Raw genomic sequence first — 144,179 nt, 5'->3', positions numbered from 1 at the left:
TTCGTTAATAACAAACAGAGCTTGGGAAGTCAGTCATCAGTCTTATCAGGCCGGCCTTCTCTCATAACCCCATCATTCCAAAACTTACAGTAGTTGCCCTCCTCGATGACCCGTAACTCCTGACTAAATCAACCCCATGTGGGAAAACACAATGAGCACATGAATCATAGTGGTGCATTAAAAAGATTTATCCTCTAGTGGAAGGATATACAGTGCACCACCACAATATATTAATTTTGTGAATTATTAATTTTGAAGAACACGCTCCCAACTATACATATGGAAAACTGCAATATCTGTTATGGCATTTCAGTGCTGTGATTTATAAAGCGCACGCTCTGCCAGGATTATTGCTTCAGTGTGTTCAACACTGCAGGGACCTCTAAAAATAAATGAGCAAACAGACTGTAGGAAGTGTCACTGGGTGGTTATTTAATCAGCATTCCTGCATTATGATAGTATAGGTTTCACCGTTAGTTTATCTGTTATTGCTACATAAACCTGACTGACACTTTAATATTATTTGAGGTAAACTGTGTCTGCTGGTATTTATTACATGATACTGTCACGTTTAATTGTTAGCATAGTGATGGAGACATAGGAAGAATCTGCTGACAGCAGATCCTCTCATTAACAAAAATGTTGTTTTTTTTTTTTAAATCTGCATTATTTTCAATAATTGCTGTGAACCACAAAAAAAAAAAATGCACCTTTTCCCCATTCAATAAGAAAAAGAAAAAGAGGGAAAATATAACTAGAAAAGGACAGGAAGTAATGTTAAAAAAAAGGGACAAAACTAACAAGAACAGAAGGAAACAAGGAGATGAGGAGGAGGAAGTGAAGAAGCTATAGAGAGAGCAAAAAATAACAGTAAGTGAAAAGAGGATAAAGAAAACAAAAGATGAGAGGGAAAAGAAAGTGAAAAGGGCAAAATGATGGATGATTGATGGGCAGGAAAAAGCAAATGAGTAGAAGAGGGTGGAGGACAAGCTACTGTAAAAGAGGACAAAGCAGGACAAGGAGAAGAAGAAGGAGGCAATGGGATTGAGGAGGGAGAAGTAATTAAGGATGAGAAGGAAACAATGAGGAGATGAAGGCAGTAGGAGCAGGAATGGGGAAAAATAAGACAAAGACGAGGAGAAGCTGGAGGACAAATAGTTCCAGAAATGTTGTAGACACTTGCTGCGACACGTGAAGTCAAATCTAAAGTGTAAAAAAACTAAAATTCTTTTTTGTGTGTGTGTGTAACAGTGTTTATGTGGTATTATTCCACTTGCCACAAATATCAGTGTAATGGGGAAACAGCGCCCCCCCTCTCGGTGCGGCTGGTTAGGTGAGGCTGGCTGCAGTAATCGCTGCCAGTCTGCCGTAGCCATACGAGAGGTGAGTTGTATTGTTCCGCACACAATATAGCTAAGTAGTACAGACACATAAAACATGTTTGATTAGCTGACGAGCACCGAGTGTAATAAGTGCTTAGTGGACACATGTCCAATACCAGTTTTATGTACTTTTCATTTGTTTATTAATGTGTGAAACTATATGCTAAAGCGGAATGCTAATGAGATGTTCTGCCGTAGTGTGCTGTGTGGAGTGGTGTGTGGCGAGCCATTTGCACTGATACAACACCGTTGTTTCCATTCAGGTACATCACTTGTTGTTGCTGTTATTTTATTGTATATTAAAAATTGTAATATTGCTGCAGTAATCGCTGCCAGTCTGCCGTAGCCATACGAGAGTGTGCTGTGCGGAGTGGTGTGTGGCGAGCCATTTGCACTGATACAACACCGTTGTTTCCATTCAGGAAATAAAGTGGCAACGATCGATCAGAGACTCCTTGTCTTTTTAAAAACACAACACAACGCAGAGTCGAGGAGTCTGTTTGGGCCGAACTGTTGCAGCGGGATGAAGCAGAAACCGGTTACATGTGCGCGTGGCCGTGTGTGCCTGTGTGCATTTCTGTGCATAAGGTGGCATTAATAGCCCTTTTAAAATCCCGCGTTCGGAATCCTTTCATCTGCACTAAGCCCTTTTCTCTTTAGAAGAGCGGATTACGTCCACGTATGGTGGAGTCAAGTTTTCTTCTATATGGAAGCACGATAATCTTTCACCTCCAACTTCATGATTCCCCAGACATGAAAAAAAAGAAAAGGGAAAAAAAAGGGTGATATAGCGGCATGTTTGTCACACATGTGGCTGCAGAGGCGACAATGTTTATCTTCTTCTGTCACTGTGAGACAGACAGTGTCATTACATATGCTGGTACCATTGCTGCCAGCAGCTCACCAGCACAGCCAAGCACCACTGATTTCCATGGAGGTAATCTGCAATGGCAGAGGCAGGCAAAATTATGGATAGGAGATAAGGCTGGGGGCTGGCCACGGGCTGGCCACGGGCACCTCTCTGGGGGACGAAAGGATCTATCTGTCTGTAACTGAGCTTGCAGAGAGGATGAAATGGATTTGGCTGGGCACAGGCTGGGCGGGGCTGGTGAAACATTTAAACATCTGTACTAGGCTGGAGTCGGAAAGCAGATATACAGAGCGGGACGGTTCAGTTTGTAACAGGTGTCCAGAGCAATCATGTAAGATCGAATGAAGACAGCAGTGCCTGTGATACTAACACAGAGACTGATGGTGTAACGATTGTACACAAAAGTCACATAGATTCCTGTTTCACAGTCATTTAGCGTTTGAAAAGTTGGTGCTTTTACTGTCAGCTCCTTCTTTATACAGAAGGCCCTATAGAAAGATGCACATAGGCCATCATAAAGTAAATCTTTCTCCGAGACAACAACTGCTTCATGCTGCTAAATGTTAAGTGTCAAGGCTCTCGGTGTCAAGTCTATCCGTCCCTTTTCAGATCTGCAGTGGACGTGCCTGGGCATGAAATGCTGTATTCACTCCAGTCTGTACATTCTCTGATGCATGCTTTGAATTTCTGCTGTAAAATATTTTTTGTCTTTACGTAAGCTGAATCATTCTCATTGAATGCATGTGCCTTTAAATGTTGAAAATGTGCTTCCAAATGTCTTTTTTTGTCCCCCAAGCAGGACATTAATCCAAGAGAACGGCTTGTAAAAGTGAAAAATAAAAGAAAGAAAATGCGAGACGTATAAATGCAGCGGAGAGATACTTTTATTTACTTTCGAAGACCAAATAGTTTACAAAGTAATGACTGCGGCAAAGACATGACATTTTGATTTCATTTAATATGAAGAGAAACGACAGCAAAGGGAAGCACTCAAGGAAGCCAAATAAAATGCATTATTTGATGGTGGAGAAAAATGCAATAAAAAAGAAGGAAAAAACTCTCCTGCTCCATCTATAACAGCATATAATTTCATTGAATGTTCAGTAAAGAAGATTACTGTTTCTTCAAGCTGCACTTCATAAGATGCTGTATATATAATAGAAAAGAGTATCTGTATTTCATAAAACCAAGGTATCATGAAGCTTTGAACACAGTGCGTGCTGAGGAAAAAGGACAAAGACTGCCGACCTATCTCTTTCTGCAGTTTTATATAGGTCTAGTGTGGAAGATGTCAAACCCCTGGAGGCTAATGTGTCAGAGGCGGTAGGCATTAAGCAGGAGCTTAGTGTGTGTTGCAGGCACACAGGGTCAGCACCTAATGTGGTGAAATTTATGTGGAAAAATTTACCAATAGAACTGCACTGCAATGCAACACATCTTTTTGGATTCTTAAACTGTCTCAGCAGCAGAAAATATACAGAAGATGTTGAAGCACAGTGAAAGGACACCTGAGCTGAAGGCAACCATGTTTGTGAAAGCAGTCAGCTCTACACACAGTCACTGTGACTATACAAATAAGACCAGTAAACTATTTTTTCCATAACTCCTTCGTGGCTGAGGTAGTCACTAATCACAAGGTTGACCCTTCAACTGTCAAAATGTCTGCGAGCAAGACGTCAAACAACAAGTTACTCCCAAAGGCAAAACAGCAACTTACATGTCAGCTGAAGGAGTAATCCATTCTAAGGTTAAAAATTGAAGTAATGGTCATTTACTTAAGTACATTTGGTTTGCTTTGAGTGGTGACTTAGTGCAACTGTCATGATCTGGCTGTGTGCAGGACTGAAATACAGACTCACAACCAGCTTTATTTGCTGAATGGCTAAACCATACAAAACTAAACTGGGAAATTGAAAGACCTGATTTCTCGTACCAGTTGAGAGACCAGCATCTTAAAATCAGAACACACCCCAGAGTAAAAGTCAAAGGCAGATAGCAAGATAGCATAGTGGTAATACTATGTATAGCTGCGAGAGAATTCAGTTAATTCCTCTTTTATTTAATTCAGCATGGTTTTCCAATCAGTGCTTATCGCTGACATGCAGACGAAGCAGAGGGATGACTTCTACATCTCCCCTGGCAACATGCTCCCACTATTTACACATTCACCTAAGAAGTGAAAGAGCTCAGTTCAGTCCTGTGAGGAGATCCCACAAATCCCCTTGGGGGATGTGTCAGGAAGTGCATTAAGTGTAAAACTCAACAAATCAAGTATCCGCTTTGGTGACCACTTGTAGGTAAGGGAGCAGCCAAAACTATTTTCTTCTTCTTCAATCAATTAGCAAAATCCACAGATTGAATATGTTGTTGGTAAAATTGTATTTTTAAAAACCAAATAAATAACTTAGTTTTTCAGAAACAGTACATTGTGCATAGATGATTACAGCTGCTTGTGACTTTGGTAATACCTTTATACCTTTATTAGTCCCGCCACAGCTGCACGCAATTGCGGCGCCATCATACCCTCCGACCATACATACATTGCACGAAAACATTACATGGGGAAGACAGGTCAGAGAGGTATAACAATGGAAAATGCACAACATGAGGAAAGAATCAGGGAAGCTGAAATGCTCGACTCCTTCATAATAGTTCTACGGCACTCACAGTTCTCATTTCTTAGAGCAACACACAAAGCTTTTCTTTTAGCACCCATTTAAAAAACAAGGTAGTTACAACTCAAAGTGAGTTTCAGCGGAGGTAAAAATAATTACCCAGCCCGTTTCCAGTGTCACACAGCAAAGATGATGCTTTCCCACCACAGCAATAAAAATGACAACAGTGAACTTTCCTTTTATCGAAGCATTTTTTGCCATTTTAATTTTTCTTTTTTTCTGCTTGCCTTCCACAAGACTTCCATCTTCTTGGGCTTACTCCCCATGTCCTCATCTTTCTGAATCAAAGCTTTTTGTTTCCATTGATAAGAGAATTTTCTTAAAATTTTCCAAAATCGTGGTTTTTGTGGAGACCCAGAACAAAAGCCTGACCTGTGGACAAAAGAAATTCTGCAGGGCGGTGATGGTCATTGAACTTGTATTACTGTCTGTGACAGCTGTACCAAAAATCTCTTCAAAGGCTAGTCTCACATTCATGCGTTGTTCTTCATACCCTTGAGTCACATCAGATGAATGTAAGTTACATGAGCTAGAGAAAGTTAATAGTACATGCTGTGTAATTTTTTTAAATGAAAGCTGTGGAGAAAAATGCTATGCATCTCCACTTTAGATGGATTATTTTTGTAGTAGTGGATATTAAGGCTGTAAAAAATGAGGTCAGATTGGATGATACATTTTTAAGGTACATGAAAATGCATCTTTAAAGGAAAAAAAGTGACCTGAAAAGTATGGTTAAATCTTTGCTTCTTAGTTAAGTTCAAATTTGTTTCTTTCCCTTGTGATGGTCATTATTCACCCATTTTTATTTACTACTATACAGCACCGGTATGAAGCGATAACAGCACAGAACAAATAAATAACACAATAAATAACGACTATGCTCTATTTAGAAAACAAACAGTTCATTTTCCTGAGGGGATTGTGCAGCATTTATTTGTTTATTTGTAGAAACGGCGAGGTAAAAAGCAGAACCACTTTACAATGCAACAAATAAGAAACTTACAGGGTGGAAAAAAGGCAGTCTGTATGACTTGAAAATTGAGTAAGACAAAGAGCTCGTTAAGCCCCCTTCCCTGGATAGTCGTTCCCGAAATGCACCATGTCAAGACGAATGCTAAAACTACCAGGGCAAAACATATCAAGGTGACGAGGTACAGAATGAACAGGAACCTATTTATTTATTATCACAGGAAAGGTCTTGTTTCTCCTTTTGTGCTTCTCTAAGGTACTTTTTCCTTTATAAACTGAAATTTAACTTGGTATAGAGTAGAAATTACCAGGTGGAACTCATTCAAGTCTCCAACCAAATATATTTTCTTATAGTTATATTCAATGTATCGTTAAGACACAAGATCCCCATGTTACTAACGAGAAGTAAACGAAAGGAAAAGGAGAAGAAAAGAAGAAAAGAAAATTGGGGGCAGGGTGGGGCATGAACATGAGAACAGCAGGTATTGGTGAAGGGGGCTATATAGACTGCGGCCGGAAGGGGCATGAATGTGGTCCCACTCCTGAAAATCAGATCACATCTCCAGGTCCAGAAATAAAAAATCTTTAGTTAGTATTTCATATTTTGCAGTAATACCAGACTAGTGAAACTCACATGCATGCATTCCCCTGACATCTAGTGTAGTGTAGTCGTCACATCAGACAGTTGCAGTTCACTGTGACATGTGCTTTGAAAATGACTTTAAAATAATGCACAGCATTAACACCATCATTATGAGAGGCTCACAGCTTCTCATCCTCCTGCTGCTCTCCAAGAACCTTCGAAGACAACAGAAGTGTTGGCACATAGTTCCTCAGCCAGGCGGGAGGTGTCTTTTTATGGGGAAGCTGATAGAAAGCTTGTGGTGGTGTTGGCTGTTAGCCTGTTGTGCTCTGCTGGACAGTCATTTTCTCACCAATCTGACACGGGTGGCATTTTGTTATCTAGCGAGGACGCCCCGTTCAGGGAGAGTAGATTATTCATCGAATGTCAAGAAGGGATATTGTCCCCCTTCCCTCCTTAAGAGATCCTGGAAGCTCAGTGACAATGAGCCATTCTCCCTCCTATGGATTTTAGCAAAATAACACTTAAAGGTAATGACATTAGAGCTGATGTGAATTTCTCTGTGCAGGCAAATCTGGATTAAAAATGAATTTGACGTGCAGACACAAGGTGATGAAGAGGATTTAAAAGAACGTTTTCTCAGTGAAATTATAGAAATAATACACAGACAATAGCTAATGAGATTATTCATGCTAAAACAGTGAAAAGGGACGAAATATAACAACTTCAAGTCCAATGGCTTTCAGTCAAAGCAGTTTTCATTCAATTATGGTCACATCAGACCTTCTTCTTCTTCTATCCTTTTTTTCAGATAAACACATATGTCTGAAGCATGTACCATTATGCAGAAGAGTGAGGTGTAGAGAGGAATTGCTAAACTGCTAATACATCTAATGCCAAATACTACAAAAAAAAAATGATTTCAAATGACAGAGTATTACTTTATAATACATTTATAATACCATCGGCATTATAAAGGGGGTCTTTTCATATCAAGGAGGGGATACCAGAGCACATACCTTTGTACTTGCAGTATAACATGTATTACACAATAAAATCTCATGAATCCTTTGTGATACTGCTAAAGAGCTGTTTTGATTATCGTTTTTGTTTTGTTTTTACAAACAACCCCCATAAAACCCCCAAAAACAAACAAATACTGTATACGGTTAATCACATCTTTTGTTTAACCTTTCAATAGCTGAATTTTTAAATGTCAACACAGCTCTTTCCAAAGTGATTGTTTTACTGAGGTAGTGCCTCTACTATTTGTTTTACACACACCCAAACCTTCTGGTTTTGGCATGCGCCATGATGTTATAAAGATATTAAATGGGTCCTATGCCTTTGTCTATCACTGTTACACTAGTAGATGCTCATATTAATCATTGCTGAAGTTTCAGATAAGTAAGCACTATAAGCCAACATCTCAGGCTTGAGAGATACAGTTTGACACTGTTTTAATTTCTATCATTGGCTCACTATGATGTCAGTGAGAGTAGTTATCCCTAAAGCCCCACCCACCTCCTGGTCAAATCTTTATTTTTTTCTGAGGAGCAGATAAGTAAAAGAAATCTGGAGTAAAGACAGTGGACATTGCCTCTTATAAGTTAAATATGGATAAATTTGGATGGATAAATATACAGTGTTGTGGAAATATATTTTAAATGGTCATTCAATTTTTTAAGGGGAAAAGTTGATCCAAACCTATCTGGCCTTATGTGAACAATTGCTCACTATGCCTAATAACTGGTTGTGTCATCCTTGAAAGAACTCAACCATTTACCATTTTGGATTTCACTGTTTTGGATCAAGTGATTTCTTAATTCTGCAGTGTAACAGTAACCAGGCCTGGGTGTGACTACTGAAATTGAACTCAGCTTTCCAAAAAATTTAATTCATCACCAGTAATTCATAATTTTAAGAGGGGCAGTCATTTTTCTACACAGAGCCAAGTAGGTTTGGATGACCTTTTTTCCACTTTATAAACTAAATCATCATTTAGAAACAGCATTTTGTATTTATTCAGGTTATCTGAGTCTCTTTCTAATATTAAAATTAATTTAATGAGCTGAAACCTATCAGTTTGAAAGATATGCAAAAGAAAATTCAGGAGTAGGGTAAAAGCTTTTTCATGACACTATAGATCCAAAAACATAGAAAATGAAGTCTTTCAGCTATTCTGATCAATAAGGCCAAAACATAGAAAGAAAGAGGTTTAAAATCTATCTGACTTGTCAGTCCTGCAGGGTTTGAAATCCCCTGTGGGTGTCAACCAGCAGGTGGAAAAGCTTTTGGCTTTTTCTGTTAGAATTTGTGATTTTGGAAAAGATCCAGAGAAGCAGAAACCTTTGCGGGTGAACTGTTGTGGCTTAAAAATTGTCTTGCAATGAAAAAAAAGCCATTCAACACAGAAGGCACTGACATTTCAAAGACCTATGAATTGAAGCAGCAGGTTGGGCCTGCACTTAAAAAAGAATGCCTTCATAACCAAAAGTGTATAACACAAAACACAGGAACACAGGATTAAAAAAAAATCAAAAAGCACTCAATTGGTAACATATTTTGGGCAGCACTCAGGTAGAAAAAATGACTGTGACAGCGCAAAATACCACAAAATGTAGTGGAAATGGGAACATGGTAAGACGATCTCAAGCAAATAATGAAACTCTTTCTGTCACCCAGTTGTTTGCTGTAGTAACTAATAATGTTATTAATAGAATCAGTGAAGTTAGATTGTAATAGAAGTCCACAAAGGATCTTTGTTTCTGAGTCACCTAAAAAAAGGTTCACTGTTACAGAAAAGAAGAAAGTATACTTGCGATACCTTTTCAGAAAGAGCCACTATAAACATTTTGCATCTTGACTAATGTAATCTTTAGACAGTTTACATTTATGGGACTGACTAACTAGGTCTGTGAACTATCACTGCTTCATTCACACCAGATTATTCTTCTCCTGCTTTTATTGTAACAGGCTCTGCAGTTGTGGCAATAATTTAAAATGTCTTAAATGATTACAAGTTTGAGTCAATTCTGGCTCACTGACTGTTAAGTTTTAGCCACAATACTGAAAAGCCTAATGCCATGTTTTCTTTGCGTGTCTGTGTGTGTGTCTGTGTGTGTGTATAATCCAGAAGATTTTCGTCTCCTAGCCAGCCACCTAGTCAGCTAACTTTGCAGTCTGCTCACACCCTCAAAGCCTTCTCCTTTGGACAAACACAGCAGTCTCCTCTGTGATGGATGTGGAGTCTAAGTGCCACCACTGTTTTTATCCTTCTAAATATTTCTGCTCTCGCACAAGCGCCTCCATGTGCTTGACACTGGCTTCTCTGTTTGGCCTCTTTGTGTGCAATATTTGCACCTGTTCCATCTGTCTCTCTGCCCAACATGCTGCTTTTCCTTTTTTTTTTCTCCCTGTGTTTTGTTTCTTTTCTCTGCCTCTGTGTGTCTCGGGGAAATCCAGTGAAAACTTGCTGTGGGAGCTATGCTAATTTCACCAACAATAGCAAGTGTGGGTGAAAAAAACACATTGCCTGTTATGGTGGAAGTGTGGGTACACAACACCATGCGTACACTTGTGTGGGCATGCATATGTTAGAATGTGTGCTTCTTCTTCCCATTCTCTATGTAAATGTGTTCTGCATAGTAGTCCAAGATCACCTAAGTTATAGTGTATTAGGGCTCATATGATAGAGCATTATTCAAAAAAACATACTGCTAGTAGGGCCAGACATGGTGCTTTCTGCAGACCTTTTTTTAAAGACAGGGATGTCCTGCAGAAGGCATGTTGTCGTTATTGTCAACATAGCATTGACAGGCCTACATATATATGTATATTGTTACGCTGCTGATACATGAATGCTTAGTTTTGACCTTTGGACTGCCACTGTAGTTCATGATATCTGGCATCAGTAACGTTGTAAATGGCAGAAATGGATAAAGAAAAGGGTCTTTTGAAGAAAAACATTTAAAGCTCTGCCAGATGGTTTCCTCAACAAGACGAAAGTTATTTGAATTTACTGTCAATACGAACTCATTTAAAAACTACTCAAAAACCACTTGCTAGCCGGTTACACAAGTGATGGGAAGAGTTCTCCCATGCAGACCGTGCTCAATTTCAACTGAAACGTTTGGACAATTCTACAAGGAAAAAAATTTCAACAGCCAGAGCTAAATGGGTGGCTACAGCTTGCAGGTACTGTAATTCCACTGTGTGGTAATATATGCTTAAGTGTACTTTGTTGGACTTTATGAGAATACAAAAGGTTTTTCTGGATAATATCCTAGACATTAGCTGTCATTGTTTCGGACTGTTGCAAAAATAAACATACATTTGAACAAGTATATTTGTCCATTTCCATGCCAGATTAGAAACCTGAAAAATATCCTGTAAGATACATTCAGAACAAGTTAACTATGGACAATCGTAAGATTAATCCTGATTAAATATTTAAATTGACAGCCCTGAGATATATATATATATATATATATATATATATATATATATATATATATATATATATATATATATATATATGACCAAGCAGCCAAAGCAAAGAGGACACAGGCAAAAAAATATCTTCAAAAAGGGTTTTCTTTATTTTAACCCTCAAACAGTCCAAAATTAACAAAATTCAAAACCATACTTAGCAGGCCCGTAAAACAGGTCAACTAAATATAACTCTACAAAAAGTAATTTCCAGAAACTTAAACAAAACAAAGTGAGACACAACTTAACTCACAAACTAACCTAATTACAAAGACACATGAGGGTAGCTTTTATAATGACTTGGCCAAACCCACACTAATATTAACTAAGCACAGAATAACCTAACTAAACCTAAAAGACCCCTGCTCCTGGTAAGCCCATGGTTGGTCCTGCTGAGCATGCATTTTGTCCCCAGAGTCCTCAGCCACGCCTTTTGCCCAGACAGGAAACAGCCACCGCCCAAACCCAGGTAACTCAAAGAAAGAGAAACATAATTAATATAACAAAACATTTTAGAAAAACCACACAATGTTACTATGTGCGCGCCTCATAATACCAGTGTTAGGTTTAACCAAATGATTAATGAAGAAAACTGCAAAGCAAACTAATAAAGTGAAAAATGGACTAATTTACCCCTGTGTGGCTGATGCCATCACAATATACACTCAACAAAAATATAAACGCAACACCTTTGTTACTGCTCCCATTCCCCATGGGATGGACGTAGAGACCTAAAATTCATTCCAGATACACAATATAACCATCCCTCCCAAACAGTGGTCACAAATCAGTCCAAATGTGTGGTAGTGGGCACATCTGCTATATTGAGATAATCCATCCCACCTCACAGGTGTGCCACATCAGGATGCTGATCTGACATCATGAGTAGTGCACAGGTGTACCTCAGACTGCCCACAACAAAAGGCCACCCTGGAATGTACAGTTTTGTCTCACAGCAAAATGCCACAGATGCCACAAGCAATGAGGACGCGTGCAATTGGCATGCTGACAGCAGGAATGTCAACCAGATCTGTCGCCCGTGCATTGAATGTTCATTTCTCAACCATAAGCCGTCTCCACAGGCGTTTCAGAGAATATGGCAGCACATCCAACCGGCCTCACAACCGCAGACCTCGTGTAACCACACCAGCCCAGGACCTCCACATCCAGCAGGTTCACCTCCAAGATCGTCTGAGACCAGCCACCCAGACAGCTGCTGGAACAATTGGTTTGCACAACCAAACAATTTCTGCACAAACTGTCAGAAACCGTCTCAGGGACGCTCAACTGCATGCCCGTCGTCCTCATCGGGGTCTTGACCTGACTCCAGCTCGTCGCCGTAACAGACTTGTGTGGGCAAATGCTCACATTCGATGGCGTCTGGCACGTTGGAGAGGTGTGCGCTTCACGGATGAATCATGGTTCACATTGTTCAGGGCAGATGGCAGCTGAGAATGTCCCAGTTCTTGCATGGCCAGCATACTCATCGGACATGTCACCCATTGAGCATGTTCGGGATGTGCTTGACCGGCGTATACGACAGCGTGTACCAGTTCCCACGAATATCCAACAACCTCGCACAGCCATTGAAGTGGAGTGGACCAACATTCCACAGGCCACAATTGACAATCTGATAGACTCCATGCGACGATGTGTTGCACTGCATGAGGCAAATGGTGGTCACACCAGATACTGACCGGTTCTGGGTCCCCAGACCCCCAATAGCGCAAAAAACTGCACATTCCAGGGTGGCCTTTTGTTGTGGGCAGTCTGAGGTACACCTGTGCACTACTCATGATGTCAGATCAGCATCCTGATGTGGCACACCTGTGAGGTGGGATGGATTATCTCAATATAGCAGATGTGCCCACTACCACACATTTGGACTGATTTGTGACCACTGTTTGGGAGGGATGGTTATATTGTGTATCTGGAATGAATTTTAGGTCTCTACGTCCATCCCATGGGGAATGGGAGCAGTAACAAAGGTGTTGCGTTTATATTTTTGTTGAGTGTGTATATATATATATATATATATATATCTATAAGGCACTGGTGCGCAGTCATGCTGGAACACAAAGGGGCCATCTCTAAATTGTTCCCACAAAGTTGGGAGCATAAAATTGTCCAAAGTATTTACACTTTGCCCAATTTCATCAGACAAATACTGTTCTCCTGGCAATCACCAAACTCAAACAGAGTGATTCATCACTCCAGAGAATATTTTTCCACTGCTCTTTCCACATGCCACCACTGCTGAGTCCAGTGCTTTACACCACTGCATCCAACACTTTATATTGTGCTTGGTGATGTAAGACTTGGATGAAGCTGCTTGGTCATGGAAACCCATACCATGGAGATCTCTACGCTCTGTTCTTGAGCTAATCTAAAGGCCATATGAAGTTAGGAGGTCTGTACCAATTGACTTTGTAGAATGTTAGCCTTTGTGCACTCTGCACCTCATCATTCACTGACTACTCTGTGATTTTACTCAACTTTGTGGCAGAGTTGCTGTCATTCCCAATCACTTTGACTCTGTTATAATTCCACTAACAGCTGACTATACAATACTTAGTAGTGAGAAGAGTCCCCTTCTTTCACAAATGTTTGTAGAAGCTGTCTGCATGTGTGCCTAAGTGATTGGAACACCTCAATTAAATGATTCAGATGAGTGAATACTTTCAGCAACATAGTGTAGTTCTAATGAAGGATTTAACTTGTTAAATTTGTTACAAACGTTAAAACATTTCTATTGTTAAAGAGACTGAACTATAACTATATAGATCAGCTCAGCTGAAACTGATTTATTTAATTTATCCTAAGTGCATACTGATAAGCATTTGCCAAAAGCCTAACAGTGTTGATAAATACTTTAATTTGATGAGATTAAGTAAATAATCCATGGGACATTTAGTAAACAAAGACGTGTGTGTGGTGTAAACACAATTGATAAGCCTTTAATCACATGTCTGCTATGCTTACTTAAACTGGACTTCTTGGATCATATTTCAACATGCTTCAACAGTACCTAAGGCAACATACCAAAACCAACACACCCATTTCTTTAAAGATATTTTATATTGCCTGCTAACATAGGACACACGCTGTCAATATCAATACACATTTCATTACACATAAACTCAAGTTGTTTACCATAAAAGATATAAATACAACAAAAACAAAGGAAAACTATGTAGGTCTACAATGCCTTAAGGCCATTGACAAAAACAAAAAAACTTAACTTCACAAATTGATCAAACACAATTTAACAAACACAGGCACACGCGTATATACACACACACACATACACCTAGCAGTTTGTTTTGAATGTAGACACTGTTGTAATTGACCTCAGGTCAGCAGGCAGCTTGTTCCAAAGAATAGCAACAGAGTAACTGTATCAGTGCCTGTAATTAGTTGGTTTACACACCACTGCTTTCAAAGTACAGATGACAATACTTCTGACTTCTAATTGCAACTTATGTAGGGCAGAGAGTGTGTCATGATTTATGAACTTTATGAATCATCAATATGCTTAATCTGGATACATTTTAAGTAGATGTATGTGACGTTTGCTCTCCACAGTGGGTTTTGTTTTGTTAGTACAACCAAACACAGCTTTTACCTGTAACGTAAATGTGTTTGCCTTAAAACCACTTTGGATCAACTTCCATTGTTTTAAACTGCTGCATAAATAAGAATGACTTGACAGTCAGGGCAAAGGATTTATTATACTAAGACAGTTTCATGCATTATGTTTGAGGTATTTTTTGTCAATTCCAATAAAATAATTCATTTAACGTGTTTCAATATATTGTTGGAATGTCAGCATATAGTTTACAGGTCAGCTTATATGACAACTTGTGATGAGAAGAAACAAAATAGTAGTACATCTTACTGAAAATTAAAATTAATAATGCGGAAGATCCAATGGAAGTCATGACTGAAATATCATTTTCATCACTTAATAAGCTACCTGGATATTGCTTTCCTCTCTGAAAGGGCTCAGTGACCTCTGACCTCTGTGTAGGGGTCTGAGTCTGTCTGAGGGATTTCCCTCCTCCTTACCTTATTTCTTTTGCTGTTGTTTCTGAGGGGAAAAAAAGTTTTGTTTTTCATGCCTTTATAAATTGGTGGTGTTGCCACACTAGAGAACTTCCACCCTACTAACATTGCTGTTTGCAGAGTTGTTTTTCATTTACAGCCATAAAACTTCTACTCACCAATTTCTCACTCTCTGTAGCCCAATCGTTTTTTCAATGCAGCTGAGTCACATGACCGCACAGCAACAAACCACAGGAAGAAGGAGGTGGAGCAAAATTCAGGTGCTCCATATAAACACCTGCATTTTAAACAAGTCAAAATTAAACAAATTAGTAAAAGTTCTACCTTTTAAACATTTTCACTTGATTATAGTACATGTGGTTGTCAGTGTTGGGCAAGTTACTTTGAAAAAGTAATTAATTACTAGTTACTTCTTCAAAAAAAGTAACTGAGTTAGGAGCTGAGTTACAAGATTCTAAAACTAATTAATTACTTGAAAAGTAACTATTGTGTTACTTTAAAAAAAATGTTTAACCCTCTGGGGTCTAGGTTATAATTGGCCATTTTTCACTACTTTTGATTTTCCCTCCACATTTCACCTTTAAAAACTATTTACTTTGCCTTGTTTGGTATCATTCTGTTCAGCACAACCTCACGTGTCTAAATTTACAGTTATGTTTTCATTTTGATATACTGTATTAACACAATTGATCTAAAATCAGACAAAAAATATAAAATCCGAGTGGAAAAAGTTATATTTTTTACTGTAACAACCACAAACATGTTTAATGAATCATATTTCATAACTTTAAATGCAAATACAAATTGTCAACTTAAAAGTCATACGCACAAGTTTTACCTTTACCTTTTTTTAATACAACAACAACAACAATCTTTAATTATAGAGCACATTAAAAAGCCTTGGGCATACCAAAGTGCTTTACATAGAACAATAAAAAAAGTTCACATATTAACATCAAATACATAAAAGTAACGGATTATGTTCACAGATAAAAGCCACCAATAAGAGTAAACTGCAGCACATAGGTTATAGCAAGGTAAGAGAGTACCACCATGATAAAAGACACCAATAATGGAAAGATAGCAGAGAATTTAATACAATACAATACAATAGGTCAATAGGTCACTGCAAGCAAGTGTAACCCCTGGTCAGCTTCTCTTTCCAGCGCTGTGTGAATAAAACTCTCTGGACTCGAAGTGGGTAGAGCTCAGGCGTGATTTATTCCCCTGCAATAACATGGGACATGAATAACCATGGGTTTCAGCAACAGGATTCCGCCCAAACACAGCGAAAGCTTCATTGCTACTAACTATAGGCTTATGATCGTATAGTGGAACTCTTAGTTTTCCCAAATAAATAAAAACAAATATTGATTGAAAAATAAAATGGCAACAATACTTATCACGGAAAATAAAATAGAAACATTACTGCATTGTGGTTTAGATAACAAAAGAAAAATTAATTCACTTAAATGCACATTCATGTAAATATAAATAAACCAAAGCCAAAATTCCCTTTTACGTACAATAGTAAATGGAACAATGCTGCCATCTACTGGGCAAACTTAATAAGCAATATGTCTTAAACAGAATTAGCCTGCAGCTCAACCATATACATGTTTCAAAGTACACATACCTGCAATAACATGGGACATGAATAACCATGGGTTTCAGCAACAGGATTCCGCCCAAACTATTGAGAGAAGTTTCAAAATTATTAGACACGACAGCCTCCTCTAGCTGTTAGCCGCTAGCTCCACGTGTCCATTTTTCTTACCGTCTAATCTATTAACTGCAAAACACGGTCATAAACCTGAAATCTACTCAAATACTACCGTATGGGCAGTTCATGCAGTTAGTGCACTGTCATATTAGCTTCAATGAGGATTTTCAAATATGTTTTAAACTCATGCTCTGTGAGAGCGGACGGAGAGGAACTTACCACAGCGAAAGCTTCATTGCTACTAACGATAGGCTTAGGGGGTAGCCCGTTTACCAGTAGCAGACTTCCGCTGCGGATTTTCAAAATAAAAGTTCCAAAATAAACCCATGGTTGCGATCCCAAGTTTAACAGGAATTTAACAACAACAAAACCATATCCATTCTTTTACATCGTTACATACACCCCCCTTAAATTCTGTTAAACTCCAAACCAGTTCAAGGGAGTATCAAGGGCCAGAAACAAAAGAACTATGAACAGCAGGTGCTTCGGGGTAAAATCGATACACTAATATTAATCATTGTCGATACAGAATCCTTTTATATAAAAGTGTCGAGACATTGGGTGGTACCAAGCCCAATACCTTCAACAGACTAGAGAAGATGCCATCTACACCTCCTTAACATCACATATAAGAGCACCCGAAATAATACTCCAAATCACATCCTGAACCACACAAAAAAATAAGTCGAAAGATACATGAAACCAAGTCAATTCCCTCAGAGCTAAAACATACTAGTCAGAAATGCAAAAACTGACCCTGAAACAGAAGAAGTTTCCTCAACTTTCTGCGCTGCCATCTCACAAATCAGTCTCTTGGGAGGCCTAACACTTCTCCCATACCTAGTGATAGCTAGCCCATCCATGCCCGCCTGAATAGTCTGAGGCTGTGTGCAAATAGCAAGATCTAAGTCAACATCAGCCATGGGAACCACAGGAGCCACGGCAACAGGTTCAGAGCCTTGACGGAGAGCAGCATCACTGATCACGGGAGCAGGCAAGGGGAATTCACTAATGGAGTTTTCAAACACTTCAGCATTAACTTCAGGGGGTGGGTCCTCCGCTGCGATAGAGCCACTGCTGGGGTCCACAACGCAGAGAGAATGGTGTCCCACGTCGAGGGAACCTTCAACTTCCACCGGCTCATTAGCGAGACCCTGTATCTCTGGCGTTTTCAGCAGCCAGTCCAGTGTCCTGTCATGATGATCCATCTGTGTTGACCTCACAGACCCTTGGTCATCTCCACTGTTCGGGTTCCCTCCGTCCAAGTCAGCACGGGAGGCCAGACTCCCTTCCACACCTAAGCCCAGGAAGTTAACAGGGAGAAGGAGGTTCCTGTGTACAACTCTTTCCTTGCCTGTGTGGCTCTCTCTTATCCTGTACACATTGATCCCAGACCTAACTGACACAACATCATAAGGCGTGGGATCCCACTTGTCGGCTAACTTTCTTTTTCCCCTTTCACCACGATTGGCCAACAACACTCTATCACCTACAGCCAGAGGTGAGCCTTTGACTTTGCGGTTGTAGAGTCTGGCATGGCGCGCTTGCTCGTGAAAAGCGTGGTTCTGGGCAATCTGTGAGGCATCAAACAGGTCTTTCCGCAACCGTGAGACAAACTCATGGTGGCTGATCACATCATCATTTTGCAGCACATGTTGGAACATCATGTCAACAGGGAGGCGTGGGACTCGCCCAAACATGACATAAAAGGGGGCCAAACCAGTCGTCTCATGCACTGTGCAATTGTAGCAGAACGTGAGAGTGCGTAACATCTGAGGCCACCTAGCCTTGGCTGTAGAAGGGAGAGTCCTCAGCATATTCCCAAGTGTCCTGTTGAACCGTTCAGTGACCCCATTGCCCATAGGATGATATGGCATAGTATGCGATTTCTGCACACCTGCCATCTCTAAGAGGTCCTTCAACAGTCTGCTCTCAAAGTTTGATCCCTGATCCGAATGAATCCTCTTGGGAAAGCCATAAACACAAAAGAAATCATCCCACAACCTGCGTGCGACATGTTTTGCAGACTGGTTTCGGCAGGGGAAGGCATGTGCCATCTTGGAGAAATGATCGGTTACGACCAGGACATCCACTTTCTTATTATCGCTGAGCTCAGCAGTCCAAAAGTCTATGCACACTAGCTCCATCGGCTCTGACGTCTGGATGTTCTCTAGTGGTGCACAGGCATGAGGTTCAGGTGTTTTTCCAACCACACATCTCTCACACTGTCGAACATGGTTGGTTATGTCTCTCTCCATCCCGACCCAGAAAAACCTCTCACGGGCGAGGGAAAGTGTTCGTGCCTGGCCCTGATGGCCTGCATTATCATGAAGGCTGAGGAGGACTTGAACCTTCAGGCTATCAGGAACAACAAACTGAAAAATCTTTCTACTCAAGCGGTGATGCCTTATCACCCTGTACAGGATGCCGTTCTGTACTTTAAGCTTCTTCCACTGCCTGAGAAGTCCACCAACACCACCTGGTTCTGAAGCTGCTTCTCGCCTCGTAGCCTTCCTTTTTCTTCGCACATAGAAAAGGACTCTGTTTATTGCCTGATCTTGTTGCTGAAGGCTCGAGAGCTGGCTTTGGGGAAGAGGAACGACCGGGTCCACCTCAGGGAGCTGTGATAAAGGTGGGTTGACATTGGTCAAACCATGGTCACACTGCGCACTCAGCACAGCTGACACCTCATCAGCATCGATCGAACCCCTCTCGCTCTGAAGGTCGCACTCAGAAACAGAGTCTGGTGAGTCTGGCTCTGTGTCTTGAACAATGTGGCAGTTGTTAGTCAGCCGAAAAGCATCCTGCACAGTACCTCTCACAACCCCGTTGACCTCATCTAGCAGGGCAACATAAGGTTCTTTCAGCAAACGATGACCAATACATGACTCGACAAATGGTTCACGGCTCAAAGCATCAGCAACTGTATTTCTAACCCCTGGCACATACTTTAGATCAAAATCATATGCCGCGAGCTTCGCCACCCATCTCTGCTCACAAGCATCTAAACGTGGCTTTGTCAAGATGTAGGACAAGGGGTTATTGTCTGTCCAAGCAGTGAAGTGCCTTCCTTTCAGCCAGTGGCTGAACTTGTCACACACGGCCCATTTAAGCGCCAAGAACTCTAGTCTGTGCGCTGGGTAGTTCATCTGAGACCGTGACAATGTCTTGCTGGCAAAGGCAACAGGTCGAGCCACTGTCTCGCCAGGAGAAACCTGTGAGAGTACTGCCCCGATGCCATCAAAGGAGGCATCAACCGCCAGGATGAAAGGCTCACTAAAGTTGGGATGAGCCAGGGTGACAACATTAACTAGTTCCATCTTGAGCATTTGAAATGATGTGCGACATGCTGATGTCCAGTCACTTGGTGTCAGAGATGGTTTGGCAGAGGGTTGCTTCCTGAGCTTCTTTCCTTTCCTCCCATGGGGAATTGCCTGTCGTCCCGAAAGTAACCTAAACAAGGGCTTGGCCTTCGCAGAACAATCAGGGATGAAATGTTGGTAATAGAGGATCATTCCTAAGAAGGACCGGATCTTCTTCTGGGAGGGAGTCACACCATCGCTCTCCATAAGCTGTTCTTCCCTGATGTTGGTAATGTTGTTAACCTTGTCCGGATCAGTTCTCACACCATCCGCACAAATGACATGTCCAAGAAATCTAACTGACCTCTTAAGAAGATGGCATTTCTTAGGGGCCAGCTTAAGGTTGTGACTCCTCAACCGAGAGAAGACCATCTCAAGACGCTGAAGGGCAGTTGCCTCGTCAGGCGCAAACACCATCAAGTCGTCCAAGTAACAAAGCAAGCTGCTGAAATTCTCGTCACCAAAGATCGACATCATCATTCTCATGAATGTCGCCGGACTGTTCGACAGGCCCTGAGGCATCCGGTTGTACTCATGGAGACCAAAGGGCGAGGAGAATGCTGTGTATTTCTTGTGAGGCTCGTAGAGAGGCACATTGTAAAATCCAGAGGTCAAATCCATTGTTGAAAAGAGAACATTTCCACTGAGAGCAGCCAGGGCGTCGGCTTGGTGTGGCAGCGGGTGCGCGTCTTTAACAGTCTTTGCATTGAGCCATCTGAAATCAGTGCAAATGCGCAGGCTGCCATCCTTCTTCCACACCAAGACCAGCGGCGATGCATACTCACTGTTCGACTTCCGGATTATGTCCCTTTCTTCCATCTCATTCAGAGCAGTTCTTAGCTTCTCATACTGACTCGGCGGTACTCTGCGATAAGGCAAACGAAAAGGCTTCTCATCCACAAGGTGTATTTTGTGGACAAAATCGGTAGCTTCTCCACAGTCCATTTTATCCTTAGAAAAGATAGACTCATACTTTTCCACAAGCTGCAGAAGCTGATCTTTCCATCTGTCAGACACCTCACAACTGTCTAAGTCCAAGTCTTGTAGTCCTAGTCTGTGCAAGAGTTCCTTCCTTTGTTCAACAGACCTTATGGGAACAGAACCCTGTTCAAAAGAGTGGCTGTTAGACATGATCTTTTCAGGGGGAGACAGCTCTTCAACTGCGACACAGGGGTAGACATCAGCGATTTTACAGTTCTTCCTCAGAATCACACGCTTGTTGCTGGGGTTAATCACCTTGAGAGGAACCCATTTGTCACCCCACAATGATGAGACGGAGCGGCCAACCAGGATGTCTCTGGGTCTACACCGTGACTGTGTAGGCTCAACAATAACAGTGCAGCCTGCTTATAGAGGTGAAGAGGGAGGTAATTTACCCCACACAAGGTGTTCCTGAAGGGGTTCCAGCGTAACACGCTGTCTCAACTTCACTGTGCCAATCTTATCAGGCACCGCCCCTCCTCGCCAACGCTCAACATTGGAAAGCATGGATAAAAACTGTCTACAGTCATCATTGGTGACATCACCTGAAATAGATACAAGCCTCCAATACTCATCCGTATTCTTCATTACATGAATCAACGACTTAATAGCGTTACTGCCAATAATCATGTCGTCACTTTGGCCTGGAATAACCAGCGTGGGGATGAGCAGCTTGAAACCATAAAGAGTCACTTCCAAATCACAAACTGCTTTAGGTTGGAACTGGTGGCCCCCAGCACCAACAACAACAATGTCATTAGCTGGTTCGAGCTTCAGATCAGGGCAGGACTGTAAAAGCCGCGTAGCAGTAGCCTCACTAATAGAGCACGACATAGAGCCACTGTCGATCATGGCTCTCAGTGAAACTCCGCCCACAGTCCCCACAGTCGTATAAAACAAACTGTCAGATTTCTTAATTCTTAATTCTTCCAAATTCTTCATTTGGAAGACAACTGTCGTACCAGGTGGTGAAGTGGAGCACAGAGATTCATACATGGATCCCAGGTCATCGCTGTCGCAAGTGGGAGAGTCACTCAGATGATCCACACTTTCCTCCCTCAAATGTGGATCAACTAGTTTTCCGACCGTCGAGGGGCAGAAGACGACAAGGATCCAGGACAGGCACGCCTGGTGTGGTCAGGTGAGTGGCACAGAAAACAGAGTTTGTGATCTCGGCAGTGCATGAAAGCTGTGTGCGACATATCATGACAGACGGAGCAGGGCTTATCATGTAGGCCCTCAATCCTGGAACGTCTGGAGTTAGGCCGTGTGGTCAAACCAGGCTGAAAGGATCTTTGCAGAAGAACCTTCTCAAGCATGCCTATAAGCCGCTCCAAAGCAGCTGAATCTGTCGACTGTGGCTGAATGTGCTTCTCTGTTGGCTGGACAGGCAACGCTGTTGATATCTGCTGCGCATTCACTGCAACTCTCTCGGCCGTCGTGCTGCTTGAGTTCAACGTTCCTCCAGAGTGGGACTCACACAGGATTTCCTGGACCTCATTGGCTGTCCATTTATCAATTGTCTTTGATCTCAAGATCATGGCAAGCTCAGGGGAGGGACAGTTTTTGATGAACATTCGGGTGACCTCAGTGCTGGGGCTACCCAATGCCTGTCCTCGTTCCTTCAGGCGCTCAACAGCAAGATCAACAGCACGGTGCAGCCTAAGCCAGTAATCGAATGCACTTTCGCCTTTCTCTGGGAGAGTGGTGTAGAAGTCTGCCAGTGGAAGAGGTGAGCACTGAGCAGAGTCAAAGTGTCTCCTCAGGATTCCAAAAATAGCCTCAGGATCACGTGTGACATCTACAACACTGTTTCTAATGCCAACCTGGACCACATCCTTAGCCTTGCCTCTCAAATGAACAAGAATCTCCTCAGCCTGTTCTTCGGGTCTCAGACTCCCCAGCTTTATAAAGGCTCTCATCAGATCCTCCCACTCTCTCACAGAAATGAGATCAGAACCATCCCCTCTGAAGCATGGTGGGTCCTTAAGCTTCCTGTGGGACACAAATTGCACCGGCGCAGCATCAACAGCAGATGTAGATGACACAGCATGGAAAGGTGTGGCCGTAGGTGCAGGTAAGGGGGTACTAGCAGACGGGCTGAGCTGGGTTAAGATACTCTGCGCTACTCTCTGACCAACCAGTTGGATCACATCCCCCATCTGACTCACAATCTCCGTGGCAATAGTATCTGGGTTAGGAGAAGGTGAACTGTTGTTCTGAGACGTGTGTGACACATGGCTAGGGGGAGGGACAACAACCCCTTCACTGGACTGGGGCCCTGGGATCCCCTGACTATCCCCCCTAACAAAACCACGCCCACTAACAGGAGTGTCATAACGCAAACGCAAAGGGGAACATAACAACCCCCTACCCCTACCAACAACATTAGGAGTACTCGATCCCTCCTCTGTGATGTCCATCACAACAACTAGAATAAAACAAAAATGCTATATATGCTCCTTTTTAAAAAAAAAATGTGTCAGAAAGAACAACAATGAATCACAAACGTGCAGCGCTGAAACTGGCCCACGTTGCTGAGAGGAGTCCACCGTCCAAACACTCGATTGACGGCTCACGGCACCAATGTAACCCCTGGTCAGCTTCTCTTTCCAGCGCTGTGTGAATAAAACTCTCTGGACTCGAAGTGGGTAGAGCTCAGGCGTGATTTATTCCCCTGCAATAACATGGGACATGAATAACCATGGGTTTCAGCAACAGGATTCCGCCCAAACACAGCGAAAGCTTCATTGCTACTAACTATAGGCTTATGATCGTATAGTGGAACTCTTAGTTTTCCCAAATAAATAAAAACAAATATTGATTGAAAAATAAAATGGCAACAATACTTATCACGGAAAATAAAATAGAAACATTACTGCGTTGTGGTTTAGATAACAAAAGAAAAATTAATTCACTTAAATGCACATTCATGTAAATATAAATAAACCAAAGCCAAAATTCCCTTTTACGTACAATAGTAAATGGAACAATGCTGCCATCTACTGGGCAAACTTAATAAGCAATATGTCTTAAACAGAATTAGCCTGCAGCTCAACCATATACATGTTTCAAAGTACACATACCTGCAATAACATGGGACATGAATAACCATGGGTTTCAGCAACAGGATTCCGCCCAAACTATTGAGAGAAGTTTCAAAATTATTAGACACGACAGCCTCCTCTAGCTGTTAGCCGCTAGCTCCACGTGTCCATTTTTCTTACTGTCTAATCTATTAACTGCAAAACACGGTCATAAACCTGAAATCTACTCAAATACTACCGTATGGGCAGTTCATGCAGTTAGTGCACTGTCATATTAGCTTCAATGAGGATTTTCAAATATGTTTTAAACTCATGCTCTGTGAGAGCGGACGGAGAGGAACTTACCACAGCGAAAGCTTCATTGCTACTAACGATAGGCTTAGGGGGTAGCCCGTTTACCAGTAGCAGACTTCCGCTGCGGATTTTCAAAATAAAAGTTCCAAAATAAACCCATGGTTGCGATCCCAAGTTTAACAGGAATTTAACAACAACAAAACCATATCCATTCTTTTACATCGTTACACAAGCCAGCATTTAACTGGTAGAAAAGGCAAGTTTAAAAAGATATGTTTTTAGCCGTGATTTAAAAGAATGAATAGAATCAGATGCCCGGATGCCAATCGGGAGATTGTTCCACAGCTCCGGTGCAACTAGAGCAAACGATCGATCACCTCTAGATTTCAGTCGAGATCTGGGCTGAACCAACAGTAACTGTGAGGATGACCTTAAAGCCCTAGCAGGAGCATATGGGTTTAAAAGTTCCTTAAGATAGCTTGGTGCAGTGTTATTGGTAATTTTAAAAGTAAACAACAAAATTTTAAATTGAATACGATATTTGACAGGCAACCAGTGCAGATCAGCAAGGACAGGAGTAATGTGGGCAAACTTCTTGGTTTTAGTTAGAATGCGTGCTGCAGCATTCTGAACTGTCTGTAATCTATGTAAAAGGGAAGAGTGGAGACCACAATAAAGTGAACTGCAGTAATCAAGCCTTGACGTTACAAAGGCGTGGATGAGCTTTTCTAGGTCTTTATACGGGATATAGTGCCTGGTCTTAGAAATAAGGCAAAGCTGGTAAAAACTGGATCTGACAACAGCAGACACTTGTTTATCAAGTTTAAATGAGCTGTCAAATAAGACACCCAGATTCCTAACAGTGTCAGAGAAAGAACTAGTGAGAAAACCAAGGGCATCCCGAAGTTTGGCACGAAGGGCATTACTACCAAAAATCATAATTTCAGTTTTCTTATCATTGAGGATAAGAGTATTTGCCAAAAGCCATTTCTTGACCTCACACATGCATTCTCGAAAGCTATTCAAAGACAGAGCAAGATCATCGTTTAACTCAAAATAGATATGGATATCATCCGCATAATAGTGAAAAGCAATGTGGTATTTCTCAAAGATAGCACTTAAGGGAAGCATGTACAATGAGAAAAGGGTAGGGCCTAACACAGATCCCTGGGGGACACCACAGCAAACAGGTACAGCCGAAGAAGAGGATGTGGCCAAATGTACCGAAGAGAGCCGATTGGAGAGGTAAGATTTAAACCAATCCAAGGCAGTGCCCTTAATGCCTACAGTGTGCTCTAGTCTCGCCAATAGGATGTTGTGGTCAACCATGTCAAATGCCGATGAAAGATCCAATAGCACTAGGACAGAGGGGCGTCCATTGTCAGCCATTAGTAAAAGATCATTGAAAACACGAAGCAGCGCTGATTCAGTGCTGTGATGTTGTTTGAAGGCCGATTGAAATTTATCATTTATATTATTCTCATCCAGGAAGGTCTGCAATTGAAGCAGAACCACCTTCTCAAGAATTTTAGCCAGGAAGGGAAGCTTAGAAATCGGTCTATAGTTGGCAAAATCACTATGATCAAGGTTCCTTTTTTTTAGAACAGGTTGAATTATAGCATGTTTGAGAGCTGCAGGTACATAGCCAGAAAGCAAGGAAAAGTTCAATATGGACAATAAACAAGGTCCAATTGCATTAAAACAATCCTTGACTATACGGGATGGAAGAGCATCATGTACAGAATTAGTATTGTTCAGTTTATCAATTAGACGCTTCAGGGTAGAGAGTGAAACGGGTTCAAATTGATAAAGGGTAGCAGAACAATCAGGAATAGACATACTATCAGTCACCAAAGGAAGAGTAGATTTAAGAGATAAAACTTTATCTAAAAAGTAGTTTGAAAATTTTTCACAAAGACCCGGGGAGCACGGCAGTGGCATAGAGGGGCAGGGGTTCACCACAGAGTTAAAAATTTTAAATAGAATTCGAGGGTTATCACCATTAGTGGTAATAATTTTAGAGAGAAAAGCTGCTTTAGCCATTCTGGCAGCAGTTTGGAACTTCGAGCGGCTAATACGTAAAATGTCATATGATGACTGGAGTCTATCATTCCTCCACTTCCTCTCATCCCGCCGACAAATACGTCGTAAAGCACGAACAGAATCATTTAACCAACATTGTGAGTAAGTTCTGGGGCGTTTCATTTTGATAGGTGCAACAATGCTAAGAATCGAGGAACAGGTAGTTAAAAGAGTATTAGTAAAATTCTCAAGCGTGTGTGGAGTAAAACAATCCAGCATAATAAATGGGGAGTTCACAAAAGACGTAGAAAAGTTGACCACAGTATCAGCATTAATAGTACGCGTAGGGTAAAGAGGAGCCTCTAAGTATTGTCCAGTGTTGCCCAGGTCAACATCGAAGATAACCGGGGAATGATCAGAAAGTCCAGTATTTCTAATTTCCTTAATGCAAATATCCACATTAAATGAAAAAACCAAATCAAGGGTGTGGCCTTTAACATGGGTAGGCTCATTCACCCACTGAATAAGGTTAAAAGAGTCAGTCAGTGCAAGAAAATCTTTAGCCAATTGGTCATCCATACAGCAGACATGAATGTTAAAATCACCAGAAATAATAACAGAACCATATTTAAAAAGAATTGATCCCAAAAAGTCAGCAAATTCAGAGATAAACATCTTATGATATTTAGGCGGACGATAAGCCACAACACACAGAGTAGTCCGAGAGCCAGTCAATTCCAATAGCTGAGCTTCAAAGCTGGAATAGGTTGGGGAGGGTAGCAGCCGTGCTTCATGTTTATTTTTAAAAACCGAGGCTAAGCCACCACCTCTACCATTTAGCCTAGGTGAGCTAAAGAAGGCACAGTCAGGAGGGAGAAGCTCAGAGAAGGGGATGAACTCACCCGGAGAAGTCCATGTCTCCGTCAGGAATAGAACATCCAGTCCCGTGGTGAGAAAAAAGTCATTTAGGAGGAAGGCCTTATTTGAAAGAGACCTAACATTAAATAAGGCCATCCGAGTCCGAGGAGCCAAGTCCTTAGTAGTAGCCCGTCGCAAGGTGCTAAGGTTGTTATGTTGAACACCACGGCCAGGCGGTGTTATCCAAGATCGAGCAGAGTGGTAAGCCACTGGGCAGGCAGAGTAGGTTTGAAGGCCGACGGAGCATATCCAACGGTGGGTTAGCAATCTAGCCGCAAAGCGGCTACTGAGATAGTGGATGAAACGAGATAGCTCACGGCTTGTAGAAGGGTAATCCGTAGCCATGGCTCTGATATAAGCCTTGAAGCGGACACGGACACCACTCCTTCTACCCCGTTTCCTGAAACGTTTCCTGCGGAGCATGGGAAGGGGTAAGTGGGTCACATTGGTGGGGGAGACAGGCATCAGGGGGATAGCAGCACCTGCGGTCCCAAGGCTGTCCAGTCGTTGAGAACAGGAGAACCGAAGATTCAGGAGCGTGTCTCTATCATAAGTTATTAGCGTACAATCACCTAGAGAACATAAAACCAAAGATAAAACAACAAGGAGTACTACGCCGAGGCGCAGATGGGGTCGAGGACGGTCAGCCATGCACACCGGTGCCATCTTAATAACCATTTCAAACATAACAATCAGCTGTTCTGCATTCAATAAGATGCCACACAAATTATTTGTGCCACTCCAAAAATTTCTGTCCACTATAAAGGAGAACATCACAGCCTGAAACCTGCAGGTCTGACAGCAGCAGGCGTATCACTCCTCCTGTTTTTTTACCTGGAGACAGCAGTCGCCTCATTGTTCTGACACACAACACAAAACTATACACAACACTACACACTAACTACACAAGACAACACAGTAACTACACACTCCAAACACGCTAAACGTCACAAATCTCTCACATCTCAAAACTCGCTCTCTCCCTTTTTCTGCTCTCTCTCTCTCTCTCTCTCTCTCTCTCTCTCTCGCCGTCACTCCTAAAACTCCCCCCCCCCCTTTCTAAACAACCAAATGCATTTTTACACCAACACGAACTGGCTGTTTTTTGTTTAGTTTTTTTTATTTTTTGCTCATAAGCAGAGAGTGCTTGCTAGCGCTGTCCTTAGACAGTAAACGTGATGAAACTATTGAGGAAAAAACGCAGCGTATATATTGTTTATTATGACTCTGGTTTTACGTGGCCTATCAACAGAGTTACAAGTAACGCGTTACTGTAATCCGATTACTTTTTTCAAGTAACGAGTAAAGTAAGGGATTACTATTGCAAAAACGGTAGGAACGCTGCGTTACTAAAACCGTGATTTTTTTGCGAGAATGTCTCATGACAGTGACGTAAGCAAGTGCGACGTTCGTGACAACAGCTGTGTGCAGATCAACACTTGATCATATATCGAGTGCGGGAGAGAGTATGAGCGTGCAGCGTTTAAAGCGTGGAAGTACTGACCTTATTTTAAGTTTGATTCCATAAAAAGTGACAAAAACATTAGTGTCCGTTGTGCGTGGGAAGAAAACTTCTTTTTACAGCGAAAAAAAACCCCTAAACTTCCAAGCAAGCACCGAGTGCGCTACGACGTAATGGGAAATTCACAGAGAAACTCGCGGATTCTTCAACTGACCGCTGCGGCACACCTGCACCAGTGTAAACCTCCGCCTACCCCGCTCCTGCTTTACAGGTGAAAATAGAGCCAAAGGACTGCTAGTCTTTGACTTTATTTATTTTCTGCTGTGTTTTACTTGCATCTATTTGAAAGAGTGAGTGTAAACACAAAAAATATATATTTTATGTGCTGGAATGTGCAGAAAATAGGTTTAAATGTTAAACTAATTTATTCAAGTCAGAGAATGTTGCATATAATTACATTTTTGCTTGATGCATAAAGTTAAAAGATTAAAACTAATAAATAAAACTAATAAAACAAGTTTTAAAAAGAGACTTTTCTATTTGATTACATTTTGTATGATGGATTATGCAGAAAAAGTAGAATTGGGCTGAAAGATCTATCGCTTTATCACCTATTCAGGTTGTAAATCGTGTTTTTAAAAAGTAACTAAGTAACTAAGTAATTAATTACTTTTGAAAATAAGTAACCAGTAAAGTAACGGGATTACTTTTTTGGGGAAGTAATCGGTAATTAGTTACTGATTACTTTTTTCTTTTTTTTCTTTTTTTTTTTGCCTGTCCCGTTTGGCTCTTTTGCCATCAGAATTGTTGTCTAAAGGCAAACAAAGATGCCCAACGGATTTACTTTACCAAATTGACCATCTCAGCCTTGCCATAATGGTCCATTTGATTCACCTTTTGTTTATTTTATTTTCACTTGCTGAATACGGGACAGACTTGACTGGGGGAAGAAGGGGAGAAAGAAAGAGGGAAAGAGAAACAGCTGAGAAGAGGGACGGGGGAGAAGGGCAAAAGACAAAAACCAACAGAATGAGCAGAAAAAAAAAAGAAGAAAAAAAAATGCATATATCGATCACCTGGGTCACCTGCTGAGAAAGAAAAAAGAAAACAAGCAGAAGAGAACAAGAGTAATAGAATAAACAACATCACAATGATATATGGGAATATGACAGTAAATACTAAATATTAAACATTATTGTGCAGCACATAAGATCAACAGAACACAGTGTGCTTTGAGGTAGGAGCCAAAAAGGGTGTAGTTTGTGGGTGTGATCACCCGTGTGTACACCTGTGAGCATGGACGCGCTTGTTTTTTTGTTTTTTTTTAAAGGTTCCTTCATGTAATGATCTGCTAGAGGGTGTGGGGGGGCCACAGCCCCGTCCTCCAGGGCATGAAGCAGGTATGGAGGAGATCAAAACTCCAGACATCCAGAGGCCCCCAGAACACAAGAGACCAAGGAAGACCAACAGAGGGGCAGCCACGCCACTGTCCCAGTAAGAGCTGAGGAGAGTCCCAGATGAGGGCTCACTCAGCAGCCGTGGAGCAGAAGCCAGGGGGAGTTGCAGTGACGCGCCCGTGAGCTCCGCCGGCAGCCAGCCGTGCCTGAGTGACCGAGCCCCAGGCCGAGAGGCCGGGGGCACCCCACCTCCGAAGTGGCCCGAGCGAGCCCCAGGCTCCAGGCCCCGATAAGCGGCCGCCAAGGAGTGAGCCAGTGTGTACCTGGACGCCCATCCCCGGACACAAAGAACCACCAACGCACCGATGTCTGAGGGAGTCCGCCACTGGCGGGGGAAGTGGTGGTAGGGGGAGATAGGCCTCCAAACCTTGGAGGGCCTAAGATGTCCCCAGAGAGGTGGCGCCTGACACCCAACCTGACATATAGACACAGAAATACAGGCACACACATATACAAACATCCATTCCCACCCTCATGCTCTCATATGCACTTACTCCACACTCAACCAACGTGGAGACAGACATAAAGAGACGCTGTACACACGATCACACTCCCCAAGCGTACTCTACAAACCGGGTCTAGATACGCTTGCCCCTGGAGGGGGGCACTGCACCCAGACCCAGGTGATGTTACCCTTTTCCCTGCGGTGGGGGGAGGCAGACCGCCCCGGCTCCGCAGCAGCAGGGAGGCCCCACACTCCAGACCGCAGTCGGACGGCCAACTCCTCCTCCTAGCCCCCCCGCTCCAGCAGGTCGCAGAGAATGGGGCTGATTACTTTTTTCAAGTAACTTGACCAACACTGCCTATCAACACAATTTAAAAACTGGTATATATCACCTTGTTGCTTTGTCACCTTGAAGTGGTCATATGATTGGCTTACCATGGCTACTTTATTCTTCCTCAGTCAAATATCAGCACTCACGCAATTGCCCCCGAGCTACAGGTGTTGTGCCAAAAAGTGCAGCTGCTTAAAGCTGTAGCGCCCAGATTACTTACAGCTATTTGCGTGCAACTGATATAAGATGCGGTAAGCTGAACACAGCTTCAACCGTCTGTTTGTTGAAAAATAGTATTTTCTTGTTATTAACTGTAACGGCGTTGTAACAATAGAAATAGTAATTAGTTAGATTACTCGTTACTGAAAAAAGTAACACCGTTACTTGTAACGCCATTATTCCCATCACTGGTGGTTGTACATGTTCAGTGCCTTGCTTTCTTTTAGTGCATACCTGCCATGTTGGCATATATCCATAAAGATGTAAATTTCTAACCTTTCAAAACATTTTGGAGGATTTTTTGATGAAAATTCCTAATGAAGAGGACAGGATAACTTTTGCACTGTCATGATTACATTCGTGTAACAGCCAGACAATGTTAAATCATATTATATGTAAAAAAAACTAGTATGAAAATTTCAAGCAGACTTTGAAAATGCGTGTGCATGTAACTTCAGCAATTGCCAACATGTTCAATAATAACAAGTAATGACAAAAAAGAGAAAAAGAATCAGCATTTACAAGCTGCGACAACCGCATAAGCTCCAGGCTTGGAACAAAGGTGGAAGTTGTGGTAATAAATGTTTTTAGTGTTTTGGGTGGAGTACTAAAGAGACAAATTGAGCTGGGACACAGTTGCTGCATACAATCTTACAATGCTTCAAAAATCAATTCCTTTAAGGGAGTTCTCATTCAAAACCAAAGCTGACTGCAGCAGTCACAAAGCAAGAGTGAATGGAAGACATCAGTACGGAGCTGCTTCCTGCCTCTTTAGGGAGTAGTGAGCAATGCTGCGAGACAGGCTGAGAATCAGAGATGCACTGAAGGGTGTCAATATAGTACAAAATTGAATTAAAGTGTAATTAGGGAAATCATTACCTGACACTTCTGCAGTGGGGGATTTGGTTAATTTACTGAACAATCCTTCAGTGAATGGACTGTGTCTTAGATTTTTATGTCAAGGGTGACAAAGTGCCTTTGAGTGATAGAGGATGAATTCGCAATGCACTCCTTAATAATGAAACACAATCAAATCTGCTTAAAAGTGTTTTTGCACTGTAGAAGATGGTGGTGACAGAGGCATATCTTATCTTGCTTTAAAGCATTAGCTGTGGCTTCAAACAGCAATGCCTTGCACTGTGTATGCTTAAAAAAAAATGGGTCCAATGTGCTCAGTTCATACTTCATCCTATTCTGACTTCATGAGAACTTCTGATACAATGGCTCAAAATGATATAAAATCCTATTGTACATTTTATTTTCATTTCTCAAAGTCTACTTGAGGTTAAACTATATTTCACAAGAGAAATTAGGCCAAGGCTGCTGAAAAATTGTTAACCCTTTTAAATAACGTCACATCAACAGTACAGGTATACAGTATGACATAAACTACACAAAATGCCGTAAGCGAGTACACCAATCTTGAGTATACAAATGAGTTTTTAAAAATCTCAAAAGGCAAAATACATTACTCGGTAACATTATAAACAAGCTTCTGAAATAGGTTTGTTTCAACGTACCATCTCTGATAACCAGCTTATTACGTTTTCTGGACTACATGAGAGTCAATCCTTTTCAAACGTTAAAGCTTTGTGCATATGTATGAACAGCTATACAGTATAGTCAATGAAGCGAATACAAAGACATGAATGAACTGCAAAGACAAATGTTTGTCTTTACACTAACACAAGCTATCCTTACCCATACATATAAATGATTTCTCATCTCAACAAATCATTCACCTGCTGAACTGATCAGGGAACAGATAAATGCTGGAGCAGCTTGGTATGTATTGTATTTCATTGTTGGGTAGAAATGAGACCGAGAAAATGGCTGATGTGTAATTTCAGAGTAACCTCAGAGGTAAAGCATTTACAAACATTTTCTGCTACAATAAATATAACAGATTGGTAGCTGGAAAAGCATAAATAACAGATCGCCACAAATTATTGGGAGATGTGGATTGTCGCACAGATGCCAAGCACCAGATATCTATTTAGAAATCAATAGCAATTGTTAGTATTGTGCTTTTGAAATAGGACCAATAAGTACTGTACTGATATGGGGGGAAGTGATAGACCGGAGAGCACCTTTAAGAATAAAACAGCAAGGGTTTAAAGAAATACAAAGAGACAAAGAAAACAGCTTTTACAGATGTCTCGCTTTACATCTTATCAGTGCAGTAAAGCCTGTGTGGATATGATGATAGATCCATGCAGTTTCTGTGTTGAAAGTCAGGGGAATGGTTTCAAGCAGTTTAGATTAAGGCTATGGTAAGATTAAGCGAATGTCTTTTTTCTCCGTTTCGTTTGCACACAATAGTATAGATGCTTTTGCACTGATGAAACTCTAAACAATGAAGTGCAAAGATCAATTTTGGATGGAAACCTTAAGAAATTACCTAACCAGCAGTGTTCCATCAGGAGGACCAAGGAAAGTGGTGCTTATCTAGTGAAAGCTTAAAATTAGACAAGAAAAGACATCAGTTAAAATGTAAGAAAATGAAAGTAATCTACTTTCATCTCAAACTTCATCGTGTCATAAACCGTCATGCCTGTTTGCATCTTTTTTGCAAATTGCATCTTGTGGTCACAGTCTCTGGAAGCCGGTTTAACTCTGCTTGGTTTTGACTCCACTAAAATTTGCAGTTCATCTTGATTTCATGGGCATATAGCTGTAACAGTAGATTGAGCTTGTCAAGCTGAAAGGCCATCCACTTTTTTCTGGTTGTTAGCACATCGGCATTGTAGTGAAACCTGAGTCTCCCATGAGACAAGATGCCAGTGGCTCTACGTTCACTTCTCTAAGATCAGTTACTGTCTTTAGCATTAGCTCAGTAAACATAGTTCTGTGGTTTATCGTCTTAACAGAGCAGATTCCTATTACTAACCACCCAGGAAAACATGCTTGATGAAAGAAATTCATTACACTCTTTTAGCATGTTGGCAAAGAAAGTGTTGATGATGGAGAGCAGACTTATTGTGAGCACACGTACATTTTATTATTAGGTTTATTTTTGTTATTTATTAGTAAATGAGTCTTTTCCTTTTGTTTAACTGTTTTTTTTAAAAAAGAAAAAAAAACATTTAAATGGTACATGTGCACATTTATTTATCTCTGACTGAACTCAGCATAAGGATTTCCCAGATTATTGTTTGTGTTCAAATGGCAAAATAAAGCCATTATATGTTATCTCTTCAGTTTCTACTTTTGACAGTCTATGTACAATTTGTCAGTAGTACAGTTTTATTTGTAGTGAGGTGTTTTCATAGCAGTTGATCATAACTTTTGCAAAGGAACTGGTTCTAAAAAAAATTCCTCTAGGACCCCTCATTTTAAGATAAGAGAATAAGTGGAAAATAATGAATTATAATGACTTCTGTAGTTATTTATTCACTATGGAAGTAATAATATTTTACAGTTCTTGAGCTAGGAAGACATTCAGCCACTTAGGTAAAAACACCCTGGAAGATTGCAGCAAACTGTAGGAAGATGTCAGGATACATGAAACAGCACAAAAAAAGTTTTTTGATTCATAAATTAAAGGCCACAAAATGCAAAATATATCGTTTGTTTTTGATGTACATTTGTTCTTTGTGACTTATACTGCCTTTTGTGTGGTTATGTACAACTTGTTCAAATCTGAAAATTCCAGTTGGTGGACTGCTGCTAGAAAAGAGCCTGTCGCTCCAAACAATCTCTCTCTGTAGCCTTCTGGGGAATAGTTTTACTGTTGATTTATCTGACCATGGAATGAAAAGCAACTAAGTAAAAAAAAAAATACAGAAAATGTAGTGGCCATATAATCAATGTCGAGAACAAAAGACAATGTCATCAGCATATAAATGATACAAAGCATTTTATTATTTTTTCAGAAATGATTTGCATAAACAGAAAGCATACAGCATTTTGATATAAGGAAGAGGAGGAGTTACCAAGGTTGTAGACTGAACTGACTGAACTGTGTCAGATGGGCTAGCCCTTAAACTAAGTTCAAATGTTGAAGTAGTAGATGCCTCTGGATCTTAAGTGTGAAAGCAGTACTCTTGACATTGTTGCATGATTTGCAAAGATTATTTTCAGGCTAAACAACATAGCTACACACACTTACATGACCGCAATTAGAAACAGTAGATCCCTCTGGGACAGAGATTTGTGAGCAGGTGTGTGTGTGTGTGTGCGTGTGCGTGTGCTACTCCTGGGTAACATAGTACAGTGTGTGTGAGATGCCATTATTTTCACAGAAGAGCTTCATTTGTTGCTCCTTCTGAAGTAATTAATTTATTCAAGACAGTTAAAAATAAAACCAGGAGAGGACCCAAGTGAGAATATGCAGGCAGAGGAAGGAGTTTGAAGGGTGTCAAAACATCTGCTTGGTACACTTCAGAGGAATATTCAAAAACAGAAAATGTTAGTTTATGGGCATCTAGTAGCAGTAGATATAGTGTTTTTTTCTGCTTTCACTTTGTCATTTTAGTGATTAAACACGTTTCCTACTTGAGGAACAACAGTTGAATCTCAAATGCTGTGCATGCATGAATTGGCCTTGTTGATTATTGATTAATGTGGGTCAAACCAAAACTTTTAGATATTCGTATAAAGGAAAAGTAAAGAAAATATTAATTACATTAATAAGAGATTTGGGCACTTTTAGTATTCATAAATAAAATTTCTTACTGCAATAAAGCCTAACGCTGGGAAGGTGAATGTGGTTAATCCCAAAATATTTAAAGTGCACATTTGTTATGCTTTTTAAAACATGAATAATCACCCAGTGCAAGGATATGGCCATTGCCTTGCTCTCTGGGTAATGATGCAGAATAAAATTCAAAAAAAGGTGTAGAAATTCTGACCTTGAGTCAGTGAATATCATAAGGTAAACAAACACCAGTGAGAAAAAAGCATTCCATTTTAAGAAAAGCATTGCTTTTCTTCTTAAAATACCCTTTGCACGTCAACACGATACCATTTAAAATGATGAATACTTTGAATTAACCTTAAATTAGATTCCATTTCATAAAAATGGCTTGAGGTGCATTCATAATCCTCTAAATCAAAGTGTGTGTTTTTCCAAATAACCAAACCCGTTTTCTGACTTCTCATAGTTCTTGAGACTTTCTCTCTCTCTTTTTTTCCATGTCTCGCAGCCCTGAGTTGTGACAGCTCAGGTCCCTGCAGTCCCCCCTGCATGTCAGTCATTTTCCAGAAACACCCTCAGATCACAACATTCCATTTATTCGGTAAGTGTTTGTGATCACATGTAATTTGGTTTTCTCTGCACTGTCCCAGTGTTGATGGCAGCTGATGAGGTCTTAGAGAGCCAAGCCTTTTATTCTCCTGAGATCATGTCCCAAAACAGCATCTGGCCATGCCTCACAGCCAAACACACACGCACACACACACTCACAGTCTGTCACACAAACTGCCACATGCACGCCGAATATACCATATTTAACTAGTTCAGTTCTTCTCACTGCAGCATTTGCTCCAAGTCTTCATCCATCTGCAGTCATTCCATTAAATTTCACTGCAGTCTGTTGTCTGCTGCTTAAAATCTCACTGCCGTGTAATTTCAGTATTGCGGGGACATATGGTCTCTGATAAAACGATATTATGTTGTGCCACACAAGAGGGGGAATCCAAACCAATTCATAAATATCGCTCGGTGAAGAATTTGTCTTTCTAAAGAGATACACACAACATGAGAACAGTGAAATATACAGAACTGCAAACGATTAGCACTGCATGAGACAAGCTGGAGCAGAATGCAAGATTTGTGATAAGATTTTTGTGCAGCACTCAGCTTTTAAGCCCAAGTTTCCATTCTGTAGAGATGCTAATGGATTCTCTACCTCAGCTACCATATTACCTCAAATACAGCCTGCAGCAAATGGCTGAGCTATACCCACAATTTATTAAGTTAATAGTCTCTGGAATTTTTAAATTATTATTTCATGTTGTTATTTAATTTATCTTACTAGTGAGCGAAGAAACGAGAAGAGAAGAGAAGGTTAAAAGCTGTGAAGTTATCAGTTTATCCACAAATAAAAATCCTCTTTTCAACACAGAAGAAGTCTGCATATCATTATAACCTAACAAGTTTGCTGGTGCCTTTTCTCCCACAAAATAGCGGTGACCCTTAACAAGGTTATTTGAGATCTATTGTGGGCAAACAATGACCATAAAATTACTGCAAACATCTTGTGCTGCACAATCCAACTATTCAAAAGTCCAATATTTACCTAATTATAAGTTAGATTTTCTGCACTCGCTGTGCTCTCATGGCCCTGCTGAACACAAAAAAGTGCTGCTGCTGTCTTCATCCCTCCTTTCTAGGCATATATTTCCACAATTTCAGGGTCATAAACACAAAATTCTCATTATTACAAAATAATGAAACCCTAAGGCAAAAGTAAGTCAGCCTGTGCTGGTATTACAGCTAACACAACACACATCAGAAATTTGATTCTATGAACCACAGAAAATAAATCATAATAATAATAATAATAATAATAAATCAATAAAATTCCTTCACTTTAATTTGCCCAGTGATTTTGACAAATCCATCATTATGGGACAGTTCAGATGAAAGTATAGTGTCATTGCTCTAGTGTGCAGCTGTCATGTTGCAAATGAAGTGCATTTTTTTTCTGTTATAAAACCTAAGTATTGCTCACGAGTTATATATTCTGTTAAAACAGCAATATTTTACAGAATATACTACATTGGGAAATCACAGTGTTATTTAGTCATTTTTTAAAATTCAAGTATTTATTATATTTTACATTTTATAACAACAAATACAAAAATACAACAACCCAAGGAACAAAAAAAGAAAAGAAGAAAACAAACAAAAAAACAACCAGAACATAAAACAGTGAGGTTTTAATGTCTGTTGCATTAAGCTCGAATATCCAAGTCAGGTCAACATGTAGGTGGAAAAACTGTCCCATTGTTCCACCGAAGAGTCAGTTATGTGATGTAACCTTCCCAACATCTCTTTGCAAGCAATGTTCCCAATCATTCGTTGTTTCCACATTTTGAACGTAGGAGTATGGGAGTCCTTCCAGTATTCCAAACTGAGGCGGCACACGTTACCAATGCAGTGCTTAACACTCTAAACTGGCTCATTTAGTCATTATTAAAAAAATACATAATGAAAGGTGTTATTACTGATCAGTGAGCCCCATTTCATTCAAACAGCATTAAATGTTCATTGGAATAAAAATAGGAGCTATAATTATAGCTGTAATTATAATTGGAAATGATTTAATAATTGTTTTGTTTATAGATGCTCTAAAATGATCATCTATCTGTCTAACACAGACAGACAGACAACCATTTGCACTCACATCCACACCTATGGGCAATTTAGAATTAGCTAACCCCACTAATTGCCCACACAAACACGGTGAGAACATGCAAACTCCACAGAGAGGCCCCTGTCAGATTCGAACCCAGGACCTTCTTCCTGTGAGACAGTTGTGCTTGCAGCTAACATGGACTATCTACATGGCCCAGTGTGTCCTAATCCCAAGCCAACCACCCACAACCTAACCCTGACCCCAACCCTAACACCTGGCCAGTTCTCCACCCAACATCCCAGATGCACAAGACTCACTGACCTTCAGCAAGCACACAAGGTGCCATTCAGTGTTGGTCCTAAGCTACCAACTCTTTGCATCTTAATCAAAACCACCACTTCTCCCAAAACGATGTCACACGCTTTAGGGGTCTAAACCTAACCAAACGACTAGTAAAAGTAAAAATAAATAACGGGTGACATAGGATACAAACCATGTATCCATGTTCACAGCCTAGTGACTTACATCACTGCCACCCCACCTGCCTACTTGTATGCTCTCTGAAAAAAGTATTATAAACAATTATCAATTTTAACTTTACACAGCTAGTTGTTAGTCCAGTCCACATTTCCAAAGTAAACAAAGTATCATGATATAGAACATAATAAAATAAAACAGGTGCCTTATCCATGCACTATTTCGTGAAACCAGGTAACATATTGAGACCACCCTCCCCATCCCCCAATGAGTAATATCTAGAAAAGTATGTTGTGGTCCACTATCTGAACACCAGCCTGCAACTGTCATCAGTTTGAGCCAAGAATTCTATAATTTGCTAATTAAGACTTAACGTTTACAGTAGATCCGGATTGAATAACATTGTTTTATTAGACGTGGTCTTAAACCTAAATCCAGAACAAAGTAAACTGTGGCCTTGATGATGGGGTTTGAGGAAAACCTGTGAGGATCATCAGCATCCTTTGGAAAGAACAAATCTTTTTGGAGTTTTCTGTTCCACAGAAATCAGCATTTTCTTTAAATCACTGAAAAAATCTGACATGCTTGTGGCACTAAATAACAATAGTAATAAAACTAATTCAATTCCACTAATTTTTCTTTTTATGTAGCATGAAAATCACAAGAACAATTGCTTCACCGCGCTGTATATTGTAAGGAAAAGACCAAAATACAGATAGAACAGAGAAACTCCAAAAATCAGATAACCCCCTATATATGAGGAAGCGACAGTGGGAAGACAAAACTTTTCAGGGAGTTTTTAGCCCATCCTGATAATAATGACTTACACTAGTCCAGCCTAAGTAATAAATGCATTAACTGGTTTTTCAGAATCACTCTGAGACAGGATAGTTAACCTACCGTCAGTTTGAAGGCCTGTGTTATAGACTCAATTATTATTGGTTAGTCATATTTAAGAATGAAGCATTAATTACTAGGACGTCTTTGAGCAGTCTTATAGGAGTGGGTTCTAAAAGACACACTGATGGTTTGTAGGAAATAAAGGAAGTTAACTCAGAAAGATCAATTCGACAAAAAGAGTCTAAATAAATATCAGTGGTATTGAAAGTAGCGGTAGATAATGTAATGCCATTGAGATGATTATGCATATTTCTTCTCTAATGGTTAAAAATGCTATTTGTAAAGAAATGAATGAAGTCATTACTAATTAAGGTTAAAGGAATACTTGGCTCAACAGATCTCTGAACTTTAGTCAGCCTGGCTACAGTGCAGGAGAGAACACTAGGGTTGTTCTTCAATTAATAGTAAGATGTTGTAGCTTTACAGAGGGCTTTTTTTTTTAATTCAGCTAGTTACTTTTTAGTTATTTCTAAATGGTGATAAAAATTTGTGAGGTGTCATTTCCTTTCCAGCTTACAAGTCATCTGATTTAAGGTGCACATTTGAGAATTATACCAGGGAGTCAAGTACTTCTAATTGGAGCTACAGTATTCAGAGTCATAAGAAGGTGCAAAAGTATTAAGAAGATCAGAGACATCTGTGGGATTAAAGTTCAGGTAGCTTCTATGCACTGTGTTGGGACATGGCATTGAAGATAATAACAGTGGAGGAATTATATCTATAACTATAACTTAGTTACAGCACTTTCAGAAATACATCTACTGTAATAAAATGTATTCCCATTTCTGTGTAATCCATTACTGTAAATTTAAAATGTAAGTGCTATTAGGAAATAATGATAAGAATGATGACAATAGGGGATTAATGGGGAATACTGTTACCATATGTTAGAACAAGAGAAGCCAATTGAGTCTAATAATAGAATAAATGTTGTGCTGAGGCTTTCACTTTTAGTATCCATGTCATTAGGAGAGGTAAACATTCACTTAAACTGCCACCTCTTGACCAAACACCAAGACAAAAGAGTCCAAATATTTTCTGTTAGCAGAAACAGTTTACCTCCTTTTGAGGTATATTTGTAGATTCATAGTGTTCTTGCTTTATTTGATAGCTGACTTACAAATGGCTGATTACTGTTGCTGCAATTTGTAAGCCGGTGACTAATGCAAGGTCATTCTGGGATGTGTGCAAAAGCATAAATCTTTGTCACTGTATTGTACATTTGTTTCATTCAGTCTCATTTGTAATAGGAAGTTCAGTCAAAACAGAGGCATAGTCCTTATTATTTGGGGGATTTGCATATTGTGATGACAATTACAAACAAAGTGTAAGAATCTGACTTCTTTTACGTGTGTGAACTGCATGATTATAGCTGAGCTCTTGGTATTTCAGCTGGACGCTGCAGCCAGAGGACTGTTAGCTGAGGTCATTTATCAGCAGCCAGTTACCACAAGCGGAGGCTGGGCACTTTCTATCCCTGACCTATGTTCTCTATAAACTGAGACAATGTCCTACTAACGCTGGGTTTTATTCCACTAAAAAAAGTCTGTCTATCACTGCTGAATTGTTTGCTTTTCTTTCCCTGGAGGGAATGAATTGTCCTTGGCCAGCCTGCAAATTCAGACCAGCACCAAGGAGAAATAACTCTAAAGATGTAAAAACAGAAAGAGGAAAACATAATGCTAACAAGGTTTATACAATAGGTAGTGCAAGCCAAGAAATCTGTTTGGTCAGATAAGCATTCTTACCATTTTTTATGCGATCCTTAAACACGTTAAACCCAGCTGAACAGAACAGAATGGAAATAGTTGGTAAGGAGAGCTAATGTCCCAGTACATATATATATATATATATATATATATATATATCCTACGTATATGTATATTCATAAATATGTATACTCATTATGTGTTTTTATGCACATGTAAAAAGATATAAATGTATCAGCATTTACCCAGGTGAATGTGAAGTAACTGATATATTTCGATTACATCATCTTTTTGTATTTGTATTAATAAAAGCACCTTCCACTCCCACCGCCAGCTCCTGTCTATGTAATAATATTAATGACAATTCCCATGGCAATAATTACACCATGACTAAATACAATTACAGTCTAAATTCTTCATGGTCATTAAGTAGAAAGACTGCCATGATGAGATTCAGCATAAGAAGACATTTTAAAGCCACGACTCTATTTTAAGCTAAAAAAAAAAAAAAAAGAGTTATTTATTAACAACCAACAAAATGCACAAGACAGACTTTTAATTAATCAATCACTTGCTGCTATATATTCTTGCAGTCTGTGATAGGAATGATTTGGGAATATTTTTTGTCTTTTACATTTCTGTAAAGCAGCATTAGTTAATAGATCTTTAGCTCACTGTTTTGAGGTTTTATATATACATGAACTTGACCTTCTGTAGGATGATGTCGGCATTTTTCTGCATGTGTACTGTATTTGTTATGGCATGCTCATGGTGGACACGCACCTAAGTCCCCTTTGCTTTGTGAATTGTTAGCTGGCTGCACAACATCATTTCAACAATTTGGCTGACTGTGTACATACATGTGTCTCCATTATACCAAGTTTCACTGACAAGAAAGCCGAAATATGGTATAATTGCTGGAAGCACAACATCTTGAGGGCTGCATATACTGGAGTTCACCATCTGCTTGTTAGGCCTGTGTTTTGCCACTCAATAAAAATACAACAATGTTTACTCTTTGCTATTCAACACAGTATATATTTCAATCTCTCGAGTTAATGGTTTTTCACGTGAAGTGGCCACATTTGCAAATAACAATTTTGCTCCTGCAAATGAACTCAACTCCCTGATGAGGTGAAAAGTCTACCAGCCTTGACAGTAGGGAATGATTTTACACAGGCTCCTTATCATATCTTATACACACTCCAACACAAGCACACATAAACACTGTCACTGCACTCATGACTGAATATGTGAATGTCAGAATCGTTCAATGAGAGAAGCAACAACAGGGAGATGCTGAGCATCTGGGGAGGCTGTAAGGAGAGGTAAGAGCTTCTCCTTCGTTGGCTAGACTGACACAGTTTATTATTTCTCTGCCTGTTTCTTTCTGTCTGCCTCTCTCTTGCTACAAAAAAAAAAGTGCATTAGCATGAGGCAATTTTAAGGTAGCAAATTAGAAAATAATAATTTAAAAAAGAACACAAGATACTTACATAATAAATCTACTTGCAAGGTCAGCGTAAACATTTTATCACATTCATTAAATACTGTATAAATTAATACACAAATTTCCATTTATTAATATATTATATAAATAAAAAATATATAAATAATTTATTTGAATATAAACTATAAATATACTATTAATGCATTCTTAAATGCTTTTTACAATCTACAATAATATTAGATATGCTTTATCTCTGAGCAATCGCCCTATAAATGGTTTCATATGTCGAAATATTTTGCACCCTTTAACACCCTTATAGCACCCATATGTTGAAGATGGTGTCAGGTGGTTGATATACAGTACAGACATATGCACAGTATTCATTATATAGCAAAGCAAAACAGTTCTAACAACATAAAATCTGTCTTCGTGTTGGAAATGAATCACACAACGATGCATATATATTTAATGTGTAATGTGACTGCAGACACGTTCATACCTGTTGTACAGTTGTATTCTGCACAGTGGGTTTGCATTATCTTATCAAACTGTTAAATGCTTTTTCTCTGAGCTGATGGCAGGTGAGGATGGCATCTGGTGATATTTTTATGTATTTTCACACAGCAGGAAGTAGCTTATTCTTAACAATTTAATTGACAGAAGCTTTTCCTTAATGAACTACATCAGAGTAGTATGCACATGCTGTAGCCTGAAAGAAACAACTTGGCCAAACACTATTATAAAAATATGTGAAAACCAGAAGTCTTTAAAAAATAATTTAAAAAAAAAAACATACAAAGAGAATAATAAGTCTAAATGCTAAAATATAAAATGGATAAGAATACTGGATGATTGGGTTTGATGAAGACTTATTAAAGAAAGTTTTTTAGATGAGTCTAGAAAAGACTTCAAAAATGCACCAAAGCCATAGCTACTATCTACTTCCACTGTCTTCTACTGCTCTCCTTTTTGTACACAATAGCACAATGTTTTTCACACAGTGAGCAGACACCACAAGACCTCACTGTGAACCAGGCGCTTAATTAGAAACAGTGTGTATATTGCACTCAAGCACAAAAAAAAGAGGAAAATCCTGAATACTGCAGTCAAGCTTGAAAACTCCAGAGTAACAAAACCATGATGATCATGATAAAGCCAGTAGAGCAGGCAGGAGGGAGATTTTCTTGATTAATTGTGAAATCGAGGTCCAAATGACCAATAAGTAATCCAGACTCTGATTAAAGCTTTGTCAGACTGTTTGAATCTTTAATGACCACATTTGTGTGTCTGTGATCCAACTAAGTTATGTTTTGTATACAGCACCAAGTTACAAACTAGACCTAATAGAGACATAGAGGCATTGAAGATGTTCTAGACATGTCAGGTGTAAGGACGTGCCTGTATTACTTTTCCTACCCTATATTGCCCAAAATTGAAATGAAGCTAAAGCCAACAGTGCTCAGACAAAGCACTGACAAAAGCTGTCAGGTTCTCAGGCTGATTAAAACCTCAGTTTCACTCTGTTCCCTGATCACTCCTCACAAAGACCCTTGAGTGGCATCAATGAGCACGTTCAGGCTTAAGTGAATGTTTACCTCCCCTAATGACTATCTGTCTCAGTGCTGAGTAAATGCGACTGCCTCAGTTCTTTCCACCACAACTGCCTCAGTTCTTTCCACAACTCGTTGGGGTTACACTGAGTCATGCAGAGATGAGACCTCATCTCCAGGTCTGTGTACCGGCTGTTTGACGACACAAGACTATTTGCAGGTTGTTATTATTTTGCTGTGTGTAATGATTTGCTGGACACGATGAAGGCTCAGTAGCACATTGTTCGCAAGGAATAAATATATTAGGGCTTCACATTTCTCCTTTTTCTATTTTGAGTTGCATGTTATTTCCAACATAAAAAAAGTCAATTCAGATGGATGTAGGAATCTCAACTACAAGAGTTTGAGAATGTAAAAGCAGATGTCTCTTTTCTGATTGCACTGTGATTTTCCTGCTTAGTGTCTATTCTCGTTTACTAACTTAGACCATGCTTCAATGGGCTACATTCACCCAAAATATTATTTAAAAATTGTTTACAAGTGAAATTGTTATTCGGGCATAACAGCATAGTCGAACGTTTGACATTAGTACTCAATTAAAATGAATATCCATCCATCCATTTTGTGCTGCTTATCTAGGTTCAGGTTGCAAGATCAGTAGGTCACCCAAACCCACTCTCTCTGTCCACCTCATGCAGGAAACTGAGGTGTCTCTCCAACATGTCCTGGTTCGGCCCCAGGGCCTCCTCCTGTTGGGACATGCCCAGAACATTTCACCAAGGAGGCATCATTGTCAGCTGTCCAAACCACCTCAACTAGATTGTTTCAATGTGAAGGAGAAGCATTGTCACTCTGAGACAAATGGCCAGTCTCCTCATTTGCGATCCACCCTTGGGAGAAAACTCATTTTTGCCACTTTTATCTGCAATCTTGTTCATTCTGTCACTACCCAGAGCTCATGCAACAAAGATCAACCAGTAAATCGACAGCTTTGCTTTCATGCTCAGGTCTTTCTTCGTCACAAGAGACCACGAGAGTCTGTATCACTGCTGACGCTGCACCAATCTATCTGATAGTCTCCCGCTCAACTCTTCCTTCACTCGTGGATAAGACCCCAGGGATTCATTTACTTGGGGCAGTAACTCATTCCTGACTCTAAGTAGTCACTCTATCCTTTACCAACTAAGGACTCTGACCTTGGACTTGTTGAGGTGCTGTATGGCTACTGAATCAGATACTTTGGTTCTGCCTGGTTGAACAAATTCCCACGCACCCTAAAATAAAATTAACAAACTCTCTGGTCCTCCTTATCAAAGTGGGGAACCACAATTCCGAGTTCCAATCCAGACAGATTTTCTTAGTTTTTTTGTGCCTAGCACAAAATCCTGCACTCAACCCAATAGAACATCTTGGGAATGGATTACAGCAGAAACTGCGAGCCAGAGCTGCTCGTGCAACATAAGTGTCTGACCTCATAAATGCACTTCTGGAAGAATGGTTAAAAAGTCCCATAAACACACCTTATGGAAGTCTTTAGGTGTTGAGGCTCTTGCAGCTGCAAAGGGTGGGGCAACATCATATTAAACCTGATTGATTAAGAATGGGATGTTGCTCAAGTTCATATGTGTGTGAAGGCAGATAAGTGAATACTTTGGGTAATATAACATAGTTTAGAGTATTATTACAGAATGTTTTGCTGATGTCTTGCTTAAAATTTTGAAAACTCCCCCAAACATGTCAATCGATCAATCACCTCCAAGGCAGGGATTATTAGTATTAGTAGTAATATTAGTCCTACTGATTAAGAGTATTTGTTAACAACTGAAACATGACCCTGCCATTCACGATGCGATTTAAAAGCTCTATTTCATGTTAATTAAAACAGTGAAAACAAAGTGAAGATTCAAAAATTTACATGTTCTGTTGGGGCAAATTACTTGTTGGTTCATTACACTTACGGCAACACAAAATAAGCGTCACAATGCGGAATTGTTTCAGGAACCACCGTGGAACTGTTTTGGGTCTGGTCTCCACCAGGGAAATATCTCAGTAAGGTTGTGGGATGTTAAACCAAATTAATGAGCTGCAAGAGATCAAAATACTTAGCAGAGAATTGATTGTTTTGGATTTTTTTTTTTTTAATATCATAATGAATGTTTAAGTATTATGTTTGAGCAGATGGTTACTCTCCACCTTGTGGATTTCTTTGTGATGCATTTCAATTAAAATCCATGTTTATGATGTTTCTTTTTCATCCCATCTCTAGCTGCAGTGTGTTTGCTTTGAATAGAACACTTCTTGCAGGACAAACTGAAGATTTTCAAGTAATTTTATCATAATTTCCACATTTCAAAACTAACACTCAAGGGTGTCTGGCTGTGTGCACTTGCTACGGTTCTGCTTTTACCGTCTTTGGTTACTGTAGCCTTGAAAAGCATAAGGATCACTTCTTGTTACAGGTCAGTGCTCTGCCTCTGTGACCTACACATTTGATGTATCTTCCTTTAGCTTTAATGAGCACTTTACTGTGACATTGTCTTTGATCCCCCCCCCCCCCTCCTTTGTGTGCCTGGTTTAGATCTGGTCCACATGGACGTCTTTACACTGCATCAATTGGCAATCAATTCTGTTTCTTTCACATGTCTTCTAAAAAGCAACAAACATGTGTTGCAAACTAACTTATTGTACACGCCGCAGTACTCATAGCCACACCTGCTCTTGTAGAGAACTGTACTCAGATTGATGAATGATTTATTTGAAATTGTAAATATAAGCTTTGGGGACTTACACTCCACTCTGCCTGTGAGTTTTGGAGCATTGAAACACGTGTTCTAAAAACAACCTAAAATGCTGTTTGAACCCACGGAGTAATAAGCAATGACACTCTCCACTAAAAAAAAATATCATCTTTTATTCAAAACTTGCATAAAAGGAAAAGTTGAATCTGTGCTTCCACACAAACTTTAAATGGTTAGCTACAATGCTGCTTATAACAGGCAAGCAGAAAAATCCCTCTTTCCAGAAACACCAAAAAGACTGTCTGTTCCTATTAGGTAGTTGTCCTTCACAAGTCTTCGTGGCTGCAAGGCAGGGTCAGAAGAAAAGGCACCCAATCCCGAGACATGATGATGAAACTGTGACAAATCAACTCATTCTTCCACTCCAGATTCTGCGAGTCTCTGTGCCACGGGATTTCAGTTTCCCTTTGAGTTTAGGAGCCAGCGAATCTCGCGACTCAATGGTGTTCATTTCTCTAATCCAATCCCTGCATAAAACCTCCCTTTGAATGTCTACAGAAAATCTGAAAGGCAGCACATATCCCTCCCTCCTTTCGCCCGCTCTCTGATCCGCGCTCAGTGTCCGACGCACAAGCGCTTGGATAGAGCGGGGATAGAGCAGATCTAATTAAGTTTGCTGATGGTGAAAGTGATGATTACTCTGCAGGAAAAAAGGGGGGAGAGTGAGGAAGAGGGCAGAGAAGATAACGAGAATAACTGAGGGGTGGCGTTGGGGGGTGAATACACCCTCCCCGCTTCTCCTCCTCATCTCCCCCTTCCTCTTCGTCATGATGATGATCACCGACACCATCATTAAAGACATTATTCAAATAATTCAAATATTTTCGGGAGTCATTTGCTACTAAAATAATACCATCCATCCCCTCCATTCGCTTCCGGAGTGTGATGATTATACCTATTTGAGCATTTTACATTTAGTGTATTGGCTCTGTTTTACTCTAAAATACTCATGAAATCTTAGTTCAAACTGAGCTAATTTTACTTTCATAACCCAACTTTTCTGAAACGTAGCTGTTGTTATTATTTTCCCAGTTTTGACTGAAAAACTGCTCCTGCCATACATCAGCCAGAATCAGACCATAAACGTGAGGCCACTCGACTTTTTAAAGCTGGCATTTTATCCGGATTTCCTCCTGTTTTGTTCTTTTCGCCTCCACTCTAATTTGTATTGATCCGAACTGCAGGTGACTTCTATCGCTTTTTCTGAAATGAGGCATCTGTCTCAAGCACACTAGCCTTCTCTGACCATCCCCTCATCCAGCCTCCCCCTCCACCCCCTACCCCTCCTGAACACCTCCTACTTTCACTTCCTCCAGTTACGTCCCAACCAACCGGGTGTGTGCTAGATGCTGGAATAAATTACATTGCGACGCTATGGTACAGGAGGGAGGGAGAGAGAGAGAGAGAGGAGAGCGAGAGCACCCCTAATGCCATTCACACATTCCGTTCGCTGGGAGTCCAGGCACTGTCAGCATCATCATCAGCTCTCCCTGCGCCCTGCATGCGCCCCGAGCGCGCCCCTCTAGCAGAGAGCAGAAATGAGTTAAGAGGACGGAGGCTCGCCACGCTTCTCCCACCCGCGCATTCACCGAATCCAAGTCACAGCGGTGTGTTGAAGTGACCAGTCTGTCTGTGAGTTTTTTGACCCCGTCATCTTAAACGCGTTGCGGTCGCTGGAGTGGACCTACAGTGCGGAGCGCACACCGCTGGAGATACCGCTGTGAGAGAGAGAGGAGCGCGCTCTGAGGAGGTTGGATGTTTTGTTCCCCAGATTGTTCGCGAGTTTGAATTTGTGAGCGAAATTTTTTCTACAACAACAAAAACAACAAAAATCTTATTTATTTTTTTCAAATGCCGCCCAGTCTGCACGCCCAGCTGAGCCCAACTTCACGGTCCTATCAGGGGATTTTGCGGAGACTAATTCCAACCAGTCACGGACTCCAGTACTTGCAGAATCAGGTAAAAAACAAACAAACAAATAAAACAACAACATTAAACCTTTTAATAATAACCGACCTAAGGTAGAGAAATGAAATATTTAGATTTTTTTTGTAGGTTACGTCGTCCAAAATAAATTCTAAACTCACCTTTTTCATTAGCTTTACTTTCCACAATGCAACCTCTAAAATATTTGTTCTGGTCTGGCGCTACTTGACAAATGAGCCCTCTCAGTTCACCTTTGTTCCCCTCATCCCAAACCAAAATTACTAATTAGTGCCCTCTGTGTCCACGTTGTCTCAATTGCTCTCCGTCTGCCTCTTTCTCCTCCTTCCAGCGGGACTCGTCAGCAGTGCAGGGAGAATGAGGAGTCACCGGGGCCGGGGGAAACAGCATGAGTGGCCCGTGCATCTCCATTAGACTGACGGCCCTCATGTTTCTATGGAAGTGGTTATCACTAAGCCTGCTCCAGAGCTGGTTGGTAGCAGGGGCCAGTGCTGCGGACCCTGCCGGGTCAGGCTTCAGCGGCTCCACTGGGCCCCTGGGCTGGCTCCTTTCAGACAAAGGTCCTTTTCACAACTCGCAGGAGTTTGTTGATTTCACAGAGCGCTACCAGCAGGGATTCACCACCAAGTACAAGATATACAGGTGAGAGACGGCAGTGGTTGTGCCAGCTGACTGCTGCAGAGCTTACATACCTGAAATCAAGGCTGTTTTTGTCAAGTCAAATAGGCTAAATGTAATTATTCTGATTCATGTGGTCTTGCTTGGAGTTTCCCCCTTTCTCCTTCTTCTTTAGAAAAGAGTATACTAAGCCTAAGGGTATACAAAACAAGAGATTAGGGTATACTTTTCTTTAGTCTATAAAAGATGCAGATTTAGTGGGTGGTGAACTGGGGGATGATGTATTGAAAAGATTACTTTGCATACAAATAAAAGCACTGCGTGCAGTTTGCACACATGCAAGCATCTTTGGGTGCGACTGTTTGCCTTTTTTGATGGTAGCAACGACATATGGTTTGAGTATGATACAAACTCTCAAAATGCTGCATATCAGTGGGAACTCGAAGTGAAGATACTGCAGGGGGGTTTGGGCAAAGCAGTGGGACATAAGAGATATCTGGCTGAGCTCGCTGATGTGTGACAGGATGGATTCAAAAAGTGTGCGGTGTGAAGTGTAGTGGGTGTGTGCTTTCGAAGCAGCGGGGTATTGTTTGAAAGCTTGCTGTGATGTAATTTTTCTTTAGTTGTTTTTATTTTATTTCCCGACAGGAGTAGAAAACACTGAGAATTTCAGAGATGAAAACTAAAAATATTACTCAGCGGTCTCTTGGTTTGGATATATGGCATAAAATGGTGTACAACACCCATTGGGTTTTTTTTCTCCATTTCCACAGCTTGCGTTACAAAGGAAAGGAAGGCGATTTTGCCACTGTCACCAGAGTTAACACATTTAGCAGATTTTTTTAAAAGTCTTTTACACAAGTGAGTGTACGAGCTGTCATATTTCCCTAAGCTTTGCTGTCTTCGGAATAGAAACGTACCTCCAACATTCAGAGTGTGCACTGAAACCGAGACTGATGAAATTCTGTTAGGCTGTGGGTTCAGTCAGCGTGACTTAGCACAGACTGAAAGGGCAAAGTCTGGTGTATGTTTGTTTGATGGCTGTATCATCTTATGCAGTCTATAAATCACCATCCAAAGTAGACTGTGTGAGCATTCCTGTTTTGACTTCAGGGTGTGAATGTCCTCTGGAGGTTGGAATAAAAAAAATCCTTGTTTTTGATGTACGTAAACGTAAACAAATTTTTTTTAAAGCGCATTCTTGACTACACATCTTTTGTGAAAAACTGATGTTCCAACAACAATGGCTGAAGATGCTCCACGATATGTGAGAGTGCAACTAGGTGTGCTTACTTGAGTGTCTGTATTTGCGCCGGTGTGTGCCAGGTAAGTGCTTTGATAGTCATAGATGAGAGTAATGCCGGGCTGTCCTCAGCCGTGTGGCAGAGGAGCTGTTGCCAGCTGAACAGAGGTTTGACTGACACTGGCATTTAGCAGCTGACAGGGGCGACAATGCCAGGCAAAGACAGAGAATGTAGCGCTGCTGGCTCCCCAACATCCATCATTTCCTCCTTCACTGCCTCTCTGTTGGCATCGTCTTTCCATTTCTCAGGACGTCTTCATATCTGCTTTTCTCCTTGCTTGCTCTTGTGCCCTCCTGCCCTTTCTGCACCCCACCCAAGTGCTGCAAATCTAACATTTGCACACAGCTAAAACATGCGCTCAGATTTTTGGCCAACTTCTAAACAACATTTTCTTACAGACAGTATGACTTTTTTTTGACCATCAATTGAATATCTGATAATGCAAACTTGACAGGTCTATAACCGTCTTTTCCCCTCAGGCTACAATGGCCTTTTCAGTTTTGCTCTAGAACAGTACGATACCTAATTAGAGCAGAAATCCAATAGAAACTCAAGTGAAAAAGGTGAAATATCACCATGTTGAATAGAGTTCCTGCATTGTCATTTAGTTTCCTGAGCTGAAAAAGAAAAAAGCACAACTCTTTCGAAGCTTTAAATATCTTGCACTCCTGGCACTGTCATCCTTCACTGAGCAGCTGAGGATGCTGAGGAATGAAGAGATCAGAAGTGCCTTCAAACTGCAGTGGGATGTGCTGTTTGTTTGGGTTGCGTGGCTCATAAAAGACTCGTGAATTTTAAATCTTTTTTATTTAAAAAAAGAAAAATCTAGGCAAAAATAATCTTTCGTATTGACCGACAACAGCGTCCCGCTCCTTGCAGACACTATTATGGGTCAGTAAAAGTCCCTTTATTGCCTCTTGAAGCACCAACACTGTGTGTCAGTCCCAAACTGAAGCTGGCCTCAATTTGGAGAGCTTTCCTTAGTGCTTGTGTGGATTCCACACCTCCTAAGTATAAAGTATATGTACAATACTGGCATGCACACCTAAAGACAGATGAGACATAGCAATATGAACTCAGTCTCAGTATTCACCGGGTATGAGGGAGGTTAAATTTAAACATTAAAATGTAAACCCCGTCTCTTCCTTTATCTCCATGTCTCTGTCAAGTTTTTTTTTTCCTGCCCCCTCTCCCTACCTCCCTTACTCCTTTTCTTCCTCGCTTGTCGAATGATCTCAAACCAATTGCTCTCCCTTGCTCATAAATATTCTCCAGAGCTCAGTTGGCCTTTCCCGTCAGGGGGCAGGGGAGAGGGAGTCAGGGAATGAGGGAGAGGGCTGTAGGAGATGGAGTACAAAAGGAGAGAGCGAGAGTAAGAGAGAGAGAAGAGAGGAAACACAGCTTTATCCCCCCCTGCCGGCAGGTCATTGCACCAGAACAGCTTGTAGTCTTTTCCAATTATATCCTTTTTTTTTTCCTCCAAAAATTAACAATTTAGTTGAGTATTATTCCGAGTAAAAGTTGTAAGGTTTTTCTTTTCCCTTTTTCCCCATCGCCTGCCAGGAGTGCATTAAAAAGCAGATTAAAAAGCTTGGAGATTTACAGCTTTATGTCGCAGCAGTGTAAATGTGAAACATTGTAACAAATGTGATTTTCAGACTGCAAATCCTCTGAGTGAAAGAAAGAAGTTCTCTCTTTTCAAGGTCTGATCAAACGCAATAATATAATGGATTCAGTGAATTCAAAAGCAGTGAAAAACAGGCATAGAGGCACTTAACGATATTACTTGCAATGTGATTGGAGAAAAAAATACACCTGTTATGTCAGGCATAATGGGGGTTTTAAAATGCCCGTTTATTCACTCGCTCTTTCTCTTCTCCCGGCGTGCGTCGCAAATCTCGCAACAGCTTTGTGGCTTTTATTTTATTACTGATGGTAGTTGGATGATTCCAACTTTCCTTGTCCGGCTTGTACATCTTGGTTTATTTGAAAAGCAAGTGAAGCAATAAACAGCATTTCTTTTCACTGCTCCTTGTTCACACTGATAGTGCGAGATGAGATTTTAAGATATTTCTGTGCAGTTGCTGAATACATGTGCATCATTGCTGGAGGGGAGGCTGTAAAATTAACAAAAGTATGCTTCAGATTAATTATTGAGCAGCTCTCGGTGTTGAGAAATCATCTCTGCACATGTGAGAAGCTCTTGCGCCATGATTTCTTGAGTGCAGTCGAGCCATATCCACAGACAGTAGCATATTAGTCAAAATGTCACCTCCTCCCTTCTTCTTCTTCACGGGCCATAACTTTTATATCACGCCTCATCTCCTGTGTTTTCTCCTCTCTTTTCTCCTGTCAGCCTAGTAGCTATTACACTGACTTCATTTGATATAAGGAGTCGTCTCTTGTAATTATGGAGTGATTAGTGTTTCAATTATATGCAGACATGTTTGTGGAGAGGATAGGCTGCCAAGGCATGATGTTCACAATACCTGTCATTTGACTTAGCCTATTGTCGTGTTTATGACTTTGCTATTGTGTTCTGAATGTTTTAGATGGGAAAGCACATTTAAAAGAGATTATGAAATGGGACGGAATAAATGGGTTTACAACTGCAATGGAAAAGCAATGAACAGAAGAGAACAAAACAGAAGAACAAAAGGAAGAAAGAGCAAAGCAATGTAATATCACAGTGCAATGCATCATGATACATAGTAAACAATGCCATTAAATACTATCAGTGCTCCTGAGAAGATTATCTAATTTAAAACAAACAAACAAACAAACAAACAAAAACTCTCCTAAAGCCTCTGATAAAGACTAAATTGTCAAGTTGCCTTTTTTTTAAGAAAATCTTGTTTCCATACAATGTGAGGGCACGTTAGATGGCAAGAATTACTATTTAATTAGTCAAATTAACAGTTTTTTATGCTTGCATTCAGGAAGTAACCAATTTAACTTTATAACAAAGATGTGGAAGAGTGTACCGTAGTAAATGCTGTGTCTCCATATACTTTGATAATTACCCTTTCTATTTTTAGTATGTAAGTGTTTTCACACTGTCAAATACAGCCGGATGAAGTCTGCTGCAAGGAACCAGATGGCAGTGAGAAACTTAAATATTAAATTCTGTACCCCTTGAACCCTCAGTGGTAACCATCTTGACTCTGCAATGGAAAAGAGACCATCACAATTTTTTCTGCCAGTAGAAAAAGGATAGAAAGTGGCTTTGTAGCTAGCTATCTTGCTAACGGTCTCAGATGTTTGGTTTTTGGGTTTTCTTTTTACCATTTCAGGCAAAATCAGACATATGCATCTGTTCTGGTGCTGTTATGTGTTTGTTTAAGTTATACTGTTAAACTTTGTAAGAGAAATGTTCACAACAGCTAGCATGACAGTCACAAATACTGTAAATGTCATATCAAGAACATGCACAGTCACCTCAATACACTTCAAAATGGAGATACATTAAAAGTCTAGATGGTTGTGTGCAATGTTCAAAGTACATTTAAATGCAAAATAATTCAACAAGTAGTTTTAGGACTTAATCAACTCAATAAATAAACAAGACAGTTTTTCAGACACGCTGTAACATTTCTATAATGATTTATTGCAAGGTATCTGCTGTCCATTTATCAAACCGTTTTTGTTTTTTGTTTTTTAATTTTTGAGGGTTAGATGCCAATGCTTCAAAAATTTTTACCCCCTCACACAAACACAACACTGCACAGACTCTGGAATTCTATGAAGAAAATATAGACCAGCTGCTATATGATTTATGTTCACTGTTTCACATCAGAAACAGTGAACATGCAAATTACAACCAAAAGTGAGACAGCCAGCTCCAGAGCACCCTTTGATCAGCTGTCACCCAGGTCTTCAAACTTAAGACCTTCTCTTTTATAAAGACAAGATGTCAGATGTGACCCTGGATTCCTTTTGAAAGGTAAAACACAGATCAGTTGTCAGAACAGTGACACATGTAGCTTTAAATTGCATCACACGTTAATATAAAAGTATCAAAATGTGCATTAGGGCAACTTACATTCCACAGGTCGTATATCAGGACTAAAAATCTATGAAGAACCGGGATGCATAATGTCAGAACTGCATTTTAAGGGACTCTCCATAATGCCCACTTTAACAAAACCCATTTCTAAGCCATCATCTTGAAGAAGTTCGACCTTAAGAATTAAAAGGAAGCATAAACAATTTCCCTTTGCCTGGAATGTAGGTGCTTATTGGGGACATCTCCAAAAAGACTGGAGGAAATAAAAAAGCTCTTACAGAGGACAAAAGGACTGTTATGAATCTATTACTGCTTTCTTTTCTGTTACTGACTCATACGGCAGTCCATATCCAAGCACTTTGTCTTTTAATCATATTTGCTCTTTTGATTGATCTATCAGTCTGTATGTTCTGCAATCAGTTAGAAATCTTAATAATGTTTAATGACTCATCCATAGAACCAAATATCCTATAATCATAGAAAGCGCAATAACTTTTCCAGAAACTAATATCTCTATGCACACCCATTCCAGTTTTGAAGTAGAAATCGAGATTCTTCAGACCAAACAATGTCTTTTCATTCTGCTGTTGTCCAGTTTTGGTGAGCTTGTGTGAATTGTAGCCTCAGTTTCTTGTTCTTAGCTGAGAAGGGTGGCACCCAGAGTCTTCTGCTGCTGTTATCCTATTTAAAGGTTGGGTGTGTTGTATGTTCACAGATTCTCTTCTATATACCGTAGTTGTATTGAGTGGTTATTTGAGTCTGGTCATTTTCCCCTGATCAGTGATAAGGCATTAAAATGCTTCCCCTTTTGTGGGCTTCATACTCTGCATGGTGGAATCTGCTATGAAACGAAACGGCATCAAGATTTAGAATCTGCCAGAGTAAGAACCTCTGAGCATATCTTGTCCTTGGAGGACAGGGCCAACTTCACACCCGATCAGATCTGCACACTGTTAGACCTCTGCCTCACCACTACATATTTCAAATACAACGAAGGCTTCTACAGACAAAAACATGGCTGTGCCATGGGCTCCCCCATGTCACCTATTGTAGCCAACCTTCACATGGAGGAAGTGGAAAGGGAGGCTCTTGGCTCTTTCAAAGGAAGAGTACCCAGCCACTGGTACAGATATGTAGACGACACCTGGGTCAAAATCAAGACACAAGAAGTGGAATCCTTCACTGCGCACATTAACGCTGTGGATAAAAACATCAAGTTCACCAGGGAAGACACAAAGGACAACTGTTTGCCTTTCCTGGACTGCGCTGTGCACATTGAAGAGAATGGCAACCTCAACATTGAAGTTTACTGGAAGCCCACACACACGGACCAGTACCTCCTCTTTGACTCCCATCACCCTCTGGAACACAAACTTGGAGTGATTAGGACCCTACACCACCGGGCAGAACATGTTCCCTCTAAGCCTGAAGGAAAAAAGAAGGAACACACACATGTAAAGGAAGCACTCAAAACGTGCGGCTATCCTAAATGGGCGTTCTTAAAGTCAGCAAAGATGCACAGAAAAGAAGATCAGACACCAGCGAGGGAGGATAAGAAGGACAGACGCAACAACATTGTCATCCCCTATGTAGCCGGTGTATCAGAAAAACTCAGGAGGGTTTTCTCCAAGCACGACATCCCGGTGCACTTCAGACCCAGCAACACGCTCAGACAGAAACTGGTTCACCCAAAAGACAAAACGCCAAAACACAGACTTAACAATGTGGTGTATGCTGTACAGTGCAGCGAGGAATGCCCAGACCTCTACATTGGAGAGACCAAACAGCCACTTCACAAGCGCATGGGACAACACAGAAGAGCCACCTCCACAGGACAAGACTCAGCAGTCCATCTGCATCTTAAGGATAAAGGACACTCTTTCGAGGATGCCAATGTTCACATTTTGGACAGAGAGGACAGATGGTTTGAAAGAGGAGTGAAAGAAGCCATCTATGTCCACTGTGAGCGACCATCTTTGAACAGAGGCGGTGGTTTACGACACCAACTCTCTGCCATCTATAATCCAGTTTTGAGATCCCTTCCCAGACGCCTTAACGCCCACTCACATCCTGGGCCATCTGACCTCAGGAATTCGCATGATAAGGTGGGGCCAGGTTTCACAATGAACTCACCCAAAACTCTGGCTGATTGGGACCCACACCCAGTTTCACACCTTGGCTCAGGCGATTAGAGGATCATCAGGGGGTCCTTTTGTCTCTCTGTGGGGGGATACTCCCACTAGCCCAGAGAGTGAGCTGCCTTGGTGGAAGTTTGCACTCTTGGCTCAGTTGTGTCAGCTTGTCAGCCATCAGAAGCCAACACTTCATTTCAATAACCATATAAAACCCATTGTCTGTGGAATGTAGTCAGCTTGTTTACTGATGCTGTTGATTCATTTCTACATTTAAGCATGTTTACTCGCTTTTACATTTCATAGAGCATCCACAATGAATTAACCTGCTTTAAACTACGTTTTCAATTTTGATAATTATAGAACTTTTTATTCAGTTTTTCAGTTAGATGTATAAATTTAAAACTTATTGTTTGCAAATTAGAATTGAACGTTACTGTGTAAAAAAAATAAATGTCAAAAGTTGAACTTGATGCTTTGACAGGTATAAAATAATGTGCTGTACTTAGTTACTGATGCTTGGGGCAATATAACCACTGTCTTTGTTTACAAATTGGAGGACATTGAGTAAGTTTATGTGGTAATATGTATTTTTCTCCCCAACAAAAGAGTGGACTGTTAAATATTATTCTAAACAGAAAAAGTGTATTTTCCACGTATCCCTATTAGCCATGCAAAATGATAACCCTGATGTGTAGGTCAAAGGTGGGAGTTCAGCCTTGGTTTCTTTACAGCATGAGCCCAGTTCCCTTTTTAGGGGGATCAGGGCCATCATGCAGATCAGAAAGAAATGATTAGTAGTTGCAGTATCATGTTAAAAACTGGTGCGAAGTGAGAAAGTGTTCAAATGCGTCATTTTTCTATAACCTATTTTTGTCCTTTAGGATTGCAGGACCGACCAAAATTAGAAGCACTCAGGTTTGATGTAATGTGTTTCATACACCCAAACCAATACTCTATCATTGCACTTTGCTAACAAAGACATTCGATGTCATGAAATCACAGCGACAGATAATTTCGAGCAATTTCAGGACATTAAAAAATCCAAGCTTTTGCCTGTTATGTCTTCTAGATATAAAAAAAACAAAAACTGAATGAATACAGTTGGTTCATTTCATGCTTCATTTATGTTGCCATTTCTTTAAATTCAGAACACATTCCTGTGCTTCTCTTCTGCCTCTCCGCTTGCCTGACATACACAGCCTAATCAAATCTGACCTTGTGCTAGTGAGCGCAGAATGCATTTACGCGCAGAGGCTCCTAACTGCAAGGGTCTTGTTTGTTTATAATCAATATATTATTGTATGGAGTAGTTTCTTTTTTGTATATTTTATTTGACTTCATTGTATTTTATTTTTCTTTCTTTATTTTAAAACCATTACAGGACATATCCAGGGAGATAACGGGTGTTCATGTTCTTCAAATTTCCTTCCATTTTTCCTCTATTCATTCCGGTGAATTGAAGTATGTTCATTATCCTTCAGTTTCGAATACATCCTCAGGAAAGAGGTGGAGCACCCCCTTCTTAATCACCAGTGGCAATGATAGTGACAAGTACTTCCTTCAACTAGAGCTTATGGCTTCTGACAAGTGTGGGATTGGGGAGTTATAAAGGACAGAACAGAGATTTATTGGTTAGAAGTCTATGGAAACAGGTTTTATGAAAATGTCTCTGTATTAGTATTTGAGGCCAAAACTTATGAATTGCTTTGAACACTAATTTACGATTTATAAACCTGCTTGAACATACCGTAGGCACTATTGGGCCTCCTAACAGTGAGCTAGACTTTCGTATTAGGAAAAACAAACTATTAGATTGAAAGCAGAAAAGTCAGTTTTCCTAAATGTCCAACTAATGTCATACCTCAGCACATGCACAACATTTCCAGATGTGGCTTAAGCCTAGTTTTAGACTTTTTTCACTCCTAAATTTAATTTTAAAGATTAGTTTTAGTTAATTAAACCTAAACTTTTTTAAAATATTTTTTTTTAATATTCAAAGTTAGAATTTTAAACTAAAGCCATGTCTCTCTCCTCATGTGCTTAGATACAAACTATGAACTACAGATTTAGTAAGCAGGGTAAATGATTTTCATTTTGTGATTAAAGTACTTAAAAGCACCAACACAGTCAATTCATTTCACTTCAGTTCATTGATCTGCCAAGATCAGGGAAGTCCACTGCATACACTTGGAATTCATGTATATCAGCTGACCGGTGTAGAAGAAAACAGTTGCTGAAGTTGCTGTCAGGATGCACACACCATCCTTATGCTAAGTTGCACAGATAACTCAATAGATAGAATTGTAATATTAGCAATAGTAAAAGTGTTATATGGCCGTGAAGGCAGCAAAATCTCATATACAGTGGTTCCTCGTTTATCGCGGGAGTTATATTCTAAAAATAACCCGCAATAGGTGAAATCCGTAAAGTAGCCAATGTTATTTTTTACAATTATTATAGATGTTTTAAGGCTGTAAAACACCTCACTACACACTTTATACACTTTTCTCAGAGAGGCATGAACATTTTCACACTTTTCTCTCTTGTTTAAACACTCTCAAAGTTCAAACCTGCGTAGAAAAATACGTCCAGTATTACAGAATAAAACCAAAGGAACCCACGGTTGCCTTTGACGGCGTAAAACTTTTCGTTGACATTGTTGTGTTTGTCGGGGAGAAAACTTACATAGAGTACAGCACTTCAGAGTCACATTGCTATCGATCGAAGATTTACGTAAATCTGACAGGAGACATGGCAGATTGATTGACAGTGGTCTACAGCCAATCAGGACGCAGAACACAATGCGCTGTAAGAAAAAAAAAGCATGCAAAATTGCACAAAAAATCTGCAAAACAGTGAAGCCTTGAAGGGTGAGCCGCGTTATAGCGAGGGACCACTGTACTGTGGAGATAAGATAGAGCAATACATAAATAATAAATTAATTAATCAAAAAATGTGAAGAAAAAGTTCTAATCTTCTCCTGACAGGTTTGTTCACCTGCCATAAAAAAGGAGACCTATTGTACAGTTTCATAGAGAATTATAGGAATGATTTCCTGAACCATTCTTTATGGTAATTGATTAATTTGGTTTAAGTCTAAGGGAGAATGATCCCTGCTGGCCCTGTAGAGTGGAAGGAAGGAAGTGTGATGGATTGTCCGTGATGGAGAGCAGTTTTGTTAAGTGACCTCATGTCCCTCACTGACTCACGCGCCTCCAGATTTTGGCCCAGAATGGTTCCAGCTAGTTTGCTGATCTAGCTGACATATCTGGCATTGCTGCTGCTACTCATTAACACTGTTTTGTCGAAGATTTCTAAGATCTTACTTTACACAGTGCAGTATCTGAGCTTTACAAACACTCCTCATCTCCTTCTCCTACACAGCATCAATGTCAGTCCTCCAGTCCTTTCTGTCATTCAGGTGAATACACAAGTATCTGTAGCTATTTACTGTTTTCAGTCTCCTCAGCCATCTTGGATTTTTTTTAAATTAGAAAAAGGGGAATCTGACAGACAGTCATCATGGCAAAATTACCCAAGGGTCACCTGGGTGACGTACAGTGGTGTGAAAAAGTATTTTCCCCTTCGTGATTTGTTAATTTGTTAGCATATTTGTCACACTTAGGTTTCAAATCGTCACACAAATTTTAGACAAAAATGACCCAAGTAAGAACCAAACTCACACTGCAGTTTGAAAAGACAATTTCATTTAAGTTATAAGAGCTTTCCAAACCTACCAGATCTATGTGAAAAAGCAATTTTCCCACAGTGTATTGGCCTATTAACAGTATGTGCATACCTCATTATGTAGACAGTGTGAGTCCAGACATTCCTGTGTGAGTCCGCATTTTGTGTGTGTGCGTCTTTGTGTGTGAGAGAGAGAGCGAGAGGGAGAGAGAGAGAGAGACATGTAGTCCCTTGTCAACAATGTTATGACAAACTGCAGCACAAAAGGGATAAGCAGCTTCCATATCAGCAAACCCTGCTGCCAGTCATGATCTTGCTCTCTCGAGCTGCCCTTGCTTTCTATTATCAGAGGTGTAGTTGTATTCATGGAAGCCACAAATCATTAATGGCAGCTGCCTATTTGGGAAAGCTTTTGCTTCTTACAATATGCAGTATTTCACAGTTTCTCAAAACTGGTCTTTAAAAAATTAAAAGTTAAAATTAATGCTTCCTCTTTCTTCCAAGAAAACTTTAAGTGTTAAAGCCTTGCTAAAAAGGGAACATGAAAAATGAAACTGACAGTGCCTATTTTATCCAAATTGTTCATTTAAAATTGTGTAGAGCTGTAAAAATGGTTTTTCTTTGGTAATAAAAGCAAGTAATAAGTTTAGTCAGATACATTTACGTCAAGGACGTGACCATTTTTTCAAATATTGTTCTCTGGTTCTTTTAGGGACTTCTCAAGGAATCAGAGCAACAAGAACACACAGACACACCTTCACGCGCATGCATGCACACATATGCACATTTGTGGACTGTAAATGCAAACTGACATGGCATCAATGTATTAGTGACTCCAGAAGTACACAAGGTGCACATTTGCGTTACTGTGTCTTTTCTGTCCTACGTGGCTTCAAATCAAACTAACAGCTTTTAAGAAGTGGAGCTTTTTCTCTGCTCAGCATCTGCTATTTTAGAATTTGATCGGATGCTTTATGCCATTCCCGTGCTTGACTTCCTGACCTCCTCACAAGCTCTGTGCAGCTTCAAATGACTTCCTACAAAAATAGACTCAGTGCATAATTTTGAGCATCCTATGGGATTCTTCTGAAACGTGCTGTGGAGGAACGATAAGCAATTGCTTGAGTGGGTGCAATCCATTACGATGCAGCCGCCCTGAGTGGGATTCACTGTTGGTTATTACCAGAGATGGGCAGTAACGCGTTACTGTAATCTGATTACTTTTTTCAAGTAACGAGTAAGGGAGTAAGGGATTACTATTGCAAAAATGGTAATTAACGGTAAACCCCCTAAACTTCCAAGCAAGCACCGAGTGCGCTACGACGTAATGGGAAATTCACAGAGAAACCCGCGGATTCTTCCACTGACCGCTTCAGCACACCTGCACCAGGGTAAACCTCCGCCTGCCCTACTCCTGCTTTACAGGTGAAAATAGAGCAAAAGGACTGCTAGTCTTTGACTTTATTTATTTTCTGCTGTGTTTTACTTGCATCTATTTGAAAGACTGAGTGTAAACACACACAAAAAAAATATTTTATGTGCTGGAATGTGCAGAAAATAGGTTTAAATATTAAACAAGTTCCTTCCAGTCAGAGAATGTTGCATATAATTAAATTTTTGCTTGATGCATAAAGTTAAAAGATTAAAACTAATAAAACAAGTTTTAAAAAGGGACTTTTCCATTTGATTACATTTTGTATGATGGATTATGCAGAAAAAGTACAATTGGGTTTAAAGATCTATTTCTTTATCACCTATTCAGGTTGTAAATCGTGTTTTTAAAAAGTAACTAAGTAATTAATTACTTTTGAAAATAAGTAATCAGTAAAGTAACGGGATTACTTTTTTGGGGAAGTAATCAGTAATTAGTTACTGATTACTTTTTTCAAGTAACTTGACCAACACCGGTTATTACTATTCAGCTGTTTGCTGTGAAACTTTAAAATGAGCCGAAGGTAATTTTTTCATGCTCTGCCCAAACTGTTCTAACACAGTGTTTTATTACTGCCGTTAATAAATGCTTTGATTTTTAAACAAAAAGGTAGGCCGCTCTTTTAAAGCTATACAAATATTTGTTTCATTCTGTTGTCAGGTTTTCTGACAAATTTTAAAAGTTTAAAAGTTTTCTGGGCATAAATAATCAGGGAAGTTGAAACGTGAGTGATGAAATTAACCATTCATCACAAGTTACTAATTTTTAAAAGGGAAAAGAAAAGTAGCTTCCACCAAAACAAGCAATGAACTGGGATAAAAGCTGAACAAAAAAGTAAGCTAAAGACTCTCCTAAGGTGTAAGCGCAACACGATTCCACAGAATGAGTCCACAGGCACCACGCTGCACCTTTTCTCCCAGCCTTTGTACTCTGTCCCCGACGGCCGAATGGAGACAGCCGTGCGCAATTACCTGCTCCACGGGGGAAAGGCGGTACCTGAGACACAGGAGACAGAACGAGCGAAACAAAGCACAACATTCGGCACTAAGGCCATAACACATTCTTTTAGAAGAAAACCGAGAAAAAAAAAAGACAGCAATTGGTTGTTTTCTGATGAAGGCTGCGAAAATGAGGATTGCCAGTATGGGTTACAGCTCTGCTTTTAGGCCTGTTTGTGTGCTAGAAGTGACAGCTGTCTCTGAGAAGCCACAAAACAAAAGTACAGACAAGCGTCAAATTAAAGGAAATAACAACAGAAAGTGTCTTGGTAACGAGCTGAGATGCTATATGCACAGCTTTGCATGGATTCTGCAAGTTTTTTTTTTTGAAAACTATTGTAGAAATTGTCTAAAATCAGAAAAAACTGTCAACTCATTGCAGTCGACTTACATGATTTTTGTGAGGGGTTTATTTTCTCCTTCTGCTCTTTCCTCTGGTGAATCATTTGTCCTCCTCATTAGAAAGTGTGGTTTTTTGGTATAACCAAGAGAATGTTTTCATGTCACGCCACATCATTAGTTAACTCAGTGGAATGATAGGATTTTTAAAGCCTAACTGATGGAGGGAAAGATGTGCCCTCACTTGGTCCTTTGTTGATGGTCCTGGAAAAAAGAGAAAAGAAAGAGAAGAGTAAAACTGGTGCAAAAATCTGAACTCACTTTGGTTAACATTATATTTAAAGCCATGTTTTGACTAAAGGGTATCCAACTTGAACAAGTCTACCTAACTGAATACATTATACAGCTAAATGCCTTTAAAAGTATGTAATGAGAACTCTCGATTTCAAGGGTGCACAATATTGGAAAATATCCCTACTAGCGTCCAGCAGCTGGTGCAGTGTCACTAGCAATAATTTTAATAACACAGTAATGATACACATCAGCATGACAGCTCATTTCTTTTATTACTGCCTGGGTATTTTGCCTTTTTTAGACAATCCGAAGGTGGGAAGAAAAACAACAGGGAAATAATTTCCTTGTTTTTTTAATGTCATTCATCTTTTTAAGTTTGTCATAATTTTATTCTAATTGTTTTTAGTATTTAGTGTTTGTGTATAAAATGTTTCATCATTATTCCATAATTAGACAAAACAGTATTAAAGTATTATACATGCAGTATTATTATAGCTTACACTGCATAATTTTGCATTCACAATTCATATATTTGCTCTACAGGAGTTTTAGATTCCCACCGACACAGGTCACACTCTTAGGTGGTAGTCGAGTGTTGGAAACGTGTACTCGAGTATCACTTAGTTATATCAAAGGCATGAAAAATCCGAATGAACAGGAAGCAGTATGTTGCCTTGTTTATAGGACCTCTCAGCGGGTTTAATAGGATTCTCACAAATTAATGGTCTAATGTTTGTTTGATGTTGTTGGACAAACTGTTGGTGGCAATTCTGCAAAGCGTTCACAACCAGCAGCTATTAACTACATCATTACACTCACTTTCCCCGTCTTGATCTTCCTTTCTTCCCTAGTTTGTTTATCTGGTGCGTCAATGACGAAAAGAAACGGGGAGGGTGAGAGTCTGTTTTCTCCTCTCCCATCCCACTCCCACTCTCATTTCACTCTCCAACTCATTTTTTAAAGACGGCATCATAAGTAGCTCAATTAACAAAGTTGATGGGAGCCGCTATGAAGGTGTCTTTCTGGGATATGCTCATTACGCAACTGGCACGAGTAGAATTTCTTTTGATGTCACTCAAAAGAAAAGCCTCTTTGTTTGTAATTCTTAATTTCTAAAAACCATTTCCCTGTTGCTAATGATGCATGCATATTGAGAAGGATCAACGTCACATCAGATTAAATGAGGAGGGAGAAGCAAACCGCAGTAAAGGAAAAGAAAATGTGACATCGAAAGCGGCGGAGTGTCCGCGGTTTGCTCGCAAGGTTTTCTAAATGCATGTACATTTGGTTTATCTTACTGAACGGAGCATGAAGGACATTTCTCTCATTTTGCTCTATTCTCTTTAGGGAGGTCCTTGAAATAACTTTGAGTCTACATCAAGCAACTGTTTTGCACAGTGGGTTATTTTGGTATCTGGGGTAACCCAGCTACAAAACACAACAATATGTTCTTACTTAGCCTTTATTGATGAGATGCATGTGTTTGTAAATCATGATAAAATAATAATGATGAAGTGCTGCTAGCAAGTTTTTACTTCTTCTTTAAGTAATGTTTTAAATAGTGAAATGAAAATGTGTTTTCAATTTACTATTCATCAAAATTTATTAGCAGTACTATTTGTGTCTTGCCCTGTTTTCTTTTAATTGAATACATTCCTGTAGTGGCTTTAATCACTATGAATTAAAGGTCCTTTTTATGTCTTTTTTAAAAGAAATTACAGATTAATGTTGTCATGGCTATGTTCCAGGTCACAAATACAGAACTGTGCAAAAGTCTTAAGCCTCTCCTTATTTATTTGTGGTTTTGCTGGGATTCATTGCAGCAATTTATTGAAAGCAGCAAAGATCCTGTACATAGAAATACAGCACATAAGGTAAAAACAGAGTTTGCACATTTCTAACGAGTTCGAAAGTCAATATTTAGTATGACCCCCTTTATTCTTCAACATATCCTGAATGCTGTTAGGCAGGCTTTCTTTAATTTCTTTAAGTAACCTTCAGGAGTAGTTCTCCAGGCAATCGTCGTGGAGGAGTTTGGCCTCCCTCAGCCCTTTCTCTTTGTTTCCCTGAAGGAAGGAACACAGGAACAACCATTCTCCCACTGAGACCATTTGGGATATGGGTACAATTTCTGAACAGTGAACAATAGATGAACCACGATGCATCTATCATGTCCTGTGTGAGGTCTTTACTGGATTTTTTTATGTTTCATAAGGCCTTGACTCTCAGATACAGTTCATCCGCGGTAGATAGTTTTTAGACCTGTCACTTCTTGTTTTGTCCTCCAGTTGTGTAGTTTCCTCTGATATTTTAAGGACACCCTATGCCCCATGCTGAGATATGCCGCGTTTTCGGCTAATAGCTCTTTTGGAATCACTTTTGGTGCAAATATAGATATATTTATGGCTGTCATACTGCATTATTTTTGGAATTTTATAGATTCAACTAAAGAAATGGGCACAAATTATGTGTTTTTGCCACTGGCTGCCGGTAATAAAGCTCTCAAGGATAGTAATTTAAAACTGATTCTTTCCTAAGTTGTGTATTAAACACACCTCTTAATTTAGGTGTGTTATTCATGTTTGATTCATTCGTAGGTCAATACTGTTGCACAAGAATACTTTTAAAACAATACAAATCTGGTTCTTTGGAAGCAAAAGATCAAGAAATGAGGTGTGGCTCAAGACTTTTGCACAGAGCTTTACCTTATTAATGGAATGTACTGCTGCACAGATATAACAAATAAAGTGAAGATATCTACGAAATTTTCATGTTCATCCATAAAATGCCAATAGTGAACACAGGCTCTACATAATGAATCAGTTATTGCTTCCTCTTGCAACACACCTGCCATGTGAGGGCCATTTGCTCAAGCTCAGTCAAGAATTTCAGTTTCATTTCTTGCAGCAATTTGATTATTTTAGCAAGAGTGAAAAAAGTAACAAACTTAACCAATGACAAAATTGTGCAAGACAGGCTCTCATTTACCAGTGTGAACAGGATCTAATTGGCATTTGGAATACACCATCATATAAACAGTAAACATAAGCTGTATGAGAGGAAAATCATATGTGAAAGGAAAGACAAGTATATCATTAAAGAAAGGTACAGTACTGCCTGATGTCAAAGGTGAAATTAGACTTTTCTGAAGCAATCGGGAAAGAAAAGTATTTAATTAATGTCATCCCCTTTATTCCACTGGCAAATGTGCATTAATTATCATGTAGGTCAAAGTTTTCTCCAGTGTTTAAATATTGGAATTTCTTTTCTTATTTTTTTTCTTCATGAATCACAGTTTGAATCCAGAGTTTCGTAGCGCAATGATGTGGACCTAACTGCTGTAAAGTCATTACAGAGTATCTGAGTAAAACAGCAAAGAAATGAGAGATGGAGGAAAACTGTCTTTAACAGTAATTGCCTCGCTGCCGGAAAGAGTGTACGAATACAAGCAGAACACCTGCAAAGACAAGTCAAGCTTATTTTTCTTTCTTTGTGACATTTAATTGTTCTTCTGGTGGGTGGAAATGAAAATGCACTATAGCTCACTAGAATTAACTTGAAAGAGACACCAAAAGAGCCGTAGACCCGTAGAAGCTGTGAGGATTATTCATGCCAACCTAACTTACAGACACAGAATAATTTTAAATAAATTATATTATAAAAACAAACAGCCAAAGGAAAAAATAAACCCCTGTATAATAAATCTGTTTTTGCAAAATGTGCACATGTGCGTAAATGGCAGTGGTTCAGATTCAAGTGTCATTAGTCTCAGTACTGTATACAGATCAAGGGCAGAGGTTTGTGTTATTAATCAATTACATGATGCATTCACACAATGCTGATCAAGTGTGACTGTGTTGCAGTTTGTAAATGAGCCAAAGACACGTTCAGCCTAATTGATCAACATCAGCTGATGTGCATTATTCCGACTTGGTTTTGTATGATTACTGATGTATCATCACCATGATATATTTCTTATGCATTTTTTTAAATAAAATGTGTATGAGGATTTTGACTCGAGGTCTGAATCCTTAACGTAATACATTTTTAAATGATGTAGTCTTTTCTACCTGTCTTTAGGGACATGCCTTTTACTACAGTTTTATTCTAAACAGGCTGTACTGGTTTTTACAAAGACCAGAATCTCTGGGAACAAATTTGTACCTTAATATAAAAAGAAAAACTTGTGTGTATGTTGTTGTTTCTACATCTTCTTCAGTCATACACTTAGAAATGGCCTGGCAGTAATATGGTTCTTCTCTCATCTACTACTCTACTACTGGCTACTTAGAGCTTTGCTTATCTCACATCTGCACCTAGGCACAAGTAGAACATCAGCAGGTTTAAACCCAGAACTTTCGTGCTGTGAGGTGATTGTGCTAACATTGCACCACCTTGCTTGAGATTTACACGACAAATACAGAATGAAACCTGAAGCCAAAAATGACTTAGATGCATTTTAATTCACTTAAAAGAAGCAGAAAAACCTTAAAAATCTAAGAATATAATTAACATTTTACTATTTTTAAAAAATATTTCTAAACATAGACTGTCTCCTGATACTGCAGCTTAAAATCTGAAGCAGATGGTGTGATTATATATACATATACATTTCATATATAGATGTAGCATTTTTGGCACCTGAAAAGGACAGATGGATATCTTGAGGGCCAGTAATTTTCAGATTGAATAAAAACAACAAAGAGATCGAAAAAAGGAAAATCCTCCAATCCTACTGCTGCTTTAAACTGATTCACAACAAAGTACACTTTCATGTTTTTAAACTGCATATTTTTTAATGAATATTTTAAAATATTTAATTTCCTTGCAGTAATTCCCACATTAACGTACCTTGGGGGAAGATCAGAAGAAGCAGACACTCCCTTGGTGTGCTCAGTGACATAGTGAACCGACTGAAGTGTGCATTGCTTTGCTTGTTGCCATATTTCAACTGTATCAGCACGCTCGATTCATTCTGTGGTTTGTTCTATTGGACAATAAGACGCCCTCAGGCAGTCCATACTGAGTGATGTATCTGAGACATCTGGTGATGGCTCTGATCATGACCTGTGTCGCTCTCCACCTATTGGTTCACACAGCACTCCAGCTTGCTCAGAGGGGGGTGTGACAGGTAGAAGCGCAGGAAGCCCCTGCTGCACAGAGCTGTGGGTAAAATAAGCCTACCTATTATGTGTGTGTGTGTGTGTGTGTGTGTGTGTGTGTGTGTGTGTGTGTGTGTGTGTGTGTGTGTGTGTGTGTGTGTGTGTGTGTGAGATAGGGTATTCCAGTTACTCAACTCCAGTCTCACTGAGAAGAGTAAGGGGTGAAATAAACTTGCACTCTTCCATGAAATGCAAGATCTCTTTGTGCGTCTACGTGCAAAACGGTGAGATTGATTTGCAGTCTTCGTCAACAAACGTGTGCATGTGTGTGCAGACACTGTTATTCTGCAGCTTAGCTGTGACACCGTTCGAAAATGTCCATCAGCGAGCAGGATAGCGAGGCAGTGTGCCGATCACGGCACCGCTCTCCTTCTTTCTCTCTCCATTGCTCCCTCCTTCAGATGGCCCCAGCGGATGGAAAGAAACACTAATGGCCGCTCGTTATAGAGAAACACCAACATGAAACAGGACTTAATGAGCTGTTTTCTGTTTTGTATTTTTCTCAGGGGGTCATTGTTATTGGTGGAAAATTGATTGGCAGCAAGCCCGCACCCATGGGGACTATGCGATGTTCTGGGCGATAGCAAAGTTGTTGCAGCAAGGGCAGCTTTGTTCAGATGTTTGAAGCTGCAGGGTGTGTGAATGCACGTGCATTTATCTTTGCATTTTGAAGCTGGCATGTGTCTGTGGAATGTAGGGAGTATGTACTCGAGTACTCGAGAGGGAGGTGATAAATCCCAGTTTTCACTGGGTTCTTTGTAAGGACATTTCAAGCTGTGAAGAAATCTACAGCAAAAATAGTTTTTTGAATGATTGATAGATTACTTCTTATATATATCACATAAGATGGTAGCTCAGGCATGTGGAAGTTGTCAGTATTATCCTGTTATCTTTTATCTCTTGTGAAATCCTCTGAAAGATACTAAAGCTTCAGTTACAACACAGATTACATCTTCCTGAAAGAAATACCTAGCAAAGCAGTGTATAACAACAGAATGCTATTTAACCTTCAACAGAGACCTACAAAGAACAGACACTAGAGCCCGACAGATTTATCAGCAGGTCAGTATTATCATTTATTATTAGCTATTTGTCATTCTGTCAGTATCCACATTTATAAAGGCAGATAAGGAAGAGATGGGAGAAACACCCTTCAACCTTCAACCATGTGAGTGGTGCATAGTTTCCCAATCAGAGGGCACGCTACAACTTTCCTGTTGGCAACACACGTACTGGCAAGCTACAAAGATGACAATCAGCTAATCCCAGCAGAGCTGAGTAAAAAAATAACTACACTGACCATATGTTTATGTTTTATGTGCCTGAAAGAAGAAAATGATAAAGATACAGGAATATTGTTTTCAGTTTTCAGGAATATTCAAATCTCAAATTCAACTTTTATTTGCCACATACACAATCATACAGAGTACAACATGCAGTGAAATGCTTAACGCTGTGCAATTTCCGACCAGATACAAGTATAAAATAAATCAAAATTAAAAAGGTGTGAAAATCAACAGTGTGCAGATCAGCGAACAGGTACATCGAAGTACATTATTTTGTTATTAAGTGCATGTACAGTTTTGTGAATATTGGATCTAATCAACACACAAACCAGGGCATGGACACATTTGTGAAAATGACAGTTAGGGAAACATATGAAGTAGAGTTTGTAACAAAAAAAGACTGCAGTACATGACCTACATCTCAACATTGGCTTTAATATTGTGGGCAATAAAGAAGGCTTCTGCATCTCAGAATAGTAGTAAAACAATATGAAGCTTTATAAGTTAGGTCACCACTGGTAGACTGCATTTATTTGTTTGTTTGTTTATTCATATACTTATTTGTTCATTTACTAATTAAAAATCTTCTGGAGTTTATGAGTGTTTGTTTAATGACAGTGGTATATTAGTCTGGTGACCTACAGCATTTAGGTTTTCAGATATTGTCATATTGATAAAGACTTAAAATGCAATATAGTATGCAATTATGGTCCCCACTTAATTGAAGGTAAGCATGGAAACTGGTGGGCACCTTTTCAGTGGTTAAGGTTTTGTGGAAATTGTAATTTAAAATAATATATAATGCGAAAGAACTGACATGAGGTGCTGCTGTGTTAGAGCATCTTGCACAGTGAACCATTACACAATCAATTTATAAAAAGGGATAATGTTGGACACAATTAAATACTGTAGAGATGTTCTTCAGTATTCTCTGCTGAGTAACAGCAACAAATGAAAAATAAATAGTTAGCTTTTTCTCATCATTCTGGTATTTAAAAATATGTTTAAAAATAGAGTATTAGAAAAATATATAAATCAAGAATGAAAAGAGCAACCCCCCCCCCAAAAAAAAAAAAACCCTCTTGATTCTTTTGCTTTGATGTAGTTACTTATCTAAGGTGGAAAGTTTTTTGGTTTTTTTTCTTGTTTGTTTGTTTGTTTGTTTGGTTTTTGCTTTGTTTTATTATTTGCTTCGAGCCCTGTGTACAGGAGCTGCATGCAAAAAGATATTTTGTGAAAAGGGTTGGCATAATAAGCAAATGCTTCAGCCAATACCTTTTGATTAGCCTTGTCTCATGCTTTCTTGCTTTGTGGTAGATCTTTGTTCTGTTTTCACTGAGATATTTGATCAATAAAAAATCAAATCAAATCAAAATCAAAATTTCTGGTAATATTTGTTGACGATTTAAATCTTAGATGATCTGTCTGGGTTTCATGTAATATATATCTATACATACATATTTATAGGTGTAAAAGTTGACCAGGCTCTGCAGTGAATTTAAAAGTTCAAATTTAAAATGAAAACAAAAACAAAATGCTCAGTTTTTTGAACCGATGGTGTGCAACCGATGGTGTGTAACCGATGGTGTGTAACCGATGGTGTGGACTTTTGCCTCGCAAAGCCTATGCTGACTTACTTTTTGAAACTTTGGACATTATGAGTAATAACAATTGTAACAGTTTATGCATAAAAGAAGGACAAGCAATAAAGGTTCATTGTTTTAAAATTATTTCCCAGAACTTGATTTACTTTAATTAACTCCTCGTAAGTAATAAACGAATCCCTAAACATATGTTTTGGAAAAAGGCAAAAAAGACCTATCTGGAAACATTTAGATAGTTTTTGATGTCTTCCAGTGAGAACATTTAATGTTTTTGTTCCCTGATTGCTAACACTTTGGAGATATATTCAATAAAACAATATATTCATATTCTGATTGCCTACGATTAAAGCAAGGGTTTAGGTTGGGGTTGTTGCAAATGGAGAAATCAGATCTCAGAAGGTTAAAGTTCATTTGGTTTTGTAATACATCTTTGAGGAGACATGTTATGCTTGTGTTGCAGCCATTCTTTGATATAACAGGTTATATTTTACCCTAACGCCTCGAGCAAATTTCCCAAAAGCCAAGTCAACTACCCAATATGACTGAAAGGTCTTAGATTTCTCCCCTGCTAGTTTGCGGGAAGAACCTTATTTATTACCAGCTGTATTTGAATAGCACTAATCTATGCATCAAGCCACAGCACTCAGTCTGCACTTGGTAGATAAAGGCAGCTGGCATACTCCAAGGCAAGGCTGAATATCAATCGGCTACAGATGAAGCCTGTTCTCTCCAAAAGAGGTCCTAAAAGCAGCAAGACTCCACGCATGATTACAGACTGTCCAGCGACAGCTCCTCAAACAGTGACTGGAGATGTGAAAAGATTGCTCTATTATTTAAAATTGGTGGAAAAACACAATATTTTTTACACCATGGTGCAAAGCAATTCTGTGAGCCGGAGGTAGGAACAGCATGAGATCATTCATCTTTTAAAGAGTGGCACACATGATTCACTTAGAGGTTATGCATACATCACATTTTATGCCCAGCAAGGAACAGTTCTGAATATGGGCCTCATTGTGAGGAGTAAGCTGTGTCCTGCCTGCTTTAAAACGGCAAGGGACCCTATTTTCATTTCTTTGCAACTACTGTTCAGATCAATGTGGTAGATTTAGTCTTTGCATTGTGTGTCTAGAGGAAATGTCCCAAAACAGCCAAAACAGAGATTCTTCTCACATTTTGAAGGCAAAGGAAAGACTAATCAAGACCTTATTATGGAGGAGTCCATATAACATTTGGCTTCAGCTGGACTGTTTTCAAGCGAGCTTGAATGCAACATTCATGTTGTTGTTTTCCTTTGCTTACAGTGAGCATGTGTTTGTGTGAAATTGCAGGGAGTTTGGCCGATGGAAGGTGAACAGCTTGGCCCTGGAGAGACAAGAGAACAATGGCTTTTCCTTGCCTCTGGACCCCGAGTTCCTCCAGACCATTAGGCAGCTGGGCAGGAGGCCCAGTCTTAGCGCCATCACAGACAACATTATCAGGAAATACGGGACCCACTTCCTGCTCTCTGCTACACTGGGAGGTAAATAAAGAACACAGCTTGTGGTTATCTTTGCTTTTACTGACTTGTCTTAAAACGTGAATAACAAGGTGATGTTTTAGGAAGCCAGATGAACACAGCCTTTTTTACACAACAAGAAATTTTAACCCTCTGATGTCAAAGTCATCACAGGTGTCAACCATAACTCTGTCCCTACCCTAACACTAATCTTAGCCCAGTCACCACTGGTGATGACTTGGACCACAGAGAGTTAAAGAAACTTTTTCAGGATCTTTACAAGTATTTCAGCTTGAGACCCAGAGTGAATTTGACAGAGTGGGAAAAAAGCCTCATGTTTTGCTTGTCTGTTGAGACTTTGGAGCGTTTTCACTTCCCTTTCATCTTTAAAATTCTCTTCTCTACTTCAAAACCCAAATAAAAAATGCTAAAGGGACTTTCATTTTTTTATTTAGTTTCACAGTTTTATTGCTGTAACTTGTGTTCCAACTACTATTCTATTGAAAAGAACCAAGTACATATGCAGGCACAGTGTCTCTGTCTGCCTATTCTTGTTGCTTTTGACTTTAGTCTGTCAAATAAGTAAATTGCCATCAAGGGTAATCTTCAGAATAAGAGTAAACCTCTAGCAGCAGGGAGTCTGTCAGTTAAACATGTTTAATGCTCAAAAGCTTTTTGTTTTGCACACGTTCAACTACTCTAAATATTTAAGTTAATTTTGGCCAAGAATGTGGAATCATTTGTATGTTTTTTAAACGCAGATTTTCTGACTCAACATGTAAAATCTGCCTTTGAAAATGTCAGTAGATCATCTGTTTCCATAACAATAGATCTAAGTTAGCCTGAGTGCTGTAATGTGCAGCAAAGCCCCCAGCTATCTGGTGTTCAATCACCTCCCAGCTGCTCTGTTTGGCTCTTTTCATCTTTTGTCTCTTGTGCATAAACTCTGAATACCAACAGTATTCAAATAGATCGGAGAGACAATCTTGCACATTATTGGTTGCAAACAAAAGGAAAGAAAATACAGCTGCACGCCAAAGATAACACGCAGCATTACCTTTAGCCTGTGCTAGTAGTGCTCTGTAAAAATATTGTAATATATAAAGTTATGCTGGCTAACAAAAAGTATTGTGTTTTGCAACCTCTGTACAAAAAAATTTGCAATGCTGATTTTTGAACTGCACGTCCTTCAGTGCCTATGTCCAGTTTTTATTGCATCGAAGTCTTCTTAATTTCCCTGTTTGTTTGTTTCCTGGCACATTCCCACCACTTTTAGATCAGCGCAATGGTGGGGATTTTTTTTTAGCAGGATCAATTGTGGAAAACTTATGTAGCTTTTATCTGAAAAAATAATAACTAATAAGACTTCTACAAATCTCAATTTGTGCAACACAGCAATAGAGTCATCACTAAATTAGGGTGTAGTAACAAGGGCTGTTTGTTCTCTTAGCAGGTTTCCATCTTTATGAGTTTAATGTAAAGAGTATGATGATGTTCGCACGGAGGAGTCATAAATAATCAATCTGTATGTGTCACTGCGTCTGCGTTTTTGCAGGGGAAGAGTCATTAATGATATTTGTGGACAAGCGAAAGTTGAGTCGAACATCAGAAGCGAGTGAATCAAATGGCACAGCTGTGACGCTGGAAGCTCTGCACCAGCTGGCCGCCTCCTACTTCATTGACAGGGAGAGCACCCTGCACAAGCTGCACCACATCCAGATCGCCTCCACCGCCATCAAGGTAAAGTCAGCTTCTCTTTGGGCTTGAGTCACACATAATAACGGAATCAGATTATTTGCCAATCGTTTAAATGGCTCCCATTGTTATAGCATTCTATCTATGAACGCAGCCATTCATTGAGTCATTGTTCCAATTTGCTTGGATGCTGCTTCACTGGATAAACATAATTATTGTATTTTTCAAAACATAGCAAAGTGGTCTTGATTAGCCCCCTCACTAAAGAATTAATTCAATCACAGCCAGTATGGTGTATTTCAGTGGTAACCATACAATCAGCAGATTTGGCTAATTTTAACAAGTGGAGCTTGTGTCAACAATCAGTGATTGCTTTTGCTTTTTTTATTGTTTTATTTTATTCTCCAAATTTATTTAGTATGCACACGTTCAACAACTATATTTGTACCTGCATATTAAGAGCCCATTGATATGCTTTCCACTGGTTGAATAGTACGCAAATTGATAAGAGGTCATCGTGGGATTGTTACCTTTTTACATTTATTCATTCAGGTGAACTATAAAGGGAGTCCAACTACCCCATCAAATGCTGTATATGTTTTCTTTAATAATACACATTATTACAAAAAAGGTTTTTATTTCCAAACGTTACTTTCTTATTAAAAGATAGCGTCACTGATTTGGCTGTGTGTGTACTCATGATGTTGCAAGCATAATTATTCTTGCTCTCCTTTTAGAGAGTAGCTATTGGACTAAATCAAGAAAAGCCCATCCAGTAGTCAGTACTTGCCAAGTCCTAACCACTTACTACCACTTACTTTATGCAGTTTACAGTCTGTGAAAGGACCTTGATGAGCAACTGTGCACTGCTTCAAATGCAAAATAGAAATATTAAAATATTTTTAAGCCCTTAGTTGAGGGAATTAGAACTATGTAAGGACAGGGAACCTCCGTGTTAAATGACAGCTATTTTTCTTACCATTTTTAATTAATGAACCATTAGGACTAAATGCACTTAAGACCTTACCTAATGTTCTTGCCAAAAATCCACCGGCAGCCATTAGTGAGGCAACCTCTTTATTGCTTAATAGTTTTACTTACAAAACTGTTGGGCAAAATGTGTATTATAACAGTGGTTGCCAAGCTTTCATTTTATTTTATGGAATTCATTTTATAATTATTATTTTGTATACTAACATAAGCTTCCTCAGGGCTTATAAGTATAATTATTATATATAAGCCATAATAGACGTGCTCTATTATGTCAGGTTGAGTGTATTTAATATATTTATTTTTCTTCTTCTCTATAGAAGGCACAATTGTACCAGAATATTTTAGATACTTTTTTTTTCCATTTGCCTTTTTTTCCTTGAAGTATTCATTTTTTGTGATTGTAAGCCAAGCACAAATTATATTGGCTTACCGTCGTTAAATAATTAAAGAATAATCTTTAATTCTTATAAATGATTTTATTTTTTATTTAGTAACGTAGGAGACTATTCCTACAACCCTGTGTCACACCAATGATAATACATGTTAAATCTTGAATGGCTTGTAAAAATGTAATTAAAAACCCAACGACCTGGGGCTGAAAATGAAGCCACTATAAAGATTCAAATACTGTAATTCCTTAAATAATCACTTGAGGCTACTTTCAAAAGTGAGTCAATCCCCGTGGACGTCCATATTAAAATGGCTTTACAAGAGGAAAAAAATGTTTACAGTCTGTTAAAGTTTATAACCCTAATTTGAGATCCCGTCTTCCTTCTCTCACCCCAACTGGTCACAGCAGATGGCCCCGCCCCTCCCTGAGCCTGGTTCTGCTGGAAGTTTCTTCCTGTTAAAAGGGAGTTTTTCCTTCTCACTGTTGCCAAAGTGCTTGCTCATAGTGGGTCATATGATTGGTGGGTTTTTCTCTGTATGTATTATTGTAGGGTCTACCTTACAATATAAAGCGCCTTGAGGCAACTGTTGTTGTGATTTGGCGCTATATAAATAAAATTGAATTGAAAAATTGGTATAAAAAATGATAGTTTGCCTCATACTTATAATGGTAGCTAATTACTGACGCATGTAGCTGTAGCTTCTGGATATAGGCATTTTTAATACTCAAGTTTTGGTCTTCAAACTTCTACTATTTTCATATGTTACTTATTATCACTAATTAGCAATTAAGTCTGTAATACACCCATACGCATTTATAGGCAACTTGTTTACTAAGCTAGGTGGTGCTAGCTGAGAACTCAGCACTCCACCTTCTCATCCAAACATGTTACATTGGGCTCCACAAAGCCAATGTGGCATCTGTAGCACTGAATGTTGTGTTATGTGATTACATCTTTTATATATAGTCTCTGGTATTTAAAAAGTTGTTTGTAGAAAAAAATAACTCTGAAACATCAAACACAATATTTATTTTATTAAAAGAAACTATAATGTTTGAAAGCTGACAAACTGAATAATCTTCTTAATATTATTTAGCTGAGAAATTAGAAAAAAAATATCAGTTTCCTTGCAAGTATTGCATTGTTGTGTTGGCTTTGATGTGACATTTGAGTAAACATGCACATTCAATGAGCAACCAAGAGAAGACATGAAGCGAGCAATACTGTTTACTTCCCTTCTCACTTTAATGTGTGTATTCACAAGCTTACATATGAGGCGGCATTCTGAGCATATCTAGATAGGCTTATCAACCTACATCTTTTACAGCTTAATACCTCCAGGGTGTGTTCATACATCACTCTGTCAGTTGTTATCAAGCAGAATGAATTGAATAGGCTGGGTTTGTCCTTCACTTAAAATTCTCTGTTTTCAGAGGAATCTGTTACTTCACGTGGCTTTAATGTGTTTACGCCTACCTTTGGTAAACCACAGATTAGCATCTAAGAATGTGGGTAACAATAACAATGTGTAAAAACACCAGTCTGAGACACGGTCAGCTTCTTCATTCTGTTTGTCATGTGATTACACCTGCTTCTGCAGTGATAGTTTTGAGATTGGATCTGCTAAAAAACAGAGATACCTGACCTGACTAACAAATCAATGTTTGCCACTTATAGATCTTTGATGCTTTCCTGCAGTGCCACTGACTAAGAAATGAGCTTTATGTGAGAGCATGTATTGAATGTTTTGAAGATGTGTTGAGCTGAAAATGAGGAGGCAATCTAAAATTACCTGATATTATTTAAAATGAGATCACATTAGATAACAGAGGACATATAAGGAACGACGCCAAATTGAGAATTAGTACACAGTAAAATATGTGAATCAAAATAAATAGTAAAAACTATTGCAAGGTAACTTTACAAAATGATATTCATCAGTAAATGGATCTGATTGTGGTGTCATAAAATATAAGAGCGCATTACAAACCTACTGAAAAAGTACCAGTTTTACAAAAACATGTGGAAATGTAGTTGTTATAAAAATTCTGTTTAATTTAAGAATACATACAAGCCTGATGTGCAACCCAGTATCACGACAAAACATGTAAAAGGCACGCCTGTTCACCGAATCTATGTCACACTTCACTCCTCCAAAGTGTGAAAAGACACATGCAGAAGCTGCAGTAACAGCAGAAAAGCATTTAAACAGACATTATTAACACGTTTACATACATCATTTCTGACGATTAAGGGCTGAATGTGAAATGACTGAAATGTATCCTATAGGTTTTCTTGTTCACTTGCCTTTAAATATTTTATGGTAATGCAGCTTCTGCATGTGTGTCCATTACACATTTTGGCACAATATTGGGTTGTGATGTGTCCGAATTGGTGTCTTTGTAACTACTGTCTAAGACCGAAGTGAGAGCTGGTGTCTTGCAGGTTTTGGATGTGTCTTTGAATCAACACAGCTGATTTAAATGGCTAAATAACTTCTTCCATATGTCTTGAAGTTCTCCAGAGGCCTGGTAATGAACTAATCGTTTGATTCAGGTGTGTTGTCCCCAGTGTTGGGTAAGTTACTTTAAATTAGTAACTTAGTTACATTACTAGATACTTCTATCAAAAGTAACTCAGTTACTTCAAGTTACTCGTTAGTTTCAGAGTAACTAGTTACTAGGGAAAGTAACTTTGGTTTTACTCAGAATTCTCTTGTTAATGTGTTGCTTCCGTAACTGGATACCCAGCAAGATTGCCAGTCTTCTAGCTTGCTTACTTGCCACAAGTGCACTGTGCCACCTACCAATAGAAAGGAAAAAATAATGTGCACATTTCCACGAGAGAAATCTCACGCCTGATTCTATCCTAGCCTGCTTTTTACATCCAACACAAAAACTGCAGTCGTGGTGCTTTCGATTGTACTCAGAACTCGGAAATTCTGCCTTCTGAACAGGAAGATGTAGGTAACACCAGACTGCAGATGAGCTGCATACAGGGCTGGACTGGGACAAAAAAATCATCCCGGGCGTTTTGACTAGAGACCGGCCCACCATTATAGGAAAAATCATAAAGCCTTTGAATGAAAATAAACACTGTTGTGACAGTGATGTACACTGTTCTGATGGTATATATGTATCAATCTATCAATTGTTTGTTGCAAGACTCAGATAATTATTTTTTTTAAAAGTGAGACATTTTAAATGAGAATAAGAAAGTATTTCCTTGTGCCCCCCTTTCCCTTTTAATGCCCTACATGGACCCTTGGCAACACTTTGCTAGACCCGCCCCTGCACAGTTACCAGCTGTCAGCTACTTAGAAAAGGATCCTGGTGTTATTTGTCTCTCAGAAACAGTTCATAACTTCCCTTCAACTCATTCATGTCACCTAAAAGGTAAACCTGTTTCTCCATCACAGCTCTGATGATTCAGTAAGGACATCTCCTGGTTTCATCTTCATGTTTCCCTCTCACCACACAACCAAACCATATCATGACCAGCAGGTTTACAGCTGTGGCTCCAGCCAACATCAGCTGATACTAGAAATTAATATTAAATAAATTCTAACAGCAGCTGATCAAGCGTAAACGTGCTGCTGTTGTTTACCGTGACATCTGCTGGTTTCCTCTTTCTGGCGCAAAGTGGGCGATAAATAAACAAGAGAGAAAAGCCGATCAGCTGATCATTGATCAGTTTCATGATTGAAGTAGAAACAGGAGAGGGAGGGTGAGAGGATGAGAGAAGAAGAGGCAGCTGTGCAGCAAAGACACAGAATAACTTTGTGTCTTTTTCATTGTAGCTGAAACACAAACTGTTCCTTTTCACCTCAATACGAAACGCGTGATATTTTCTCTGAATACGAGACGATTCCGTTTTTTACGGGACGGTTGGCAACTCTAATAATTAACCTTATGAACAAAATAAAGTTCAACATCAGTAACATAGCACCCACCCAGCTGTATAGAAACTCCGTCATGCTAGCTAGCACGTAGTACGAAAAAGTCAGCATAACAAAAATAAACTCCACCTAAACTTGGTTCATATCTGACCCAGAGAGACTGCAGGTCATAACTTCTTACCTGAAGATCAGTTCACCTGACACTCTCGGACCAGCGGCCGCTTCGGGTCTCTCCTCTTGCCTCCCTTTTCCTTCATCCACCTGCTGACTTCCACCACTTGCTAATGTTATTGAATCTGTGGAAGCTCCGCGATAGCCACCTCACGAAGTAACGAATAACGAGCCTCTCTAAATCCCAGTAACGAATAACGCGTTCCCGGTTTTGGCATAATAACTAGTTACCGTGCTCGTTACCACAATAATAACGTAGTTACTGTAACGCGTTAGTCCCAACACTGGTTGTCCCAGGGTGAGATCTAAAACCTGCAGGACACCAGCACTTGAGGCCTGGAGTTCCCCAATCCTACACACTGAAGGTTCCAGAGTTAGTACTAGCTTATTTGTTTGGTAATTAATAATGAATTTCATAATCTTAGAAAGTGTTACCCTATCTGTGGTCGTTTGCCTTCATAAGAGCTTTTTAGATACTAACGTCCTCTGACCACAACGTTATTGGCATTTACAGCATGGACACATGTTAGGGATCAGTAGGAAAAAAGATTTACAGAATGTGCAGGTGGTAATTATGTGGTAATTTAACTATGTCCATGTCTTCAATGGAAAGGACTGCCAGACTGCAACATATAAAAAACGATGTCACTTCACAGTATTTTGTATTAAACTGCCTTTTTTTAAAAAAAATTTATGAACCGATTGTGGTGGAATCTGAATCATTGCAGCCCACTTTTTTACCTACTGAAATAATCTATTATGATAAAGACAGCCCTTTTTGAAGAAGCCAAGCATGAACAATCCAAAATTACTAGACAGGGTAAACAGGGCCTGTTCGAAAAAATAAGTAGTAATTATGTGTGCAAGTTTTGTTTTTTTTAACTGTAACTTCACAAAGTTACGAAGTCATCCACATGCATTGCTAAATGAGGCAACAGTGTTTGTAGGAAAAACCAAACCATTATTAACCCTCTTATAAAAGGAATGTTAGGTGAAGTGGATAAGCATGTAGTTAGTGTGAATAAAAACCCTTGGTGGATGGGTGATTTTAGAACTGTGACATGTCTGAAAAGATCACCATATACAAATGTTAATGGGTGTGCTGTGTCTTTACATTGAAAGTTATCACTGAGAGAGAAAGAAGCAACAGAAGTTGTCTTACTTTGTTCTCTCAAACAGTTCACAGCCTCTGTGTGGGTGCAGCTGCTGTGAGAGAGAAAGAGAGAGCAGAAGCTACATCAGCTATAGATTTTTCACTGAGTATGAAAGAGATAATTCTGGAAGACAAAGTTGCTAATTAGCACAACAATGAGGTGAACGGAAGCGTAATGATCACTGCTGAGCGTGAGCAAGATGTATTGTGCCCCAGTTGAAATTGCTGAAATTTTTCATATTAAACATCAAATTATTATCTAAATTCCTACATTGAAAACTGAATACCGTCCAAATCACAAATAAACAGCATCTATAAACTAATATTAAACAGGTTTGAGCAAACATGGTCAGGGCTTTGTTCACTTTGGAAAAAAAAAAAAATAGAACTTGACTGTCCGGTCTGTTTCCTTGTGTAGCTGCAGTAACAAAGAAAAAAAAAAGCCAAACTGCCTGCTTTTTTTCCTCAGATGCAGCCTATTCTTCATTGACTTGTCCTTAGTGATGCCCCACTACGCAGTCCATCAGAGATAAAACTGTACATTCTCTAAAGTGAATTGGCAAGAGGACGTTGAGCTGATTTGGCAGCCACCACTGAACCAAAGTGCTGCTAAAAACCCCTCTGACTGAGATGAATAGAGAAAAAGCCCTCTAGGGTACGTTTGTTTGTGAGGCATTTTCAGGTGACTGATGTAAAATATTCACAGCATCACCAGCCTTTAATTTCAAACATGGATTTTTACCTCACCCAAATGAAGACGAATGCCAAAACAAAGCTGCCTTTAAGAAGAGCATTGGTCCCCTGGTTTTAAGAGATAACATATTTAAATGGTGGAAACGCTTGGCCTGAAGGCCTGTAGGACTGAGCGAAGCAGCTCTGGAAAATAATCAAAGACGGGAAAAATGAGATAGGAGTGCAAAAAAGAAAAAAATGGCTCTGCTGTTACATAGTGTGATGAATCAGCCCTTCCATTTCAGTAATTTCCTTTGAGAGCTGCCGTCATTTGTCAAACATTTTGCGGTACGAGTTAAGGTGTCATATGCGGGTGAGTGGAAGAGATGAGACGAGGACAGAAAAGCCTTATTTAGAGGGCCTTTTAGCCCAGGATCCAAGTACACAGGAAAAGTTGCAATAGTCATCCTACTTACCTTTTATTTGCTGCACCAGCTCGTCCACATTGAAGATTCATTAAACTAAGCTTGTGAGGGGAATATCACTGACAGGAAGGAGAAGTGATAAGGATTGCTTGACCCAATCTGCTGTGCCTGCCTTAGCTGTTCAGCCATTACACTCAGTTTGTCCAAGTTAAGGAGCGCACAAATAAAGTTTGAGCATCTGAAGATTAGCAGATAACTGCTGCTGAGCAACAATTTCAGAGCACAGGGCTTCCAAAGTTTGAGGCTGTTTTGATGCGATGATAAAGAAAACCAAATGAAAAAAGACAAAGTACTTTGTCATCATGAGCATGGATGAATAATTCATTATGGACAGATCTTTTTTTTCATGGCCATTATTCAGAAAGGAAGATAAATGCTCTTCTTTTTAGCTCTTAACCATGTTCTTCACCAAATTTTAACACAAGTTCCCTTCCTTGATATGTTGTAGACGAAGAAGCTGATTATGGCAAAGCTGAAATCTGACTTTAGATGTCAAGAAGAAGCTGGGAGATCTCTTCTCCCAGCTTCCTCTTTTTCATGTGCTGTAGGTTAACAGAGGTGAGGCCCGAGGAGCTAAAACAACACAGTCAAATTTGCTCCCTCGCCCCTCTTCCACTACTTGCAGTAAAAAAGCATAGCTTAGTTTCCCTTAGTGAACATAAAAGCACATTGAGTATTAAATTGCACTTTCCCCCCGTGCCTTTTTCCCCCATTCCAAAAGCCACACAATAATCACATTCTGATGCTATTTGCTTCCTCCTCCTCTTTTTTCTTGCTTATACTTTATAAGCTTATCCCCCCCTTTGGTTGACATTAGAGTGTAAGCCAGTGCAACAAAGTGGTCTTAAACATGCACGGAAATCCTCAAAGACTGAATAAACAGGCGGAAACGTATCTCAGATGCAAATGTGGATTTGCACATCCACTACGCCGTGGTGATTAAGGGAACAGCAATTCTTGAAGGTGCAGAGAATGAGGCAATTTTGAGATGAGCGATGAATTTTTTTTTAAACATGAAACATTAATGTCATCTTGTACTTTTTTTCTCCAGCAAGCAGAAAGTGCAGCCATTCAAAGTCCATTGTTGCTCAAACATCTGACAACACAAGCTCACTAAGTGACATTTTATGCTGTTTTGTGGAATTATTCATATGAGAGATTTGCAGCAGTGATGAATGTTCATCAGTAAAATGCTCCTAACTTGTATTATAATAATATTAAAGCCACATTTTTAAATAATGAATGTGCCTCAGAGCCATCTGTATCAGTGGAACATGTTAAAGGGCTAAGTGATATTTTGCCCTGCCAAGGCTTCACACTAGTAACACACAGGCTATCATCCATTTACTTGCCTGGCAAGACACTTCATAATCTGATTCAGAGAAGACAGGTATCTTAACAGCCAACTTGTGGCGTAATTACCTTTTATCAAGGTAATTACAAATTAAATTTTATTTAATTTGTTAGCTTCAGTTCATCTACAATTAAATCAAACAAAACTGTATCTCTAATGATTTCTTGTCAGTCAGTTGTCAGAAAGAAAATATTTCTTAGTAAGTCTGTGAAAAATCAAGTGCATTCCAGTTAGGATGAACTGTTTTTTTTTAACTATATATATATATATATATATATATATATATATATATATATATATATATATATATATATATATATATATATAAATAAATATAAAAAAAATATTAAAATATTTAAAAAAATTAAGTCGTCTTAATGTTTTTTTCCTCCCATGTCCCTTGCGGGGCTCCGTATGTATGAACATATGGGTGGGTTAAAAAGTGTTTTTCCAGAATATTAAAATAAAAGCGTAAGTAATGTAAGTGCATCAAATATCTACATAAGACTGTGAGTTTGTGTTTAAATCAATAAAGTGCTGCAAAAAAAATACCTGGAGCTAAAAATTTAATTCCACTCGAGGTGTTGCAAAAAAACAAAATGTAAATTTGTTCTATGCATTTGGTTTTCTATAACTGATTTTGAGCATATTTATTATTGGAAACTGCATCAGTTTAATATCTGTGATGGAGCATAATAGAAATAAGCACTGGTGCCCTTCAGTGTTCTGATTATTAGTATTTTAGTCCCAGGCTTTTATAGTCATTATTCTCAGTCAATAAGTTTCCATTTTACTTGTCAGAGAGTGTGAAATAGAGAGATAATACTGATGTTCACACATTTTAGATAATACTTTGAAAGTATCACACTAATCAAACAGCTTCCATTTGTCATGCTTGCAGGGTCAGCGTCACAAAAGGTGATAAGGATTATATTCATTTTATTGTGGTAACATTTTGAGTGCCTTTATTGATTATACTTTTATGTTTTTTTACGTTAACAAAAAAGAGAGCTGATTTTGAGGTTGGTCAGATTTGTTTGATTTCATGTGCTTCCTGTTGAATAATCTTATTGAATTTGCTCTGTTTTCTTCTTTTCTGTTATCATGTTTATCTGGTTGCAGTGAAACAGCTTCACTGCTGCTCTACCAAATAAAACAGATTTGAACTAGAGGGAGAAATTGAGGTGTCCTTTACTCTGTGTGTACACAACCTTTCCAGTGGGAGACGTGAGATTCACCATCTATCTTCTTCCACTGTGAAAACTGAGGAAAACAAGCAGCTGTGCTGTGCTTAGTCCAGTTACGATGCCAAATCCTGGCTCTGGCTCTCACCTGCTCCAAAAGTCAAAATGGCGCACTTGTGTGTTGGGCCACTGTGCCATCTCAGAGGGGAGCAATGTTAACTTTACAAGCAGCAGTGTTTCCCCTGAACGAATGTGTGTGGCAGCAGCAGACCTACATATTTTACAGACAAGAGTGTAAGAAGAAGCTGAGGAGGATGCCTTCAGGGGTCACTGGGGAATGCCTGCTTTGCTTGACTATAGAGACAAATTAAAGGAAAAACGCAAACAAACAAGTGAGGTACCACAACAAATGTGTGGGTAAAAAAGCTCACTGAATGATAAAAATAAAATGAGTTAAAAACAGCATTTCAGATCTCAGTTTTGTTAAATGCCTGTTGGAAATTTTAGAGACTCTAAATATGAGATTATCTTTGGAAAAAGAGGTATTCATTCTTTTAGTAGACTTCCAGAGCACTCAATTTTTCTCAGTCGCTCATCCAGCTAGGTTTCAGCGTTAAACTAGAGTCTATTACATGACCAACTCAGAAAGACAGACAACCGTTCATGTTCAATCAACACCTAAAGCTAAATTAGAAGCCAAAATTAACCCAACATATACCCAGCTGGACTGTGGGTGGAAATAAGAGCACCTCTGCATAGATGCAGCTTATAGTAGCCACATAGCACTGTACTAGTAACACTTCTTTTAGAACCTCTTTAGTCAAAGTAGGATTGTTATTTCATCTCTACTAATTCATATTTGCCAGAATGTTTCTGTTCCCACACCTGCCAGCCACTTGTATAGCCTATGATTGGAGAACACAACCCTGCTCTTCCATGTCAAAGAACATGAAATTTTTTTTTTAAAGCCAGTAAAGTCAAGGGGAGAAAGAAACAAAAATGAATGGTGGAAACTTAGACTGGAAGAGGGTTGCAGAGTGGTGTGTAGCAACAAGACTGTCTGCTGGCTAAAGTATTTTAAGTAGCCCACTTATATTTGCTTGTAGGTTAACTCAAAAGGAAATAGGCAGAGCAATCTTGACGTTGGCATGGGGAAGTGTCAGGTTCACTGGCAGAGTTTTAGCTTGAGGTCAGTTAATTGTTCATGGTAAATTATGCTGAGGTTATCGTCATGGTATTCCTAGCTTTTAAACCCCTTTTTGTAGATTCGTATTCAGCAAAAATTGGACCATTGTTTTTCACCAACCAGCTCAAAAAAGGTTGATAGTTCATGTACTATGTGCAAAGCGGTAGAAAGAAGAATGTAATGTGGGAGGGAGACAGTAATTTAAATATTCAGTAATAACAACTTAATGGATCATTTTAACAGGATTTATCTATTAATTCTAGAGTGGAATATTTTCATGTGCCATATTTGCTTTAACAGTAGGTTGATTATTTTAGCCAATATATTTTTTCAGGTTTTATTATAGAAGGCATTTTTGTGGGGTTTTTTTTGTTTGTTTTTTAATTTTCATGCTCATTATATTTGTATTGTTCATTGTTGCCATCCAGAGAATACAAAAGGCTTTCATTTCAGTTATCAAATCTTTATCGGAAATCTATGGGACTTTGTTACAATGATCGTGTTATGGTGATGCCTGTTTCAGCAAAGTTTAGATCTTGATCTTTTAAAAATTGTGATTAAAAATACTTGTCTTATGAACCAATATTTTTTTAAATATGGTTTTAGGTTTAGTGAATTCTAAATGAGTACTAGGCTTGTAATAAGTTAATCAAAAGGTAAGCCTGGAGGGTATAGTGAAAAGTGTCACGTCCACAGCATGTATGAGCGTCACAAAGCGCTTATTCTACAAAAGCCTTTAAGCGCAATTAAATGTTCCATTAAATGCAGCTGTTAGTTATTCAAACATAGTCAGCACAGTTATCTTGTATACAATTATGGTGCATTAATAATTCCCCCGCCAACGGATCCGTGGCTTTTACTGATCACAGTTTAAAAAAAAAAAGTCTTGACTCCTTTAGCAAAAAACTTTTTTTTTTCATTTTTGGGTTGCTTTCTAATAGGGAAGGCTGACTGTGCACACATGCTCTGCTCCACTGGGTTCCTTTTGCAGATGGCCTCATTGCTATGCATAGAAAAGCCATCTTTAGATTTGCATTTGGTCAATTTTCCACTTTAAGTTGGACATCTGTCTGTGTTAGAAATTAATTTGTATGTCACTATATAGGCTGCTTGGATTTTAATTAATAGCATTAAGGCATCCATAACAAAAAGAAGAATGGAAGTCCATCTCTCTCCAATGCTTTACTGCTGTCTCCCTGTCCTGGAGAATGAAAATTGTGATTTTTTTAATAAGCAATAGACTATATTTTTTGTAAATTGAAAAATACTTGCTCAGTAAGGTTTTTATTTTATGGGGTATTGATACAATGTGTGCATGCATACAGCAGATATAGAGCTCCCAGCCATTATTCCTCTGCACGTCTCTTTGCACTCTGTGTTATTCATTGACCTTGTAGTTGTCAAAAGCAGATGTCAAAAGAGACAACTTTTCTGCCCACAGCGGCAAAAGTCTTCCTTTTCCTCCTGGCTGGATACCACAGTTGCCGTCATTAATCTGGCAAGGAGATGGAGTTACTTTTATTGGACTCTTGGGAATTTATTAAAAGAAGACAGCGTCATGGTTTTTGGCAATAATTCACGAGTGACAGCGACAGAGATGGATTTCCCTTCAGGTTGTCAGCTTATCTTTGGTGCCTGTGGATCCTGCATGCATGCGCTAAATTAAGCTTTTGTCAACAATGATTGAGCTGAGATTGCTCACAAACTATATAAGCTCAAAAGGACAGGAGAAATGGGTGACTGTTTTGTCAGCACAAATCTGGTGTTTTGGAGGGACTTGGATATAGTTTGCATGTTTCAAGGCTCCTTGGAATAGTTTTTTTTACACCCCTATCAAAAGTTGTTCTCTCGTTCCCCAACTTTTCTCACGCCCAAGTTTTAACACATCTTCTTCAGCAGATTTAACATTCACTCCATAAAATGGGCTTTTCGAGAAAGAATCTGTTTAGACTTCAGCGTGTCTTTATCACCACACAACCTAGTATTATGAATAACACTGCAAGCCGTTTTGTGGCTTTTTACTGCACATTTTTATAATGTTGTTATTTCACCTCCAAGAATGATGCCCTAACCCTGACGTAGAACCTAACCTTTCCATGTGTCATTTTACTGCCTTAAAGGACATACTATAACCTTAAAAAGCATTGACATGTGCCTGAAGTGATGTTCTATTTATGCAGAGTTCCACATTGGATCACATCTTGTGTAAAAATCTCTGAACTGTAACACCTCTCAGTTTGTTCAGATTTTGTGCTTAATTTAGCTGGCTTGAGACATTTATTAAGTTGTGTACTTGACTCTTTTGAGTCAAATGTAAGGTTGTAGGTCATGTAAGTTTGCTTTCGCTGCATGCTGACCTATGCCATTTTCTGGCTTTTTACGCTGAATAGCAACAGCTTCTCCCTGTTTTCACCAATTTGTATTGCAATTTTCATTATAATGGACTGAGCACATAAGAAGAAAGCCTCTGAAAAGATTTACATTCCAACTGTGGAGTGGTGCGTTACAGTGCAAATGATTAATTGAGTCAAAACCCATTTTTAAAAATAACCTTTTATTTCCAAAGGACAGAAAAGATTTTAAGCCAAAATGTCAAGACAACCTTCTTCAAATGGACGGTGAGAAAGCCAGCAGTGACTACACTCGCTTTGAATGGTCACCCTGTTCAGTGCACAAAGAGGAATACTATTAGTGTAATCACTCTGCCACACATTCTTGCACTCAGTCACTGTATTTTAAAACCAATTTCTCTTCAACGCACCTTAATGCATCAATTTATGATTAACAGCAAGGAATGGCCTAATGGTGCTAGAAAATTGAAGCAGTCGCTGTATAAATTGTTTGCTTTTTGTCTTGCTCTCTTTTTCTTATGATATTCAGTGAAGCATTCATTAAATTACAACATTTTAATTTAGAGTGACAAAGAAATGGAGAATTTGTTGTAAAGTAGAGAATAAGCAGAGTTTTAATAGATCACCCAACCGGTAATAGAAATAAACACATTCAGCTCGAGTGGAGCTGTGGATCAGTTATCTGCCTAAATGACTTCAAAAGCTTCATTTGTCCCAGAGAGTCATTTCCTCCTGACACACAGGAGGAGATTAATGAAGAAACAGGGCAAAGACAGGTTCACCCGACTTGTTCATACAAGCAAGCAACAGATGCAGCGCAAGAAACATTATCTAATCTTCTACACTCTGTTAGATTTGTTGTCATTTATTTCTTGGTTCTAGTTTTCCTAAATGCTGCATTAGCATCGCACATTCATCAGTTTCACATCTGTTATAGAATCAGCTTTGCTTTTTCTTTTTTTCCCCCCATACCGCCGATTTGATGCGATAAGCGAAAAGCTTCGAGTACAAATAACAGGTGCTGTTTTTGTGAATTTACCAAGGAAACTGTAAGATCACTTGAGTTGGGTCTGCAGCTCGGACAAAAGCATGCGGTGATGATTACAACACATACTGTTTATTCAAACAAACAGGAGATTTCAGAAAATCTGGACAATACTTACACACAGGACTCACTGTTTAACATTGTGTGAAAACCAATAGTGACTGCATGCAGCACATTTGTCATGCACACATCTCTTCTCCAATAGACGCTCGATTTTCGAGGAAAAGCCTGCACATACTTGTCTATATGTTAGTGAATTTTCATAGCTTTTTCCTTTCCTACTCCCACTTGCTTGGACCTTTTCTGTTGAGTCAATTAACCTGACTTGGAGCAGGTGTGTAAAACAAACTCCTCCAGCTGGCGCTTCCCACGCTCACAATTCATGAACATATCTTGTTTCCAGTGATGTTTGTCTGCCGTAGCTTTTTAATATTAACTTCACTTGAATTTCTTGCACTAGCTTTTTGTAATCTTTATAACTGTGGGACATTGTCAGATATGCGAAAATAACATAACAGATTGTCAGATGTACAGAAATAATAATCGCATAATGAAGCATGGCATGTGGGTAAGGCTGCCGTTTCCTCTATAAACGAGCTGGTAAATGACCTGCTGTCCGTGCCAAATCAACAACTTCTGCCAACTTGTTTGGCGTCTCGCTTCATGTCACTGAACTGTTTCCATGACTTATCTAAGAGTTCTCTCAGGGAAAGAGAAACTTGTGCAAACCGAGTCTGTTACTTCCCTCAAGCTGCAGTAATGTAATCTCCTCAAACTGTCAGTAGCCTGCTCGAGTTGTAATTTATTCTTTCATCAAGACTTTACACCTCCCACACAGCCACATCAATTTCCTCTGGGTAAAGTTTTTCGTTGTGAAGCCTGCCCCACTCTCTTCTCTCAGTCACCAAATTGTCAGACTACCATCACAGCCAACTGCGCGGGTTTCGAGCGACTGAAAAATGGGGTGCTTGATTGCTCATGATTGAAGCAAACACACCCACTGCCAGAAGTATAGTTATGTTTTCTGCACCTCCACAGGTGGACTAAAAGTTGCCAAAAATAAGCTTGTTACACTGTGTTAATCTCACATTATATACCTATGACCAAGTATTGTCTTGTGTGTCACTGATTTTAAAAGAAACCTAAATAAGAATAACTAGTTTGATTAACGTTTCAGTGGTTTACGGTTTCCATGTTTCTGTTTCTTCTTTGTGTTATCTGTTTGCCTCAAAGACAGAAAATTTAGAAACACCACACAGCTCGAAAGCTGTTTGTCACCACAGAAAACATCGAAAACAAGGGATTTGCCGTGACATGCCACTGGGTTTTGAGCACTAATGACTAAAATAATTAATGATTTTAGATATAGACAAATGCTAAATTAGTGGAAAATCTAGATGGTTCAGCCAAACAAGCAAGCAGCAATATCTTTGGAAAAGATTATGGCTCTCACCCTGGTTAGTTTTCCAAAATTGTGCAGATTTTGTACAAATTCAGTGCTTTTTCCCAGGTTGTACGGTAGTTAGTCAGTTCCTTAACTGTATCTTTAAAATGTATGTCACAGATGTGCCTGTCACAAATGAGATTTCTTTAGAACTATAATTCCATCACCTTCTGGGACATAATGACAAACAGTCATATAGAACATCATTTAGACTAAGAGCCTACCATAAGAGCCAGTGTAAAATGAAGCCAGTCCAATATGGCTTTATACTATGCGTTTATATTCAGTCAGTCACACTTGCTCTTAGTTCTAATTGCCTCATCATTTTGTCACGCCATTTTAATGTTCATGTTGATGATGAAATACACATACAAAGTAAATATATTTTGATCCCAGATATGTATTAATTTACCACCATTATGACACTAAGCAAATGACAGCTACACAAAATAGGACAAGAAGGACTTGGACCAGGGAGTGAAAAACAGCACATGGGATTGTGGGTAGTTCTCTCTTAAACCTAGACTCGGTGTATGCTGACCGTGTTCAGGAGAAGGCCAGCTGCATTGCTGCAGACTTAACCCTTCCAGTAAATTAACTGTTTGTTACGGAGCCCCGGAAGGGACATGGGAGGAAAAAAAATTAAGACGGACTTTTGCGAGATCTCGCAAAACAAACTTGGGATCTCGCAAAACTTTTAGCCGCATTCTTCGGAGGCCGCCAGCTCGAAGCCGACCAGGGGGTCGAGGCACGATGTGCCGGGAGAGCGGTGTTCCTCCTCCTGTAGTAGGTCTCGACCTCCTGATAGCTTCGAGATGGTGGGTGTCAGATCTCCAAAAACGTCGCAGCACTTTTGCAAATATGTGATGTCTTGTAAACCGAGCAGATATTTGACATTTACACCACTACATTCACGCCTCAAAATATCTTACAAGTTTATTTTGTGACCCAGAAAGAGTAATATTACAACTAAGTAGCTGCCGCCATTGTTGGAATTCAACTTTTGTGAGACCTCGCAAAAGTTTTGCGAGATCCCGAGTTAGTTTTGCGAGATCTGGAGTTTGTTTTGCGAGATCTGGAGTTTGTTTTGCGAGATCTCGCAAAACAAACTCGGGATGTCGCAAAAGTTCATTGTAATTTTTTTTTCTCCCATGTCTCTTGCGTTTGTCTCTCTGCCATCTGGAAGAAGGTAAAGGAGTTTAAAAACAAAAACCACCAGTCATGCCTTAAAAGAGCTGCGGACATGCCGCAGACAACTGCACTTTACAACATTTTTTTAAAATTGTTTGCCTGTTACATATCTTATTGTATAAAAAAAATGCTCTGTTGCTTATATTTATTTATTGTGTGTTTGTCTATGTTAAATACTGTCTGTTCTATGGTGAGGTACACCACAGGATGTTATTATGTGACTACACCATGAATCATATATCTGGAAAGCTAATGATCTTTTGTTTTTAGCGCTAATTAGCAACTGTTAGCATGCAAAAATGAAACGGTTGAACATTATACCTGGCAAGCGTGTTAGCACGAACATGCGAGGAAGCTGATTCACTTCAAAGTGCTCCTGTGTTCCTGCAGTCGCACAGAGCCTCTGGTGTGCTGCTTAGTTTCGTCAGAAATAGAACTGTTGTGAGGATTTATGGGATTACCAAATCATTCCTCCGACTGCATCTGATCTAATGTGTATTTGTATCCGTCATTTTGCAGTAAAATATTAACATGTAAAAATGAATCTGTCATCATCGAGTCTGAAAAATGGCTTCACTGTTTACCGCGATGAGTATGCTGCCAATCCTCTCATCATATTTCAACCTACGTAGTCTTGGAACAATATTGCATGCCTCCTGTAAAAGTTTGAACAAAGCAATTACACAAACCCTCAGGTGTATAATTGAAGATGACATGCTTACACGGGCTTACAATGCATTTTAGCATGTTATTGGTGTCAGTGGGTATTATACTGGGTAAACATAATGTAGAGATGAATTTGACAGATGACACCCCAACTTACTCATTACGCCTTACGCTGCGGACCCGATCACAACTCAATTTCCAGCTCACTGGCTCACAGAGTCATTATCCTAAATATGATTTGCTCAATGGAGAAGTCTAAATAATCTGTAATATATTTAGTGTTTCTCAGAAGAGGAGATGTAGAGGGAATGACTGTTAATCTTATTCTGCATGATCTGCGTTCGCTTCCATCCTCCTTTGTCATAGCTCACTCTCTGTATGTGTTTGTATATTTAATGCCATTAGAGAGTTACTTTCACAGTATGAATTGCTGTTATGCCCCTCTGGTTTCCTCCCTTTAGGTGACCGAAACAAGGACGGGTCCTCTTGGATGCAGTAACTATGACAACCTCGACTCTGTCAGCTCCGTTTTGGTTCAGAGCCCTGAAAACAAGATTCATTTGCAAGGTTGGCCATCCATAATTGAACTCCCCCAATTTCTGATGGAATTGTCACAGTGTCTGTTCTCTGGCAGGCCTATAACTGCAACACGAGAGTGTCAGAATGAATTTAGCTTCAATCACTCTTTTGCTTTTTTTTTTTTCTTTTTTAGCCATGCATTGCTTGCAGACTTCTGAAGTGAATCCTGGGCAGTAATGATTCAGAACAAAAGTAGCAGAACTACACAGTAAAACTAAAACTTAAAGTGAATCTCAGCATATTGCATCTGACGCCAAGTGTATGTCAAGCATGGGATACAAAAAAAAGAAAGAAAATGAGAGCTGGTCTTCGGTGATTTACAGATCTACCATAGAAAAGCTATCTAAACACAATTTTTGCAGTAGCTAAAGTGCTTACAGCTCCCACTTCATTCATCCATGTGACATTTCCATGTTTGTGCCCTGTTTTTGTCCTTGCCTTAGGCCTCCAGGCCATTCTGCCAGAGTATCTGAGGGCCAGGTTTGTGCAAGCAGCTCTTAGCTACATTGGCTGTAATGAGGAGGGCCAGTTTGTGTGCCGAAACAACGACTGCTGGTGTCAGTGTGCCGTCGACTATCCACAGTGTAATTGCCCCGAGGTGGATCTGAGGGCTATGGAAGCTAGTTTGCTGCAAATCCGAGATTCCTGGAACATGGCTAACCAAGAATTTGAAGAGTCAGGTCAGTGTTTTATTATTTGTATTTATTTATTTATTTATGCCATTTTAAATGACCCTCTCACTGACTGCAAATAGCACCCTGTTGTTGGAGGCACTGATGGAAAAATCAAACTGACGATCTTTGAAAAAGGGACTATTACATCCAATCTATGCAATAGCAATTCAACATTACACAGTGTAATACTTTTTGGACCCATGTGTTTGCAGCTTCTTGCAAACACACATGGTTATGAAAACAACTAAGAAGCCCTGTTCATTTAACTTACTTAGACACAACAGATTTTTTCCCTGTTCTGCACATGTTTTAATTTTATTGTTTTTATCTGTTTTCAGGGTTTTTGAGGGAAATAAATTATTAAACCATTTCCTGATCATAACAAATTGTCAGTTGTACATATCAGCACACACCTTTTATTTAGTATTATTTGGAATTCTTGCATGCAACAGCTTACATTAATTGTCTTTGATTTACATTCAGTAAGAAGATTATTTGCATTATCTGCAGATAACTATTGTCTGCAGTAATATCTATCTAGCAGCATGGGTGGAACCTCCCTGCCTTTCTATGGATGAACATGGGTACACAAATGGCAATCACTGTATAAGATTTGCGAGATGGATGTGTAAAAGAGTAAAAGCTATCCATTCATCAGCTGATGTGGACTTCTATTAGAGCAGCTGATCTTCCTGGATTGCGGTTGAGCTTGACTTCATGGCCTCGATGATTTAATGATATGTTCAATTTTCTGTGACTTACAAAGTATGAGGATCATTAATATTAAAAGATGTGTGATTTCTGTAAAACAAAGGATGTTTTGAGGAGGTATTCTAAAACAATTAAATATCAGCTACGTTAAGGCTCTTAACAAATGAATGAAATGAAGGTACCTTACTTCATTGTGTTGATGTAAAAATCTTATAAATCCAATCCTGCCGTAAAGCAGCACTGATTATTGATCAGTAACACTTGTCTTAGTGGCCTAATACAGCAAGAGGTATTAAGTAAATAGCTGACGTAGTAGAAACAGCAAAATAATGAAATTAATAAAATTTCTCTGGTGAAAATCGAACCACTTTTCGAGCATTCAGATTAATAACACTTTTGTGACCTTTGAACCCGTCTTTAGGAAAAAAATGCATGGATGATTTACAAAGTCCAGTACATGAAAGAGGAGCAATTACAGCAATATTACTGGGTCAACAGTGATTCAGTCAGAAGTAAGCTCTTCACTGCGGTAGGAGCTGTCATGCCTTTTGAAACACAATACAGTTGCTCTAATCTGTTTGCAGAATACAATTTAATAGCTTTGTAATAGCACTAGCAATGATGTTGCAGTTGTTTTAACCAATGTCTCATTAGCTTTTGCATTTTTTTCCACTAATGTACCCGTTGACCGTTATGTCAAACTCTTCTTCCTCAGTCTTGAATTTTACTGTATCTTGCAGCATAGCTCTGCATCCATGTTCCCCTGTCATTATTAAAACTGTGCTGCATCCACAGGCTCTAAGGGCATCTTGCTGTTTCACTCATTTCCAGCTCTGCCTTAAGCTGTTTTCAGTGCACCTAGCTGGCTGTGTGTTATTACCGGCTACATGCTTCTGTACTAAGGGCAACTTGATTAGTGCGCAGTTGGCAATGACTTAAGCAGCAAGGTGCCCAGAGAACTGCAGTTACACTGCTGTATTAAATAATGAAAAATAAGTTTCCTTGAAACCCCTGAGGATCTACTTGTATAGTCAATCTAATAGAGGACAACTCGCACCAGCCGCAGAGAGATTAATAATCATAACTCTTATTGTTAAATGAGCTTCCTACCATCAGAGGATGGTGGACATGATTTGTTTTAAGTCCCACCACCCACTGAGTGGTAACTGTTTAATAATTAAGACATCATATTTTTTATACCTGGATCAGTATCCTATCTCAGTGTTTGGCTAAGACAAACCATAGTCATAACAGAGCATTGAAACAGTGTGGAAAAACTAGACTCAGGGGAGCATAAATAAGAGAGTGCACTTCATATCCAAGAGAGATCCAAGAGGCTTTAGTCTAAATAAACTGCAATATGTTGCAGTAAGTCAAATACATGCTTAAAGTTGCCGGACTACTAAGACGCATAAGTTATTAATTATAACCTCATAATTAAGTAATTTAAGAAAACCCTGCCAAATAAGCCTCCTTACACGCGTCGTTACCCTTCAGCCTCCTTGTGTTATTTTTGATAAGACCCACGCTGTGTCTGTACTTGTGTTCCTGAAAATCTGACAGTGTTTTCTATTTTTAAAATTGTACAAAAGGAAAATGCCGTTACCTTCCTGGGTTCAGCAGCTGACAAGATAATAATGGTCATTAGAGCGCAAGTTTCCAGGGATGAGGTATTGTTGTCTTGGTGATAAAATAATAGTTTAGTTAAGAAGTTACTTGCCATTCCCACCTTCTCATGGTTATTCAACATTATGATTTTGCCATGATGTTAACTATATTAAATTAATCAGTATTGTTTTTTAGCCTGAAAGTACACCTATATTCTATATGTTTCCTACTTAATGAGCCAAATGACAGTATAAAATAATCAATAATAATAAGAAGAAGTGAATGTACCTATTGTTTTGCCCATTTTTGAAGTCAAATCTGCTACTCCTCCCAGAAACACAGGGTCAGCAAACTTACTGGAAAGAAAATACAAAAACAATTTACATATCCACTGAAACAGGTCAAAACTCAACGTTCAATGTCAAAATAAGAACAAGATACAATGTGAATCCATTGTAAGGAATGAACATGAATAGAAATAAGATGGAAGTATGCTAGTAATGTCAAAAATAAAATAAAAAATACAAAAAGCACTGCAACAGAAGTGAGTCTTGATCTGTGATTTAAAAGAAGACACTGACAAAGCGAGCCAGACCATTCCACTAACAAGGAGTCCTTAGAGCAAATGCTCGATTGCATTTTGTGTTTAAGACTGACATAGACATTTTTAACAGGTTTCTGCCTGAGGATTTGAGGCTGAGCTATTACTGTGCAAGTAGTACAGTGTGTAGTACTGTGAGCTCACGGCCTATCATTTGCTTCCAAGGAGCCAGACTTCTTTTAATTTTGACATAGTGAGACATAGTTCTTCAAGCTTTCTGAAGGTCTTTCAAAGTTTTTCTTTGGATATTTGCTGCTTTTTCACTCATTTTCAAGACTAGTCCTTGTACCTGACCATTTTGTTTTTTTAAATTATTAACTCACATGACACAGACCGATTAATCATTTAAAAATTTAACTCAAGGGATAAACCAATGTTGTGCCAACAGATAGATACAAGATAGAGAACAAATTTTAAAACTACATCATCAGGTACATTAGGTACCATAAATTGTTTCCATCAATGGAAGGATGGCTGTCAAGAATTTCTAAAAATGAGTCTTCACTAATCCCATGTAAATGTACACCCATCTGGAACAACCCTTTTTTTCTATAACTGGACAATGATCTGACAATATCCTTTAACAGCCAGTGTCACTTAAACTTGCTTTGTCTTGTCAGATTTGCATTTTGCTACTAAGCTTGTTTTTATTGCAGGTTTGCATGACTGATGTTTTAATGTTTCAATAAGTTAAGCGCAATGCTAAAATATTTATATAAGCTGAGATATATTCTTATTCTTCTTTGACGCAGAATCCTGTTGTTATTCAAAATGTAAATCACAGTGATGGTTATTACGATGAAGACACGGATGGGATGTTTTAAAAGACAGACTCGTTCTTGGATTATGCCATCTCATTGGACGCCAGTAATAGTCTTATCTTTTAAACTAATTTTAGTTAAGACAAATTAATATATCACACAATCTGCTAAATCTGTGATTAGAAGAAAGAAAAAAAATAGTGGTGGCGGCAGCACCATGTGATTTTTCTTTAGTTTTCAAAATACAGGTCATAGAAAACACTCAGCTTATGAATTTCACAGGAACATGTAAAGCTTTTTGCATAATCAGCAGGGAAGGCGTTGGGGCTTAATTGGTTTCCCAAATTGATGCTTTATTATCCAGACAAACAGCACGGTCTTTTTCTAATCAGAAGTGAGCATGTTTTCGATTTTCCATACATCCAATCATGATTGTGATGATATTGTTATTGAAATGTAATCTGTTAGCACACGAGGCAAACAGCATTTCTGAAGGGCTGACAGATGTTATCCTCTGTGCTCCAGGCCCATCCTGATTTCCCCCTGACAGACTTGCTGCAGAAAATCTGTATGCTATTCATTAATGAATCTTACCCCATCACCGTATTTAGCTCTGCCTTTTTCTATTAGCCTATGCTTCAAACAATATCACTTCCAGTTTGCCCCACAGCTCTTCAGTCTACATGGACTCTGCAAACTGATTTTCTCATTTTGGCTTGACTAAATTAGCCAAATATAGTGAGAAAGCATTCAGGTCAGTTAGGCAAAGTCAGACAGGAACCATCCACTTCTTTCCAACACAGACTAAACTATCTTGCCTGTCCTCTGTCTTTCAGATGAGTTCCAGAACTTTGTTCGAAGGCTTCCTACATTCTATGCTATGAACACATCGGCCATTCAATATTTCTGGAAAACGGAGCCGACCATTCTCCAGCGCTACAAACAGCTGGAGCTCAGCACCCAGCAGCTCCTGAGCAAAGCACGACGCATTATCAACAAGCTCTTCACCCTCAGCAAAAGGTGTCAAACTCAGCCCAAAATTATTATGCTGAGAGAGAGGTGAGAAATATAAGTATTCCTGCTGACCTTTCTGTGGATACAGATGTGTTAGGCTGTGTGTTTGCGCGCATGAGTGTGAAAAAATAAGCAAAAATTCCAAAGCCTGCAGCCACATTGCAAGTCCTTTCAAGCACGTTGCAAACGGCAGTGCTCATTTATTTTCCTCAGCCCGCTCTGTGCGCAGTGCTTTGTTATCCCCTGAACTAGGCATTATGCTAATAATACACACAATACATTAGCACTTTGATATTCAACCGAGGTCTCACTGAAGTGAGCTATAGTGTCACACCTGATGACTTGGCTGCACTCCCAGTCCGGGTCTCCTTTACATTCAGGAAATCAAAGTTATCCTCCTGTGAAATTAAAGTTTGCAGTGTTTCAAAGGAATATGCAAAGTTTGGGCCATTTTTCCTGTTGGTTAACTTGACTGCAATGAAATCATATACTAAAGAAAATCTGCCGTGGATCTTCTGTTGATCATTCCATCTATTTTTGTGTTTTTCTCCACAAAGTTTAGCTATAGTCTGCAACAAAAGCTTATGAAAAAGAAATGTAATTATGTCAGTGCAGCTGAAGTATCCAGGTTTATTTTAGGAGCTATTTCAGGTGAGAAACCAAATATTCATCCTCTGCAATGTGATTTTTTTTAAAATAAATATAGAGCTCGAATCTCCAATTGCCCCCACCTTCATTTCCTCTATAATGAGGGAATATATCTCTGTTCATTCAAACTGTACATATTTACCTATAAAATCTATGGGAACATACAGTGTTGTAAGTCATGTATTTGGCTCATACCTGATTTCTTACTTGCAGTTTTTTTAAATGGAGATTTCATTTATTAAGGAGAAAATGCTTTCCAAACCCACCTGAATTAATCACATTTTTTGGAAAGCTGGGTTCTATTTTATTAGCCACATGCAGACCTGATTACTGCCAGACACACTAAATCAAGAAATCCCTAAAAAATCAACCTGTAGAAATACGTTATACTGGCGTCTGAAGAAGCTCAAGAACAGATGAAAAACAAAGTCATTGACATCTACGAATAGGGTTACAAAACCATTTCTAAGGTTTTGAGATTCCAGTGAACCACAATGGAGAGCCATTGAGAAAATGGAGAAAACTGAAAATTGGTGAACATTCCCAGGAGTGGCTACTAAAATTACTCCAGGAGTGCAACCATGGGAGATTTCCAAAGACCACTGCTGACCTTAAAGGACACAAAGGCTCATCTCACATTTGTCAAAAACCATATCAATGATCCCCAAGAGTTTTAGGACAATATTCTATGGAGTGACAAGGCAAGAGTGAAACTTTGCAAGGTTTGAGTCCTGTTACATCTGGCAAAACAAACATAGCATCATAGAAAGATCACACCATCAGTCAAACATGGTTGTGGTAGTATGATGGTCTGGGCTGCTTTGCGGTTTCAGCAGCTGGACAACTTGAAATGGATGGCTTGATGGCTGAAATGGATGCAACCATGAATTCTACTAGAAAAATCTAAAAAAAGAATGCCCGTCTGTCAGTTCATGACCTTAAGCTCAGGGACACTTGGGTTATGGACAATGAGCCGAAAGACTCCAGCAACTCCACCTGGATGGTTAAAAAAAACCCCAAATGAATATTTTGCAGTGGCCTGTTAAGGTCTGTGCTTAAATCAGATTGAGCTGCTTTAGCATCACCTTAGACAGGCTGTTTAATTCAGCTCTCCAATGAGCCTGAATTAAAGCAATTCTACAAAGAAAAGTGGTGATGTGAAAGACTCATTGCCAGTTATTGCAAAAGCTTGGATATAGTTCTTGCTACAAAGGGTGACGCAAGCAGCTATTAGGTTTAGGGGGCAATTACTATTTTACATTGAAGTGTAACAAATATGCAAAAAACTAAGAGATCAAGAAGAGGGCAAATACCTTTTCACAGCACTGTACATATATGCAGTGTTAAATTTGGAGTTGCTGCAAGCACAGTTGTGTTTGCTTACATTTTTAAGCAAGGTAAAGAAAAGGTTTTATTTCCTAAAAATAGAACACAAAAATTGTTTAGTTCACCTGAAGTAGTATATTTAGGGAATCCAAATTTTTATTTGCAGACTCAAACTCAAGGTACTGCACCACTTTAGTATATGGGTTTTCTATACAACCAAATGAGCTATACTGACACTTATTTGCAAAGATCTTATAAGGGAATAGAAATGTATTCAGGTTATTACCATTATAGATTGACCATCGCTATAGGGAAAAGTGTATTTCTGATATTTAAGGGGAAATGTATAAGAGCGATAAAGGCAGATTAAAAGATTGGTCAAAATCATTGTTGCTGAGCTCTCAGTCCTGCACTAGTCATACTACAAAAGATTCAATACAACGACAAATGGTTATTTTTTCGCATGATTTTGCATTTCTGTTTCCAGATGGTCCCTCATATCATATTAACTTGATTCTTAATGGCTTTCAGCTCCAGTCCTAAGCACCGTTTCCTCATATAGCATCATAATGCTGCAGAATCAGATGTTCCTTAGTAGCAATTTATGCAAATTAGGTGCGACCGAGGTCATTTACAGCTATATTCTTAGTAATATCTGTGCTGTGCAAAAAAATTAAAAAGATGCAAAATGTTCATCCCTGATGGAAAATGGTGACAGGTTTAGTAAATGTTCCCATCTGTGTATAAAAGCTTGCAAACAGCTAAATTACAATGATGAAATAGGCGACTTGCAGTGTTTTGAGCTGAGATGAATCTTCAGACAGCAGAAGAATGTACTGCCCTTTGTCAATGTAATAGTGAATAGTTACATACATATATATATATATATATATATATATATATATATATATATATATATATATATATATAGCAAGAATATACAAAGATTTTATCCTCATTTACCTTACATATCATACCGCCCTGTACATAATGGCCCAGCTCACAGAGGATTTGTTTTTCATATGGAATATTTGTACATCTCTGTAGCCATTATTCATGTTCCAAAGCTTCACAGTCTTTGTGAGATGAAGACAACGCAAACATAAAAAAAAAAATGTAGGCTGTTACATTGTAAATCCATTTGGAGTTTCTTTTGTAACTTTCTAGTGCAGTCTTTGGAACTATGTACAGTATTTTTTTTCCTTTTATTTTTTTCCATGAATACAAGAGGTGTCAGGGCAGCCGTGATGGAGCTGCACAAAAACAACTGATAGGCGGCTTTTTCTGTGCTTCCAAAGTAAATAAATGTGGCTTGTAATGGAAAAAATGAAGTGTATCTAGTGCAGAGGAGAAGTTTTCTTCACTAGTCAAAATGTACGCTGTGGCAGAAGGAGAAAGTTCGTTTGTGGCATTGATCTGTGTGAAATGAACTGACAGACAATGAACAGATTGCAGAGTGAACACCCGGCTTCTCTTTTGCCCATACTGCACACTGCGTCTCCATGACAGTTTACATGTCCTGCTGACAAAATGTGCTTATGATGGCGAGACAGCTTCCTCTCTCTTGCTGTGCACAGTCTCCACTCTGGAGGTGAGATATGCACAACTGACTCTCGCTGATGAGTTTCAGACAAGCTGGGTGCCGTTAACACTGTTAACGCATTACATCGACTATCTTTTGACAAAATGTCACCAGATTTAAAATTTGATTTGAGGAAAAAGAAAAAGTCTTTTGCTCCTTTCTGTTTTTCTCCACATCACACTGACTGCGCTCACTGTGATGCTGGAATACTAGAGGGGGCTTGCCGGTTCAAAGCACTTATAAAAGAAGAACAAAAAAATGGTCTCGAAACTAAGAAACACCAGAAGCCTTCTATAGACTTTAGCTCTGCATGATAATTATTTTTTCCTAAGATATGCATCATTAGTGAGTAAAAGTACAGTACACTGGAGGGAACAAATTATAGAGCTGGAAAACAAAAAGAAAGGAAAAGAAAAGAAAACGCAATCACAAGTTTATATATTTAGTTATTTTTACCACTGGAAGGTGTTCTAAGCCATGTTTCTTTTTAAATAATTGTTTTCTCAATTAAAGTGGAAAAAACACATTTGAATATATTGCTTTTTGCACAGAACTGACAATACAAGTGAACTCACAATCATTTATTTCCATTTTTTTCCTGTAACTGTGAAGTCTGCAGCAGCAGTATGTTAGTTTATCCAGCTGTTTAGTACACAGTTTCACCCTTATCATCACTTTGCTTAGCTTCACCATTTGTGTGTATTTTTCCAGCCCAACTAGAATCTAGAGACGCAGGACTGTGTAGATGAAATCCATTTAAATATGTTGTGTAAGTTCAAACACAACTCGATCGTATCCAGTTTGATAGCTGGTTTAAAAATTGACTCAGAATATTACATGTATTATAGCATCTTTTTTATAATCAATTGCTTCATATCCACAATATCAAAATGTTCTTCAAAAATGTTTTGCATATATTTACTGCATTTATTTGTTGCAGTAAATATATGACACAAATACTATACTTTCATAGTATTTGTGTCGATATAGGAATATATCAAATGCTTTTCCAGTCAATGTATTAAACATTGAGAAGCTAAAATAATTTGTGGAAAAGGGTAAAAAAGCCTGATTTAGGAATTACATCTAACATTTATTCATCTATCTGTCCATCCTCTTCTGCTTATCCTTATCATTGTCGCAGGGGTCTAGAGCCTATCCCAGCTATCCCAGGGCGAGAGGCGGGCTACACCCTGGCCAGTCTGATGCAGGGCTAACGCTACTGTTTATCATAGGATCAAATTCCCAGTGATACACACACTCACCAGCACACACACAGTGCAGTTTAATTTCTTTAGTCTAACAACTGTTTGAACAAATGGTACTTTTCCCTTCAAAATTATGTTTTTTAGATGTAAATTACTTATACATGCACTTTTGTTTCCCTTAAATTAATTTACCAGCTGCACACGGCTACAGCAACAGAACAGCCACTCTGCTAAAGAACAAAAGTGGATTAAAAAATCTGACAGATGTGGAACATAGCAAGCGACAGACTAATTTACCACATTATGTTCCTGTCATGCATTCCATCTGCTCTTTCATTCAGAAACAATTTCGGTATATTGCTTCACCGATATAGTTTGTGGCTTGGAATAAATAGAGCATTTTGCTAATCATATACTATATGTATGGTTCTAGATGTACATAGGGCTAGACTAGACTCTGCACATTTCCAACTTAAATAAATGATGTATTTTCCTAATGTGATCTTTATCAGCCTCTTATTAAACCTAATATTGTTTTATAGGAAATTTTGTGTGATGCCAAAGCCGAAGCTATGTTTTGATTACCATTTTGGTTGTTTATGCTTTTAACAAGAGTGTATCTTTTTAGTATTTTCAGCTCTGCCCAAAGTAAACAACATAAAAATTGTAACGTAATTAGCATTAGCTTATTTTACAGAGGGAGACTTTCCAATTACCCAATTAGCTCGTTTTCTTAGCACTAAATATAAAATGGGTGTATTTCTAACTCATCATCTTTTTTGACCTTGCATATTTGTAGTGAAACGACAAGTGATCCATCTATAGTAGGATGCGTTTTAGACTGGATAAGTGGACAGGAAATCTTTTCTACAGGGATTTCATGAAAACATTGAAGGATTTGAATGAATCGCTTAAATGTGGGACTTGCGTAGCAGGCATTGGTCTCTTGAGATTATGATGTGATACAGAACAAGCAATGACTGTTGATCTCCCCCATAATGCACCTTCCCTCCCCTATAGGGTCTAGTCAGGAAGCAGGCAAAATTTAACTTAGCTGTGTTTCTTCAGAAAGCACTTAACCATGCATATGAAACTCATAGTTTCAATCTGTTAGTTAAAGTAATGACTCAGTTTTACTCCTTACAGTGCAAGAGTTGGTTGCTCTAAATTACATTTAACATATTTTCATGTGTCATTAACGAATCATATAGAGCAGGAGAAGACAGAGGGACTTTGACATTTACATTTCATGGCTTCATAATTGTGAAGTGCCGCATAACTGCTATATCCATAGCCATATTTTCATTTCATGCCCACATATTTATTGTTCAACTTCCCATCTATATCCACTGCATCTCTTATTTATAGGCAAAAATCTGAAAAGAAATACATGCAAGTGTTTTTTTATTGTTTATATTTTTTAAGTATGTGTGAGGAAAAACGCTTTTTCTATGCTGAGTCATCTCTGTTTTTGTTTATAGATTTTACAATGTAACAGCTTCCACAAAGAAAGAAAGTATGCACTATAATTCTTAAAAATTAAAATACAGTGTTTATTCTTAATGAAATTTGAAATTACTCAAAGTTATATGACCATCTAATAATTACTCAGCTTACCTAATGTGAACAATCAGGAGCATTTTATAAATATTATATTTGACAATAAAGTAGAAACTCAACATCCAACAAAAGAGAAAGCACCTGATGTAAGCATAATGACCCGAAAGGGAAAAGAGATGTGAGCGAAGACAGTAAATGGGATTGTGAGACTTCACATTGATGAAAAGCATACGTGATGATCACTATCAAACTAAGTGGCTCACAGGTTTTCTCCATACAGAGGAGCATTGAGTTTGTAATCAAAATATAGATTTTTTTGTTGTTTGGTTTAGAAACAATGAGATTAATGTTTGAAGCCATGTGATTCTTGTGTTATGTACTCTGCATCAACAATGAATCTTACCCACTGCTCCATCTCTGTCGCAGGCCCTTTAGCTACTGGCTGAACTACATCCTCTCCATCATGTACTGCAGTGAAAACAATCACATCGGCTCTTACCTGGAGGAAACCCGGAGCTGCTCCTGCCCTTATGAGCATCCTCCCTGCCAGGGCTTGATTCCATGCACAGTGGGGGAGGGCACCTCCTGTGCGTCATGCTCCTATGAGAATCGCTCCCGCTGCGCCACCTGCAACCAGGGTTACATGCTGAGCCAGGGTGTGTGCCGCAACGAAGTGCCAGACTCCACTGACCACTACATAGGCTTTGAGACTGACCTGCAGGACATGGAGCTGCGCTATCTTCTCCAGAAACGTGACAACCGCATCAGCATTCACGGCATCTTTGTAAGCAATGACGTCAGGCTGAATAATTGGTTTGACCCATCGTGGAGGAAGAGAATGCTGCTGACACTGAAAAGTAACAAATACAAGTCAAACCATGTCCACATGCTCCTGGGGATGTCTCTACAGATCTGCCTTACCAAGAACATTACTCTGGACCCCATGCTGTCTGTTTATATCAATCCGTTTGGCGGGAGCCACTCAGAGAGCTGGATCATGCCCATTGAGCAGAAGAACTATCCAGACTGGGAGAGGACTAAATTAGACCTTCCTTATGACTGTTATAATTGGACTCTGACTTTAGGCAACAAGTGGAAAACATTTTTTGAGACAGTGCATTTTTATCTACGGAGCCGGATCAGGGGCACCTCAAGTAACGGGAATGGAACTGTATATTATGAACCCTTGGAGTACCTGGAATCGGGACGAAATCTAGGCTACATGAAGATCAACAGCATCCAGGTGTACGGCTATAGTATGCACTTTGACCCGGAAGCGATCCAGGACTTGATTTTACAGCTGGACTACCCATATACTCAGGGATCGCAGGACTCAGCCCTGCTGCAGCTGCTGGAGATCCGGGATCGGGTCAACAGGCTTTCCCCACCAGGAGCTCAGCCACTGGACCTGTTCTCCTGTCTACTGCGGCACCGGCTCAAACTGTCCACTACAGATGTTGCCAGGATCCAGGCAGCGTTGCAGACTTTCAGTGCCAAGCAGCCAAACTCGATGGAATACGAAACAACCAAATTATGTAGCTAAGAAGTGGGCAGGTGGCCAGGCGCACAGATGGAAGAGCAGTCACCACACAACTCTGACGATAGTTAAGAGCAATTCTGGAGCAGTGCAAGGGACATTTGGGGGACATGTTATTTGTTGTCATGGGTCTCAAGAGTGCATTTGAGATTCTTATGTCAGCTTTTGGTATAAATTTGTATTACGTCTTAGAAATAAGGAGGATTTCACCATACTTGCCTCATTGTTTGATTTTTTTTTTCTCTCCTGATGAAAACAATAACTTTAATAGTTATTAATATGAATTTCAATATTTGCCATCACTGATATTTTGCCAGCGTGCTGATGTTTGTAGATTGCACAAATCTGAATTGCTCACATACGTAAAGAAAAGGCTTTTGCTGATAAAATATTACCCAAGCAATGTAGTCACCTCACTCATTTCATTTCAACACCAGCATGTTCCTCGCTACATTTGCTTTCTAAAAAAAAGCCCACCATAAGTAATTGTTTTAATATCACAGTCCTCCTTCTTTGGCTGGAAAATTATGGGCACTGTGTTCTTTTTGCTTTTCATATCATGATAAAATCACTCATTTTTTTAAGCTCTACTTCACATTTTTGTAAGAAAATAGTCATTGCCATAAACAAAGTGAATAAATAAATGCTGTATTACTCCGGATTTGCTGACAAACAATGTATCATGTTCACAATATATGTTACATGTGCTCTTATTTTTATAATGCTGTTGTTTGTGAAACAAAAGTTACAAAAACACTGTCTATAAAATGTATAATACGATTTGTTAATACACTAAATAAAATACATTTTTATGTGTGGTCTGTACATGGTGTTCTTGTGTACATAGATGCTTTTCTAAATTTATAATGAGTTTATCAGATTTATGATAGGGATTACTAACATTATTTATTCTGTTGTCACGTTTCAAAAATGTCACTTTTGATTTTGATGCTCTCAAGAGACGCGACTGAACAGCCAGTCAGTGGCATGCAGTGTGACGATGTCACATTTTATTACCTGCTCAGATTGCTCCGAATCCCAGCCAAGCAGGTGCTAAAAGAAGTACCTGATACCAGGTAGTATCAGGACCTAATGGAAAACCGTGGCGAACCATGGTGAGTTGATCCAAGTAGGTACTAATGGAAAAGGGGCTTAAATGCGACATTTCCAATTCATTTTTTAAAAGAATCATTCCAAAACAAAGCTAGATATTGTTACACTATGACTACTTCATTTTATGTATGATCACTCATTTTAAAGGTCACCTAAACAGGACAGTGATATCATTAAAGATGCTGACAGCTACTCTTGGTGCTGCTATCAAGAAAACATTTTTGATTTGAATAGTAGAATCATAATATTACTAGTTTCATTTGTTGGTAAGTTGTTTAGTTATTGCTCAGTATTAACTTTATGAAGTTTTTTTAAATAATTTATCTATTTGTCTAAATCCAAATCTGTCCTATGACAAAACCCTTACTCGGTACACCCACAATCAACACCAGTCTCCTTCCTACTTTTGCAGCACTTCTTTACTGGCAAATGAACTAAATTCACACAGCTATAGTGATAACGCGAGAACACTTGAAGAAACTATTGCCATTGAACTGACTGCCAATTTCAAAAACCACAGTTTCATTGCATGAAATAAATCAGTCCACGCCTCCCACCTGAGCTGCTCACAATGATCTGCAATCACCCACAAATACTTTTATTTAATAACAATTCTGATTAATTTTGAGTCTATTAAATTGGGTTATTTTTCCAGTATTTTCAAGCCCTCACAACTTCGTGAGCGCAGGATTGAAAAACATTTAGCATAGAATTAATCAAATATGAAATATTATATATATATATATATATATATATATATATATGAACACCCAGCACGCCCCTGCGGGCGGTTTATCCTTCAAGCTCGGGTCCTCTACCAGAGGCCTGGGAGCTTGAGGGTCCTGCGCAGTATCTTAGCTGTTCCCAGGACTGCGCTCTTCTGGACAGAGATCTCCGATGTTGTTCCTGGGATCTGCTGGAGCCACTCGCCTAGCTTGGGAGTCACCGCACCTAGTGCTCCGATTACCACGGGGACCACCGTTACCTTCACCCTCCACATCCTCTCGAGCTCTTCTCTGAGCCCTTGGTATTTCTCCAGCTTCTCGTGTTCCTTCTTCCTGATATTGCTGTCATTCGGAACCGCTACATCGATCACTACGGCCATCTTCTTCTGTTTGTCTACCACCACTATGTCCGGTTGGTTAGCCACCACCATTTTGTCCGTCTGTATCTGGAAGTCCCACAGGATCTTAGCTCGGTCATTCTCCACCACCCTTGGGGGCATCTCCCATTTTGACCTCGGGACTTCCAGGTTATACTCGGCACAGATGTTCCTGTACACTATGCCGGCCACTTGGTTATGGCGTTCCATGTATGCCTTGCCTGCTAGCATCTTGCACCCTGCTGTTATGTGCTGGATTGTCTCTGGGGCATCTTTACACAGCCTGCACCTGGGGTCTTGCCTGGTGTGATAGACCCCAGCCTCTATGGATCTTGTGCTCAGAGCTTGTTCTTGTGCTGCCATGATTAGTGCCTCTGTGCTGTCTTTCAGTCCAGCTTTGTCCAGCCACTGGTAGGATTTCTGGATATCAGCCACCTCCTCTATCTGCCGGTGGTACATACCGTGCAGGGGCCTGTCCTTCCATGATGGTTCCTCGTCTCCCTCCTCTTTCTTGGGTTTCTGCTGCCTGAGGTATTCACTGAGCACTCGGTCAGTTGGGGCCATCTTCCTAATGTATTCTTGGATGTTCGTTGTCTCATCCTGGACTGTGGTGCTGACACTCACCAGTCCCCGGCCCCCTTCCTTCCGCTTAGCGTACAGCCTCAGGGTGCTGGATTTGGGGTGAAACCCTCCATGCATGGTAAGGAGCTTTCTTGTCTTTATGTCAGTGGCTTCTATCTCCTCCTTTGGCCAGCCTATTACCCCAGCAGGGTACCTGATCACGGGCAGGGCGTACGTGTTGATGGCCCGGATCTTGTTCTTACCATTCAGCTGACTCCTCAGGACTTGCCTGACCCTCTGCAGGTACTTGGTGGTTGCAGCTTTTCTAGCGGCCTCTTCATGGTTCCCATTCGCCTGTGGGATCCCCAAGTACTTGTAACTGTCCTCTATGTCTGCAATGTTGCCTTCTGGTAGTTCAATCCCCTCAGTTCTGACTACCTTCCCTCTCTTTGTTACCATCCGACTACACTTCTCCAGTCCGAACGACATTCCAATGTCATTGCTGTATAGCCTGGTAGTGTGGATCAGTGAATCGATGTCTCGTTCACTCTTGGCATACAGCTTGATGTCATCCATGTACAGGAGGTGGCTGACAACTGCTCCGTTCTGTAGTCGGTATCCGTAGCCAGTCTTGTTAATGATCTCACTGAGGGGGTTCAGGCCTATGCAGAACAGCAGTGGGGACAGAGCATCTCCTTGGTAGATCCCGCACTTGATGGTGACTTGTGCTATGGGCTTGGAGTTGGCCTCTAGTGTTGTACGCCACATCCCCATTGAGTTCCTGATGAAGGCTCTTAGGGTCCCATTGATCTTGTACAATTCTAGGCATTCCAGTATCCAGCTGTGGGGCATTGAGTCATAGGCCTTCTTGTAATCAATCCAGGCAGTGCACAGGTTGGTCAGTCTGGTCTTGCAGTCTCGGCTGATTGTTCTGTCTACCAGTAGCTGGTGTTTTGCGCCTCTGGTATTCTTGCCAATTCCTTTCTGTGTCCCGCTCATGTATTGACCCATGTGCCTGTTCATCTTAGCCGATATGATGCCTGACAGGAGCTTCCATGTAGTACTGAGGCAGGTTATTGGTCGGTAGTTGGAGGGGACCGGTCCCTTCTTGGGGTCCTTGGGGATCAGGACCGTCCGGCCTTCAGTTAGCCATTCCGGGTGTCTCTCGTTAACTAGCAGCTGGTTCATTTGTGCTGCCAGACGCTCGTGGAGTGCAGTCAGCTTCTTCAGCCAGTAGGCGTGAACCATGTCGGGCCCTGGTGCTGTCCAACTCTTCATACTGGAGACCCTTTCTTGGATATCTGCCACTGTGATGGTTACTGGACCCTGTTCAGGGAGGTCGCTGTGGTCAGCCCTCAGATCCTCTAGCCACTGAGCATTGCCGTTATGGGTTGCATCCTTCTCCCATATGCTCTTCCAGTATTGCTCCGTCTCCAGCCTTGGTGGTGCTGTTCTCTTATTGTTCCCTTGCCACTGAGAGTACACCTTTGCTGGTTCTGTGGAGAACAGCTGGTTTATTCTCCTGCCTTCTATCTCTCTGGTGTACCTCCTCAAGCGGCTGGCCAAGGCTGTGAGTCTTTGCTTGGCAGTTTCCAAGGCCTCAGGTATGGACAGCTTGCTGTATTTCTTAGGCACCTTATTTGTCGCACCTTTCTGCAACTCCGTTAGTTGGCTAACCTCCCTCCGTGCTACTTTGATCTTGCCCTCTAGCCTCCTTCTCCATGGAGGGTACTGCCCCTTGTCGCTGTTCAACTTGTAGCCAAGCATCTCACTGATCACTGTTGCCGTATTGTAGATCAGCTTGTTAGTGTCGGTAATCGTGGTTGTAGGTATTGCCCGTAGTGCTGCATTAACATCATCTAGCAGACCTTCTGAGGGAACTTCACGTAATCTTGGTAACCGGCTACGCGGGATCCAGGTTTCAAGCTTGGCCATGATCCTATTTTTCAGGTCAGTTCCTCTCGCACTCAACGATCCTTCTCCTATCGCACTTGGGGCTATGTACCCAATCTCGGGTGGGGGTGATGATATCTCCCCCCTGACCTGGCGTCCTGACTCCTCCTTGCCGTAGCATTTGTGTTGTACCTTGTCAATCTCTAGCTGTGAGAGCAGTCCCTTCTTTCGAATGTTGGAACACTGAGCTACTAGTTGACCGAAGTTACAGTTACAGAATTGTTATATATATATATATATATATATATATATATATATATATATATATACACACACACACACACACATATATAAATACAGAGACAAATATAAATAAAATATACAAAGGGGATAAATAGAATAAATAGGAATAAAAAATAAAAATACAAGTGAATTGCACATTTCAAGTATTGAGTCTATTGCACTGTTGACTATTTACAAAAAGTATTGCACAAGGTATTGTACAGTGAGGTGAAGAGGCACTACAGCTTAGTTGTTCCCCCCTCCTTTGTCCTCCTGTTTCCCCTCCCTCTCCCCTCCAGAGAGGAGTTAAACAGTTTGATGGCGTGTAATAATAATAATATTCAATCAATTGAAAAAATAATCAATAAAAACACACAAATTGTTTGCAATTTACCAGTTAGGAATATTTCTATTGTATGAATATATATACAAATATATAATAACAAAATTACAACAACATTTTTAACATGACTGCATGATGAGAAACACTCATTGCAGGAATAGTTCCATATCAGAGGAGTAAGAAATACATTTTTACACCTACTGCATCCCTGAACTTCAATATTGTGAGATTTATAATGACATACAATCCTATGCAAAAGTCTTGAGTCATTCTTTTACATTTATGTTATGCAATCAACCATGCAGTATTTTAAGGTTGGATGGACAGCAGATCTCCACCAGATCGTCTTCACCTCAGCAGCAGCAATCAGGTTCTCTGCACCAAAAATTTGAATTCCCTGAGAATTAATATTGTTGCTCCATCTGTTTTAGTGTTTTCTTCCCTCATTTGGATTCCTACTCCACTCCTCTGTTTGCTGCTCTGAGGACTTCTGCACTGCCTTCAGCTTCAATTCTGTTGGTACCTGAAAGAGAAGGACTCACCTGGAACACTCACCCACCTACACACTCACCACAGGCACTCTTAGCCTCTGGACTCCACCTGCCTTCAGTAAACCCCTTCCTGGATCCAACCAGTCCCATTCACAAGTAAGATTGTTCTCATTAATGTCATCCTTACAGGGATTGCAGAATTATTAGGCAAGTTGTATTTTTGAGGAATAATTTTATTATTGAACAACAACCATGTTCCCAATGAACCCAAAAAACTCATTAATATCAAAGCTGAATGTTTTTGGAAGTAGTTTTTAGTTTGTTTTTAGTTTTAGCTATTTTAGGGGGATATCTGTGTGTGCAGGTGACTATTACTGTGCATAATTATTAGGCAACTTAACAAAAATCAAATATATACCCATTTCAATTATTTATTTTTACCAGTGACACCAATATAACATCTCCACATTGACAAATATACATTTCTGACATTCAAAAACAAAACAAAAACAAATCAGCGACCAATATAGCCACCTTTCTTTGCAAGGACACTCAAAAGCCTGCCATCCATGGATTCTGTCAGTGTTTTGATCTGTTCACCATCAACATTGCGTGCAGCAGCAACCACAGCCTCCCAGACACTGTTCAGAGAGGTGTACTGTTTTCCCTCCTTGTAAATCTCACATTTGATGATGGACCACAGGTTCTCAATGGGGTTCAGATCAGGTGAACAAGGAGGCCATGTCATTAGTTTTTCTTCTTTTATACCCTTTCTTGCCAGCCACGCTGTGGAGTACTTGGACGCGTGTGATGGAGCATTGTCCTGCATGAAAATCATGTTTTTCTTGAAGGATGCAGACTTCTTCCTGTACCACTGCTTGAAGAAGGTGTCTTCCAGAAACTGGCAGTAGGACTGGGAGTTGAGCTTGACTCCATCCTCAACCCGAAAAGGCCCCACAAGCTCATCTTTGATGATACCAGCCCAAACCAGTACTCCACCTCCACCTTGCTGGCGTCTGAGTCGGACTGGAGCTCTCTGCCCTTTACCAATCCAGCCACGGGCCCATCCATCTGGCCCATCAAGACTCACTCTCATTTCATCAGTCCATAAAACCTTAGAAAAACCAGTCTTGCGATATTTCTTGGCCCAGTCTTGACGTTTCAGCTTGTGTGTCTTGTTCAGTGGTGGTCGTCTTTCAGCCTTTCTTACCTTGGCCATGTCTCTGAGTATTGCACACCTTGTGCTTTTGGGCACTCCAGTGATGTTGCAGCTCTGAAATATGGCCAAACTGGTGGCAAGTGGCATCTTGGCAGCTGCACGCTTGACTTTTCTCAGTTCATGGGCAGTTATTTTGCGCCTTGGTTTTTCCACACGCTTCTTGCGACCCTGTTGACTATTTTGAATGAAACGCTTGATTGTTCGATGATCACGCTTCAGAAGCTTTGCAATTTTGAGACTGCTGCATCCCTCTGCAAGATATCTCACTATTTTTGACTTTTCTGAGCCTGTCAAGTCCTTCTTTTGACCCATTTTGCCAAAGGAAAGGACGTTGCCTAATAATTATGCACACCTGATATAGGGTGTTGATGTCATTAGACCACACCCCTTCTCATTACAGAGATGCACATCACCTAATATGCTTAATTGGTAGTAGGCTTTCGAGCCTATACAGCTTGGAGTAAGACAACATGCATGAAGAGGATGATGTGGACAAAATACTCATTTGCCTAATAATTCTGCACTCCCTGTATATTACCCTCTCTTTCCTTCCACGAGGCTTCCAGCAGTCCATCACTGAGTTAACCATAACTCAAGCTCTGCTCCCGTCCTCGGTAAATAACTTGTTGTTTCCCATTAAACCTTTTAAAAAATTCCTTCAGTGTATTGAGTCTGAATTCAGAATATTCATTTAGCCAATATGAGGGTTTTCTGTTACGTGTAAACATCACACTGGTTAAGACCTTGAGTTAGGTGTCTTTTATTGTGCTGAAATGATTGATAGGTCAGTGTTAAGTGGCTTAACAAATAAAATGGTCAGATACTGACTGACTAGTTTGAAAATAAGTGAAAAAGCAACCAGTGTCCAGCATTGTTTTTCCTGTGAGGATGAGCCATTGTTTGACTTATTTTAGAAATGCAGCAATATGTGCAATAGTCAGTAGTGATAAGAAGAAAGTTTCTGGATTTAAGATCTCTTCTAGACTTTAGATTTGTTCTCATGCATTGATGTTTGATGCAGTGGGGAAGACACAGCATCAAAGCCTGATATCTCAGGTGTTTCTCCCCGTGGTTTGTAGTCTGTTGTAATTTGCAGGGTTTATGTCTTACTCCAACCTGAAATATAAGCCTCAAACTCCAGATCCTTTTGGTGCTTTGTACTTAGTGTAGTTTGCAGCTCTGACCCCAACACACAAACACGTTGTAGTATGCCTCTGTGTGTTTCACATGATGAAAGCACGAGTTTTCCCCACGTTTAGATGGCAGTGATGCTTTTATGCTAGAAGTCTCAGCTACTTCTTTCTGCTAGAACAGCAGAAGGATAAAAACTAAATACTTTTATTCAACCACATGTTTTGCACCACTTAAAGCTTTTTAAGCTTAAGGCAGCTTAAAAAATTAACAATGGAGTACTTTTAGCTATGCAACCGAACGATAATGTGTGATAAATTACTCAATATATGAATCTTAGCATTGCTTTACTTATATAATGGATTGCACTGGTAGAAAGAGTAGATCAGTAGATGATTGGACCTTGCAAAAACACTCTGACACAAGGTAACACTGTATGGAAAGAATACATATTTGCTAGTTAGATGAAATCTCACAAGCAGAAAATGCTTCACTCATTTGTTTTCTCATATCTGAGCTAAACTCCTGTAACATACTAATACTGTAATTATACGATAGCAGCAGGGAATTTATGCTTTCCAACATTTAATAGAACATAGCGTAAGCCACAACATGCACCAGACTGTCTGGTATTTTGCTTTTGTCATTATTTTTCTGCATAGTTATTTGGCTTGAAATTATCCATGCATTACAGTAATCAAAGTAACCCCTGTGTGTAATGTTCTCTTACGCCATGTAGCCACTTCTATTTCATTTAACATAAAAGTGATGTTTTCCACAAACAGCAGCTCCAAGAGACAATAGGGAACCAAGCATGAATCTAATTTTTTCATGCGTCTGACTATCATTATAATGCTTCTATCAAGAAAAACAAAGAAAAGAAATGGAAATGTTGTGCTGTATCTCTAAGAAAGAATAAAGGGAAAGCTTTTGCATGCCCACAGTTTAATGCCTTTAGCATTTATTATAAATGTAATGTGTTTTGCTCCCGCATTTCAAAAATATGCATTTTAGATGAACTGGTGATTCTAAACTGGCTGTACTCTAGATGTGACCCGGATAAAATGTTTGACGTGTTCAAAATCAACCATTGCATGAATGTATGATTAGATCTAACTTCTTTTCTAAAGTAGCATGAGTGGCCATTGAATCAGTCCAAAATGAGATATACATTTAAATAAATTGTTCACAAATATGGTTTACAGTTTACAAGCTGTAAACTGAGTTTTTGATTTGAATAACAGAAACCATTGATGTAAGTTTAATTTGTTGGTAAACAGTTTAAAATTTAGTTATGCTTACTTCCTGAAACCAACCTATTGTTTATTTATGGCTGCATCCAAATCTAGGCGGATAAAACCCTTAACTCAGGCTTTGAACACCCATAAGTCACACCAGACTCATTATTACTTTTGCTGAACTTCTTTATTGGTAAATTAACCTAATTCAAGCAGTTACACTGATTAGGCATAATGGCTACTGAGAGGTTAACTGAATAACACTGATTATCTCTTCATCATGGCACCTGCTAGTAGGGGATGTATTAAGAAGATTTTGTCTTCAAGTTGATGTGTTAGCAGCAGGAAAAACTGGCAAGTATAGGGATTTTGTTTGAAAGAGCCTAACTGTGACGGATAGACGACTGTGTCAGAACATCTCCAAATCTATCAAAAATGAGAGAAACAAAGTCACATCAGTGTAAGTGTGAGAAATGTAAAACCAGTTGAAAAAAATAGTTTTAAGGAACTTCAAGTGTTCATGACAGCTGAGGGCAGATGGTCAGTAAACAAGTGTGTTCTGGTATCTTATATTAAACTTAGATGTTTTTATTATGATCATTAAGATTTTGCTGTGATGTGTTTTGGACCATGAACAAACACCATTATCACGGATATCCACAGATATTTAAGGAAGCACTGACATGACAAAACTTGCAATTACAATGAATAATCATTTTAAAAACTGTAACTTAAAAAAAAGAAGAAATGAATAATCAAATAAGACAATCAACTGTTTCAGAACAAAACTGTTCAGACTGTATGAAGTATTAAGGTGTGCTCCCCTCTAGGCTCAGAGAGCAATAACTTGATGCTCCACCACAGCTCAACTCTGAGGGGCTAACAGAGCTGCAGTGATATTTTATAAAAAATTGTAAAAGTTCCAGTATAGAAGCTCAATGGTGTTCCAAGGCTCTTCAGAATTTGTCCATTTGAATGAACTCACAGCTTAAGAGCCCTGAAAGCTATATTGTAAAGATCCTCAAAGAAAATAGCTTTCCAGCCTTCTTAAATGAAGGTTGAAAAAAAAAAAAGAGCTGAGCATTCTTTTCATGAAAAGCAACTGCATGTGGGGAATGTTTAAAATGCCATGTAAATAGACTTGGGGTTTTTTCTTGAGTAACAGTTTAGCGAAATACAGTAAGACTCACTTTCATTTTTCTTTTTTTCATATAAAATTAAGTTTATGCTTGTTAGTGAAAAACACGCTCAATGTCTTGTCTGTCTTGTACTTATTTAACGTTGCTAGACCATTAATGATATGCCTTTTAGACACAAATGTCTGACCACTTATAGCAACTTTACAATACCTCCAAGTATGTGGTAAATGGATTGGGACTTTCATACAACATCTTTTTGACACACACTCAGTCAGATGCATCAGGACCAACTTGGGGCTCAGTATATACTTTGACACACAGACTGTAATAGCCAGGGATTTGGCATGAAAAACAGCCACCGATTCAGTGGTATAGTTTGAAAAGGATTGACGGTAAAGATCAAGGTTTTTATTGTATGGCCAATAAGGTTATGGAACCTTCCTAATTATCCTTATTTTTCCATACATAGATATAACAGTGATGGTAACTAATGATAGCTGTTCATTTACTGCATATCCACTAATTAGATTATTAATTGCTGTATGTGAAGGAGGTTAATTGGGATTGACTGTGCTTTTGCTGGAATACACTACACTACATTGTTTTCAAACCAGGAGTAGAAAATGAAGTCTCTAGTTTCTTTTTATTTTTACAAATGTAGCAAGAGTTGCACATACATAACACTGTTTGTGTTACAGTAGGTGGATGGGTAGCCGTCTGGCTTAACAACTCTTCTGGCAAAAACCCTGAACATTAATATTTATAGTCTAATTAACAGAATTACATACTGTGCACTACCATCGTTTAGTGCACTTAGTTTGGGGTTTACAAAGAAAATGCATTTTATTTATAATTTTTTCATCCTTTTAGACTATGCAAAGATGATGTTATCTGGCGTTAGTGTAGCCTAGTATCTACATATTATTACTGACATTATTACTCATTATTATACTTTCAAGATTCAAATCATCCTTTGTTTCCCAAAACTGTGGTCCACAGCTTCTTTGTCATATCAAATGAAGTTTGTTGCATATTCAAACTCAAAGGTTTACATTAAATTCTTTACATGATGCCCTTTCAACTTTCAAACAGCAGCATTTCTCTTCTCCAAAGGCAGGTGTTCTGTGATTTTGAGACTCAAAATATTCTCAGCAGCTTGTTCTCCTTTGCTTGTTGCTTGCTGTCATGTAGTTTCTCCTCGGCATACTTCTGGCTCCAGAACAATCTGCATTGCTCTTTGAAAATGTACTTCATAGTTCACCACACAAGCTGCAATCAGTAACAATTCCCAAAGTGACCCTGAGAGTCACAGACCTTTCTCCAGCAGAAAGAAAACACTACTGCAAACTCATAATGCCTTAATAGTGGCACTAAAGCATAATGTTAAAGGATGAAAAGGAAAGAGCACCATCTGCACCGACTGTGGTGGGTGAAGGTGACAATATTATCATTATCTGGATGCCAGATCCTTAGAGGAAACATTCCCTCGGAAAGTTGAGTGGGTGGTGAGACATGATGTCCTAGCTTGGCAAGAGACAGCTTGTGACTGCTTTAAAGATGCAAATGGAAAAAAAGAAGAAAAAAGAGAACGCGGGCAATGCGGTTCATATAATAAACGTCAAAAACACGAAGGAGTTTTGAAGGTTATTGACATGCAGGTGGCCTACCTACACTGCACTTGAGCTGAATATTTTGAGAACAAATGTTTAGGGGTATAAGTTATTTTTATGCACATTCCACTTCCTTGCCAGAGGGAGTAAGTGAATCTAATTTAGCGGCAATAAAACTAAATTAATGGACTACAAGCATCAGAGCACATAAAGAACTAATTCCATCTGAAAGTAACATTAACACTGAGAATATGTAATTGTGAAAGAGGTCTATAAAAATACTGATTTGGTCGGCCAAATGCAAATGTGTTCCTCAATCAGCTCTGCCAAGTTCTGTCCAGGCGTGACATGCAAACTCGATCTGAGGCAAACTTTTTCCCCCAAATCATCAGATTTGAGGGTAGCCTGGAGGAGAATAGAATATTTTGGATAATGAGGTAGAAAAATTCAACTTTCAGCTTTGAGAAACTGTAGTTGTATTTGTTCTGCCTCACAGAAGCTGCATCAATGTGATGTGTACAAGTGTTTGCTTGTATGGACACACGGAGCATTGTTAATCACCTCTTCTATGTAAAAGTTTGGCCCTTTTGGCTCATTGCTTTATATTGTTGATGCTGTTTGTGTTTTGTCTCACAAGCTTTCATATCAGCAATCTAGTGGTTTTAGAGCTAACAAGTCTTAATAAATCCAGCAACAAATTAGCTAAAAGGTGAAGTCACTATTTCGGTTTGGTTTATTGCCAGGATCCTCTCATTTGCATTGTTTCCACTGTCTTCCAATTTTAAAAAAATCATCCAGTTGAAATCAGTCTTTTATCATTTATCAATATAAACTTTAGGCTACAGTCCCACTCACTGACATAAATCTCAGTCATTTTGAGGAAACACACAATATCTTTCTTTTAGTGTTTAAGTCTCTGGTTCTCTTCCACAGCATGTCTTCTATCCTGTCTTCCTTCTCTCACCCCAACCGGTCGCGGCAGATGGCCCCGCCCCTTCCTGAGCCTGGTTCTGCCGGAGGTTTCTTCCTGTTAAAAGGGAGTTTTTCCTTCCCACTGTCGCCAATGTGCTTGTTCATAGTGGGTCATATGTTTGTTGGATTTTTCTCTGTATGTATTATTGTCAGGTCTACCTTAAAATATAAAGCGCCTTGAGGCGGCTGTTGTTGTGATTTGGCGCTGTATAAATGAAATGAAATTGAATTGAATTAAGTGTCAACACAAGGCCGACAGAACAGTTGAAAACCAGCTCAAAGAACACTTCACAGAGAAAATGTTGTAGTCAAAAAAATTCTTTTTTAAAAATGGGTGTAGATAGAAATGTTTATATGAAAATCAACCTTGGGTTGATTGTTTGCACATGCTATGAGTTAGCAGGAGAAATCAGGTGTTTCTGAATGAGGTGCAGTTTCTACTGTACCACCACATTTTTGTGCTTTTTTTCCAATAAAAATTAACGTTCAGAACTCCACTTTACAAAAGGTGTAGATCATTTTACTATTTATCACCTCCTGCCACTGACCATCACTTTTTTTTCATGTTTGATTTCTTAGGTGTTTTTTTTTTTATTCTGTCCACCTAGCATGCACATTTTTTTAACCCTTGTGTGGTGTTCATATTTTTGTTGCTCAGCCAGTGTTCATGGGTCTGGTGGACCCGCTAGAGTTTTGGCTTTCCAAATTAACACTATCAAACAATTTTATGTTAAATTACTCAACAGATGTTTACGTCATCCCAATTACAAGCCATATGAACAGCAAACATGGTTAATTTTTTCCCTTTACCTTTGTTAGATCACATTTATGAATTAATGTGCTTCTCGTTTTTTTTTTTTTTTTTTATAAAATGTTATAAAAAAATAAATCAGTTATAATCAAGTGGAGTGAGTGGAAAGACACAACACATTTACACGTGAAGCAATATGTTTCACAACTAAATGGGATCAGCTGCTCATCAATGGTGACATTAGGCCCAGGGTTGTAAAACAGGGGGAGGTGGTGCACACACTTATCCCACACTGTCCTGATGGCAGCTAGCTTGTCTCTCTGCCGTCGAGCTGTTACTAGCCCAGCTAGCTTGTCTCTCTGCCGTCGAGCTGGTCTGTCGTCTCGGTTATCAAAACGGATAATCCTGGAAATTTTGTGGAAGTTTTCCAGAGACACTGATGCACGGAAAGGTTCTTGCCGGTTTCTGCATCCCACAGGGATTCTGTGGATTCCCCTTTGGACCTGAAAACTCCTGCAAGGATAAGAACCCCAAAGTAGGCCTTTGGGGTTCTTAGATGAATTTGGTCCTTCTCCTTCCACCTCTCTCCAAAAAAACACCTTCCTTCTAGATTACTGCAATCTAGAATAATTTTCTGGATGGAATCTGGGATGAAAAGCTCAAATGAAGACTTGATGTCCTGCACATGAGTAACTGTCAGCCGTGTTGGCCCTGGCTTATCACAGTAACAGCTCTGTAGGGTGGCTCATTTCTTGGGCAAGAAGACCATTCAATTTCACCAGTTATTGACATCCATATTTCTTCACTTGCTGTCTGGTGGGCTTGTTCTGGTCCTGGAGCTGGCTGCAGATGGGGTACTCGTCTTCGTTTTGTTACTAAATGGTGCTCAACCTCATCCTCTTCTTCAAAGTCACTGTCAGACTCTGAATTTTCAGAAATGTGAAATATTCTGAACCCTCTTTGTCAACATCATCATCCGAAGCTCCTCTCTCTTCCAAAATCAATTGCATGGCCCTCGCAGCAGATAATCTTTTGCCATCTTGATCAGTTGTGATAAAGAACCACACTGGCAAAGTCTTATTTATAGTATTATGCCCCTAATTTGCAGGTGGGACAGGGTATGAGAAAATAAAATTTGGATCCCTCAAGAAAGAGGGTAAAATGTGTGGGAATGTAAGAGCAGACGGTGTTGATAGTTGAATTTTCAACAATGTTGCAACTTTGTGCGGGAGCAGGAGGGGAAGAAAACACTATCAGCAGCACCAGAAAGGAGGAAGACAGAGTGTGGGAACACAGGACCTGCACTTTCAACACTTTTATTAGACCTGGGTCCAGTGGACCCAAACACCTTGTATGTAATGTAAATGCGTGGGGGGAGGTACAGTATGAGGTCATTGAAAATTAGTCCGGATTTATGTTCTTCACAGAAAATAAGCCAAAGCCAATGAATTTCAGGTTGAAAAAAGAATTAATTGTTTAATTTTTCTTTTGAAAAAAACTGAAAACGGGTCTCACAGACCCGAACACCATGCAAGGGTTAAAGGATACATAATTTAATTGGTATGGTTGCTGAATTAAGTACCCTTGTGTCTTAGATTACTCCATTCCAGAAAGAAAAGAAATGTAATGTAATTACAGCAATGCAATACATTAGAATGCATTACACCCACCAATGTCTGTTAGGTTGCTCAGGGTTGCTTGCTTGGAAAATATTTTCTAGCTGACATATAAAAGTTGATGGAGCAAAGAAGTCTACTAAGAAGTCTATGTGTAATACAGTAATTTCAGATGAAATTTTAAGAAATACACAAGCCAATCAAGTCAAGCGGATGTGTGGCATCCAGCTAACTCCACTGAGGGGTTGCTATACTAGCTTGCCGAGTCTAAATATATGAATTACTTGTTAGGCCACATCAGTGGGCAAAATATTGGTTTACTCAACAAGCATCACATTCAAAGTGGGCAAGGGGTAACTCAGACTGCAGACACAGAAAGCTCTCGTTCTAGAGGCTAGCGCTCACATTTAGACTTTTTATCTATGGTTTAGGTTCAGGTTGTATGAACGTAGGTCACAAGCTGGCCACAACATTTTGAATAATAATCCTTTCATTACTACAGTACAATAAAGTAGCAGTACAATTCAATACAAAATACAAGTGTATTAAAAGTTTAGATATTTTTTGGTGGAATACAAACATATAACAGTGATTATATAACTCATGCATCGATATATTTCTGAGTTGCCCTACTGTAAATGGACCACAATTATTTTTTTTCTCCCTTTTTGCTTTTGCTATTTAGTTCTACAGAAACATCATTTCTAAGACACAGTATTTGTTGTTTGGCCTGCTTTTTTAGTGTCACTGTTGTGTTGGTGAAAGTGTGCTTCTCCATAGACTCCGTGTCAGCTAAAACTCACGCTCTATTGAGGTATTAAATCAAATCTCTGAAGAATGTGATGAATTCCCACCTGAAATATATTCATATCTTAAATTACCATTTCACTCTGTTTTTAAATATGCAACTGTAGAAAAACAATGCAGACCTTTGTGTTATTATAGCTGCTTTGGATTAAAGAAAGCTGATAACACACATGTCTAGCGCAACATTTATCAAACTTTAATAAGAGGTTTAGAACCTCTGATGTGAAAACTGAGCTATTTCTGCTCTGGGCTTTCAAAGCTCCTTGTCAATGCCAGCAAAATGCTCCTCGCAGCCCTTATAGTTCTTATTAGGACTCAAAGCCCATTTCTCTGATCTCTTTTCATTCTTTAAAGAAGAGGAAAAGGAAACGTGAGGCTTAAAAGAGATACTACAGTCACCAAAATATGCTAACCTCATTTCTTTAGAAAATAAAACACGTCTCTTTTTGTTCCTGCTCTCTTATCCACAACTCTTTGAATATCACAGCTTGCCCTCTTGCCCAACCTACTAATGCATGTCAGGAAAAAAAGTATTTTGTGTCCATTTTTATTCAAATTGCTTATGATAGCAGGAGCGCCATGGTTTCCTCTGGGGCTGAGAAATGTTCATTTGAAAAATCACCCGGACGTGCATGGAGGTTGCCAACCTCAATTTTTGATGCAGTAGCTCATTTTGTGTGTCTTCCTCAGGAGTCACAGCCCAGCCCCACCGGAGGCCTAGCCACACTAGCCAGCCAATTATCAGGGCCTTTTCCTGCACCTGCCCACTGCAGGCTCGAGTATGGATCTGCAGCTCCACTCCAGGCTGAGAAGCAATCAAAGCTGATGCCCTACTACTGCTTAACTCTGAGAAACTCAAAACTGCTCAAAGAAAAACACAATTTCAGTTCATCCACTGTCTTGGATGAAAGATTAGGAGAAAAAAAAATGACAATGAGCTGGAAATCATTTTGATACATTGTAAAACTCAAAGCATACCTAGGGTGAAACTTTTTAGCTCTTGTTGAGTAAATGAACCCTTTTCCAAAGTCAAAACCAAAATGATTCAGCGATAAAATGTAGAAATTGTATCATTTTCAGAAACATGCTAATTTTTCATTTGATGACACCAATATGAAATTATTTTTGTTTTGTTTTCTTCTTTCATCGCTTATTCTTTTAATAACTCGCTGGAAGTGTTTGGGAGCTGAGGAGACCAAGCAGTGCACTTTTGAAGTTGAAATGTACGCTTGCTTCTTTGATTTCTCAGACCACTGGACAGTTTTCCACTTTGCCTCAGACCAACTTAAATGAGCTCAGTCCTTGAGAAGCCAGCTCTGTTTTCTGCAACAACCTAAGCAAGTAGTCTAAGTGCCTAAACCTAACTAATCATAGTGTGAAAGTGAACGCAAAAAGAGTGTGAAAACAAAACTAATCAGCAAGGAGGGAGAAAAAATGAAGCACTCAAAAACATGAACCACTCAGCCCCTGAGATCAGAAACTGACTTAAGACACAGTCACTCCTCTAGCTTTCTAATGAGGACTCTGTTACTTGGAAACCCACCGTTAGCTCTCGGCTTCTAATATTGCCGCCCCTGATGTGGCTAGGCAACAACACAAAAGGAAGCCGTGCACTGTTGTGATACCTGCTGCTTCACCCTGCTACTTATCTGAGATTTTATGCCTTGCACCTTGTGTACACACATTCCTTCAGATTCTCAGAGTTTGATGATGAAATCATGTGGTTGAATGTCACATTGAGAACAGGTAAGATATAAATTGTTACATGAATTTAAACTTCAACAGTAAAATTGTTCAATTATTTATTCTTCAACACTTTGTCATCTTATTTATTTATTTGCCATTTAGAATGTTCTAAATGGACCATTACTGTACCGTATGTAGTGCACTCAGAGCATCCCATAATGTCAGCTTAAAGAGATGAAATGTAATTGTGAACCAAAATGAAGTCAATTTGCCCATTTTTCAAGCTCTCAAGACTACCTCGCCCTGGATTACTGAGAACCTACTCAGACATATTCTGTTGTACTTTGGGAGAAACACATAGAAGTATGAAAAGGTATCAGGAAAGCTGGCTATAGGAACAGCTCTGTTTAAACTAAGGTACAGACAGTCCACACCGGTTTCCAAGAGCTTGTGCCTTGAGTCCACAGTCAAGAGACATAGAGCTGTGCAGATCTTATGATGAGCACAAAATCAGCTCTAAAAGTAAAAGGAGAAGACAGGTCTCTTTTACTACAGATGTACTCCAGGACTAGATCAACCAAACCCTGCTCGAACAGACAACCTTCTTCCATTACAAGAAGTTTCTGTCTTCATGGAGAGTGCAAAGTTTGCACATCATATATAAGGCAAAGAAACTTCAAGTTCAACATGCCACAAGCAAGGATTTTCTATTCAGCGTAATAACCATACCATCTGGATCACTGCAAAAGGACATTACAGACACATCACTACAGACCACCAGGATAAATACGTGTACTTATCAACTTATCAAATAGGGATATTCTAGCCAAATGATCCAACTATGCTATATCTTTGTATCATCAACCCATTGTGTACCTCATCACAGGCACAGAGACAGCAATAAGAATGAATAAATTGGCACAGTCTGAAGTATAACAAAGTAGGATGAAAGTATCAATGCTCTTCTCTGGTGCAAAAATACCTACTTCCAACCTCACCATTCAGGAAAAGGACGCTAATCCGTCCCTTAGTATTGACCAAAGGATCATCTTATTACCAGCTGGTAAAGAAAAGTGCACCATTCTTCTCTGCTCAACTGATTAAGAGTTGAATAACTGTTGCAGTGGAGACTGTCAGAAAATGACTACAGCATGAAGCTGCGGATAGAGCTGCACCGGCTTCATCCTTGATCAGATTTGTGTGATGCTAGACAGAAGCCTCAGCACTAAATTTCACCAAAAACCCAGACACGAGTCCTTCCACTTTGACTCCCACCAACAATGGAACACAAACTTAAGATGACAGCAAACCTGCCGCTAACACATAAGGGACAGCCACCATTAGGGGTAAAAACCTTTGACTCTCTATCAGTTGGTTTAGAATTGATGAAGCCACTTGGATGTAATGCAAGACCACAGGACATGCTTTTTGTCTTCTTTTCAAGCACTTGAGAATGTCATTAGCTGGATGATGAGGATCTTACACTGACAACATACAGTACAAATTTATTAGACCAAAGACCAAAGCAGAAAAATAGTAAAGCATATATTTTTTTAATTAAAAATTTAAGTTACCCTTATCTATATATCTGAACAGAAAATTAGTTTTAGTGGTTAAATGTTACAGATAATTAATTTTAGATTACTCAGAGAAGTAAGGTGAGCCAGTTCAAATTTGGATATAAAAAAATATTAATTCTGTTTATTATTTGACCAACAAGCAAGTTTTTGGCAGATTTCTAACATATTTATGTTTTTATGACATGTGGTTTAATCAGCTGGTTAATCACTGTATGGTGAATGTAAATACTTTGATGAGGAAAAAAAAAGCAATGTGTCACAATCAAAATGTACCTTTTCCATCATCAAAGACACGTGCCAGCAATTCTAAAAAAAAAAAAAAATCACTTTCACAGATTTTTTTCTTATTGTTAATTTTGTTTTGTTGCTCATTACAATAATGCCGCTTGGTGATCGAAGTAAGTTAACTGATGAATGATGTCCTGGGTGTAAATTAATGTTAGTCTTTTTTGCTCCAGCCACATGAGACACAGGAGATTGAGTATTGGAGAGATAAGAGAACAAGTTGTCAGTGTGAGGAGCGGCTGGGAGATAAACTGATTGTAGTCTAGATAGGGTGTAAAAATGGTCTGCATAAGTAGCTCATGTCATTTACAATCAGTTCAACTTCATGAACAGAGATCCAAAAGTCCCCCATCCCCCCCCCCCCCCCCCCCCCCCACACACACACACACGAAAGCCTTGTGGCCTTTAGCATGACATGTAATTGTGACAGCCACATTTCAGACCAGAGGTCTTGCTAACTAAAGCATGAATAATATAATTACCATTATCTTTGGCGAGCAAATTAAAATTTTGTTCATTTCAGATTTAACTTCCATAAATCCCACTGACTTTGTATTTTAATAATATCTGTTATCCTCTAAATATCTTTAATCCTGATTTCACAAAGGACAGATATTCTAAGACTGGCAGTTAGTTCATATTCAATAATGATGATCAGAAACTGACTTTAATGAATCTGGGATAAATCTCCCTCACAAACACATACACACACACTTTTAAAAAAACATGGATATTTTTTCACATTTGTCAACAAAACCCATGAAAAGACAAAGGATAATAATGAATTTATCTTTTGGCTGTGTCTAAAGTCTAATTAAAGCTATTTCTCTGCTCCACTGTTATCCAAAAATCATTAAGAAAACATCACCATGGCACGCTGCTGCACACGCTGACACATTTTTTCGTTACAAATGGGAGTTATGGTGTTTTGAAAAACACTCCACAAATTAATTCTGTCTCAGACAATAGTGTACGACAAAAATCTTGGCATAAGCATGGGGGCATAAAACAAGGCATTTTTTTAAGCTTGCCCTCACGCACTTCTGACATTTACCCACTTCCCACAGTGGCTCAGAAAGTTGGTGAAATACACCCTATATTTTCCATTGTCGTCAACTACAGCAGTGGTCTTGCAGATACTGTTCTCCACATTCTTATCCTATGTTTACTGATGTATTACATTAACAATATGTGCCTCTGTGTATGGCATATTTGTGCCCTGCAAACATCCTGTCATCCTGTCAAAAATGTAAACATTTTTTGCAGAAGCTTGTTACTGGCTTGAAGTGAGACATGTGGACGGTATCATGAATCTGCATAGTTCTAAGGATCTTCACATTAACATAAATAGGGTTAACAGCACTATCCACCTCAAAAGTCTCAATAATTTTGGGGACATTTGTTTAGGATTAGATTTTACTGCAGCATCCTTAGAGAATAGGTAAACTGGTTGGCTGGGATTCAGTGACAGTCAGCCAAACATTTACTTTGCTCAGTCTTTCTCAGGAGGACAGCATTAGTGGTTCTCCAGATGTTACAGTGCTGTAGCTGCATGGAGGGACCAGCTATTTCACCTCAGGGAAAAGAGGAGGCTGATCGCCTAGAGAAGGCTCAAAGGCAGATAAATGAATCAGTGCATTACGTGTCCAGGGATGGAGAGCTCCTTATGGTTACATTCTGTTTGCCCAAATGGGCTGAGGGTGAAAATCAGATGTCAAGCTTGCTTGTGCCCCTAAGGCCAAGTGAAAGCCTCCCATACCTGTGAGATGAACTGTGGGCCTTTGTCTGAAACTATATCAAATGGGATAGAATGTAACCTAAAAATGCTGAAACATAATTACAGCAGAGAACAGTGGTTAAAAAAGTGGCTCATCCAGCTGGGCACGATGAAGGGCATTCAGTTTCTATGTAAGTCTGCTAAGTAAGGAAAGTAGGTGGGAGTGTGGGTCTGGTGCTCTGTGGAAGAGAATTGTTGGGAAAAAGAGCAGGTTTTGGGTTTTCTTATTTCTGGGCAAGTAATTGTGAACCCGGATCTTCTCAAAAATGAGCTATTGAACTATTTGCCTGACTAATTGATGGCAAAGGCTGTGTGGTCTGTCCAGACTATGAATAGATGCCCTTTCACAGATTAATGCCCATAAAAATCAACATACACATTGTACACTCAACAAAAATATAAACGCAACACCTTTGTTACTGCTCCCATTCCCCATGGGATGGACGTAGAGACCTAAAATTCATTCCAGATACACAATATAACCATCCCTCCCAAACAGTGGTCACAAATCAGTCCAAATGTGTGGTAGTGGGCACATCTGCTATATTGAGATAATCCATCCCACCTCACAGGTGTGCCACATCAGGATGCTGATCTGACATCATGAGTAGTGCACAGGTGTACCTCAGACTGCCCACAACAAAAGGCCACCCTGGAATGTGCAGTTTTTTGCGCTATTGGGGGTCTGGGGACCCAGAACCGGTCAGTATCTGGTGTGACCACCATTCGCCTCATGCAGTGCAACACATCGTCACATGGAGTCTATCAGATTGTCAATTGTGGCCTGTGGAATGTTGGTCCACTCCACTTCAATGGCTGTGCGAGGTTGTTGGATATTCGTGGGAACTGGTACACGCTGTCGTATACGCCGGTCAAGCACATCCCGAACATGCTCAATGGGTGACATGTCCGGTGAGTATGCTGGCCATGCAAGAACTGGGACATTCTCAGCTGCCATCTGCCCTGAACAATGTGAACCATGATTCATCCGTGAAGCGCACACCTCTCCAACGTGCCAGACGCCATCGAATGTGAGCATTTGCCCACACAAGTCTGTTACGGCGACGAGCTGGAGTCAGGTCAAGACCCCGATGAGGACGACGGGCATGCAGTTGAGCGTCCCTGAGACGGTTTCTGACAGTTTGTGCAGAAATTGTTTGGTTGTGCAAACCAATTGTTCCAGCAGCTGTCTGGGTGGCTGGTCTCAGACGATCTTGGAGGTCTGCGGTTGTGAGCCCGGTTGGATGTGCTGCCATATTCTCTGAAACGCCTGTGGAGACGGCTTATGGTTGAGAAATGAACATTCAATGCACGGGCGACAGATCTGGTTGACATTCCTGCTGTCAGCATGCCAATTGCACGCTCCCTCATTGCTTGTGGCATCTGTGGCATTTTGCTGTGAGACAAAACTGCACATTCCAGGGTGGCCTTTTGTTGTGGGCAGTCTGAGGTACACCTGTGCACTACTCATGATGTCAGATCAGCATCCTGATGTGGCACACCTGTGAGGTGGGATGGATTATCTCAATATAGCAGATGTGCCCACTACCACACATTTGGACTGATTTGTGACCACTGTTTGGGAGGGATGGTTATATTGTGTATCTGGAATGAATTTTAGGTCTCTACGTCCATCCCATGGGGAATGGGAGCAGTAACAAAGGTGTTGCGTTTATATTTTTGTTGAGTGTATGTACTGACAGCGTGCTACTTTTCATATGAAAAGGTGAAAGACAAAGAGAGAAGCGCTTTTATAAATTACGGTGCAGTTGTTTAATAAGACTGTTGTGTTTTTAACACGTTTTAATGCTTTGTATCTTGTTCTATTTAATCTCAACAAGCCCCTAAAAACAGTCAGTGATCACTGCCGGCCTCTCTTGGTTTTTATTACTGCTAATCATTTTAAAGCTCAGTTTTCAAAACCTTACACCATAACTACAGCCCAGCCCATGCAGCAGTATATTAATGACTAACCTTGTATTGAGGATGGATTATCTCAGTTGTTCTCCTGACTGAAGTTTGGTCCATTTAAAGCATCCTGCCATGCGATTGCATTTGTCCCTAACCACTGGGAACCCTCACGCTAACTTTTATCGAATGGAAAAAGCGTTCGTCCTTCAGCTTCACTGTTTATGTCATGCTAACATAGCTGTGTTGCTAGTGATCATGTAGCACATCATTATATAACAGCTAGCCAAACTTCAGTAACCCTACAAACGTCACTACTGTTTAATTTTCTGTCTTCATTTATGTCAGAAGTGATAGCAGAGCTGTACATGTTAATTTGTTGTCAGAACACGTGGGAACTAGCGAGCTAACTGCTGCTAACTTCTAACTCTGTTAAATTTCATAAATTCTCTTTTCATGGATGCCTGGATGTTAAACTTAATAGTTACACCTGGTAAAGCAGCAACGCTGATCATTTTATTACAGATGAAAGAATTTAGACAGTTTTTAACTCTCAGTGATGCTGCAGTGTTCGTTTGATGTAAGGACCTGCAGCGCAGTTTAGGCCTGGCATTTGGCTAATGACGTCAGTCTTAAAGACCGGATTATCAAAAGGGAATATCTAGAACATGAAAAAGGACAAATTGTTTTTCTTTTTTGGTTTTTTTTTTTTACTTTTTGGTAAAACAAGGTGATGAACTATGCTAAAATCCTAAAAATAAATATTTTAAAACATGCTTTGTTTACCTTAGTCCTGATGTTCTTGGACAACAAAAAATATGTTTATACAATAGATGAAAAATATGGCTAAAATTACACTACAACAAATAGCTGTATGACTTGGTGTCTACGCATGAAGAAGTTTAAGCTTCTTTGTTAATTTGCAGAATTTTCTAAAATAAAAATTTGATTTCAGAATCTCGTTCTTCAATGATGACATGCAGAATACATATTTAGAAATTGTACAACACGTAACATATAGAAATCAGACAGAAATCGGGATAAAAGTCTGTAATCCTTGTTTTAATGCAGGTGTCACTGACAAAAGAGTGCTGGAGTGGAGTTGAACTGGATTGCTCAACTGGATATGTGAAGACAATGTAAGCAAGGTTTGCACAGTGCTGGAAGGTTAATTGGCTCAACGCAGGAGTGGCAAAAAACCCCTACAGAAACAAAAAAACACAAGTGATGTGAAATAAAACAGGAAATTCTTAATTAGATAGAAGATAAGAGAAATAAATTATCATATTACTTCCATTAAACTAAACGTGAATGGTCAAAAATAGCAACAGTTCATGATCAGGAACATAAAACTGCATTTCTGTAAAATGTCTGTAATTACTGAATCTTAGGTTTAAACTATACACATAATAGCACAATTAGCTCTTAAAGAAAATAGCTAAAATGTACATTACATTTCATTCTCTGGTATAGACCCAAAACCTATTTGCAGTTTCTCGTCTTGACGTTAGAAATTATATTCATGTGCACACATTGCTGCACTGGCTTTGTGTCCTTGGCAACTACAGTTACATTCTTAATAGAACTGCACTTATAAAATAAATACAAATAAATAAAAATGAGCTCAAATGTAGAAGTACTGCAGTGGTGAAATTCTATCTATTGTATGTGTGTATCTGTTCTCCTTAATTCTCACATATAGCATAAGCAGTATTATTCTACCACACCATACTGGGAAATGGGAAATGCTTTTTTTCTAGATTTGTTTTTAATAAATGTGTTTTTCTCTATAATACCAGGGCGAGAAATGCTGCTGTATCCACAGCTGAATGTTATGAACATTGTTAAAACTGTGCATTTTGCTAGACGTACACATGGGTTGTATACATTCTTATGATTATGTTTCTGGTATTGGAAGAAGACGCTGTCACCATCACCAAACAATATGAATACATGCTGTTTGTCATCCAAGCCTGGGCCATTTCTCCAGGGTATTTTCCCATTTGTGACAGGATTTTCTCTCCTTCTCTTTCTCTCCCTCTCTCTGTCTGTCTCTCTCTCCTGCACTTTCTATTTCTTTAATATATGTCCTGACTTGCGGGCACTTCCTCATTATTCCTATCTTGATATCTGCCACTGTTAATGAGTGGAGGGACTCAAGTTACAGAGTTTGAGCATTTGGATTAATGTGGGTGCTGTAGAGGGGGAAGTTTGGGAATAGTGCGTGCTCTCACAGTTCATTACTGTGGATATATGACATTTTAAGGCTGTGAGATGCCAGGCTAATGATGCTCCCCAGTAAACACTTGAGACTGCCAGCCACTGCACCTGAGAATGTTCCTCTAATAGCAAGGATGTCAGCACAGTGACAGGTCCACTTCCTCTGCACTCACTGTACCAGTGGGTTTTTTTTTGTTTGTTTGTTTTTTTTAAAGCAAGTCTTTGTTTGTTAATTTGCAATAGACTAATCTATTTAAGAGTAAATAGGCTGGACATAATAACAAGAACACCTGAGCAAAGCAACAAGTATAGTTTTAATTTTTGAGAAGTGTTTTTATTCAGTGTGTGAATTTATACACGCTGAGAGCGGGACTATACAGCCTGACAGCGCCCACCAGAATACTGCCAAAACATTCTCTTTGTCTCCAATGATTTTATTGAGTCAGTTACTGTAAAGATGTCATCATTAGGTCACCAATGCATGTGTGGAGTGGGGACCACAACAGGACATCATGTCCCAATATAACACTCTGCTTTCTATCTGCTGACAGGTATGCACTGGACCCTTGTGTTTAAAAAGTTCTTCAGGCATCAATGCTTTCAGGGCTCTAGCATATGAAGAGTCCTTTTCTGGGTGAGCTTGCTGATCTCCACATTGCACACATAATATTGTGGTATGGCTCTGCATGGTGTTTTTCATTTTTATGGCAGTTTTAAAAAAAAATTAAAGTTTAATATTAAGTCATGATATAAAAACTTACTTTGAGTAACTTACCAGTGGCCTACTACAATGCGTATATTGTAACAAACCCTGACTTTCTTGGGTCATGAGGAAATTGGAGGTCAAAACTGGCTTGGTTCACATTAACATTATATATGTTATGTACATCATACTATATACACTACACTAATTATGCATTGCATACATTATATTTATATACACTTTCTGTTCATGATCTCAGACTTTCTTTCCTCCACTGCATCACATGTTGTGTTCTTCACTCCTGCTGTTTTTGCTTCTCTTAATTGCTGTATGTATAATAACTTGTGTTGCAAACAGCGATTTAAAATGCAAATAGTGAAATGTAGAGTAGTTTGCATCAATTGAGATGTGGTGACTGTGGATGTCATGCGAGTACAGTGAACTCGCTATCATATTCAATAAACACATGTGACATGATTAGAGTTTTGTGACATGATGGGTCGTCCTGCCGCAATTAGTCGTCAGAAGAAGGATGGACATGATCAGCAGCAATATCCAGGTAGGCTGTGGCATTTAAGTGATAGTCAGTCAGTAATAAGAAACCTTAATTATGCCAAGAAAACATCCCCCACACTACTGCACCATCACCACCAGCAGCAGCCTGAATTGATAATAAATGGCAGGAAATGGATTCATGCTTTCATGTTGTTTACACCAAATTCTGACACTGCAATCTGAATGTCACAGCAGAAATTAAGACTCATCAGACCAGGCAATATTTTATTCAATCTTTTATTGTCCAATTTTGGCGAGTCTGTGAAAATTATAGCCTCGGTTTCCTGTTCTTGGCTGTCAGAAGGTGCACCCAGTACTGCTCTTCTACTACTGCAGCTTAGCTGCTTCAGAGTTTGATGTGTTGCACATTCACGGATGCTCTTCTGTATATCTTGGCTGTAACAGGTGGTGATTTGAGTTACTGTTGCCTTGCTATGGGGCTCAGTGCTGTCTCGTCATTCTCCTCTGACTTCTGACATCAACACGGCAGTTTCACCCACAAAACTGCTGCTCACTCGATATTTTCTCTTTTTCAGACCATTTGCTATAGACCCTAGAGATGGTTGTGTGGGAAAACGCCAACAGATCAGCAGTTTCTGAAATACTCCGACCTCACCGTCTGCCACCAACAACCACGTCAGGTTCAAAGTCACTCAATTTTTTTTTGCTGGCCATTCTGATGCTTAGTTTGAACTTCCCACAAATTTTCCACATATGGGACTAATAAAGGTTGTCTTATCTTATCTTCCACAGGTCTTTTTGACCATGTCTACATCTCTAAATACATTAGGTTGCTGCCTTGGATGTTTAGATATTTGTGTTAATGAGCAGCTGAACAGGTGTAGCGTGTGTGGCAAGTGTATATATATAAAAAAGCTGGGGAAATGAACAGTTCACAGCCTTCGTCTTCACTTTTTATGCATTTGGGGTGGCAGTAGAGCAGCAGTTTTGTCCTTCACTCTCCACTCCTCCTCTCCCTCCCTCATAGCACACCTTTTAATATATATTTCTGTGTGTGTGTGTATGAGTGTGTGTGTGTGTTATTGTTAGTGGCATTGCCATAGGTGGGATTGAGAATAATGGTTGGCTTTTATTTGTATGAACTAGTTTTCCTTTTACTTGTCTTTTGTAGTGTGACAATTTCATTTTTTCTCATTCTTAATCTCAGCAAGGGCTTTTTCTTTGGCCTTACCGAATAGATTGGCGTTGTTATTTTTCAATTTAGCAGTTACTTTTTTGGTACAGAATAAATTCTTTTCATGATTTTAGAACTAAGACCACCAAATGACACATTGCTTTTCCTCCACTGCTCCGCATCACATGCTGGGCTCTTCATTTTTACTGTGTTTTGCTTGTCTTAATTGACATGTGTTGCAAACAGTGATTTAAAATGCAAATGGTGCAACACAGAGTACTTTGCATCAATTTATGGCTAAAAGTTAATGGAAATAAAGCTCATGCACACATTACAGTTTTAAATGAATAAGATTTATGCAAGATGACCAATAAATGGCCTTGCAAATTTGATAGAAAGACTCTAGCTGTGTTTTACTTCGAGATTTTATTTAATGCATCCTTTGTTATGGCTTCAAACTTTGAAACTGAGGAACATATCTATCAAAGGTGAGACGAGATATCATCGTGTAGACCTCGTCTTATTTCATTTAAAGTATTATCATCCACCTCTTAGTTTCATTTGCCTGGTGGGTATGAATTTTTTATTTGTACTCATATTGATTTGGCCATGCAAACACAAAATGGGCGATGAAGGATTTGTTGAAAGGCATTGATCAGCTCAGAGACCTGACAGCAACCTTTTTCTATTTGAAGCAATGTCATTGTGCAAATGGAGGTCATATTTCAACTTTATCGAGTCCTGCCCCGTCGGTCCGGCAGCAACATGGAGTCAGCACAAAAAAAACGCTTTCGGGTAGCAAACCCAGCCTCTCTTTTGGGAATAAAATATGCCATCTAAACACAGGAAGTATTTATCAAGCCTAAAATTGATAATGTCAACAGCCAGACTCAGCATAGCCAGCAGCACAACACATTTGTATCTAACCTAATATAACTCCAGTCTGTATGACAAAAAAAAAAGCCTTTGCTTGAGCAAAAGACAAATTATCTTTTGATTCGAAATGGACCATTTCCTTAAATACCTGTATTCCTAATGAGTCTGCCCAACCCCCCTCCCTTCTTTTGCTCTCTGCTTGTCTTGCTATTAGTGTCCAGGGAGCTAGCAGCGTGCTGCCCGACTGCCTGAGTGATTAACTAAGGCTTGGGGCTGACAGGCTAGCTACCCCTGATAGAAGCAGGAGGGGGATAATGTGGGACTCTGTTTAGCAAGGCGGAGAGGACAGGAGAAAATAGTGGATGGGTTGAAAAGGGAACAGGGGGGAGGTAGGAAACAGTGAGGCAGAGATGATGGAGCGGGGAACAAATAGAGTGAATTCAGGATGAGGGGAGGAGAAAGGGGATTGAGTAGAGCAGAAAGCTGTACATAGAAAAAAAATAGGACAACAAAGATGAGGATGAGGAAACTGAAAGACAAATTAGTCGATTTTTGGTAAGAGATGACAGGATATATAGTGGAAATGAAGAGAATGCTTTAAAAAGAGAGGTAAAGGATGAAAGTTTGATGAAAGGGGGAAGAAATGTAAAAAGCGAAGGAGGCTACGGGAAACAAGAAGCAATGTACGCGACTGCAGGTGGGAGTCCCTTGTGAGGTAACGGTTAAGTCTATGTAGTGATAGGGGCTCAAGCAAAACTAATGATCTTGTCCAATTGAGAATAGGCCATCTGAGAGTAGTTTATATCTAATGGATGGTGAAGTGGGCTGCACAGGTGTTTCATATAGCCCTTTAGAGAAGTTCTCTCTTATGCCTTTCTTTGTATAGAATGTTTATTTTCTGTGCCAAGCTAGAGACAGCTGTGAATCAAAGTGACAGTTATGGGTGCCACTGAAAACAGGTTCATTAGCACAATGAGCACACAGTTTTCCGTACGGCTGAGCATTCGCTTCTCAGAAATAAACCACTGAAAAAGCCATTGGTCAAAACAAGATGAATATTACTGCGCTTGCATTTTTTCCCAATCATTATGCATTAGCTGCAAATAGAGAGCATATCACATTGACTTTTTTTTGTTGTTGTTGTCGCTAAAAAGCCCGGAGAAATCCAACAATTTAGTTTGCAATAACTATTGAAAAATTCTGAGGGGACAGATAAGATTCAGGATTGGAGTAGTGCGGCACATTAATTTTCTTTTCCACAAGAAATCATGGTGGCAGCATTTTCACGCTAGAAAATGCTTGGCTCTGTATTTTGTCACCTTATTAGTGTCTTCCTGTCCTGCTGCTGCTGCTGTGAGTACTTTCCCTATATGACAGTATGACAAGCTGTGGAAAGTCACCGTGCACTTTTAGGTGAGAAAGTGCCATTGAGGAGCAATTGGAACTATGTTGAAAAATAATAAATTCTGCTTTCAGTGAAACCTATGGGGGCCATATCTTCATTTATGCTTCAATACCCGCGGTGATTGTAATTTGTATTATTAATGTGTAGGTGGATATTAAAAAAGGGAATCCGCTGACAGTTTGCCACTGAGAAGGAAAAGGCTGGTTGAATTCATATTTCAGGTTGATATAATAAGAATGAGAAAAGTTTCATTTTTCAAAACTAATGTATGCTTCAAAAGCATTTGTCTTTTGTCTCTTCTAAAGGAAAACAGGAGCCAGCAGCTCACACAGAATGTCCACATTCACTCTCATACAGTTTTCGTTCTGCTTTTGCATAAAGCAAAAAAAATAAATAAAAAATGTTATCAGCTATTCCCCTTCTTTTCTCCCCTACAGTGAGAAGCACCAAGGAAGCGTGAAAAAACATCAGAGGAAGTGAGTGAGACAAGTCAGCAAAGGGTGATTTACCATCTGGGATCAAAATACTGCAACCTGTCATTCCCCATATCAGCATCTCTTTTGACATTATCCTTTAATGTCCTCATATGGGCATTAAATCATGGCAAATTATCATCATAGAAATGTAAATGGCACTAATGGAAGTCTCAGCGCTGGGCAAGTATTAGCAGTTGCACGCATAAACAAAATCAAGTAACGATTAAAAGGAAAGTTCCACTGAGGAAAAACGATGGAAAAGTTGCTCTCTGGTTGTAGATTTTCATTAAGAGATCATTGTATATTGAGTACACCTGCATCTAAACAAAGTCCGTGTTGAAATAGGCACAGTTCACAGGCATTTTCAAATCCACGGCTGCACCAAGGAAGACTGACATGTACGCTTTTGCACAGTGCAGCCAATTATTTCCCTCTCCAAGTGAATACTGCTGTGCTAACTTTCAAATACTGACATATTCAGCAACAGCGTTTGAAGAATACCCCCGCCCCCCACACACACGCACACACCCACACTCCCACCCCCCTCACCTCCTCACAATAGGCACGAAATTGTTTCTTCAAGTGTGAGCCTTAGAAACAACTTATTCTAATCAGTCTTGAATTGGGCCATGTATGAAGGTTTTTACTGCAAATAAGCTAAAAGCTCCAATTATTACATTCAATCCTTCACCCATCAGTCCTCTTGCTGAAAATGCCACAAAGACGAAACACAAGGTGGAAGCTCTGCAGGCACAGACTTCAGAGATCAGAGGAACAGAGATGACAAAAGGAAGTAAAACCCCAGGGCCCAAGCCTGCATCCTTCTCTGTTCCTCTGTCACATGACGGTTCGGTATAAACCTCATTAAAGCGTTGAATTCATACTCAGATAAACATCCTCAAATAAACCTTTAGCATTTTTCACTGTAAACAGTTTAACACACTGCCTGATGGGGAAAGGCAGGCTGGCATTTGTTACCGCCGTGTTTTGCTCCTTCTCGAGCATATTCAAAGACCTGCTAAACCTGTCTGATTAATCATCACATAGATGACAGTTCCTTAAACTGCCGCGATCATACACTGGCTTGCCTATGCAGACTTTCATTCTGTTTTGCCTGAGGGGGACCCAGGAAGATCTGAAGCCTTGGAGCTCTATAGCCTTCCACATTTTATAGCATTCTTGTTAGCTGTTAATAATAATAAAAACCTTCACAGAAATCCCAAGTGAAATATATTGACAGCACATGAGGTTGGGTGCCATGTCTTCAGATCACACAGCCTGCTGTCCAAACTATAAATGGCTGTATAGAGAACAGAATGGTTGCTTTAAGTGAACATGTTTCTTCATACGGCTCTTAATATTACGTTACCTCAAAATCACTTATTTCTTTTTCCCATTAAGAGACACTGAGCAGCTTTTTGCCACCATCAATTGATTTATAGAGCTGCATTTACAGCTCTGCTTTATCTCCTCGAAAAACAAGAGCAGGGCTGAGCAAGAGATGTCTGTTCTACATATCAGTTAGTAAACCACAATTAGGCAGGAAAAAACAACGACAAGCTGTCGCTGTGCAGTCTTCACCCCCCTACCACAATGCACAGCGTGAGCCACTGGCTGGCTGCTTTCGTCTGACTAAATGCTGAATTTATGATCTTTAAATGAATACTTTGGGGAGGGGAGGATTTGCATCCTGCTGTGGTGACTTAAAGTGTTTTTGTTTAGCATTTGTTCAGACAAGATGACACTGAATATTTATGATTTCTCTTAATTTGTTGAGTCGTGTAAACTTTATGGAACACACAATGTATAACTCTACAAAAGGCAGCAATATTACTTCAGATTGTCCAAACAATTCAGTCTCTTGTTGCTCAATGTGGTATACAACTTCTACGTAGCCTTTGATTGTAGTTGTGCATTTTGGCTGTCTCAGGGTTTCTGACTGCAGTCTGTATTATGTAATCATATTCACATTAGATGAGCACTCATATTAAGTTTCTCTTTATGTAACATGGTGTTGTTAAGGTGGGGGTTGTGAGAAGATGTGTAAATGTTTATCTATTAAACTATAGTTAGTGCCACAGTGGAAACACACTTTTAAACATAACCTATTACATAGTTTTACTTTATCTAAAACGTTTTAAATGTTATCTGGAGAGATACAAGATTCAAATAGTTTTGTGTTACCAGAAATTAAAACATTACATTGAGCATGTGCATGTTGGTTATCTGCACCCAGGAGTTTGGATGGAAACTGCTTCTCCAGAGTTTGTATAGCTTGCTGTACACGCACACCATTGTGAAACGGTAAATGCTCCCTTCTTGATTTCTTAGAATTTTTTTCACAAATACAATTTTCAAATCATCAAATTTTTTTTTTATGCTTGACAAAACCTACCTGGCTCTGAAACCTAATAACTGGTTGTGACACCTTTGGCAGCCAGAACTGCAATCAAGCATTTGTGATAACTGGCCATGAGTCTTTCACATCGCTGTGGAAGAATTTTGGCCCACTCTTCTTTGTACTTCCACTCTACCACTCCACTCTGAATGGTTCTTTTTAAAGCATTCAGGGAGGACTTGTTGGTATTTATTTTTGGTATTGTTGTGCTGAATAACACAAGAAGGTTAGAGCTTCAGGGTACAAATTAGTTGGATATTCTCCTTCAGGATTTTCTGATAGACAGTAGAATTCAAGGTTCCATCAATTCCAGCAAATCATCCAGATCCTGACGGAGCAAAGCTTCCACTGACAATCACTCTGTTTGACTGTTGGTATGATGTTCTTTTCATGTTAGTTTTATGTCAGATGTAACAGGACCTTTCAAAACATTTGTTTGTATTTTCAAATTTATTAGGGGGATCATGTTTTCTGTAACCCCCAATAAGTCTTGGCAAATATGAAATGACTCTTTGTGTTGTTTTTGGTCAGTAGTGGTTTTCACCTTAGAACTCTCCCATTTTGTCCAGTCTCATACTGTTGCACTTTCTTTTTTTTCATATTTCCTTGGACTGATAACACAAAAAGCTAGCAATTAAAGTTTTGGAGCACTAGCATCGGATGAACTCTGAAAAACTCTCCGTCTTAACAGAAACATCACAATTTCTGACAGGAACAAGGAAATGCTGCAACGTTTTAATAATAAAAGATTAGTAAACAACCTGAATTTCACAAAAAAACAGGTTATGGTACCTGCCACAAAAAATAAATAATTGCAGTATTCCGCTGTGTTATACCCAATACTGAAAACAGGAGTGGAGGGCTTTTTTTTTAAGTACCAGAGTGCATAAATGGCATGCATATGTGTAAGCATGGCTGAGCTACTTCTTGTTTTTTGAGATTATGTAACCACAGCAGCTGATCATGTGATCAACTACTAGAATGATTTTAGAAGGACCTCATAATGTAATCTGTTTCTCCAGCCTTATCTCCATCTCTGATTTTAGATCACCTGGCTTTCCCCTCCACGGGATTGGTCCCCATATGGGTGTGGGATTTTTCTTTTGTTTTGGGGGGGGGGGGGGGGGGGGGGCTTAGGACACTAGCAAGCTTGGCTTGGTCAACAAGTTGTATCTATAAACTGCATGTGCACAGTGCACAAACACACATATATGTCACGTCACCCACTAAAACTGCAGCACAAACTTCCTGGATACTCTGTATCACACAGGTGATGATAATATTTATCAGAGAACTCTACCAAAAATATTGTGAAAGACACCAACAGCAGAAGCACGCTTGACAGGTCACGTTAAACAACTCATTAGTGGATTAGACATCAATCAACTACAGCTGCGTGTCTATGAAAGTGCCATACGCCTCTAACAGCATCTACCCGGTGAGTTATGGAGGGAAAAAAACTAACTACTGTACAAAGAGAGGGAGGGAACCTAACCTTCATAGATATGGAAACAATTCTATGTGCCAGGTAGTACACAAAATATAAAAATGATAAATCATTTTTAAAAAAACTCAAAGGTTTTCAAGTTCCTGAAAATGTTTCACAATAAAAGCTTGTCAAGAAATTTGACAAGGTTTGTTCTATTGAAATGCTGTGGCTTTTCATTTGCATAGCAAACAGATTAATGCAATGCAGGAATGATTGAAATTACAGAACTGGGACCATTTACGCTTTTTAAGTCAATTTTACATTTAAGCTATTTCATAAACAACTAGACTATGTCATTTCTGGAGACACTGAGGTGGGATGTTACTACTGGTGGACTTGGCCTGAAGCTTGGCTGTGCTGCAGCTAAAAAGTTTAATGTTTTATGCTTTAATGACGACTGGCTCTATTAGCACATTCTTAAAATTTACATATATAAATGGGATACAATGTGTGAAAGTTCTCCTTCTCAGTTAGAGCAACACTACATCTATCATTGTAACCATTATCTTTTCCTATCCCCTAACCATCTGTTTCTATTATCTAGTAGACATCACACCTAAAACTTGCGTTGGGTAGCGCTCTTTTGTTACATTTAGCAGATGTGGGACAACATTACCAGTCACTGGAAACCCTGTTTGTCTCCACCTGAATGTTATAACCCAATGTTCACCCTGCTCTACTTCAACTCTTAGGGGAGATATTTCTTTTTCTCCCTACTAAATGCCCCACTGTGTTCACAAGACTGTTGCTGACCTTGATGGCTGTTGGTATGTGGTGTCCAATGGATTCTGTCAGAGGATTTCTTTAAAAAAAACCCCAAAAAAAACCGAAAGAAAAGACAACATATCTGGTAACAGCACTGATAAGAGACCTCATACTGATCTGTGAGGTCATATGAACATGCACTTTCACACAGTCAACAGAGCTATATTAACTAATAAATAGCTCATTGTATGATTTGATAACCACAGCTTTTTTCTATCCTTGAACATGCAGACCCTTCTTTAAGCAGAGGTTGTATAATATAAAGTAAAACATGAACACATAAAAAGAAAGCATAAATATATAAAATGAAACTCTGAATGGATTAAATTAAACTTGGATAAAATGAATGAGCGTATCCTTAAAATGGCCCGAAAAAGAGAAAACTTTCTCGAGCTGAGGGCAATTAACCAATGTGCACCTGAATGAAACAGTAACTCATGTAACCACTGTCAACAGCATATAAAACCTTGTAAACGGGCTACAGCAACAAAGAGACCAGAAGGCGCTGGGTACCACACAGAGCAGCTAAGAGCAGTTTCCTGCTCTTAGCTGAAAATATATTTTCTTGGTACATTTTGGGGTAGTTAGAGCAAAGTGGGCCCCATGAAGCTATTGGACAAAAAATTATTTAATTATTTATCACAAAAGAAAAAAGAAAATCTCAAAATAAATCCAGATGCTGCTTTTTTGTTATAATGCTGTTCTTTCTTTCAATTATTATTAGCCATTCATTAAGATGTTATAGCTGGCTTCAACTAAAGCCACTATTATTATCCACTAATTAAGATGTGTTATACAAATGAAACTGCAGTTCAGTTTCCTGCTATAGTACAGTATCAACAAAATGACAGTTTAATTGACCCTCAGGGTTCATAATTTCATACAATCATGGGACCTCTTGGCCCTCCAGCATGAATAACTACAACTGAAAAGGAGCACACAGTCAGAAGGAATATTATTTAGCCTCACAGTTTCATGGTCAGCTTACATTAAACATTTAAGATTTTAGTGTTTTACTGTGGTCCATCAACAGCACTCCTATACCAACTGTCACCCAGCAAGGCTATCACACTGAATGGGGTTAATAGAGTTCAGGTGACACTAATTTGGTGGTTATCAAACCTGTGAACTTGATGCTAATGCATGCAACCTTGTGGACAATGAGCCAAGTC

At 39.4% G+C, this 144,179-nt stretch overlaps 1 protein-coding gene across 2 annotated transcripts; it reads left to right on the top strand.

The window, feature by feature from the left end:
* Positions 1-48,842: 48,842 nt before the first annotated feature.
* LOC308399422 (BMP/retinoic acid-inducible neural-specific protein 3-like) lies at positions 48,843-108,256 on the top strand. 2 transcript variants are annotated; one of them, XM_080886685.1, is made up of 9 exons: positions 48,843-49,235; positions 49,348-49,444; positions 49,761-50,071; positions 73,626-73,816; positions 75,348-75,532; positions 94,134-94,239; positions 94,695-94,931; positions 99,443-99,665; positions 106,371-108,256. In XM_080886685.1, the coding sequence occupies exons 3-9, from the start codon at positions 49,818-49,820 to the stop codon at positions 107,485-107,487; spliced, it is 2,313 nt and encodes a 770-aa protein (XP_080742811.1). In that variant the 5' UTR covers positions 48,843-49,235; positions 49,348-49,444; positions 49,761-49,817; the 3' UTR covers positions 107,488-108,256. The 2 variants fall into 2 exon arrangements, with proteins under 2 accessions (XP_080742811.1, XP_080742810.1); XM_080886684.1 differs by having other exon boundaries at positions 48,843-49,444.
* Positions 108,257-144,179: the final 35,923 nt, after the last annotated feature.

The sequence above is a fragment of the Rhamphochromis sp. 'chilingali' genome (assembly GCF_963969265.1).
Source record: "Rhamphochromis sp. 'chilingali' genome assembly, chromosome: 7".
In the NCBI taxonomy this organism is placed as follows: domain Eukaryota; kingdom Metazoa; phylum Chordata; class Actinopteri; order Cichliformes; family Cichlidae; genus Rhamphochromis; species Rhamphochromis sp. 'chilingali'.
Note: the sequence above shows the minus strand (reverse complement) of the source record. Positions and strands in the feature narration are given on the sequence as shown.

What these genes read in the sequence shown, in the direction of transcription:
- LOC308399422 (XM_080886685.1), top strand. Translation starts at nt 49,818, where the DNA reads ATGAGTGGCCCGTGCATCTCCATTAGACTGACGGCCCTCATGTTTCTA. An exon ending in TCGCCTCCACCGCCATCAAG is followed by an intron (nt 75,533 to 94,133) that starts GTAAAGTCAGCT and finishes TCCTCCCTTTAG; the next exon opens with GTGACCGAAACAAGGACGGG. An exon ending in AAACAAGATTCATTTGCAAG is followed by an intron (nt 94,240 to 94,694) that starts GTTGGCCATCCA and finishes TCCTTGCCTTAG; the next exon opens with GCCTCCAGGCCATTCTGCCA.